We start from the raw sequence: 144,179 nt of genomic DNA on the forward strand, positions 1-144,179 counted from the left end.
CTTGACTCAAAACCAAAAATTAAAGACTTGCATGTATGACCTTAGACTTACACTGTGCAAGTGTTTGTATTCTCCAGACAGCACTTAGGTCCCTATTCTTTATAAAAATAAAATGTAAACTAAAATAATATGAAGACCATGCAAAAAGTTCCCACATATAAAAGATTTTAATTAAACCCAAACAAAACATTTAAAGAATATCGACATCTATTTGGATTTGGAGAACATTTTGATGTTACAGAAGAAAATGTTAGTAAAGAATACTAAGACAAGAGTCCTGCTGTTCTCCAGACTCCAGATCACCTCCAAATCAGGATCAAGGTTTGCAATTTTCCATTACTATATTGGCAATAAAGGGGTTTAAACTAAGGTTATTCATCAAGTCCCTGAGAAACATAATGGTACAAGAAATTTGCACAGGAGAAAATATTTAAGATTTTAAACACTGTCAAGATGACTCAGGTGCAATTTAAAAAGAATGCTTTTTGGGGCTACAAAAAATTGAGTACAAAAAATTATTGATAGTTATACTCGTACATAGGCTGTATCTAAAGCCATGTGTTAGACGCCCCCGTGTTTAAAATGCTAGCTGGAAACATATCAAATGCATTATAGAAACACCCTTTAAAAAATTCCAAACCTCATAGATGCTATTTTGGGGAACTGGTACCTGCAGCTATTTTGGGCAACTTAGCTTTGTCCTTAATTTTGATCTTGGGAGAACATAATAAAAAAGTGACTGTTTTCCAGAAGTAAACAAAAAATTTAACGATTCTATGTGGTGCTACAAGTGCTCATGACACTGAATTGCATTGCTTTACTTTGTAGATGTTTATAGAGCCACCCTATGTTGTTTGACTTTTGAAGACTAATAGGTGTAGTAAGCTGGGGTGGCCACAAAACCCCTTATGGTTAAGCCAAAATAGGGGTCATGCCTAGGGCATTTTATCTGCCCTGCTTACACACCCCTGGGGAATTGCATCTCAACAGTTGATTCTCTGTTAATCAATTCACATTAGTGCCTGCCTTTTAGTTTTCACTTTGCTGAATTCCAGGAAAGAAGTTCTTAAACCAAATGCATGCTCTCTCTCACCTAGTCAGAGCTGTTGCATTTCAAGGAGAAATAAGCAGATTTTATTTGCTCTACCAGCTGATAAGAGAACCTTCGTAAGTAAAGATTCATAGCTAGCAAGCTCAACACAGAACAAGATTCAGTGGTGTGTTTACACAGGTCAGCACTAATATGGGAGGAGAGGACATTTGTGGATTTTTTTCCTCAACTAGCTCCAGAGAAAAACTTATGTGACATTATTCTGCTTTCCTTTTCTTTCTGATTTACTGGGGCTCAACATGATGTGCTTGATAAGGAGACCTGTAGCACTTGCCATCATCACTCCATGCAGTTATCAGTGAGCATGTGGTTTTGTACTGTTCTTGCATTTACAGCTAAAATTTATAACAAGTAGCTACTCACAATAAGCAACTACATGTGAAGGAGGGAAGAGTTATGAACACAAAAATAGCAAATACCTCATTCACAGAAGCAGATCTGGCTTTACATCCAAACCCTAGAGCCACGTCCATTAAGTTACTCTCTAGCATACACACAGATCTTCATACAGAGGATCATCAAAAATAAACTTTATTATCAAACTTAAAATTCACACATTAAACATACAATCTAGACACAAATAATACTGAAAACATTCTCAAACAATAACCATTTCAGGTAATTTGGATGAGTAGCTGGTTGCCATTGTTTTGAATGCTTTTCGGATATTTCTTATACATACACCATCCTGAAATGTCTTTGAATGCTTAGCTGGCCAGTTTTCAATGATATTTTTAAATAGGGGAAAATTTATTTCTATAGAAATAACATTATCTAATTATGAATCAGAGACCCATAATTGTAGTGCTGGGGGAAAAAATATCATAGCCTCTTGAAATACTTAAAAGACATAAATAACTATTGTACATTTACAAGTTTTAAATATTTAAAGGCCTTTGTTACTATAAAAAGTTACTATGTACATATTAAATGCTATATAGGAATCCATTTGGAGGGTTGAGCTCTCAGATTTGGCCACTGAAACCGATGAATTTGGTAGGCAGATTGTCCACAGGGTACACTATGGGGCCCGTTTTCATTGTAGGAGGTCCATTCAGCAGCTGCCAGTCACAGCTCCGAGCCAACTCCACTGTAAATATTTTTAGAAGGACTTTTGCAAACTCTTTGCCCACGCAGCTCCTCAAGCCCCCACCGAAAGGAATGAAACTGAACCTAGAGGAATCCTCTGGAGATGGAGACATGAAGCGATCTGGGTTAAATTCTTCCTTGTTGGTAAAGAGGTCTGCCACATCATGTGTATCACAGATACTGTAAATAACATTCCAACCTTTAGGGATTTGGTAACCCTATAAAAAAGAACAGAAAGGAGATGTGGAGCACCTTGTTGTGTTAAATAACGTGAAGTGACAGAACAGGACACATCAGTGAACCCCACCTCCCCTCCTGGCTTCCTGCAGGTCACTCTAAGGCAGACAGGCTACATGAACACAAAATACTTTGCAGCTGCTCTGAGGAGTTGTGCCCAAACCTTGCTTACATTTAGCTCAAGGGTCTTGAGTGCAATCCGAAATCCTCCGGGAACAGGCGGGCTCAGCCTGAGGGTCTCTTTGATGACACAGCCTGTGTACTTCAGCTGCTCCAAGACCTCCATGTCCAGCTGCTTCTCTTGGTTGGAATTGCACAGTAACCCCTAGAAAGGAAAATGCTGCCATGACATCCATGAACCACACAGCCAGGGCTCCTGGCACTGCAAAGCAGCTGCCCCTCAGCTACAAGCAGTACTTTCCTGCCACCCCTAAAAGCTGGGCACCACCTGGGTCAAAGGGAGCCCTGTCTGGGATACCTGTCCTGGAGGTACCTTCCTCCCACTGCCCCCTCCTGTCAAATGCCTCTGGGGAAGACACAAACCTTGACCTGCAGCTCTTTCCTCACTTTCTGCAGGACTTCATGGTGGAGCCCTAGGAAGGCAATCAGTGACGTGGCAGCACTAGCAGTGGTTTCATGGCCCCCAAACAGCAGCTCTGTGGCAGACTCCTTCAGCTCCTTGTGCAAAGGACAGAAGAGGCATAAACCAGACCTTGAACACTGTACCAGGCCCACTCATCCACTGCAATGCTGTACATCATTCCCAAACTGGAACAGACACCCAGGGGTCTGGACGGAGGTGGTTGGTGGTGCTTATACTCCCTGGGAACCTGTCTTCCCATCCAACAGCCTGACTGCAGCCTCTGCATCCTAGTGCTCAACGCTAGCAGATTTATTTCATGGAGAATGAGAGCATCTCCTGCTCTCCCTTTTGTCCCCACAAGGTAAGTGTGACATTCTTAGGGGGCATGAGGGAAAGAGATAAATCCGGGGGAACCTTACCTGCATGTTGAGCTGCTCGCCGTTACCCTGTGTGTGTTCCATCAGCAGCTGCAGGGCATCCTTGTAGCCCCCCTCAGGCTCCTTGCGGGCCATCTTGGCACGGATGTTCTCCTCGATCTTGGCATGGATGATGTTGCGTGCCCGCAAGCCCTGACCAAGCAGGAGGGAGAGCAGTTTGGGTCTCAGACTGTACTGCCATCCCTGCCCCCCGATTCCCGTGCCCTGGCCGCAGGGGCACCTCTTCCCTGCTGGCCCGCCGTGAGCCTTACCCGGTAGAGCCCACTGAAGGGCACATCGATGGGCAGGGAGAAGAGGTTGCGGATCATCTCCTCGAAGGCCTCGACCAGCTGCTGCTCGCCGTCGGGGCTGGCCTGGCGGGGCTGGAAGCCCAGCAGGATTCTCATGGCAATGCGAAACATGAGGCGCTTCACCTCGGGGTACACGAGCAGGCAGGGCCCGGCGGCGCCCAGCCACCGCGCCAGGCAGGCGCTCACCTCCTCCTGGATGACGGGCACGTAGTGCTGCAGGGCGTCCCGGGAGAAGGCCCGCATGATCACCTGCCCGGGGGGACGAGGAGGAACGGGACAGAGGCTCAGCCGCCGCGCCCCAGGCGACCGCGCCCGCTCCCCGCCCGCCGTCGGCCCGTACCTTTTTGCGGTGCTTGTGCTGCCCGTTGTGGAGGTTGGAGAGGCAGCCCGAGCCTAGGATGGTCCGCACCGAGGCGGGCCACTGCACGGAGACGAGCCGGTGCTCGCCCAGCAGAATGTGCCGCACGTTCTCGGCGCCCATCACCCGTACCGTGGGCCGCCCAAAGAGGTGAGTCTTGTAGATGAAGCCGTATTTCCTGCGTTTCATCTGCAGGAATTTCCGCCTCTAGACAGGAGATGAGAGGGGGGAAACGATAAATAAATTTTAGACAGCATAAGAGGAAGAGGCAGGGAGAGCAGCTCTTTCCCACCTGGGCACGGGAGCCTGTCAAAGTTGCCGCTCATCTCCCTCCCCTGCAGCCCGAGGAGCTCTGGCTCCAGAGAGGCGCCTCTCCGTTCCCCGCGCCATCGCCTGGCCTTACCTGCAGCACCAGCTGCAGCGTCTCCCCGAAGAAGGGGAGCCCCATGGTGCCCGGGGGCAGCGGGAGCGGGCAGCTGGGGTCGCGGCTGCTCACGCAGTACAGGTCCCAGAGCTTGACGGCAGCCAGAAAGAGTAGCAGGGGCAGCAGAAAGGTGCACAGGGCGCTGGCGACTAGGGCGGAGAAGCCCATGACTGGGGAGCGACTCCCACCCAGCCCCCCGGGAGCTCTGAGTGCGCGGGCTGGGCTCGCCGCGGGCCGCCTTTTATACCCTTCCCAGGTTGCTGCCCACCCCTACCTTGGTCCGATAAATTAGTTCACCCAAAGTTCATCTTTAATTGCGGATTGCGGCCTGGCTCCTCCCCTCGAAATCTTTAACTATTTGCTTTGCGTAGTGCATCCTACCCGCCGCAGACGGCTGCCGGGGAAGGAAAGGTGCTGTCGGGGGCGGCGGCAGCGGCTCCGGGCTCGCTGACCCTGCACCGCGCTCGGTGAGTGGGCTGCGGAACGCCGCCGACAGCTGACAGCCGGTGGTCGGCCACCACTACCTCCTCGTCTCGGATTTATCGCCGATGCTCGTTCGAGACCAGCGGCTGCACCCAGAAATTCCCGCGCCGGCACCCGGCGGCCCGGCTGTCCGGTCACCTACCCCGCGGCGCTGCCGCCCGGCTCCGATGCGCTCTGCGGAGCTCCTTCGTCCGCCCGCCACCGTTGTCGGCTGGGAACGGCGATGTAGCGGCCGGACCCGGGAGACACCGGGCCAGGACCGTGGGGCGGCCGGAGCGGACGGTCCCCCGCGCTGGGGCAGCCTGGAGACCCTCTGAGCAGAGCCGCCGGGGCATCGGCGGAGGAGCCTCCGCTGTCCCCTGGTTCACCTCGAAAGACATGGCTTGTATTTCTGCCGGCCGTGGAGCAAGGAGCCGCCGGCAGCAATCCGTCTCAGCCTCCCGATGCAGGTTCAAGCGCGGGTCACCGAGGGAAAAGAAGGTGAGCGCGGAAAGGAAACACCAAACTCGCCGTTCCCAGCTCCTCTCCCCGGGATCCACTGCCCACCCTCGCCTGAGGCTCTCCGGCATCCCGTCGGGGCTGCCGCGGCCGGGAAGAGGCGGTCGGCACGGCCGGGCACCCCGCCTGCAGCCGCGGCGCGGAGGGGCGGGCGGGCACCGGCGCTGCTCTCCGGACGGGAGCGGCGGCTCCGGGCAGCGGGAGCGGGGCGGCGGGAGGGCGGCGCTGGCTGGGGCGGCTGCTGCTGCCGGCGCAGGAGCCGCTGGGGAAGGGGCGCCCGGCGCGGACCGCGGCTGCGGGGCGCGGAGCTCTCCGCCGACCACGGCTGAGGCCAATACACTTTTTTTTTTCTTTACTGTTTTTATCTTTTCCCTCCCTGTTACTTTTGCATTCTTGTTCCCTCAATAACCTCAATAAACCTCAGCTCAATAAACGCTGGAAGTTTTGTGTGTGCGTCTGTGTAGGGGAGAGGGAGATGTCGCTTTTAATTATTATTTTTCTAACAATCAACGCATCACACGAGACCCGCCCTCCTCTTACGATGCCTTGTTGGAGCGGGGCTCCCGCCTCCGCAGCCCCTTGCCCAGGAGGGAGCCCCCCGGACGGTACTGCCCCGGTAGCCCCTCGGGGTTCGCTGCGGGCCCGGCCGGCGCTGGCCGGGAGCGGCGGCCGCGCCCTGACCCGGCGCTCTCCCCTTGCCGGGCGCTGACCTGCTTGTGACCTACAACACGGACCGTGACATCTGCGTGAACCCGGCCGGCAACCGCGCCAAGTTCACTGTCTATCAAAATAACGAGATACGGTGGCCTGAGCAGCGATAATTGCCACAGGAAGGCTTTATTATCTTCCCAGCTGTGTATTCCCCAGCCATCGGCTTGAAAAGAATCAAATGGTAAAGAGTGAAAGGGATAATTAAAAACATCTTGGAAGGAGGTCAAGAAATTAACAGCCTAATATGAACAAACTTTGATTACAAGTAACAATTATTACACTTCATTTGTAAATGGTCGTGTTTATCTGCAAACAAAATCAGTTTATCGGTTTCTTTTTGCTTCTTTTTTTTTTTTTTTAACTAGATTCATGTTACATTTTTCAGCGGGCTTGCTGGCGCTCAGGGTAATTTTTAAGTGCCCTGCTGGAGGAGCCCTGACCTTCCTGCCCAGGGTGCTGGACGCTGCAGGCCCAGCCCTGCCCAAGTCCTGCCCGCGGTGAGACCCTGAATCGCCTGCGGTCTCAGCCAGCCAGTAGCTCCTGCTAATTAAAGTTAGTCATTGCCACTTGCAGCCACCATCTACTGATTTCACCTCTGATAGGCAAAAAGATTCACCTTTCAGGACAAGGTCAGGAGGGCCAGAGGCTTTGGTTCACTACAGGGTCGACTTGCCAATAGCACTTAACTCAGCCCTGCAGTTCAACCTTTTCCAGATTTGACCTGTCACGTTTGGGAGCCAGGTTTCTGCCCGAGGTAGCGTGGTGGTCACTGCAGTGCCCCAGCACGGCCAGGCAAGGGGGATTGGCCAGGGCAAGGCCATCTCTAGCACCCAAGCAGAATGATGATAGAGTTTCAGGAGCCTGGAGAGCTCCCCAGAGCCTTTCCAAAGGGACACTGTCTTCGTGCTATGTTTTGGCCTTCACAGGCCAAGCTGGTTCGTCACACAGAGCACATGGACACCACACCAGGCATGGGGTGCTCTGGAGGGACAAGGAGGATTATTTTCCCACTGCATTCACACAGAATGCATGACAGTGGGGAATAGAAGTGAAGCTGAAAGAAATTTATACACGTGTTGTTGTGGATCAAGGACCTGTGCCCAGCTCTGTTCTCAGTACACAAACAACAGGACTCACTTTATTTTACATGGGAGAGAAATACCCTGTAGGGGTACTCAAAAGCCATCTACAAGGGTGCCCTCAGCACCCACGTTTAGCCTCGGGTACCACCCCCTGGATAGATGCATGGAACTGCTGTCCTGACACTTTTCCTGGCAGAGCTGGGCTGACAGAGGTGACAGTCAGTCTGGCCAGCCAGCCAGCTACCACAGGGCCTGTGGCACCTTGCAAATGTCCCCTGTGCAATGTGAACAGCATCATCAGGAACAAGGGACTTTGTACCACAAATCAAACACATTCAGAAATTTCCGTTTTCTAAACATTTGTTCTCCAAAGCCCCGTCCCCTGCTTCAGTCCAATCCCATGAGCAGGTTGTGGCTGGGGAGAACATCCTGGCAGGAACTCAGAGATGGTTTCATGGCAGACCCCAAGCAGCAGCACAGTGCAAAAGCACAACATACACAGCTGCTACTAGTGGGTGAACGAGACATATCCTCCTTGTGCCAGCTCTAATGGGAAGTGCATGAATGAGATTAAATATTTACAATAAAAACCACTTTACACCCTATTATTTTAGCTAGAGCTGATGCTGGGGATTGGGCAACTCTGGCTTGTGTTTTCCTGCAGAGCACCCCACCTCCCTCTTTTTTCATCTAAAAAGCTACAGTGTGCAGGATGTTTGTCCTGCCTCTCCTATAACACACCTACAGGAGATAACTCTGGGAGTCTTAGCTGTGGGTCTGGGAGTTTTGCTCCCCATCTCTGGTAGCTGGAGGCCTGTATGGGACAGGGGCTGACTGAGCCCCCATGGCATATGCACCCTGCCAGCATCTTCAGCAGGTTTTGCCCCAGTGCTCAGGAGTGCTCTGCAGGACACCCTACTGCAGCACCCTGCACACCCTACCAGCCTGTACACCAGGAGAGGAAAATAGGAAGACCTTTAAGGTTTTGTTCAGCAGTAACCCAGCAGCATTCCCAGCCTGGGGCAGCAGAGACCTGCTCCTGGCAGCTGTGGCAGGGCATCGGCCCCAGGGCTGAGGGGAGCAGTGCACCCCTCACCGTCTCAGGCCTCGTGGCCTTGGCTGGGCTGCAAGGGGTGGAAGTAGAGCTGCAGCCCATCGTCGACAGGGTGCACGATGGGCACGGTCTGCATGCTGGGGTAGCCAGGGGTGGCCAGCTCCCAGCGGGCCGTGCTGACCAGCTCGATGGCCAGCAGCTTGAGGATGGCCTGGGCCAGCTCCTTCCCGATGCAGCTCCGGGCCCCTCCGCCGAAGGGGATGTAGTGGAAGCGGCCCGCAGCCTCCGGCCGGCCGGCGCCAAAGCGCTCGGGGTCAAAGCTGCTGGGGGGGCTCTGGTAGACAGCTGCTGTCTCATGGGTGTCACGGATGCTGTACATGACGCTCCAGCCTTTGGGGATCTGGTATCCCTGGGGAAGGCAGAGAAGAGGGAGGAGAGGACTGTTACATACCTGTGCTACTGCAGGGTGAGCAGAGGGTGCCTGCAGACAGCCCCACTGCACTTCCCACCTGCTCTACAGTTCCTTTTCTCCCCAGCCCAACTGAGACTCACAGAGGCTGCTGCTGACATTTCCCCTCGAGCTACGCTGCCAAGCACCACCACTGCGCGGGACACAGGGTGCTTGCTCACAACGGCAGGCAGCAGCTCTTTAGCAGCCTGCTGGAGTGCGGGACACTTACATCGAGCTCAAAAGTCTGCAGTGCCGTCCTGTAGCCTCCGGAGACTGGGGGCAGCACTCGCAGCACCTCCTTAATCACACAGTCCAGGTAGCGCAGGCGGCTCAGCTTCTCCAGGCTGATGTCTGCGGTGCAGTGACAGCTTTGCCCTGGTGGTGCCGGGAGCTGGGGGCCGGGGCAGGGGGTGCTCTGGGGCACAGTGGGCTCCAGCACGGCACTGGGCTGGAGGGAATCTTCCTCCACCGGGGCTGGGGGCTGGCTCTGGTCCTTGTGAATGTCGTTGGCCATGGGGGGGGAAAGTGGTTTCTCTCTGTCCCTGCTCTGGATGGTCAGGGTGTCTAGGCAGGGTCCTGCAGGGCGGCACTCACTCTGCTGGTACAAGTCATGGGACATCAGCTCCTGCCTTATTTTTTCAATCACTGAGGGGTGCTTCAATAGCAGGAGGATCAGAGAGGTGCTAGCACTAGCCGTGGTGAAAAAAGCAGCAAATATGAGCTCAATTGCTGATTCCTGGGAGAGGAATGAAAATTACAAGTTTGAATAACATTTCAAAGAAATTGTGTCAGACTGTTCTCACCTTTTGCAGGTTTCGCCCCTGTGCAGGGGGCCCTGGCCCCCACTCTGCTCTCCCTAAACCCACACCCATCCTGGGTTGGCAGGGACCAAAGCATTTCTGTATGAACTGGACATCCACTTGCCAAGTGACTGCTGCAGAAGCACAGCTGGAATGAGTACACATTACCTCCAATCCAGCTCTTCTGAGCTTTCCTCACAAGATTTACCAATTTTAAGGCAGCGCTTTACCATGCATTATAGCACATTGAGTGAAGTCCATTTCAAGTATTATGCTTTTTATCATCATCTGCCAATTCCCCTCTGCGCCCAACTTTTACTTTTCTGTCCAGGCAGTGGATATGGGCAGTGGTTTATGCACAAATTTTAGGTGTGCTGGCAGCTAAATGGGTTGCATTTGATCCATCTCCAGTTGTGACTGATCTTACCTGGGAGGGGACTCAAGGCAAGAGTCAAAAGCATGAAGGCCTCTCTGCTAGAGCAGGTCAGCCTGGGAAGTGCTGTAGCCAGCAGGGAGCACACACCAGGCAAAGGACTTGGTTGCTTTTCAAGCTGTACAGAGTTCCCAAAAGCTCCACAGCAGAGCTATCCATAACAAGTTAGGAAGTTACTCAGCTCAGATACATGGACCACAGCACAGCCAAATCTGTAATGTGTGTCTTGTCCAAGGTCAGGGGTCCCCTCGCAGCCCCCCAGCCTTTTTGGGACTGTCTGCAGGGTCTATATGGAACAGCACATGCCAGGCTGCTGGGGGCTGTTTGCAGCACCCTCTGACCAACTTTTGCAAATGGTTTCCCAAAAGTTAAGGGTTGCCCATGGCATGACACATCTCTGACAGCAAACATAATGCTCAACCTACAGCACCATCTGAAGGTGCCAGTGGCTCCACAACACAGGGCTGGGAGTGCTGAGGCCAGAGACAAAAGCCAAAGAGAAGGCAAAGGGAGGAGTACCAGGAACTGTCCCCTTGGAAGGCCTGGGACCTGACTGGTATTACAGAGCACTAATGGCTCCAGCCCAGGGGCAAAATCCCACAGGGACACAGAGCAGTTTCCTTTCACATGACTGTGTCTGGACTTTAAATTGTTCTGACACAGTCGGTTCTAAAGAGGTGAAGCCACAAACACAGAGAAGAAGATTTGAAGACTGAAGGTACTTGGATTCAAATCTGATAAAGTTAGGGATAATGTAACAAAGATGACTCTTTGCTACCATCCCTAGTGCCATATATTGGCTGGTCTAGATGCTTTGCCAAAGTGCAGCTCTCAAGGGCATCTTTCAGCTGAAATAAAACCCCTGGAACAACAGATCCCTGTCAACCCCTATCACACCTCCTGCAGGCATTAGCAGGAATTTTTACATTCACAAGTAACAGACACAGATGAAAAGAAACCTCTCAGTTCCACCACATGCAATTAAACCCCAAGACATTTCAATAGCATGCAAGGAATTTAGGGCAAGTTCTTAGGTTTGAAATAACAGCCCTTATGCTCTTTGCATCAACCTCTGACAGTGCTGCTGCAGAATGTGTGCCACAGCTGCTGTCACAACTTTCCCTCCCTGCCACTGCAAGGCCAGCAGAACCAGTGACTGGAAGGCAGGATATTCCCAAGCTTCTTCATCAGTACTGTGCCTGTCCTGGGAGGCAGAATGGGCAGCATTACACCCAGCCAGTGACAGCATTTTTATACAGGATGGGTTTTTTAAATCTTCCCAAGGTTTAAAATATTTTAAAACAGTATTGTTGGCAAAGCAACATCTTTTTAATGACCTTTACATTTCAAGGGCCCTGGTGAGTTCATAGCAGCAGTACAAATCACAGTGTATTTAGAAAAATTTCTGGGAAAAGTCTCTTTTCAGATCGTTTGAACAAAAGGCAGATTAGTGACTAGCTTGTGCCAGTGTCTGAAGTGTTTGTCAAAGACAGATATATCCACAACTCTGAGACAGCTTTGGACTTTTTATTCAATTACACTGCTTCATTAAATGAGACCTCTACTACTGTTTTATTAGGGTGGAGAATATTGCCATAATTGCAAGCATAGGCAGTTCAGTTTGAAAGTAATTTTGTTAAATACAGAAATTTTCTAACCATGAAGGTACATTACAACAAATGAATATGTTATAATTTGAATCAGCTGGCCCAAGGTTGCTGCCATGTTACTCAATCTGTGTTAGATTTAATATCTCCTTATTCCATTTGTGGTCAGAGTCAGGGATATGATGAGAGATTGTGAAATTATTCTTGCATAATATTACTGTGAATACTAACAGAGATTAATTAATCTTAATCAATCACATTTTGAATCTGTCAATTATTTTTAAGAATCACAGTATAATAAAAAATTTTAGATTAAATAATGTAATAAAATTTATTTAGTAATATGTACTAGTTCTAATTATATCTAATGTTGTTCAAAGCTTTTCAAATATTTTAGATTTAGAGATTGCATTTTTACAAAATATTTATAAAACATTAGTCTTTGGATAGTTATCCTGAAATACTTAAATAAATAGTAAAACTACCTTTAAACTATACTCAAATACTTTAAAATCATATCCAGCTGCTGTACCCATGCAAAACTGCTTCAAAACTTGTTATATAAATGCAATGCCATCTATCATTCACTGATACCATGTGATCTGGAACTATGAATGATGCAGTACTAAAGACTAATTTTTTTCCCAAGATCTTTGGCAAAATACTCATCACATTCACTTGGTGGTTTTGGCTCAGTAAGGACTACTGGGTTCATCCCTATGTCACAGCCATACATCACATTCATCATAGCAACCCACAAGCTACATGATCGGATGAATGAGGAGGTGATAGGGAATGACCTGGAATCCATTGCTGCATCCCTAGACCTATTCTGGTTAATCACCCCAGAAATTTCTGGGCTCACAGCCCTGAGGAGTCCAGTGATGTGATCTACACCCTGCCCTGGGTGCTGGGCTGTGTTTGAGAAGCACACAAGTAGCTCTGAATATTTCCAAGAGAGTGTCCTGGAGGTTACTGAGTGCACAGACGTGCAGAGCCTTAACACAGCCATATAACCCTACCAGCATCCTACATTGGGCTAAGGCTGGTGGCCCTGAAGAGGAAAGGTAGAAGGGCATTCATTCCCTTTTAACAGGTCCCTTCTATGGCAAAGAGACACAAGACTACAAGGGCATAAGAGTGTGCTGAGTGCAGGAGCTGGTGTCCTCACTGCTGCTGGGAGGGGGGCAGGAGCCAGCGGCTGGGGGTGGTCCCCAGCTCCCCACAAGCCTCCTCCTGGCCCTCAGCCCACATCCCTCAAACAGCCACTGAGTCAGGAGTGGCACTGCAAGGCAGAGGCTCTCCTTACCTTTAGCTCCTGCATGGTGAATTCTTTGCCATGCTCCTTGGCACTGTTCATTATGAAATCCAGAGCATCGCTGTGGTCTTCTGGGTTGTTTCTCTGCAATTTTTCCTGTATAGCCTTCTCCATAAACTTATGTAGCATGTCCCGTGCTTTGATTCCCTGTGAGAGGCACACACAGTTCAGGAGAACCTTAGGAACTGTCCCCCTCTCTAGAGAGACCAGGGGAACCCAAGTGTAGCAATCCTTAATCCCAGGACCTGTAACAGCAAGAACTGTTTAATCTGCTGCCCAGCCCCAGAGCCTTGCAAGAGGCAGCAGTCTGGGGGGAAATGCTGCACCTTCTGTTGCCTTGCTGTTGTGAATCAAATGCAACAAGTCCCAAGAAATTCTCTGGGAGGAAAAGACAACAGTAAACCCATGCTACCACGTTCAGAGGCATCTGCACTGGACAAATCTACAGTTGTGTCAGGTCCAAAGGAAGCTTATTCCAAGGGAAAAGAAAAGGTAACAAGAAAACTGAGTCCAGACAGCAAGGCACAAATGGTTTTACATGGGAATAGTGGATAAAGACACATTAATCACAGTCAGCTCATCTTCAGGTGTGTTGCACTCCTGAAGTGCAGTGCAGCAAAACATTCCTGTAAGATCTCAGCAAGTCAAGTGATCAGCAATGCCTTTGCAAAGTGGGATGATGGAGTCACACTGTACTACTCTCTATAACTATGTCTCCTGCAAAAGCCACAAGGACCAGAAATTTGAAGTTAAAAATAGCCATGGCCAGATATTGGGAAGAAGATACAAAGGCTTAGATTTGAGGTGGGAAGGATTGGACAAAGTAAACAGGGCAGGGAGCGAGGTGAATGACAAGGGGACCTAAAGGCAAGTTGAAGATGTTGGTCTGGGGCCAGACACGCTTTGGCTGACCTGAAAGAGGGCAGGGGGATGAAAGCTCATACTGGTGACAACCTGCAAAGGGAAACTGGACAGGGAAAACAAGAGCTTTGATGAAGAGTAGCAGAGAGGCTGGGGGAGAACTGAGACTGTTTAGGTAAGGTGATCCAACAGGGCAGAGCTCACAGTGGAAATAAGAGATGAGGGAAGACCTGTCTAAAGCAGACAGGAGACTTCAGCTGTGGCAAGGATGGAGAACCCAAAGATAGAGGAGGGAGGAATGTGAGAGGAAGAATGGTACCCAGGACCTATACCTAGAGCAGGAGTGTGGAGAGGCAGGCAAAGAGGGACAGAGCAGCAGGGAAGAAACTGCAGGTTGAAAGAGGCAGAGGAGACTGTCCCTCTCCCTGGGCTGTCTCTGGGCTGCTGGACTACAAGGGACCGAGGACCATAAGACAGTCTTAAATTCTCAGCCTGCCTGAGTTTCAGAGGAGGTGCTAAGCTGAGGTGTGCTGTGCCCACCTGTCTTTGTGCTTATGCCCACAGACGCCTCTGCCATGGGCTGACATGAGTTCAGATGGGATAGGGTCAGACATGATGGACTCACCAGAGGCAACATATGGGATGAGGGAGAAGAGGAGCCCTATGCTGAATAATGAGCTGGAGCCAGTGCCCAGAGGTGTTGGAAGCCAGCCAAAAGCAGGTGAGAAGTGCAGAGAGAAGGGGAAATGGCTGGGTAGGTAAGACACCACACCCTGACCTAGAATGGGGTGTTGCAGATGTCCTGGCCCATCAGAAATGTCCCTTGGTGGACCTAAGGACAGGGGGTCTGTGCCGCCAGGGCCCAGGCCCTGCCCTCGGGCAGAGGGAGCAGTGCAGGCGGCAGTACCTTGCGCAGCCCACTGAAGGGTAGGTTGAGGGGCAGGGAGAAGAGGTTCTCCACCAGCTGTTCAAAAGTTTTGGCCAGATCCTTGAACTGCTTTTCCTCCAGGCAGAGCCCCAGCAGAATCCGAGCTGCAATGCGGAAAGTTAAGGTTTTAGTGGAGGAATAAACTGCGATAGAGCCTGGCTCCATGCACCAGCCCCGCAGCTCCCAGCTCACAACCTTCTGGATCCGCGGCAGGTAGCTCTCCAGGGCGGCACGGCTGAAGACTCTGGCCAGGATCTAGGAGGAGAAGGGGGAAGAGAGGCAGGTAGTTAAAGCAGGGGGGGCACACATGCCACCGAGGCCAGGCCTGGGCACTGCCTCGGCTGTGTGCCCTGTCGGGGTGGCTGTGAGGCTCACCTTGCGGCGCTGGCGGTGCAGGTCACCAGTGGAGCTGAGCAGAGTGTGCGAGCCCAGGATGATCTGGGTGCTTTGGGGCCACTGTGTGCTCACCAACGTGTGCTCACCCAGCAGAATCTTGCGGATGTTCTCAGCGCCTGTCACCCGCACCACAGGCCGGCCCAGGAGGTGGGTCTTGAAGACATTTCCGTACCGCTCCCGCCGAGAGCTGTGGAAGCGGGAGCCCTGGGGACGAGCTGCGGGTCAGCCCGTGGCTCCCGCCAGCCCCTTCCACCCCGCCCCGTCCCCCGGCGCCTCACCTGGAGCAGCCAGTGCAGAGTCTCCCCGAAGAAGGGCCAGCCCATGGAGCCCTTGGGCAAGGGCAGGGCGCTGGCGCGGTCCCGGCTGAGGCTCCAGCGCAGCGCCCACAGGTGCCGGCACAGGGTGATTAGCAGAGCCAGGGCCAGCAGCACCAGCGCCGCCGCCTCGGGCCAGGAGGGCCCGGCCGGCATCCTGCTCCGGTGGCGAGGACGGGCCGGGTGCGGCTGTCAGGCTCGGGGCCCCGGCGCCCCGCGACTCGGCTACGGGCGCTGCGCGACGGGCCCTGCCGACTGCTGCCCGCCCGGCCCCGCTCGCCTCCTGCTGCCGGTTCGCCCCTCGGCCACATTTATATAGATATTGGCCACTTACGCCCGATCCACCTTCGGAGATGACGTATCCGCTGCATATTTAAGCAGCGCGGCCAAGTGCGGTGATTGGCGCGGGAGGGCCGGGGACAGCGGCCGAGGGGCTCGAGGCGGCGGGGCAGCCCCCGGGGCCGGGGGCCCGGCGCCCCTCCCGCCCCCGCCCAGCCCCTCGGGGCGCCCCGAGCCGGAGGCGGGACGGCCGCTCCTGGCAGCGGGGAACCTTCTCCGCCCCGCCGGCAGCTCCCGGCGCCCCCTCGGGCCAGCCTGCCCAGGTAGAGTCCCGTCCCGGGCTCCCCCGACCAGGGAGCGCCCCAGCCCTGCTCCGCAGCCCCCAGCGCCCCCCGCTTCCCGGCCTGCAGCGGCAGACGGGGCGGCCCTGCAGCGCTCCCGGCCCGCACCCCGCCGTCGGGGCCGCGCGGATCCCCGGCCGCCTTTCCCGGGGAAAAATCACCAGTGAGTCGGGACCTGCACAGGTCCCGCGAAACCGGCTTCGAGGTGTGCTCCCGTGTGTGAAATTAAACAGGAATACGGGTGAGGTTTATATTACTGTATTTAGACCGTCAATAACTTAAAAATACAGCGAAATGTACAGTATTTTTACACGTTCCATTTGGTTTGTATTTGTTAGACATTCTCTTAAGTGTCTAAAATAGCCAGGAGGGGACAGTGCAAAGAGACCAGTAGTGGGACAAAATGCCAATCGCTGGGATGGGGCTGGCAGGAGAAAGCGCAAACTAACAAACAGATGCGGCACGAAAACAACAGCGGCAAACCTATTCCTTACTGCAACCTGGGATAAAGAACCCGAGATCTTTACAAAAGTACAGTTAGAAATAGTAACCCTGAGGAACAAAACCAAAACGAAACAACATGTCACATTATAAAGAAATCAAATGGTTATTTACATTCACAACCTCAAGATTAAACCTTTTGGAGAACAAAGCCTGCAAGTCCTAATGCTAAATAGATATCAAGTCTAGTTCTCGGGTAGTTTTCAAAGGTACTAAAAATCAGAAGACCTTTTCATACCTCCAGACTACAAAACCTGGTATACAAAATTATGTCCAATCACTTTAGGGCTAATTACATTTAATGCAGGAAAACAATAAGCGGCATCTGAAACACAAGTATCTCAAGCTTAAAAACTTTAAATTAGGATTCAACCAGAAAACAGCAACTAAGGGATCATTGCTCAAATAATTTCTACTCGGAGCAAAATTTTGGACACCATATCTGCAGATATTTAAATAACATATTTACAGTTCAGCAGTTCCATGTACAATACGATTGCGCTGGTTTTTATTGTACAACCTCGTTTTTCACCATTTGTTTACAATATACAAAATAGTATTCGACCCATTAAAAATACGTACAAAGAATTGTTTGTTGAAGACTACATGTACAATCTATCTACTGCATTTTTCCTTTTCTCTGTCAAACAAAAGTCCTAACTGGTATCACCATTTGCTTAGTAGAAATAGTGGATAAGAAACACCTCTTGGTGTGATGAGATACTGTCGATTTAAGAGGCCTACGTGTGCTGGGACATACCATTCACTAAACTCCTAAGTTGTTTTACTACAGTCTCTATTAGCTTCTGCTTGTCACGGTCATTCTTCCTGAACTGAGCAAAAATGTTGTTCTTTTTGCTGGAGTCTTTCATTCTAGAGAAATAAAAAAGCAAATGACAAACACATCAGAAACATAAGTTGAAAACAAAAAACCCGACTATTTAGATTGGTTTACTAATGTTCTTTTGATCTTTCTGCTAATAAGAACTGAAAGATTACAAAACCTGTTCACTATGTGTTCTTAAATTAAACTTCTGCAATGCAGAAGTGCAGAATGTGTTTGTTTCAACAAATACTACTTCACAAATAACCTGTAAGTATTAAACAAATACCCCTTCAGCAGGACCCTGATCCTACCAATTGCCTTAGCAGAGAAGCAAGTCAGAAAACCCGTTAGTATCATCTTCATGGTAAATTCAGACTCAGCGAATGGGTGAATTTTGTTCACCGTCAATAACAGGCATCTATATTGCTGATTTTCCGTACCAACGGATATAAAAACGAAATTCGGGAAATTAGGCAAGTTACAGAAACAATATTTTGTAACAATATAGGCGATACATACCCTCTGTGAACTCTGGAAAAGACATTTTCATCGCAGGCAGGAGAGGAGAGAAAACACTGTTAGAAAGCGTATTTAAACCACAACGTGTTTTGTTTGATGCGGTTTTTACAAGCAGGTTGGTACCGCGCTGCCGGTAACGCGCCCTGCTCACCCTGCCCGCCCGAGACGCTCGCACCGCTTCACCACGGCCAAAGCTCAGCGTCTCCCTTCCCCAGAGCGGCAATTCGGGAGCCGCCGGCTGCTCCCGCGGCCCGGCCCCGCCGCTCCCGGCAGGGCGGCTCCGGCTCCGGCTCCGGCTCCGGCCCCGCTCCGCATCCCCGCGCCGGCAGCTCCGGCCCCGCTTTGCATCCCCGTGCCGGCAGCTCCGGCCCCCGCACTTACTTCTCCAGGAGCGTGAGGGCCGTGCTGGGGTTGACCCGCAGGTACTTGGAGGTGGCCTGCCCGTAGTCAGCCAGGTAGGTGGACCAGTCCCACACCATGAAGAGGTCCAGGAGCTGCGGGGGGAGAGGCGGGTGAGGGAGTGCGGGGAGGCTCTGCAGAGAGAGGCCGGGCGCAGCCCCACGGCGAGCCCAGCCACAACCCCCCTTCACCTGCCCATTTCTTTCTTTAACGTCTCTCACCTCCCTCGATGTGCAGGGAGGCGGCTGTGCAGGTTTGGCCCCAGGAGGGGAAGCTGATGGCTGCACGCTTTAGTATTTAGGAACTCGCTTTACCGTGGGGAGCAAGACAGGGATGCTAGTGTCTGCTGCTTCTCACAATGATTTAAACGAGGTTCAGGTAGTCCAATTAAAGTGAATTAAACACCTCCTGGCTGCAGTGTCCATTATAACTGATCCCTGAAACTCAGAGCCAAGCCCTGGGCACACTTCTGGCCCAAACAAACCCAAACACTTCAGTGGAGGAACAAACTGTCTCCAACCACAGTACTACGCTTGGCTGCAGTTTCAAATCAGGTCTTGGACTCATGATCTGAGAGCTGCTGTTCAACAATAACCCAGCCTGCTTTTACAATCAGATGCAATACTGCACCTCCAGCAGCCAGCACCCTCACGGCCCTCAAAGCCTGATTCCCCCTCCACCATCACGGGGTGCAAGGCCAGGCACTGCTGGGCACCCTGCCCAGGCTGCCAGGGGCCAGGGCACAGGCAGCCCTGCTCGGGGCTGCCTTTCCCACGGCTACCTGCGCGCCAGTGGGCCCCACTGCCATTGACGTCAATGGCGGGGCGCCCCAGCTTCCCCCTGCGTCTGGGGCCTGGCCTTGTCCCACTGCTGAGGGCTAACAAGGGCTTGTTCTCAGGCCGTCCCGTGTTAGCCAAACCTACTGTTAAAAAAAGCCTTGGGAACCATTAACAGCACTTCGCCCCAGAGCACAGTGCCTGAGGCTGCTCCGCCGAGCTGGGTCCTCAGTGTAACCTAGAACCCTGCTTGCCCAGAGACCTGCTGAATCAGTAACTCCAGAAAGGTGGGCTGGAACTGGATTTTGTGTAACAAAACCACCTGAAAAAAATGTAACAGACTACTGCAAGTCAGTCAATTTTGCTATTTCAAGGAAGAACCGTTCACTTCAAACATTTGCTTCTGCTACGCCTGACCAGAGCTGTTAGAGCTGGGACACAAAAGCAGCAGCCCCTGCTCCCACAGGCAGAGGTGCAGCAGGTGCTCACTCCTCTGACTTCTCAGGCTACACTAAGAGGAGGGCTGCACCCCAGAGAACCTTACCTTGCCTTACTTAAACTTCTCAGTGTGACAAACTGTCAGAAGAGTCCAGCAATGCTCATGCCCAAAATCATAACACCAATTCATTTACAGAAAAGTATACATCCAGTCTTCCCAGATTCAAATTTCAATGCCTCTCTTTTGCAAATTTTTCCACTTCCAAAGCACTTTCTTCTGTTACTTTCAAATATAGTGTCTAATTTAAACACATATTTTTCTAATTAATTACTTCTTCCTTATTTGTAGTGTAATCTTTTAGGACTAGGTAGCAACATTTCCTGGCATTATAATGGACCTCTGACACATCTACTTATATTTTACATTTAACTATTTCATAGGGGTGAAAGGGTATAAAACCCAAGGAGGCAATTTCACTCTCTGCTGACTAGATATCCCTTATAAGCACCAAGGTCAAATTCAATCCCACAAAGCCCTTTCTCAAGATGGACACCACCAATTTCACTGAGTTGCTGAGAACATGCCTTCAGTCACCATGCAAACAGACTTGGGAAGGCTTGATAACTCAGTTGTGAGTTGTGAAACTCACAGCCTCAGTTGCTACTGCATGTTCTCATCACTTGTTATTACTTGTGTGACACAGTTCGGGTGCCAGTCCTCACAGAGGTATTTTAAAGCACAACCAAAAGAGTGGAAAGATAGGACAGGCAGATGCACAAGGCAAGGTGTGAGGATAAAGCTGACAGGAACCCAAATGATATAATCTGGTGATTAATAACTTATTGGTACTTACAGCGCTACTTGCCATGGGCTTCACATGGGACATGGTCCTTAAGGATGGACCCATGTTCCTGCAGTTGTATTCAGTGAGTAAGAAGTGAAAGATTTAATTTCTTATCCCAATAGTACCATTGAAATTGAGGATTCTGGGTAAATCTTAAACAACCCTGAAGCTCATATGGGTGAAAGGTTAACTACGTGGCAGGTAGCTCAAAGGCCCAGACATGCAATCAAATGACACATGCCAGTCAGTCACAGCCCCCTTCCCTCCTTCTGTGCATCTGTTCAGGGGCTGCAGTGTGACAATCATGTCCTGGATCAGGATTAAATGTGGCAGGAAGCTGCAGACACTGCTGGAGCCCAGAGTGCTGCTGTGCACGATTCTGCACTGTGCATTTTGCCCCATCACAGCTGCAGTTCTGCACCATGGCACACTGCTGTATGCAGTGGGCTTGGACAGCAAATACTGCATGCAGTGGGGTGGGGAAGAGCTGCCTGGTGTGCAGCTCTTGGGATCTGTGTCCTGGCCATTCCTATCACCTACATCTGCCCTGGCACCCAGGCTCAGTGGATGCACAGCCCAATGCTGGTTCTGTGACAGTAGTTTTTACTGCAGCATCTAGGATCAAATCAAGGCCAAGTTAAAGCAACATTTCCCTACTACTGTTTTATTTATTAAAGCTTTCACTATTACTGAGACAATAACTGAAAATTAAATGTATTGTCTAACAAGGAATACCCCACACTGGCATACATGGTCAAACATGGGCAAACAGTAGGTCCTGGCAATAAGCATTTCCCAGCCTCAAAAATCAGTCAAAGACCACAGAGTTTATCACATCATACCAGTGCTACTGGCTACAACTCCTTTAAGGTTAGACTGTGCACAACTTGCCTTGAAATTACAATAGGAAAAATGTTTATTTTGCACATCCATTTTTCCTAAGTTAACATGTGTGGAAAAAACCTGACAGAAAGGCAGTCTCAGCCCTACATAAGGAGCCACCCAAGGGTGTTTAGTCAGAACCAGCTTATCATGCAGCCAAAACATTGTGAAGCACCAAATAAATTAAATATATGTACTCTGCTACCCAAGAACAATGGCACTGCTGTGCTTTTCATCCCATAGTAACCATAAAAAATAAGAATAAGCTCAGACAGGCAATACTATACCCAAGTATTTTATAATGAAGCAGAATATGCTTCCCTAGGAGCAAGGAGCAATTATTCCCTTCTGACTAGGAATAATTTGCAGAGATGTATGTGTGTCTGAGTCATTTGGAAAAAAAAAAAGGAACAAGGAAAAAAAAAAAAGAACAAGCTTTAGCCTTTCCTGTACACCGCAAAGAACATCCTATATATTGTCCACTTACTTACATTTACAAGATACAGTCCACACTTCCACCTTATTTAGAGGATTTTGCTTTTTCTAGAGGTGTGATATAAGGGAAACCTTCATCCACCATCTTGGAACCATCAGGGCTGATGATCAGAGAGCAGCACTTTTCTTCTACTATACATGCAACAGTGTTGCTTTCCCAAACCATTACATTATTAGTCACATATATACTTCTAACATTATAGGTAACTTAAGCCTCTGGTTGCTGTACTGCACTTTTATTTTGAATTATACTCTACATTGCTTTGATTTTGTAATTTTCCCTTCATGTGTAGGTATTTTCTAGATGCCTTTTATGTCTAACATTAGGTCTCTTTGTAGAAATAAACATCACTTGGAAAAGAAAAGGTGTTTATGCGTACTTACGTAAAAGTTTATAGTAATTTCTGACATTATACAGGTAACACTGCTATTTTTAATTGGAAGACATTTTAAAAGATACTAAACTATGTTTTGGTTACTCCTACTGTAAGACCTTGTTAGCGAACAGGATCAGTTAAGACAAAACATTATAATACTGATGCTGTGAGAGGAAAAGATCTTAAACTTTTAGGGACAGAATTCTGATTTCAAATAGGGTAATTGCACCTATTCCTCCAAGTTAGTTCTCTAGCGTTTTCCCAGTATCTAGGTGATATGGCCATGTTTGAATAGAAATTACTCTTCATCATTGCTCACTAAAGCTTTGTATTGTATTACCTAAAGTTCAGAGCAGCTCAGCCATAGTCCTGTATTTAGGCCATCTTGTAATTACGTGAGAATTTTGTGCACTGGGAACTGCTGGAATCGACCATCCGGCCCTTTCAATGACATCTGAGCCTCTTGTCACATCCTCAGATATCATACAGATGCCCTTTCCTTTTTACTTTTGGGCAACTGTCAGGAATAATCTTGGAAGAGAATGCAACTTTGGGAAATAGCTATGCACAGAGTGAGCACAGCAACAGACAGAGGAGGAGACATGAGCTTTGCAGATGGAAATGGGGGCAGCGTCCATTAGACCCTGTGCTGGTTATACTACAAAAATCCTAATTGTAAATTATAAAGGTAGCTTAATGCAAGTTGGAATGGTGCAAGTTGCAATCTCTTCTGAAGCAGCATGAGCATCAACAAATAGCTTTGGGTGTACAAATGGCACCAGTGATTCAGGAGCTGGAGATAAAACTGAGTTGTACACTTAATTTCCTACTTACCTTTCAGTAAAGCCAAATATTCCATCCAATGAAAAGTAATTCTTTTAATATATCACTGTCAGTTATGTCAGTTCTGGCCCACTCTCCTTGCTCACAAGCTGAATATTTCTTATGCTAAACAGTTTATTAACCCCTAATCACCCAGTTACTTCTGGACTTGATTGCATGTGTAATTACCTTTTGTCAGGTACAATTTGCCTGATAAACATGTCAGAACACTTGCTGCTTAGTCTGTTGAAACAGATAAATGCTGTCTTTCCACAGCCTTGGGGCATAATTAACAGGGAAAAAAAAGGCAGTTATAAAAACACACAGAAGCTGATTCAGTGAGGCAGGAGTTCACAGCGTGCAGCCCGCCAAGGCCCATTGCCCGGCCCGCTACGCTTGCCTGAGCTCTTATTGAGTTCCAGCCTGCTGTGACAGGGCAAAGGGGGCAGCCCTTAAAAACTGAGATTTAAAGTAGGTTTCCACGTGAACTTCAAAAAAGAGTGGGATGATGCCTGTTTGGGGAAAAAAAAAAAAAAAAAAAAAAAAGAAGAAGAAGAAAAAGCCACACAGTGAAGCAGATAATGAAATTGGTAGAGTCCCTGTCATCACTGTGTGGTATACACTCAGATTCTCCGGGATGGGACCAAGAACGGAAAAACTAAAAGAAAGCAGAGGAAAAAAATCAGGAAAAGCAAACAGGTCAGGATTAACTAAAAATGCTTTGTGGCATCCTTGGGCTCAATTGCTTCTGATTTCTGCCCTGTAGTGTTTGCAGGTTATGTACCCGGGCGCTACGGGGAGTGCGAAAAAAGAAATCCTTACCTGACCTCTGGATAACCCAAACAGGAGATTAGCCCATTTCCAAGCAAAGCAGGTTGTCACACTGTTAGGCCAATTGCTTCTATTGACACTTTGCATAAACATCTTACACAGGGTGATCAGAAAGGACTGTTACGCCATTAATGCTCTTTTTATTTTTTTATACCTAAGTCTTACAGAATAAAGGCCTTTCTGAGTAAGGGATAACAAAAGGGTCAAAAGGTCACAAACATTCTTTTAAGTAGGCAAAAATCAGGGAAGTTTAGATTCATTGAAAAGTGCAAATTGGAAATTTTTTGCATCTTAAACATTGCAGCACGCTCAGCTTTTTCTAATTTCACTTCTAGTAAATTCATTATCTACTTAATTGTGCATTTTTACTTTTAACTTTTAAATAAGAAAAATGCTAAAGTCTTAATTTTAGGAAAGAGCAAGCTGTCTAACCTTCTCAGCTAATCAGTAATCTAAACAGACTTAGACATTACCATTGAAATCCTCGTGAGGACCAGTGTGAAAATATACAGAACCTTTTCTTGAAGTGGGATGACTGAACAGTCTCTCCTGTACAGTTTTCACATAATTTACACAGCATGTGGTTTGCACTGTGTACAGCAAAATATTCTATATTTTCTTTTGTTTTGCTTTCACTTTGATCAGAGATGGAAACAATCTCCCTTTAATAGTATAAAAGCCACCTGCTGGGCATCACAGACTACAGCTAATTGGCAAATTCTTTGAAATTTTGATATAATGGATTTTGACCTCTTTAATTAAAAAAACCCAAAGCCTAGAATACGGTGAACTCTTCTGGGAAATGAATAGTGCCAAGCATATACAACTGCAAGCTACACCAATCTTTTCTTAGGAAAGAATACAGAAGTAGCATTACAATTTTTCCCTTGAGGATGCATGGCTTTTGGCCTAGGGGAGAAAAAAAAAAAGACTATTGCTAGCTATGTATCATTTCAGTCCCTAAGATAAAGACAGAGCAAACACATCAATATTTCAATTATTTCTACTTTTATTGGGCTTTGGAGCAAGCAAAGCACCAAACATGAAGGTGACTTTTTCATTTTAAACACCGTAAACTCACAAAATGTTCCAGTCCGAAACATTTCCTACTCCAAGGAGCTCACACTGTACCAACCCACCCTGCCTTGTTTTAAGAAGGACAAATGGGTTTCAGGACCCAAAAGGAAGCCTGTCAACCAGAATTGTTGCTGTTTCATAATCTCTGACATAACGTTAACCTTTCAGTGGAGCTATAATCTCATTGCTTTGGGAACTCTGAGGCAGCACTGTCTTTCTTTTGTTAAAACACTTATTTATATTCTGCCCAGCATAATGGGGCCATGGTCCATGACTGGGACTCATAGGCACTGCAGTAACACAGCTATACAACAACAACAACACCAGCAACACTGTTTTAATCTTTGCTTAGGTTTTGTGCACAAGTATCCATGAACATACGTTACACAGGTATACACTTATTTACAACAAAAACCATCTGCATGACCATGAAGATAATACCATCATTGTTCACCAAGTTATGCTCCTGTTAATTAAAGCATGCACTCCAAGAGAACACTTACTAAATTGGAAAACAAAACATAAAGGACCAGGATCAGAATCAAAACTGGACAAAGACAAGTCTTGTTTACTCTGAACATTTCTTGGTTGCAAAGGAACAACAGAACTACTTAAAATGTAGATACCTAAGTCCAGCTTGAAAGAAAAAAAGAGAGTTTGCTAACTGTAGAATAACACCATACCAACCAAACACAATTATCACTTAATCAGTAGGTGTTCATTACTGCTGACAAACATCTTGTTAGCCTGGTTAGCAAGTCTGCCTGCCACTTGCCAAAATATTTTGTTTTATTTAGACCTGGTGACTTATTTTGTGAATGTGGTGAATTTCAGAATCCCCTCTACTGATCACATAACTGGAATAACGCACATTGGTCTTGTATTTCAAAGTGTACATTGCTCTCTTGATCTGTGAATGTCTCCCCGCAGTTTATGCCATTTTTCTGAATTGGTACAACAAATGGATTTTCAAAGTGATGTTATGGGGACTTAGCTATGCAATTCCCATTAGTGTCAATGGGGGTCGCAGGCTAAATTCCTAGACAATGCTTTGAAAACTGAGCCCTGGATTTTCAAAGGAAGGATAGTCTGTGTTAGAAAGGCAGTGTCTTTCAGTTTTTAAGCCACTGCATTAAAACCTGCCTTTTTCTTTTAAGCACGATACATTTAGAAATTGTGTCCAAATTTGGGACATTGAAATGTTCACAAGAATGAAATAATTTTGTATTTAAATGCTACCATCTGTTTCAAATTTATAAGTGAAATTGTATCTGTCACAATCTTGAATGTTGGGATACAATCTTCAACACATTCATAAATGTACAATGTATAATGTTATGACAGCTGAACCATTGGGATTTGTTGCTATGCTAAGAGAAAACAGAAGTGATTTGTGTTCATATACTTTTATAAGAAAAAATCCTTGCAAAGGACAGAATTCTTTCCTAAAATCTGGACCTTGCGGTATACTTTGAGAAATGCCTGGTCTTGTTATATTCATGAATTTTTTTTTATTCTTTGGCACTTCAAATGAACTTAGGCCTGCCTATAAAATAGAATACTTGCTGCTGAAGCCACGTGAACAAGCTCATTGCTGTTACCATAACCAGAAAAACACTCACAACGTATAATTTTTACAAATCCCATTAAAACTTCAAGCAGCCCAAGATATAACATCTGAAGACACAGAAAAATAGTTTCTGAGACAAATATAAATAGCTAGGCCCTATGAAACACCCAGTACAGCAACAAGTAATACCTCTTCAAAGAAGATTTGTTTAATTACAGTGAAAATGTTTATTATGTAGTGTGTTGTTCTTCATCATTAAAGAATAAGCTGGACTAGTAGCAAAAGAACCATCTTTTGAGTCTAGAAGCAGAGAAGTGTTTGAAAAGCAGGAGCCTGGCAGACAGTCAGGCTCCAGAGGGCACGGGCTCTGGCCAAATTGCTCCTGTCAAGCGTGTTAGTCCGTACACAGAGTCCCTTCAGACAAAGCATAAAACTATGTCAATGGCAAAATTTGTGTGGATTAAAAATTGTGTATTATGCAATGGTCAGGTCATTCACCATTTTTTTCTGGTTTTGAGCTCCTGACGCAGAGGTGTACACATTCAAACAGCACACAGGGGTGACAAGTGCAGCCTCCCAAACAGGCCATCTGCCTCTCACCTGAACAAGACTTTGAAAACACAATTTCAACTGTTCAAATTATGAAGGATTTAATATAGCAGAGGTAAATCTCAGCTGGCATTTCCACTTGGCTTCTGGTTGTTTTTCTAAACACAGGTTTGCCAGCAGTACTTAAATATTGACATCTACTAAAAAGAAATTTTATAGTTTAGTTTATTTGATCTTTAATTTTCTATAGGCACTTTTTAAATTGCACTAGACTCACAACAGGTTTGCTTTAAACTATTCACTTGTCTATGAAATAATGCCATAAATAGCACATGATGAGGCACACTATCCGAGAGTAAGCCTCTCGGGGATTAAAACTGTACCATTTGTCTCAATCCTTCCTGTAAAAATCCATTTGAGATGATTCACTACAAAAATGTTGTCAAAAAGTTAAAAATCTAAAGTTAAAATTTCACTACCTTCTCTGGTTTAGAGGTGGGTCTAATTAAAATTAATCTAATTTGGTCTAACTAGAATTGAATTCAAACATAAAACACACTTCCATACTGTGTTCTGGAATTGAACACTCTTGTCCCATCTGCCACATTTAATATTTAGCACTATCCATAAGAGTAACTCCAGATGCCTGCAGTCTTACAAGTGTGTACATACACCATACCATACATTATCTGACAAATGCTGGTTCTGACGACTCCAAAACTGTCCCTGTATACACACACACCTAACCTAGACAGTCAGGCTGCCGTACCCTAGAACTAATCATCTGCAGTAGTCTGCCCAAGTATGCATCTCCAAGTTTAAACTTCAGTCCAGTTAATTCTAGGATTAAAGGAAGAAGCTTTAGATACACAGCCCTGGCATGTGAATGCAAACTGATGCCTATGGGAAGACAAGTGAGCATTGCACAGCTCCATGGCATCAGTTTGTGCTTACAGAGGAAGAGAAGACTTCAGCTCTTTGTGTGAAGCTGCAGCTCAAGAACAGACCCAGGACACCACCAATGCAGGCACTGCTGGGAACTAGGGATTCAGTGAATGGGGCATTTCCCTCTCCCAACTTTCCAGTCATTTTTTGTCATATTCTGACTTGGAAAAAACACCAGAGAAAATTACATCCATGAAATATGCTGAAATTACATTGCTACAGAGATTGATTCAACTTAACAGGAGGATATACAACAGGTATACAAGGTTTATGAGCCCTCTTGAATCTGCAGCACTTAAATCTCCACAGAAGTCCATGATCTACAGTGTGTACTATGAATCACATCACTTCCACTGAGATAACCTGAGGTTCTACAGCAGGTAAGGGGAAATGGTTCGGTTCAACACAACAGAGTAATTATTTTTTAATTAACAACTTTCTTTTGGTTTAGTTTCTTTTAGCATCTGTGCATTTCTCAAAAGCTACACATCCAAAGTAAAAACTTACAGCCACAGTGTGCCAGATTCTTCTCTTAGGCAGCCATTAAAACACTTAGAATTTTATATACAAGGTGTCTGTTTGAAATGCTTCTTCAGAAAGCAGCTACAAATACAGCAACTGCTCAATAAAGTATCTCAGGTGATCTTGGGTGCTGAGCTAGAATACATGAAAAGCCACTGAAATTCAAGACATAACAGGCCACAAACCAGCATAATTTTGTTTGCATCCAGAAACAAAAATCCAGTGCAATCCATAAGGCACAGATACTTACAGATGTGGCCATCCTAAGTTTACTGTAAACAGATAGTTATTTCTTCCAATGAAGTTCACTCAGGGTATGGCTGCATAACCACCCTTTATAGCAGATGAAGTTACATCCCTTAGGGAAAGCTATGCTAGACCTGAGAACCTCTGGACAAGGAATTCAGCAGTCAGTAGCTCAGGAATGTAAATACAGACGAGTTAAAAGGAAAGCCAAAATCACTAGGAAAAAATTCTCATATTCTTTCATGGACAATCTTCACTTTCCTCTTCAGCTACAAGAAAACATTTACTTCCTTATTTATATCTATCAAATGACTCTCAAAACACTTTAGCAAATACTATAGCCCATATAAAATCCTGGGTTTGTTTTGTTAACTTGTCTAGATAACTTGGTTTAACAAAGGCTTCCAAGCGCAGCAAGTTGCAAGCTGGATACCTCAGAATTTCCTTTTCTAAATTGGGTTTTTGCAAAAGATCTTTCTCCTCGGGCTATTGTTTGCAAACACATTAGGAAAAACCCCATTTTGCTTAAAGGCAATAATCCAATACAATTTCTTTTCTAAGAAATACATCTTCAAGAAATTATTCTCATTACAAGATGCTTTTTTTTTTTTCCCTTTACATTATGCATTTTCTCCTCAATCCTATGGACAGTATTTTCTTTAAATGTTTTATCTAAAAAATTATTTCTTATGATTTCTCTGGAAGACCGAATAATTACAAATTATTTTATAAGATCCCAGTACACATGGAACTTCTGCTGAGTAATGATGGCAAAATTCAGCCTCTAATGCCTCCTGCAATTCGAAAACATCTTCCCCTCATTTTACTTGCCACTTTGAAATGTTATCCCTTTCTAGGGAGTAATCCTGTGCTAGATTCTTTTGCTTCTTAAACGAACATTATTCTCACCCTTTATTGACTGACCAGATCTATTATCACATGTAAGCAGTGTTAATCCTATAGTAATTAACACCCTTATTAAAGTAATTTTAACTCAAAGAAGTTTAAATCACATTATTGGTTTTATTTAATTAAGCTATGAGGGCCGCTTTACAGTGTCACTCGAGTTTTCAGCTTGTGCCTTTTCTATATCAGTTACACAGGTCCCCCCTGCAGCCACCTCATCCTGATACACACAAACCACCACCACCACCCCACCCAGTTACCAGGGTATTTCTGTCTAAGAGTTATTCAACATTATTCCATTTCGCTGTGAACTCTTTCAACTATTCTGCACGTCAATAGATGCAAGATGTAGACACTATACTGAGCATTTTACCATTCCCAGAACTATCATTTGGATGTGCATTGGAATGACAGTATCACATTCACCCTTCCAGGGGACTCGGTATCTTGTTAGTGCCTAAAGTGAAAGAGCCACTTCTTTTCATACATCCTAAGCAAGGGCAAACATATTTCTTTAAACTTCAGACTGGCAAAAAGAAACAGAATCTCAAAGCATTGAGTTGTGCCAATTACAATGGCCTCTTTTTCTGTTACTTTGAAAATAAGTAAGTTTTAAAAGTTTAATAAATAAGTTTTAAAATTGTGGGTTTGTGTGTGTCCTACTGCATGTTCCTTTCTATGGGAAAATATGTGATGGCCTATGTTGTCTTACAGATCTCAGGTAAGCTACTCAACTGACACATTTGACACAGGGTCAAAAGATGAAAACTGTCTTCTGGTTTAACTGCATCAAGTTACACTGTGCACTCTGGAAAGTGTGGGCTAATTATGTGTCCTCAACGATTTCCTGGAGGCACACTACTAAAACTGGGAAAGCTTGAGTTCTCCTGGGAATAAGGCAAGCCCATGGTTTTAGGGACTTTAAACACCATTAACTATGTACTGAAAGTCCTTTCTTTTCTTTGGATAAAAACATCTCTTCAAATTTCTACTGTTTAAAAACAAATGTTCTTACTGGGTCTCAGCATAAACCATGGAAAATTATAAACACAGAAAGAGAAAGGTAAGAATAATAAAGTACATTTACAGACACAAATTGACTTTTAATCTTTTTATCACCTCATCCCATATTTTTAAGTTCTTCTTTTTTCCCCGCCATTTAGTGCTTCCTCATATTTTGATTTATTTCTGCATTTCTGTTATTATTCACTCTTTATTCACACTTTCTGTCATTGCAGGATCTTTTAAGTTGCACTGTTCCTTTGCTACTAGTGCTCTAGATAAAGTCCTCTGCAAGGAGGACACAATCTATATGTGAATCTTCCATGTGAATTTAGTTATTCCACTCTTCTTTAAAATAGCACAATTTGTGAAAGTATAAATTGCTCCAAACCTGACACACCCATAAGAGCCATAAATGGTAACATATATGATAAGCTGTGCCTAAGAACGTGCTGGTTCAGTCATATTGCTCACAATACAACTAGTGCACTTCATTCAGAAACCAGTTATAACAAACCAGGATGAAATTCAATTATTCTTTTGCCAGCTATTGGTATCTTTGTATTAACTTCATCTCCCAAATTTCACTGACTGACTGAAGGCAGTCTAGCTAGACAGAGTAATACTTTTTAATTTGTACTTCTGCAGTTCTAAGAAAGCCAATTGCAAATCAGTGTCTCATTATGGTACACCCTATATAAACACTTTTGAACATATGATCTTTTTTCCTAAGATACTATGATCCAAATGAATAAACATTCATTAACTACATTTCACCAATTCAAGTCACTGCCTTACTATGTCCATGCAATTCCTTCATTGTGTTGTTACTGTTCTGAAGCTGAGAAAAAGTCTTGTTTTCCTGATGTAAAACTGGATTTTACTGGATTTTATATTTGCACCACAGTGACTTACAAAGATGAGATGGACTTTGTTTTTCACAGAAGATACTAGCAAAAGGAAAAAAATGGGGTATTCTGTCTGCTGCATGTGATTGACAGATAATTCAGAAAAGGAATGAAACCTAAGTATGCTGATTGATGCAACTGAAAAAAATACTGAAGGCAAATCTGTAGGGTTAAAGGGTTAGTAGTGCTGCTCAGTACATACTACATAGCAGTGGTACCCCCTGTTTATATAAGGCTGGAGAATGTAAGTGATTTTGGGGCAGAAATTACTTAATACACTAACACAGTTACCAGTTCTGTGGCTCCACGATGGGAGAGCAGGACTTATAAACATTAAGAGAATTCAAATAACATGTAACTTGAAGGAAACCAATAATTTTCTTCTCTTGTGTTGCTCAATTAACAATGCTTCTTCATTACTCATAGGAACCACATATTGCTCACAGAATTCAGAGGAAGTACTGGGGAGATGGGGCTCCAAAACTGAACTCCATCCATAATTCAGGGCTACAGAAGGGCCCAGACACAATAGTGGAGATCTTGCAGCAACTGGCTGTCAGCAGGAAGACAACAGCTTGATATAATGTATTCACAAACTTTGGAAAGTTGTGCACCCAAATCTTTCTTCCTTGCATGTACATAATTTCTTACCTGACAAAGGCAAGAACTGGATGGGAGCAAAACTGCTAGCAGAAGAATAACTAAAGATAATCTTCACTTCATTGAATAACTTTCACTGAATAGAATGCATATCAGTGATTCGAAGAGTAAGCAGGATTTTACAAACATAACAGGCACATAGATCAGCTTCTAATTGAAGGAAGATATTTGTTAATTGAGAAATTATCTGGAAGTGAACCTTCTGAAACTTTCCAACCAACAGGTTCCTCTGCAAAAGAATAAAACCTTCTCCAGATAAAGTTTTTTTAGTGCCTTCTCTCATAATATCATTGGAAATGGCTGCCTCACAAAGTGTTCCACAGCATGCCAATTATTAAAGAAATTAAGTGTCATGCCCAAGGAAACAGAAGCCTTTGGGTTCTAACATTACATGCAGAGTATTCTAGGGATTTCACTTCAACTACCAAGGATAAAATTTAGGTCCCGGTCTTATATGAATTTCCTCTGTAACCATGGGATGAGCTTTCTTTAATGGAAAGGTTTTCCAGATATATGAAGTTTTCATCATAACAACAGCTCTGTAGGTTTTGAATTAATTGATTAACTATTTCTAAACTGTGACTTGCAAAAGTAATGATGACCAAGAAGAGCTTAAAGCTGATTAAATGTGACAGTTGGTAGTATTCAGACAGAGATTCAGATATGTCCATCTAAATAGTCTTGACAGCAGCTTTTGCCAACTTTTTCTTTTCTTTTTTTTTTTTTTTCCTTCATATCTGCTTTGATCAACCTCTCCAGTGAAACTTTTAGTGATTTCCATGATGGTACCATTTAGAAGATGAAACTGCCCTGCACAATTCTAAGCCAAGTGCTTCACCCACACAAACCAGATCAATAAATGTGATTTCCCGTCTCAGTTCCAAAATTATAAAATCACCGAACAACAAAATAAAATGCCCTAAGTGAGGCTTATTCAAAAGGCATTCATCTTATTCAAAGACTGGTATCTGAAGGTCTCCAAGTCAAGCTGAGTCAATGCTTCCCAAGTTCTGTGTAGTTTCTAAATATATAGTACAGATTTCTTGTTGGCTCATTTAGTTCTTGTGTGTATCTCGTTAAGTAAGAGGAGAACTCAAAAAATTGTATCCCTTAAATTAACTTGCTTAAAAAAAAATAAGGAATTTTCTTATTTTTTATAATTTCCATGATTTAGGTACCTCTGCCATTCCTTACTGTTGATGAAGAGATGGCATTCTGCTTACACATTACATCTGTACACCTCACAGCCTTTTGTGCAACATACTATACTTTCCTTTGGAGAAACTACTAAGTAGGTTTTTGTCATAGATGGAATGGGATATCTTGTAGTTAAACAGCCATATGTATATCATTTTTGTTAAGTGAGGATAGAGCTAGTGAAGTAACAGCATTTGTACACCAAGGTTTTCAAACCTGTTTTCAAGTATGGCCCCTCATCATTAGTACACCATGATCTAGAGCAAAAACCTGGTACATGATCAGCATGTTATTTACACTTCTCTGCTGAAAAAGGAGTATTTACATGAACTGGATACAATCTGTTTCGCACTGAATTTGATGAATGATTTAATGTCCCAAAGAATACACAGGCACCTAATACCCAGCATGTGTGCTTTTAGTTTTTGGCACTTACAGGGTAGGAATACTTACTACCAAGAAATTACTAACCTGCCATTCTGCTTTGATTCTGCAAATCCTTATCAAGATAGTGAATCCAAAGCCATGCTTGTTTTTGACCCCCTGCTGCTAATTTCTGTGCATTTGTTTCCCAAGCTTCCTAATTCTCACCAGCTGGCAGGTATAAATCCCATCCCAGTGATGAGCCAGCTTGTTTCTGTGTACAGAGCACTGATTGAGATCTTCCTCACAAATATCTATACACACAGCTTGTGATCTGAGCCTACTGTGATTAACTACAGGCTTTGCAGAACACAGCTGAGAAGGAGAAATCAAGAGATTCCATTGGGGAATATAAGGACTTACAAACAAGTTGTCACATTTGTGTGAAGAATTCCTGTTTACTTGGAAGAATACAGTACTCTGAAAAAATATTGTGTCTTCCCTGCAAGGCAGGTAATGCACATTTTGCTTGCAGTCAAACTCAAATAACTTTTATCATTTTAAACCCAGAGCTGCATATGCATGCTACCATGTCGACTTGTGCCTGTTCTGCTCAGTGTGCCTCAAGCCCTCCTGCCTTAGTGCCAAGTCAATTTATGGAGAAGGGAAAGTCCAGGAAGAATTGCCTTCCTCTTCCAGCAAAGTGAGGGTCTATGCTCTGAAATCCAGGGAGATGCAACTCCTGCTTTCTTGCTGTCTGAAACCTGAGCTCCTTCCTTTAGCTAAATAAGCAGCATTGCTCTGAAAACTAGAGAAGCACAAATCCCATTACATAGCAGCCCGAGGCTGGGCTTCACATTACAGATGTAACATGCTCCTCTGCTTCTTCAGAGAAGCTGGGGAGTGCATAACAGGGGGAAAGGGATCAGTAAGCATTGTGAAAGAGCCTCTGTGAAGATGAAAGTCTCAGCAACCATTTCCCTCAGGAAGCAAAAGATGAATGCTCTATACTACTTTCTAATTAAAAATTCAAACTGTTGCCTCATGAAAAAAAGTCTTACTTTTATCTTCAAACTCTGAAGTTTTTAAGACTTACTCCTAAACATACTGTTGGGAATTTCTTCCTCTTGAAAACTGATGTTTTTTCAGTTCAAGACTCAGAGGTCAGGGTGGGTGTACCCCACTAATTTCAAAGCCTAGGCACTCTGTGGGCTGGCAGCTTGTAAAGGAAGCCAGAGCACACCTTGTGAGCCCTCAGCCTCCAAGAGTTATGGCCAGCAGGTTTGGGAACAGGCTGCAACTTATTCTCTGAAGGGCTCAAGAGCACTCTCCACAGGGAATACAGATGGCAAGAGCTTTGGCAGGCTGCACGTTTGGGAATCGGAGACAAGCCAGAGCTGAAACATAGTTACTGCCACAGGAAATTAATTCAAATTAAACACTGCAAGCATAACAGTGGGGAAGACTGATCTGTCACCCTGCCTTCAGTGTCAGAAAATCCTGTGCCGAGGATTGAAGCCCAGTGGTCTGTTACATACTTTCTACCTACCTACCTACCTACCTACCTACCTACCTCAGAGTTACTCCTGAGTTTATCAGAATGACAATGCTATGTCTCAGTAATGAAAGGGAAGAAAGAGGAGGACTATATTAAGTACTAACAACAACTTCCTCTTTCAAATAAATTTACATTACATTTTTTGCATAGAACACTACAGTTCACAAGGTTAGCAATATTTCTTACCAGAAAATACATTCCAGTATAAATGGACAAGCAACCAAATAAACTATCAATGATTCAGAATTAGAAGAAAATGTATTATACTTCTAAATATCTAAATCTAAATATCGATTTGCTGATGGAATACATACTATGTACTACCAATAACTTCAGTTCCTAGAAGTGACACATGCTTATGTACACACACCATAAACAAAAGTCTGATAAAAATGTATCTTCTAATGTTTCTATGATAAATTACTGTCTATATCAATCATATTGATTGTGTCATGACTTTGCATCCAATTTATCTCTAACATTGAGAAAATACAAAACTGCTGAAAATCTTCTAAAATTTCCCCCACGCTTAAGCAGAGCTTATGGACATTGTGGATCACAGCCCTTGGTCTTCCATCTGAAGGACACCACCATCAGACTGTAAACTCTGTTTGCCATGTGGGTGGAGATACTGCTACTGTGGTTGCTTAACTCTGCAGTTACCAACAGCATATGATTATTTTCACTTGAGACTGCTGCCCGATGCAGGACCAACACTGACAGCAGCTGGAAGGTGTTAACAACATGTACTTAAGTGCCAAAAGAACACACAGGTAAGACACAGTTCTCCTCAACCCAGCAACACAAGGAAATTCCATAAATCATCAAGCTAGATGAGTACTTGTTTGACATGAGACAGTAGAGGAAGAAGCCCCTAAGCAGTGCTGATGGTGGACAGAAACATCAAGAACAACCTGTCAAGTCAAAAGTGGAACAAAGTCAAGCTGTGTCGGCAGCCTAGTTATATCTCTGCAGGAAATAATTTGAAGAATAGGCATTTGTTAGCACTCACTTGGTTAAGAATCAGGACATTTGGCCTAGGACAGCAACTGCTGAACTCTCAGCCTACCACAAGGTTATTGTTCTTGTCCACTACGTACTACACTGGCTCTCCAAAGAATAACAAACAAATTATAATATTCATGTCTTATCCTCACAGTACTTAAGTGTACAGGACATACAAGAAACTGCTTCACGTTCAGAGCTGTAACCCTAGTCTTTAGGCAGTAAAGAACAGATCATAACCAAGAAAAAACTAATTCATGTTAGAGCCTGTGAACCTGTGCTTCCTCCTCAGAGATGATTCAAGTAAGACAAATGAAGACTTGTTTACTTTAGAATGTTAATTCTAATTGACGTAGGATCTGAATTGGTAGCAAAATCCCCAAAGTTTATTCCTCCCCACTTTGGGGAATAAACTGCACTATTTACCCAGGTTCCCTGTACAGACAGTAGCAAGAAATGATTGTCAGAGAGCAGTGCAAGTTGCAGGAGAGCTGGGTCATCTCCACAAGATGCCAGAGACAGTCTCTGTAAAGCAGCACATGCCACTTTGATAATTGCCTTACTGAGATGGCCCCTCAATGGCTTTAAGTAGGGTCAAAGGGTGCACCTAGGTGTGACCTCAGGTCATATGCTAAGACAAGTGGCATAAGGCATGACACAATCACTGCAGCTGCACAGATCCATGAATCTGCCCCAATTTTCTGCCTGCTAAACTAGCTGGAACTGCAGGTTTCTTTCTAGATGATCAAGTGGGATCAGCTAACCCCACCAAGTCACTTGTGTAAGATGCTGAGATACTGTGGTGATAAAAATAGCACAAAAATCTTTATTGACTAGGGTTTCTTCAGATTACAGAGATCTTTAAAGAGCATGTTAAGTATGACAAAAGCCTGAGTGGAGAATAGTATAGAGACAGAGGTGGCTCAAATGGGACATTGGTTAGGGCTTGCTCCTTTGTGATTTCTGTCCTCTTAGAGCTTCCTGCTACTAACTACTGTTGTCTTCTTAAGCACAACTCTTTCTTGGGCCAGCTGTTTCTGTTTGCTCTTCTATGTCTGTGGAAGGAAGAAGGAAAGTGGGCTTGCCGGGGGCAACATGCTGCCTACACATTGTCTCCAGGGAAAGACAGAGGATCAAGAACTGGTATTTCAACATAGGTTGAAAATACCTATGACAATTCTTCTCAAAGCTGGTCCTCCCTACATAGTAATCATTCAGGTGTAGCTCCTCTCTCTGTCTTCCAAGCTGGCTCCCTGTAAGTGATTTTACCTCGTTAGTAAAACGTGCTAGAATGCTACTGCCCAATCCTCCTTAATCTTACCCACTGCACTGGTACAGCACAGAGTGAGTAGCTGTTGTTGAGATAACTGGCTTCCATTAGCAACCATGTGATTGGCAGGACGATAAAGTCTTTTCCCTTGCAGGTCAGCTGCTTTTTAAGAAGAGGGCAATCCTGCTGATCCATCTTTTAGCTACAGTCTCTCACTGAGTCCCAAATCTCCTGCCTTTTAGCTTTGATACGGTTCAAGCTTTCCCCCTTGTATCAGCCCCTACCTGTCATCAGCTCCTCTGTACCAAACAGCCAATATCAGGAGTTTGACCTCAGGGCACAGTCCGGGTGGGCAGGTAAAACCTGACCACTGGACCGACTTCCTTATCTTTCATATCCTGCAATTCATGAAGAAGTATCAAATTCAAACTAAAAAACAGAAGCATGACCTTTTATAAGAACCTTCTGAAAAAGGCTCTGTTGCCTTTCTAAGTATTCTTGAAAAGAACTGTCATCTACCCTATTAAGACAGAAATGCATCACAAATAAGGAGAAGAGGGAAAGCACTGAAAATCCTTACTAAATGGTAGAAGTTTTTGATGTGTGCTTGAAATACCTTTTGGTGATGCACACAAAAATATAGTAAAACCAAACCAAATCAAATATGCTTGAACTGTTCTACATCTGCAAGCTCCAGCTGCAACCCAATAGAGAGTTGCTCAAACTTTTCCTGTTATAAAGTATATTAAGTCAATCAAATTCACATGAACTACAGAGCATCCTCTGTAATGCGCTTGAGAGAATTTATGTTGTTATCATAAACAACATAATATCTATTTAAGTGATATACTCCCCAGTTAGTGCTTAAAACATAGGAAAATCTTTCTTTCCTGTAGCCAAGTATGTACACACCCTGCCCTCTGCGTATATGGAAATCATGTCTTCCCCTGAAACAAACATAGGCTCTGCAAGGACTCCACTTAGGCAAATGACAGAAATGGTGCCAAGATCTCAACATCCTTTCCCTTCAAATGAAATGATCTAAGTACAAATTGGAAGATGTTTAGTCTCTTTTAACACTGACAATAAAAACAGAGTTAAAAGAGAATCCAAAAGAGGAAGGCTGCTAGTCAAGACAAGACTTGTGACATGAACAAGTCTTGTAGCCATAATCCTGTATCCTTCTCACATTTTACACTCTTACTCACTGTAGATATTGTTCATTATTATATTACTGTGAGAATGTAACAGACAACCCTAGCTTTTAGTTTTTTCATTTAAAAAGACACAATATTTTACTAAGTCCTTTCTAACTACCACGAGAAGTCTGAATACTTTTGCCTCAGGAAGCTTCCCCTCTGAAATGCCCTTAAATAATCTTGTTGTGAAAAACCTACTAAATTATTAAAAGCAAAAATATTCTTACTATATAGATAATTTGGTATTTGGTATAGAATTCTTTCTACTTTCTCTTATTTTTTAATGACTTTGATAGGCTCATAATGGCACTGAAAAGTATCACCAACATCTGCAGAAGGGTAAAGATCCTCCATGTGCAGTAAATGATTAATTTCACTATTTATATGATACTTACAATTACAATTCTGTGAAATAATAAATCCTTTGTAAAAGCTAACTTCAAGCATGAAAATGTTTTGAAGATGCTTTATTATGGTGGTTATAATGTCCAAATTGACAAGATTTTACTAGATTTTAGTCTGGGAAAACTTTCCTTTTGGCAAGATCTGTGGAAAAGTGCTTCCAATATTACAGCATTTAAAATATAATTAAATTAAATTTTATGTAGAATAAAGATCATCCAGTTGGAATAAAGCTGCTTTCCAACAATTTAAAAGAATTCTACGCAACAAATTCAGGAAAGGAAATGTTAAATAATACGATGCCTGATTCTGCTATCCAGAAAGTAGTTTTGTAGACAGGAGCAAATGCTCACAATGCAATCAGACCAGCACACACCAGGATGACACGTACACTCTTGCAAAAAGACATCACAGGATCTTCACAAAATTGTCAGGACCAAAATTCAATCCAGTATTCCCGTAACAGTACTACCAGTAGCACAGTGCCCCCTAACCTCACACTGGAGAAACAGTTTTATACTAAATTACAGGGAATAGTGCCACTAACAACACTTCAAATAACTGCTTTTCACAACTAATTACATGGGAATGCAAAACCATGAAAGGTTCTTGAATTTAATAACTTCAGCATTGGTCAGAAGGGGAAATTAGAAGGATAAAAAACACCAACTAGTGTCTTACTTGTCTGAGGTCGATGAAAGCTAACTGCAGGGTGTCTCCCTGGAATCCTGGCACAGGCTCAGAACTAGCAAACACTGCAAAAAAAAGGTTAAAATATTACGGATGTAGATTTATTTTTTTTAGTCTAACAGAAAAATCAAGCTCTATGCAATATAAATGCTAAGTAGCATAGTTTCATAGGAAAAGTTTAACAACTCACAGTGATTTAAACCAAACAAATCAACAAACAACCTTTTGACAGTTTTTCCCATAATCCTAAAGAATAATACTTTTAGGAGTATTATTAGAAATTTTGCTTCAAGTTCTAACCCAGTAGTAATGCTACAACCACAGAAACCAAGATATTTTTTAGCCTGAGGTGCATGATTACTGAAGAATTTCAAAATAATACCAATTCCATGGCTGTCAATGTATTTTCAGACATCTGCCTTTGTTACAGCAAACCTTCACCTCCAGCCAAACATCATTAAAAGACAAACACTAAGGTGGGAGTTGGTTTCATGTGTAGACAACAGGTAGAAAGCCCTACATGCCATGGTCAGTGCAGAGCTGAAATGCTTGCTCATGCCTTTTAGCCTGCTTATCTGTAATGAACTTCTGCTCATTCTGAACCCAAAATTGGCTGTCAAAATTGGCAAGCAAAAATATATATTCATAATACAAAAAATGGCAACACAGAAAGTGAAAGAAAGTCAACTACTTGTATAAACTAGGAAAAGATCAATAGTTGTTAAACTTAAGAATAAATACACTTTTTGTTGTTATTATCCCGGTCACAAGTTAGTAACAAAGACAAACAACCGCTGCCTCACATCCTCACTCAGTTTAGATATCTTATTTCAAAAGAACTTGAAAGTATTTTTCTTATGCCCTTCAGGTAGAACTCTCAACAAAACAAAGTAGATACTACTGCAACAGCTTTAGAGAGGAGTATCCAAGGCAGTGAAAGGTAATATTTTTTCCAAGTTTGAGAAACAGGTCATTCAATGGTAGAGGAAACAAAACAAATGTATCCAATTTCCAGGCCCAGTGCTAAACTCTACTGTTCTTAATACCAACATTTAGAAGTTATATGAAATCCTCAATATATTTTCTTAAATGGCTAGTTAAAAAACATGGATTATGTTGGAGGTAAAATTCAGAAAACCGCTGCTGTCTGAGCTAAGATGATGGTAAAATAATGGTGTCAAACATTTACTTCTGAAAGTATGGTTTCAACCTAAAGCAGACTAATGAATTCAGATGGACTATTTCACAAGTCTAAAAATGACTACATGGAACACAATTTTAGATAAAGACTCTTACTTAAATGGTACAAGAAACTACTAGGACCATCTCAGAATACTTTAAAATAGCTTAGTAATAGATGGATATGGTATTAGAGTAGCAGCTTTACCAGTAGAAGTAGAATTTATTACTTGTATTACACTAGTACAAAAGTTATTTTATGAGAGTCATGTAATAGGAGAATGAATTCAACTGCAATAGAACTTTATTCTTTATCAACTAAAGAAAAAAAAATAACAATCAAATGCCTTAGGGAGACCATTGTAATGTCACAGACAAGTACTGGTAACATTGGCAAATGCTCACTGATTACTGTATTCAAGTGTGAATTTTAAATTGTCTGGTCCTCCTACTTTATAAGTAACACCAACTTTCTAGAGGCGTTTTCATGGAATTTTAATTGACCACAAACATGCCCAAGAAAAAAAAAAAGAAAGAAAACAGTAGAAAAAAACATACCTTACACTCAGTATTTTATAGGGAGAGGTTTCTCATCATAAACTCTTTAAATCAGGAAAGACAAAACAGCTTGTACAATCACCAGCCTTCAGAATTACAAAGATGCCTAAGCCTCGGAATCTTTGGCACCCTACTGCACAGCCTAGGCTGAAGGCATGTGTGTCTATCTACATGGCTGTCCTCTGCAGGTATTTCATGGCCACCAGGAACACCCTTTCTAAGGACAGCAAAGCTGAGCTCTGAGGTCAGCCAAAGCCAGAGTTTAAAATAGAACACCAAACTCCAGCAGGGAATCCTAAGCAAAGCTCCACAGCAAGGAGATAAGAGATCCATGAGTTGTGAGCTATGGTAGCACATTAATAAGGAGGATATGCATGGTGGTCAGAAGGGGTCTTTTCTACACCCCTTAAAGCAGAAAGGTAAGGCCCACCAGATCATCTGATCTGATCCTAACTTTCTGTTCTTAGTACAGAATAGTACACTGCCATCAGCTTCCCCCACCAGAATCTCAGCTCTTCCAGCTACTTCACAATTATAGCTAGCACTGGGAGAAAGAAGATGAATGGCAAAAAAAGGGTTACAGAACTGAAAAATAAATAGAACTGAAAAGTGTGACCGTTGGAAAGTCGTTTCAGTTAGCTTTTGGCACTTTACACTTCAGGACATATCTTCCTACAGCAGAATACTCTAACATGCCACGGGGCAAATATTTGCATCTTTTATGTGCTCATCAAGCTAAGAGAGTTTGGAATTTATCCCAATGCATTAAATAATACAGAATAATTACGTTTCTCTACTTAATACCTAGTAGCATTGCAGCTGTAGAACAAGAAGTACATAATGTACCAAACCTAATTGTTGTACAAGCTTTGTTCTCTTAAACTACAATTTTATACTACGAATGCATTTACAACATTAGGGACACTCATTATAGCACAAACATTTATTCTCACATTTGGAACATTCTGACAGGTGACTACAATAGAATTTGCCTCATTATTATAATTTCATGAGTTCAGAGGGCAAAAAGATAATCTACTTATGGTAACAGTCAGACAGTTCCCCCTCCACCCTCAGCACAGGGCTTTTAAGTTTTGCTAACAATTTTACAAAGCTAATTAAATATTTTCTACTGCACAGCATATTAGGAAGATATAAGAACAGGATTAACATTCTTAATGTCTTTGTCCTAAGGGCCCTTTTCTAGATAGTAATGAAACACTGTCATATATACATCTTTTAAAATATTCACCCCCTACAATCATTCTAGGCTTAAAGAGGATTTGCAGGGGTAGGGGGCTGGTTGTTGTTTGGCTTAATGTGCATAAAAACATTCTGGAATTTTATAATATAGCAGAATGAAATGCAAAGATCACTATTAAACTGTCACTCTTAGGGGCAAACAACTGGCTGTTTGGCAGTTTGAATCAAAACTCAAATATTTGGAAAAAATCGGTTGAAAATATACATTATATGACTCTGGTATGCACAAGGTTTTTGTTAACATCTTCTCTTCCTCTGCTTTGCTGATACTGTATATTTAGAACAAGAACAATGTGGGTCCTCAGTATGTTCAATCTCAACATAATTCCTTGTAACAGAGAGTTTAGAAATATAAAGAAGATAGGATCAAATGAAATAAATATACAAAAATAGGCTGGGATTATAAATTATTTATAAATAAATTATAATGATTAATATAAATGTTGCAAAGATTACTTCAGTCCATTTTCTTTTTAATATTTTGCTTTGATCTTATAATTACATTTTGTATACAGGATATATGAGAATTGACATATATACATATATGTATTAATGGAGATCTTAAGATAAAGGCTGTATCTACTAAATGGAATTTAAGATATCTTTAACTGTAAATTGCACTGAATTTCTACACAATTCTAGATTTATTAACAGGTCTCTTAATTTTATTGGCTCAAAATCCCATCTTTTAGGCATCATCTGGTTGTGCCTCTCTGTTGGTCTGGGAATTCAGAACCTAATTCTTGACAAATAGTTTTGCTGTTCAGTGAAGAAATGAAAAACCAAAGTCCAGACTTTGAATCAAAAGCTAAATGAGGACAGTTTACCTCCAGCCTCATAGCACTGATTCACAGGCGGGACAGCAAAGCTACACAAGTATTTTTAAAGGAAGAGCAAAGAATCAGGCGACTATCTCAGCCACTTTGCAGCCCTGTTGGATGCTCCAGCTGTTCAAACAGGCCTGGAGGGAGCCTTGCTGAGGGAGCTGCCAGCTGGCCAGGCAGCAGCCCCCCGTGCCAGCAAGGTCTCTGTGCTTCCTGTGCCCCCGCGCTGCCACATGCGAGCAGCAGATGAAGGATGGCCTCCAGCCAGTGAGGTTAACCTGCCTGCCCAGAGGGGCGTAAAGCAAGGGGCCTCCAGCGAAAAGTATGTGCCTTTTCAAGGAAATACAGCATCAATCGGGGCTCCCCAGCTTCTGGCATGCCCACCTGGAGACCACTTTTGGTGCTCAGCAGAGAGACAACACTTTGGTCAGGATGTCACTTGCTTTTGGACACCGCCACTCCCCACGCAGTGGGGGAAATGAGGGACTGCCAGGAAGCCATACAGAGGGGGCTGATCAGGAAAATACAGAATATTTTCTCTCCACTAACCCTTGCTTGCTTACAGGCAAGACCCAAAACCTTTTCACCCGTTCATATCTGGGTGAAGAAGGATGCTCACTCACCCGTATTTCATTCTGTTAACTAATCCTGCCTCACAATTCATCTATGTTAAAATACATAAGTAAGAAAAAACAAAAAACATTTAGCTCTTCCAACAACCACAACTTTAGACAAGTTCGAATTCCTTAATAAGAAGCTGATGTAAGCTAAGTAGATCTGGATGGTGCCTCTGAAAAGCTAATTTTTTATTATGCACACCTTTCTTCCTGTAAAGTGAAATACAGTAACCCACATTTGAATTTCATCTTCAAGAAACAGAAACACCCCCTTCCCAACCCATTTCCTTCCTTGGGGAACCAAAATGTAATATTCAAGCAAAAGACCACTCTTTGGATTTTATTCAATGTGACTTAGTACGTTCTATTTTCTGAACAGTGCTTCAAGAATCACAATCATCCTAGTGAAAATAAGCACTAAGAAAGAATGGTACAAAATACAGGGGTAAAACACTGCTCTAGGTTATAAAATTTGCAGAGGAAGTAGAGAAATACTTTCATTAGAACAAGACAAACTAAAATAAAACTGAAATCTTTTTGGATCATTTGGAAGGAAACAAAAAACATGCTAGAAGAAGAGTGAGATGATGATGACTCTTTTTTCTAAGAAGAGAACTTACTGACTTTAACAGATTGCTGGATTGTTGTTTGGACTGTTCATTGTTTTTAAACAGAAAAGAAAGAAACTAACAAATTATCATATTTTTCTGATTTTATTTAGATCTCTCCAGTTCCTATTAGAAAGAGTAAAATTATAATGTTTAAGATCAGAAAAAAAATTCTACAATATTAGCAAGAATTTTTAAAAGTTTGCCTTCAGATATTAATAATTTTCTACACGTCATCTAAATTCTTAGTTCAAAATTCATCTGAGTATACTCCATTGTAAGTAAAATGTCAAACCCATTAATACAATACAGTAGAAAACTCCCAACAGTTGTGAATTATTCGCCCACTCTAAGCACTAATTGAAATGTCACTGTCGTATCCATTAATCCCAAAGCATCAAAGAATAAAGCTGGGGGAGGGTGATGAGCAAGAACATAAATCACAGGCATCACTGTGAGGCCTGGAATGTGCCTGTGATGGACCTTATGAATGAAACCACATCAGCAAAGCAGTCTGAGCAAAATCTTGTGTCACTCCTTTATTCCACAGACTGCAAAATGTGGTTTGTTGCAACACACTACTCTGACAAGCTTCCATAATTGTATTTAAACTGCTCAAAGGGTTTCTGTGCAAAATAATGTTTTCCTAACATGCTTTAAAAGCTTTTCACATTGGAAGAAATTAAGTTCATTCTATCAGCCTTGTACAGCCCATGCTAGAAATTACACAGTGGTGGAAGAATGTATTTTTCAGTTTTTAAGTTACTAGCTTTATGAAACTTTCTTATTTTGGCCAAAGCTTGGGTATGTCCTGTCCATGCCATATACTCAGAATAACAGCTACATATGAAAAAACATGTAGTCTTACAGTTATATTACTTTTTTATTTTAAAATAATGAAATATCATTTTAGACTAAATAAAACTCTACTAAGATTTCTTCACTGATGAAGTTTCTGCTGTGCATCAACCAAAGATGGTAGAAAGAATGGCAATAGAAATTAGGATGACACAAATCAGGGCACATATCAGCCTTTGCCTGAGAAGAAAACAGTCTGAAAACAAGCCAAAGACCAGATGACAGCTGGAAACAGTGGAATTTCTCCCTTCTTTGCTGTGAACATACTGTTCATACTGTGAAAGTCACCTGCAAGATATGCATTTTAGCCCTGTACTGCTAGAAATCCCAGGGTGAAACAGGGCATTAGTCATCTACAGAGAGTCGTGAAGTACTGTGTTGTTCACAGCTGATATTTTAAATATTAGAAACAGAGTAATACTGTAATGGACAAGTTTTCTTCACTGTTACACCATGTGTTCAGAAGGCACATGATGGTTTAGTGCTTCCATTAATTCAGCTTGTTAAGATGAATGATTATGATGTCAGTGCTATGAATACTGTATAATTTCTCTTTTAACAACTGGTAGCTTTTTTACATATAGGAAACTACACAAATGCACAAACACACTCCCATGTACCTACCTGAAAAGTACACTAATAAATTTGCAACATCAAGCATACTAGAAGTAAGAAAAGTCAAACCATGATCTGCTTGGTTAACTTGTACAATCACGGAATTTTAATGTCACAATCACAAATATTCTATCAACTTGACCTTGGTAGTCCTCTCAGATTGTTCCATACCCTGAAAGGCCTTAAGGCTGGACAGTGAGGGACTATCAGAAAAATGCCTGCTCTACCTGTTACTGAATTGAGCTGGAATGTAACAAAGCAGGAGAAGAAAAGACAAGTATATGGTTAAAATGACAAAAACACCCCTAAGTCTGTCCCACAAGAACCTTTTGTGATGCTAACCAAATTGCTTGAAATTAAATTTTCAGTTTCCCATAGGTGGCTTTTAATGGAGTAGTCACCAATTTTTTTCATGTATCCAAACTAAAAGCCTCAGGATATGACTTAAATAACTGCCCCATTTCACAGCTGTCAACAAAATCATTGAGTTCTGTGCTTCAAATACATAACAGCAAAGATACTTTGAAAAAAAAAAAAAACCAAAAAAAACCAACAGAGGAGAAGAATCTGAAAATACACATTGAAAAAATCTCTAGTGAGCCTTTCCACTATATCTCAGCCACCAACTATACAGTCCTAACACCTACTCATGGAACTTCCTTCCTACAGATAAACAGCTCACCCTGAGCCACAAGCTCCATGCAAAACACAAGGTAATTAATCCTGCCTTCAGTGCTGTATTGAACCAGTTTACAAAATAATTCTGATACCATATTTTAAACAGTGACAGTAAGAAAACATCCAATGTTTACTAAATGAGTACTACTATTCTGCACAGTAAGGCAGTAGCAGTTCTAGGAGTGAGGAAAACCCTACATAACAGCACATTTAAATATCTGTATCATAATAGATGAACTCAAGAGAAAACATCAGAATTTTACAGACATTTGACTTTTTTTTCCTAACCATTAAAACTTAATATTTATGTAGTACTTTTGGGCAATTTTGTACTAAACTAAATTTTTACTGGATATAGTGGTTATGACCCCATTAGGAGTAACAACAATGTTGTTTCAATTTAGGTATTTTAGTTAAAAGAAAAGTTGCATTAAAAAAAAATCCCAGGAATGCCAACATACTTACTTATAAATACTTTTACAAGAAGATGTACTGTAATATTACTTTCAATAAAAGACAAAGTTTTAGTAGATTATGGAAAAGGATCATGATATAGCTTACACTAAGTAACTTTTTTCAATGTTAAGACAAATACAGATGGAATATATACTTACATTCACACTGTATCACATCTAAATTAAACTGCTGAATTGCTCCCATGCTTATTTGTTTTAATTCACTGTCCAGTAGCATCTGCATTAGGGACATTGAAAGATGCTGGCAGGCTGACATGCAAGCTGTCTGGGCCACTTTTCCCTAGTAGAAAAAGCAACAAGTTTTACAATCGAAACAAATGATACATCACTAAAGAACTGCTCATCTGACTGGATTTTAATATACATTCTAAGTCTTAATGATACAAAACTTAGATTAGAAGGAGAGAGATCATACTTCCTGTTATTTCTTCGACCTATTAGATTTGTTTCTATTAGATCAAACAGAGAATTAGATTAAATAGATGTTAAAACAATTATTGATATTTCTTCCAGTAATCCAACAGTCTTCACAAATACAAGGACATTTCCAAAACAATGGCAATTAAAGTTGCTGAAGCACATGAACGGCTTTGTGGATTTATTTAAATATTTTTAACCCAAACAGAATGAAAGCAAGAATGTAATGAAAACCAACATGCAGCATATTTTTAACAATAGCAAATTAAATAAACCCCCAACTTTACATAAACCAAAATGACTGCAATTGGTTGAGGCATTTCTTGTAAGAGTTTGTGCTAATTGTTGGTAGTTTAACTGCTCAGATTCCATCTCAAAGTTTGTTGCTGAATTACTTTAAAAATTCATGCTTATCCATCATCTCAGGTGCTTAATAAATCAGTGCTGTCAGTGATCAACTACTTACAAAATGAAATGTAGCCCTCTGCTGTACAAAATAGAAATAATTTCCCAATCACAGTCTAGCTGGCAATATTGCTCTCCCCATCATCTACATGTAACTGAGACAATTTTCCCAACATGAGATCAAAAAACAAAACACAAAGTCTGACATTAACCTGAATAAATTATTTAAAATTTAGTACAGAAAAATTTAAAGATAACAAAATTCTACCCTAAAGTTAGGAAAACCACTTGAGACCAGATACCAAACCAGATGGCACTATTCTATTCACAGCACTGCCATCTCTTAAAACAGAGTGATCTTAGGTGTCAAATGCAACTACAAGAATCCCTGTAGATTAATGTACTGAAACCACTACTTTCAACTGATGGGTGTGTTACAATGATATTGAAACAAAGATAACAACACATTAACACAAAAGAAATCATAATAACATAACAGAGCTACTGGAGCACACGGCACTATTGTTTTACTTCTATCCATTAGTACAGTGATGTCACCTGCTTCTCTAAAGTAATGGCTCCCCAGCTGTTTTCTGCAAAGTCAGGCTGATCAATTCACTGTTGACTCCCAGAATATAAATAATGAACAACTGTAATGGACAGTTCACTGTCCCAAAAAGTTTGGAAAGTTCTGCTCCAGCATCTGAAGAGCCAGATCTTGTCCTTAATATGTCAACTTGCTAAGATGATTGAATTTTCATGTGCAGAAAATTTTCATAACAGAAAGCAAATTTGGCCCCAAATATTTCACGCTTTAAAAATCCATTAGTTGTTAAAAGGTAATTAAAATATAATGAATTCAATAGAAAGCCTTCAACCCTCCTCACATTCACACTGAAACATTAAATGGCTGCTGCTAATTCTTTTCTAGCATTAGGACACCTTGAACTGTAAGGAGCTTTTTATCTAAAATGACATGTCAGTTTCTTAATTGAAAATCTCAGAAAAGCAAATAACATATTTGAGCAAAATAGATGAACTGACAACAAAGAATGTAGGAAACAATACAAGAACAGCATGCTTAAAAGTCTCCCAAACCCAACAGCAATTATACTGGGAGACATGCAGCTCTATTCCCCCAGCAGAACAATATCAATATGAATGGGGGGGGAAGGGGGGGGGGAAGAAGAAAAAAAGAATAGGCAAAAAAGGAAGGAAAAAGGGAGGTGAGAAGGGGACTAAATGGGCCACAGTTCATGTAATTACAGTGTAGTGCATTTGAAATACTTAATGGAAATGTCATTTTGATTTAATGGAACAACTAGTGCATCTCTGTTTAATGTACTGCTCCATCAAATCAGCTCCATGTCCTATTTATGCTGCCACTGTAATGTAATAAAAGTTCAACCAGATTAATAGGTTGTCATGAAAAATTTTAACATTCAGTTTATTTCATATGGAAACAATGTGTACTCATCTGTTATCTTAAATAAATGACAGAATTTTATATTTCTAACAAGCATGTGTAGTTAATTGTTACATTCTGGCAAATATCAATAGTACTGGAGCACAAGATAATGGTTACAATACAAAAATGACACAGCTAAAGCCACTCGGACTTTAAATAAGTATCAATACATGTACATTTAATGTTGGTTTTGAAGTTTCATAAAATGGAAACATCCTAACATATAAACTATTTCCAACTATGTAACTTGAACTACAGGCTTATTGTTCAAATGATACATCAACAAATACTACAAGTTTACAATATACAGTAGATATATACTAAAAAACACTTAATAGTCTCCAATTTAGAGAAAAAAACAAAGCTACACATATTTATCAAAATGCTGAATTTTAACTAAGAGAAATGTGAACTATACTATGTTATCCTCTTCAAAATTCAGGGCTTCCCAGTTCAAATTACATTGGATATATGATACCCAGAAAAGAATAAAATTAACATTTGTGTTTGAAAAATAGAATCTAGTTAAAAATTCATCTCCAAATTTCCAACATCTACCACATCATCAATTCCTTGCCAAATTTTCATTTTGAAGAGGAAATATAAGGATTTGTGAACATAGCAATAACATTTATTTTTCAGGATTGAACAAATATCAGCTAATTTTAAAACAGTCTTGATGTTTGGGTTTTTTGCCTTTTAAAATTACAATTATTATTTAAGGGGGTGGGGGTGGCCATGGTTATCTAGCAATTAAATACCTATATTCAACAGCATGCAGAGATTCAGCAGGCTTCTCACATTTGCCCCAGTTGCCACCCATTTGGAGACACTACTATTGTCTCTGCTGTGCCTATGCTAATTGCTCCTATCTACAAAACCTATTCTTCCACTCAACCAGTGTAAAGTTTAGGAAACAAGGACCCTATTCTATACTCAAAAACACCTGCTAACAGTGTTAAAGGCAACTGTTTTTTCACCCAGCCTCCACATTTTGCTGAAATACAAGTTTGTAAAAAGAGAAAACCCTTAGACAAACTTCTTATATTTCAAAGGAGCTTGTAAAGAGAATCTGCTGACATATTAAATCCTTTTTTATAGGACCCAAAAGCTTTTCTCCTAAGAACAATTGTAGTAAAGAGACATTTGGCTCCTAGGAAATTCCCAAAGGGTCAGCCATATGCATCCTTCCACGGCACCTTCGCGGCGCTGCTTTCTAAAGCCCATGCTAGCTGTCTCAAAAGCAGCTTTCATCATTCACTATGGTGTCAGTCAATATGATTTATGGACTGCATTCAACAAAGTCAAAGCATATAGAATGAGAAATATGACTACAATCTGCTAATTTGTTTTGTATTGAGCCACTTAGGAGTCAAAGACCTGATGTCAGGCTGAGACCAGCAACACAATTAACCAGCCAGTGACAGATTCATCCATCCTCCCTGCCAGGCTGTGCCAATCAAAGACAGCATGAAGCAGCAGTTGGAGAAGTCAGTAAGAAAACCCATTCTCTAAGTAGCCTGTGGAGGCTGTTGATTGACAGTTTTTGAATATAGCTGCAGAAAACCACCACCCCTTCACCCTCACTGCAAGCTGTGAAATTAGGCTTTTGCTGCCAATCACAGAAACAATAAAATAACACAAACTGCCATCCTCAGCATAAAAAGAAAATAAAAAACTTACCCGTTAAATCTAAGATGCTAAGGTGAAGAATTAATATAGCAATATGAAATAACATAATGTTATTCTTTCTGAAAATGCAAATAAATTAAACATACAAATTTTATCACTCAAGGTCAAAAACTCCAACTTTTGAACTATTGATAGAATACAAGTATGATAAAAACATGAATGGAATTTTTAAGAATCAATTTTACTTCCAGTCTCTGCCCCAAATGCTACCAAAACAATTAAAAATACCTAACTGAAAGTAATTTGCAACAGTCTCTTTTCAATGGTCACTCTTTTCCAACTTTGTATTGACTAGGCACATATCTAGAATAAAATTTCAGCTAATTCTAAACTTAGATTAAAACCACTTACATATAGGCCCACATAATTTCGAGTTAACTGATCTGGAAATACAAGGAAACATTTTTCCCTAACTCTTCAAAACAAAACTAAAAAAGGTAGTTTCTTAATAACAAATTCGATCATCCATTTTATTTCATGAGATTAATGGCTGTATAATGAAACTTTAATTTGCTGTTTGATTCAAAGCATCTAATGGCACTATAAACTGCAAGACTAATTTAAAACGGGACATAAACATAATCCCAAAAGACTAAATTCTTGTGAATTCAGAAAACAGAACCATTAAAAACTGCATGACTTTCTAATTATAACCTCCCCAAAGCCACACAGCTTCTGTGTCCTACATTGCTGAAATTCTGTTAGCCCTCAGTCATGAAATAACCAGCAGCCTGAGACCTATACAATACTAACAGGAAATATTTCTATATAAAACACAGAGCTCATGACACCTATTAGCTTGACAGTTCACCAGCATGCTGAGTATTCAGATGATGGAAGTGTTGATTGGAATGAACCAACATTGTCATCTAGTCCAACCTTTTACTTGGAGCACTGCTGCCAACACTACTTCAGGTCCATAGACCTTTTTTCCTAGACCCTTCAAAGTAGCAGAGGATGGGAACTCAGCAGCCTCTTTGTGCAATCTCCTTCCAAACTGCACTACTCTCTTTAAGCACATCTTCCCTCTAATATCAAAGCTCCACCTCCCAAGCTTCAACCTGTGACCACAGCTACATCTGAATTTGTCAGTCCAACCAAGAAGTTTGGCTCCACCAGTTTTGTATTTGTTCTTCAACAAGTTCTAGGCTGCCACTGGATCTCTCCTCAGCCTTCTCTTTAACAGACTAAATCCTCCACCTCCCTACAGCTCCACTAATAACTTGTGCTCTAGGCTCTGAACAACTTGGGAGCCCACTGCTAGATTCATTCCCCAGCTTTAATAATTTAGTAATAACCTCATCACTTTCATTATCATGACAATGTTTATGCCATATGAAAAAAATTACAATGCGAAAATAACCAGGGGATAGGAGAATTCTTAAATTCATCAGCTTCTTTAAAAAAAATTGGAAAAGCAAATAAAGAACACCAGTACACACATTCCCCTGATCCCAGACAAATGTAGCAGAGGAACGACAGAACTTTCACTGATTACTTTATTCAGCTATATCACTCTATCCTAATTCTGTATGCATGTCTCATAGCTGTATTTTGATACCTGACCTCTCTTTCACGAGGTCTCAGTCTCTAAATTACCTCATTTGGGATGCAAGGCACACCCCATCAACCTTCTGCAAGGTTTTTAGGACTCCTGCTGTCTGTCCCAGTGTATGAAAGCCCAATGTTAGTCATTAACTTGATCCCTGCATGCATCCACACAAGGTACACAGCAAGTTATCAGCAAAACAGAAAGTGTCTTTTTATTAAATGATTAAAAATTGAAGCAATAAGCCTGCAGGCAGTTCATAGTTTTTCTGTTCACATGCTTTTTCTTCATCTTGCATCTACTTACCGACATAGCTGCATGGTCATTGTTGTTATGCTGAGAAGGAAACCAGTAAGGCAGTCAAAACAAAAAAATTAAGATGTACTGTCAACTTAAAAAAAAAAAGAATAAAAAATTGGTAGCAATAAAAGATAAGAAAAAGTGTACAAAAAGAACAATTATAGCTACATAATAGTATTTTCTAAACCTCTGAACTTATACAGTATTTTGTTGAAGTGTAACAAAGAGATTATAACTTAAATAATACTAATTTGGCGATAATATGTTTTTCTGTAATAAGGAACTGTATGCCAAAATATCAAACTTCAAAGTGTCTGTTGAAATGCCTTTCGAGAACTTTTCATCACAAGAAAGAATATACTTCAAAAGTCTTAGGTTAAAAAATAAATGCTGTTTACCATTATGGCTTACAGAGGCTATCTGTGTGTTATTAACATACTTTGTTCAAGCAGTATTTAAAATGGCTCAGGATAGTAAGAATCTAAATATAACATGACCCATTAATAAATTTTAACATTAAACTTATGGCTATATAACTGTAGGATTGAAGAAAGCTGTTTTCTTTTCCAAAATTGCTTCTTAAGTACAGTAAACAAACACAGAGGAGAAACTAACACGCAAAACTTGAGAGGGGAAAAAAGCTTTGGAGACACAAGACATTTCCAGTGATTCAACAGAGATATCAGACCCCAACTAACTTCTGTCACTTTGTGTGCAGATTCAGTACAGTTCATGATCTACCTGATTTAGAGTTCTAATATTCCAATGAAAAGAATACAAATTGCAAAATCCAGATATACAATGTAAGATGCATTTTTGAAAAGTTATGTCTACATTTGTACAGAAACACTTCCGTACAGCCCCACCTAAAAGCACAAAGGGAGACACATCCCTGTGCATTTACACAGCTTATACATACAACGAAAATAAAACAAGATTCTAATGAGAGGAACCCACTGACTGCAACAAAAAAAATTGTTAAAGAACATATTATAACATTTCTACAGGCAGACTAGCATTTGAAACAATACCAAAGAGAAAGTCAGTGACTGGAGTGTGACAACAAAGAACTACTGTGGCCAACTAGGGTCCCTAGTCCTAGCCCAATGCCCTCTACCACAATTGGGTATGTAAAGGCAGAAGAGAAGAGACCTCTCTAGCTGTTCCACTCTTTTCTTTATTAGAATTATGGCCAGTGTGCTAGGGATTTGTTCTTTGACTGCTAATTACAGAAAAAGTTCTGATAAACTATTTTGAGCAGTGAAATGTCTCTGCCATACAAAAATTACTATGGAAATGACACTGTAACATGATTGGAATAATTCAGTAATGAAAATTAATTCTAAAAGTATTCCAAACCTTAATTACAGCATGTGAAAAATCTAGCTCAGTTTATCACTCCAAAGCTCTTACTATTTTAACGAGTCATAGAACCTGGTTCTGGGCTAATCTTGGAAAATACTTTTACTGTAAGTTTTTTTTTTTTAACAGAAATAACTTATTAGTACAAATCTAACTAGAATCACCATAGTGTGCACACATTTTCATATAAACTCCACAGGTCACACACAGCATTCACAGGACCGTATATTTCTACAATTGGTCAAGATAGGACAGGGAATGAGATGCAGGATAAGTAAAAAATTACAGGAAACCTCTTGCCACAGCAGACCACTTGTCCATACAGTTCTTCATCCTGCCTGTTACCTGACCAGAGTCTGAAATTACAGAATAACCTCTCCACAGAAACCAGCTTTCTCTAAAGGCTGACTTGTACCCCCAGGCACATAATTCTACACCTTCCACACTTCTTAAGTCTGAATGCCACAGCTGCTTCTTTGCATTCCCTTAACACATTACTTCATTTTGTCTGTGGCTCATTTCTGAACAGCCATTTAGCAGCATACATTCATGACAGACTTGTGTACATCTTGCTCTACAAATTTCACATCCCTTAACTGCCACATGCCTATGGCCACTGAGGAGCAGTGCCATTTGTTCACACTGCTTTGTATACTAAGTTACAATGAATTACATTATCTAACAAACTTGCTATTCTTTATCAAAAAACGCTCCACTGATTTGGCACAGAGGCACATGCCTCACATGACACATTCACATCAGTATCACATGATACAGTTGGAGTGGCCTTTGTCTTTGAGTCAGTTAAAAGAACAGGAGACAGAAGAATCACAGCCTCTGTGTAATATCTGGAAGACAAGATCAGCCTGCTATGCCAGCAGCTTCAACATCTTGCTGTGCACATAAAGAATTTTTTTCTTTCAGTTGAAGCCTCAAAACATTCTATGCATTGAGGACTTATTCTTTCTAAGCATTGCAGGTGGGCAAAGCACTCAGACATCAGCGTGACTGTAACAACCAAGGACAAGCTGATAAAAAGCAGATGTAGCTTGAATCACTTACTGAAGTTACTCCAGAACTATAAAGCTATGAACCATTATGATGGTAAGCCAAACTAGATACAGTTTTTTTATCTGAAAGCAAGGGGAAATCAGACAACAGAACGTAACAATTTGTACATAAGACAGGTTAACAGTAACCTTTTTCCTGGGACAAAATAACACAGGATATTTGAATATGAGCAAGACTTCATTCAATGAAGCTCTGTTAACTAGAATCAAATAACTTCTTATGATCAAAAATATTTAGCTAAAAGCCTTAGGGAATACAAGACCTCCACAATCTTATGCACAAATGTAGGATTTACACCAATTCTGCATTTTTTGAACCAATGCATGTGCACACAAAACCAACATGGTACACCAAAAAGGCTCTAGAAAACTGCCTGAGTTCTTACACTATTTGTAAATTAGTTGCTGGTAACAATATTTAGACTAAAGTACTTGAAAGTATTTTCTAAGTATTCTGATGGGTAAGCTTCATCAACATACTGATATCCATTTGACAATATTTCTGTGCTGAGAAAAACTTAAAAATACATCTGTCAGCATGTGCACAAATCAAAAACCAGAACCTTTTGTTCAAACCTTACTGTTTTAAAATAAAATTATGATCAAATAGTTTGAAATTAAACTTAATTTTGAACACTTACAGGTAAATGAGTAAAAACTTGAAATGTGCTTCTTAAAAAGTTAATTAGGTCCATTAAGTATCCACTGGCTCTTCCATCTGACTCAGACATTGTCCAATCATAATCAGCAATCTGAATAAATTCATCAATTTTTTGGTTAAGTTTTGTATATATTTCCCCTTCTGCAGCATGCCTTGCATCCTGAAAAAAAAAAAAGTGTGCAATGCTTGTCAGAATTTTAAAATATTATTAAATGCAGATAAAATGATATCCATCAACAAAACTGAAGTCTTGTGTTTCTCTTAGATTAAAAAATATTTTATTGAATTTGGTACTTTAATGTACTTTAAAAAACACATTTAATTCTGCCTTACAAATGTATCAATCCTGACACAAAGTTGATTTTTCTTTTACAAAGAAAATAATAGAAGGCCCTAATAATTTTGTCTTTTATGGACAGAGGTCAAGTAATCACATGTTTTTTATGCAATTATTGTCTTAAAGCTGCACATCTGGAGAATACTCATAATTTTTCATCCTCATTTAAATATCCTGATCATCACATACAGTGATGCAGAGCACTCCCCTACTCGCTCCTACTTTGCCACACCCTGGATTCTACTCTTTGGAACAGCAAAGTCCTGCATTTAGTGAGAGCTGAGTTTACAAGGCTGCCTCTGCCTCGTTTGTACAGGGGACTTCCTCAGAGATCCAACAGGACCTATGAGCAGGTGCTTGTGTGTGTGCTGCTGGAAAGTTGTACTTCTGCCAGCCTGGAGTTTAAAGATATTGAGATCTTTCTAATTTGGGCTCGACATAAAATTTTCTTTACTGATATGGAGAAATAATTCAAGTAAGACAACTGACTTAAACCAAATGGATCAGTTGCTTAAGGTTTTCAGAGGGTAAAAATAGCCTGGATACACTGAAGTAACCAAAAAGCAGATGAAACTCCCATCGCTACTTTCCTCTAGAAGAAAGCAATCCAAAAAACATGGCATTTGAGAAAAGCATAAGTAAGAAATGCATAAAGAAAAAATAAAAATTTATGAGCTTAAAGGTGTCCTCACATTGAGTGTGCCAAATTTAGAATTCAATCAGGCCCTAGGCTGAGAGGCACTTCAGGAGTAAACAAGAAAGTACGCGGCCCTGCCATAAATAAATATCAAAGTATGAGTCCCTAAAAATAGCATTTTTACTGTCAAATCAACTTGAGAAAGGCTCCACTGAACAGCTCTCCAAATCCAACATGCAAGAATCTGGCAACCTGTCATCATGTCAAAGGAGTATGTGGATATCCACAATTTTGTAGACGGCAATGACTAAGAAAGTTTCAATTAAAGTCAAGTCTACATATAAAGTTTCTGATTAACAACAAAACCTCCGTTGCAACAATTTATAATGATGGGACTTGCAAAGGTATCTGCCTAGGCTTAGAACAAAATTTCTTAAATTTTTTTTTGTTTGGGTTTGGATTTTTTTTTTTTTAAATCAAAGTCATTCATGGAGTGGTCGTATCACCTTTAACAATTAAAATGATTTTTTGGTAATGGCAAGACTAGTCCTTCTGGTTTTGTCTTGCATTAAAAAAATACAGTGTAGATGTAAAAGCTCATCTCATGGAATGTGAACCTGACCAATGCTGCTAATAAAAGGAGATTTCTGACCACTCTGAAAGAATGGAGGTGACACAATTTGTCACTAGGAGATGAATTTAATAACAGTAGAACATACCAAACTCTGTGAGGGCCCAGTTGGGGAACTGTGAGCAGTTTTTCATTACAATAGAAAGGGGAAGAAAGAGGGATTAACAAGAAAAGAATTTTCCACTATAATTGGAGAACATTGCGCTAACAAGATCTCCAGGCAAGTAGACAGGAGAGAAACCACACACAAAAAAAAGCCCTTCTGTTTGTCAGCATTTGTCCTGTATTTTTCCAAAGTGCAAACTCACTAAGAACAGACACAGTGTTGGATCCCTCCAACAGAACTTACTTTGTAGGAGTGTTAAACATAACTGCTAAACAGCATAAGCAACCTACAAAGAATGTAACTCAGCTTGCAAATGCATTTATTAAATTAAATTAAAGGATAAAGAATATCTCACCTCTTACTGAAATCAAAGACTATGGCTGTATTAAGTGGTTTTGAATGCATGTTTGATTGGTAAAATTCCTACCTTTAGAGGAAAATAGCTACAGATACACAAATTCTAAGACACAACAAGCAAACTAGACACCCTAGACCAAAATTAGTAAAACTGCTGGGAGGGCAATGGTAACCAAGTATGGTTGCTAGGCCACAACCTTTCTTTTTTGCCTTATGCACTAATCCTTAGCAAAACAAGCAACAGCTAATGGGAGAATCATTAGCTATCATCTGGAAACATGAAGCGTCTTGCAATTATTCCACCTCACCCACCTTTTAACATCTATGCCAGAGGGTATATTACAGTAGGACAGACCACATATTGCATCAAGAGATAAAATGAATTGCAGAAAACAGAACTCTCTCAATAGGATTAATTCTCTTTATCCCATACATGCAAGAAATCACTCTCCTTTGTTTCAGTGTGCATGGAAAAAATGCCAAATACCTAAAGTTCAAGTTGCAGCTGCTGTAGAATCCCTGATGACTTTTACTTTTGTTTTGTGCTTAAATTACAAAAATATCCTAGAATCATTTTAGTTCAAGCACTAGTTGCTAATACTTCTTTTATACCAATACTTACACCCTTTGAAAATACATCACAAAATAATTCTATGGTAGAATAAAAAACAGACACAAACATTTTAGATCAAGGTAGCTGTTTTGCTTGATTCCATTCAGAAAAAGGGAGAAGTTACACAAACTGGAGCTTAATTTAGTAAAAGCTTCTGGTGAAGTTAAGCTTTATCTGTCACTTCACAACTTAATAAAAAATGCACTTGAAAGATAATATTGAGGTTTCCCATGCAGTGACATATTCTAGCTCTATACTAAAAACATAAAAACCCACTGTTTAACTACTCAGTGTTCAACTGAATGCTTAAGAGTTCAGAATTATTTTAGAGACAAAGATGAGAAGACAAGCAGCTTTGCTCTCACCCTTCTTGTTTTAAAATGCTTCATTTACATAAATTTTCAGACATAGTCATATAATGGATGAGATATACCATACCTTAAATGTAGAAAGTCCATAAAGTCTTGCAGTGTGAACAGTCAATTGTGAAATATTTGTAATGTTAGATATAAAATCCTCAAGGTATTTACAGGCTTGCTCCAAGTGTGTTGTGTTTATGATGATTTGAACAAGCTACAAGAGATAAAAATTCTTGTAAAAATCTTTTTATATCACCTACTGTCATTTAATTTTGTAAATGGTTACTTCTTTCAGGAAGAATGCTACTAGAAATTCATTTCAGCATTTCAGGTTACCACCTATTTCCTGTTAGTTTTCAAGTTTGCTTTCAAATACCATTAAGGAGTAATAATGTAGCTTAAATACAAATTATGCCATTCAAAAACAACGATTTCAGTGAAATCTACCTACCCAGTGAAATAAATCCAATTGATAGTTTAGAATTAAAAAAGGAAAAATAAAGGAAAATATATTGCTGATATAATATATATTAATTTGTGCCATTTGATTTTTTTTTAATTTACTGCTCTTAAAAAGTCGTAACACTGTCTGCAGAATGATACATTCAAGTGTATCTTAAATTCCATTCCACTCTATTTTTTATAGAAAGAAACTCAACATTAGTGGTACTAACTGATAGACAGAACACACAAATCATGCTCTGCGTGTAAACAAAAGTGCGAATGTCTTTGGCTTATTTCCTGCAACTCTCAGTTTATCATAAAAAACACAAAATTCTTTCATTGTCATGTCTCTCTCAAAAGGCAACCCTGGGCCCAACAGGACCCAACACTGTATTGTTCTTATGTATGTAACAGATATTGATGCTTTTTATACTTATTCTCATTTTTAATTGTTAAACAAACACTACTTGATTTTCTGTGGTGTCAATACCTGTGTATCTACATTTACCAAATTAGTTTTAGCGTGGATTTTTTAAAACCTATAGTTTTGAATATGTGTTTCAAAACTTACCTCTGTTAAACCTATATGAGGTTTTTTAATTAGGTTCTGTAAACAACTACTTAGAGTTCTTGTAAGCAGCAAATTTGTAGATTTTCTGAGCATATCATCTATTTCTGTTGAACTGAAAAAAAAAATTTTATAATTATGCTGCATGTAGCAATACTTTGACAGCAATACTTAATAATTTAAATTTCTTCCCTGTCAAGGGTACTTTCAATGTTAAGAATTCTCTATGTGCATTTAAATTCTGGCTGCTCCAAGTTTTCTGTGGTCTAGCAGATAGAACACCTCTTTCACCTACCAAATTATCCATTAACTGCAATTCAACACTGAAGCAAAATCTGTTATTTTTAGATTTTGGACATGTTTATTGACACAGATGTTAGTAAAGAGTAATTTGTGGGTTTTAATGAGTTACTAAGGAGGTCAACATGTGCTCATTAGTACGTGTAAATTATAAACAGTATCAATTAAGAATGTGTGAAAGAGAGTAATTTACATCTTTAACAGTGCAGAAATGGGTGACAAGGCCACAAATCCCTTCCAGATTTTAGATCTCTGAATTCTATTTTATCCAATTAAAACTAAGCTTTTGAAGGCCAGAAGAGGAAAGAAAATGGGTGAATTGTGAATTGTGTTTTCCCTCAGAAAAAGGGGGGGATAGGAAAGGGAATGAACATGGAGACAGCACATTTTTTTGCAGGAGAAATCATTGCTAAGGAAACTCAAAGGATTGAGTAATGAAACACAAGGAAGTAGTCAGGGATGCTAAACAATTACTTCTGAAATGGTCAGTATCAAAGTATTCTTTTCAATCTTTACATGCTTTGTTAAATAAATCAATTCTCTAGATTATTCAAACTGGTCAATTCTGTTTAAGGAACCCCAGCAGTGTTTTAAACTGTTTACCCCATCAAGCTACGCTCACCAATGCACATATTGTATAGTATATACATATCCACAAATGGATAAATACATGCTACAGCATTGGGAATCACAGACTAAATATATCTGAAGAATTATACATGTAAATTATGAAACAAGCACAGCGAGCAAGTACACAAGACAGTCTATTTTCATTTTAGTATCTGTATTTTTAGGTCACCTGAAAATTACAAGGTACTTTGCAGCCACACTCCTGACAGTTCAAGCTTACCTGCGGTGAAGTGACTCTGAAAACTTAAGGCTTGCATAAATAAATTCCTTCACCTGCATATAAATCTGAGGCACTGACTGAGACATTGGAAGCTTCTTTGGAAAGGATTGCTGAGGAAATAAGAGATCATACTGATTCCAACAAGAACTTGGTACTAAACCCAACAATTAGAAAGCCATTTAACATTATCAACATTTTAATCTAACTAAACCTTTTCTGATCTCCATCAAATACAAAGCTGCACGTGTTGAGCTGATTTCTACATCTGTTTAAATAAATAAATAAGCAGAAGAGAATTTTATCACTTTAAATTACAATAAAGTTTGGAGATTTTATGTAGTTCAAGATGCCCCTGCAGAAAGCAATTTACAAATATACATTAAAAAGCAGGTCTCAAACTGCTTTTAATCTGAATGAATAACATAGATGTAAACAGGATAAGAAGTTCAAAAATACAGACTTTTCTTTCACTAACAAAACAGTGCAAAAAAAAAAGTTTGAGAAGTTAACACTTCTGGGACTCTCAAAGTAGCTTGAGAATGCTTAGACTATTTTTTAAAGTTCACAAAACCAAGGCAGTTTGAATTATTTTCAGGAATTTGGATTAACATGTGGGAAATAGTAATATGTTTATAATAATAAAATCATGCTTCTTACTTGAATTTTAAAGCTGATACTGTATTTGGGAGAACAAAAGTGAATAAATTCACTTAAATCTACACAGACTAAATAGGTATTTCTGCACTGAACACATAATTTTTTCCATTTACAAAAAAATTATTTTTCTGTTTATGACTAATGCATGAGAAAAATAATTAACACCTGGTATCATCCATGAGTAATTCAATTTATCTTTAGGAAAAAAGCATCCATCAACAACAGCCAAAGCTTTGTAGTAATCATACATATATGTATAGCAGATAAAACTATTTAGTAGAAAATAAAAATTTCTGCGGTTTATTAGCAAAATATGCCATGCTAAATAGTATCCAGGGTATAGTATACTTCCAATACTGTAAGGGATTTCCATTCTATTTAACTTATTTTAGTACTATAATGGCTAAGTAATTTAATTTGATGGAGGAATGCACCCAGAAAGCACTCTGGAATCTCATTCAAAAATCAGCATTAAAACCTCCTTTAATTTTTCATTTTCATTGCAACACTGTATTGATGACATGCAGCTGTTACAATTGCTGGCAAATCCCTGCTGAACCACAGAATTAAAACAGCTTTTCATTTCTGCAGGTATCTGTAGCAGTGGATCTTGTACAAAACAGCTTCCCCCTCCAGCAGCTACTCCCACTGTCATGTGGTTCTTAGACTTAGTGCTCCTCTACAGATTCCATCACGAGCCTCCTATTTCTTCACTGGTATTTCTAAAATCAGACTTGAATAGCAAAACAGGTTAATCACCTTTCTGAGAACAGAATCTGTAGTGAAAGAATGGCTGAGGCTACAAAAGGACATCCTACTGCAGTGCTATTACAGCAGAATTATTCACAGTCCCTTCATGTTTATTTTGCCCTACATGCTCAAACACAAATATTTAAATTAAAAGTGAAATACAGAAATCATTGTCTCTAACCAATCTCTATTTTACATGTATTTTTGCAATACAACAGTTATACTGAGTAATTAAACATGAGTTGCAACAAAATTTAGCTACAGACAGATTGCATTATAATTACATAAGGACTTTATCAATTAAACTCTATTATTAATTTGTTTACAAAACAATGGGTTTCATTATTCACTCAAACATCTGAGCAAATGACTCAACCTTTCATTTTTATACTTACTTATGACAAGATAATTACACACAGAGAAGGTGATTAAGCTTCTTAATAGACCTAGCTTTTCAAATTTTAATTGTTTTTTAATTATAGAAATCATTACTGTCCCTAGTGTCTTCAACTGGATTTCCACAAACTTTAATAACATAAAAGTTTCCCTTACCTTATCAAGTTCTGGATCTTGAAAAGGAAATTTGCTAATAACGATTCTGTATTCCTCTTCATTTGCTACAGGGATAGGGCTGTAGTTGTCTGCTTCAAAAATATCCCTGGTGAGTAAGTGAAGTGAAAAAAATTTGGACATGTAACTTACAGTATTTTCTGGTGTTAAAATGTGTAATTAAATATCAATTTTACCACCACACTTACGTCTGCATCTTCAAAAATTTTTAAGAACTTTACACATCCCAAGTATTTTTGATTACTTTGGAAATACTTCATATATCTTAACTCCTTACAGTATGTCTACAGTAATCATAGAGGAAAAAAATACCCAGAAGTGTTTTCATATGTGCTTAATACAGCAAAGGAACCTTACAGCAACTAATCCACTCCAGAATAAACTGTAATATACCTACTGATTAAGGAAACCTGCACTTTTCCTACACAAAAGCTGATATTCAGAGTGTCTCGCTCTGGCACCAGAGCTACATATGGTCAATGGAGATGACTGTCAATGTCAATACATATGGTCAATGGAGATGAGACAGCTTCAAGCAGGAGGTGGCCACCTTGTTTGGGCACCCCCTGCACTTCTGTACTAGTCAAATGTCTGTAACAGAAGCACAGAGAACTGGAGAACATTAAGTGGTCAATTTAATAGTAAGGTTTTGCGTAATAAAACATTTTATAGCAAACAATTTCTGCACATTGAGACATCACACCCTATCTGCAAGGAGGCTTTGGAGTCCAGTCTCAGGCTTCCTGGGTTTAGATTTTTTTCAATCAAATGATCCCAAGGAAGTGGTGGAAAACATCCTTCATTAAAAAAACATGAAGACATAGTGGCAATGTCAGCAGTTTGTCAGGCAGATATGCATATCAGCCAACAGGAGATATTAAGACAACCTAAATCAGGAAACTAAAGCCCTCCTGCAATAACCTGGCATTATCAGATTCCTAAAGAAGAGAAACAGATGTCTCTCTCCTGCTTGTCTCTCTGATAATGTCCCTTTGGAGACCTTCCCTCTTTCCATTAACGATGGAAGCAGTACTTGATGTCTCCTCTTCTAATTAGTAGTCACATGTGATGAATATCTTAGTCCTAACCAACCTGAAATTCATACACAACACTTGAGTTCACAAATTCTTTCTGAATTACATCATAAAAACTTGAGCTCAGACAAAAACAATAAATGCAATACAAAAGGCACAACTATTCTGATATACTAACCTGAACAATCCAGACCACTTTTTAAGAAGTGTTTCATTGTATTGGTCTCTAATTTCAAATAAAAGATCAAATAGTCGGTTCACAGGAAAACCATAGCCCTAAAGGATGAAAATGAAGAGGGGATAGTTCATGAACCAATACACTTAATTCTTCTCACAACACTTGACAAGTCTGAGGTAAGACTTATATTCAATCTTATCATCTCTATAACACAAATTACAGTACTTTCAGCACACTATTACATGTTGGTTTCTTAAAATTTTACCAAAGTATTTATCCTATGCATTGGAAAATTTGTCCCATTTCTCCTTGTTTGTTAAAAACTGCAAGAATACTTTCTAATGACGCTCACTTAGTCTTTCAGCTAAAGAGTTAGTGATTACTGGAATGCTGTTATTTTTTATGGTGAGAAGTAAAGCATTTTTAAAAGACAAGAGCGTACACAAACTACAAAACTAACACTAATTTTGCACAGAGATGAATAACTGATGCTTGCTAGATAGCCCAGAACACGTATGTTCAGTTCATAATAATGAAAATGAGGACCCAAGGCAAGAAATAAATTTTTTATTATTTTTTTTTATATTACTGTGCAATTTTGGGTTTGATTTGTATATATGTTTTATGAAAACACAAACACTGCACTCACCTAAAGTTAAAATCTGACTATAAGAATTTCAGGTAAATTAGTAATACAGTATGTACCTGCAAAGTATCAGCAAATACTACAATGAGATTCTTCAGTTCCAGAACAAGGTCAGGATCACTGCAATATGACTGAAAGTGAGAAATTCTGATTTTATTAAAAGGATTTAAAATAAGGGACATACATTTTCAAAGATTGGTATCACAGGTTAAATTCTCCAGCCTTAGTGAAAAACAATTTAGACTTGTTTGTCTTCACTTAGGCCAGCTACATAAAAGTATTTGTTAAATTTTTATATAACTATCAATGGTGTAAAAGTTCAGAAAAAGTCAACTAAAATATGTGACTCAGTAAGTACTAGCATGGTGTACTGAGACTGAAAATCAACAAATTACATTTATTTTAGTGGAACATAAGCACATTTGGTGGAATCAGTGTCAGAGAGATTCCACAGGACATTCTTTTGACTACCAAGCTTAGGTTTAACTGATGCTGCACCACCTCAGACAGTTTTTTCCAGCTGTATGGGTAAAATTTTAAACAATATTTTCTAAATAATTTCAAATTTAAATTGGATGAATTGGATGATAAAAGGTCAAGACATGAAGTTATTTACTAGGTGACTGAAACTGAAATTTGATTTTCAGAGAAGTAGAGTCATACAACTAAGGCTTTCACCTCAGCTTCACTATTTGAAATACTGGATAAAGTAAAAAAATTCTATTAAAATAATTTAAAGCTGCATGAGAATACAGTATTGGTTGAAGACAATATACACATGTTTCACCTTTCTTGAAGTTTTGCTCTTGACATACTTTATTAAAAGGAAGAGTATGGTTTATTTATCTAAACATTAGTCTTCAGCAGGATGATGTTAGAGAGATTCTGATTGAATTGGGTTTGATGGGAGTTGTGTATATAGAGAAGAAATAGTGACCAAGAACATGACAAGACTGAAGAGTTCTTTAGAGGCTACATTATTTTCAACCTTTAAATTATCATATTCTTATGTAGGTGTATAAATCCACATGGAGATAATTAACTAGCAAAGTATTTAGCTTTAAAAAATGCTGGATGAATATATCTCAATAATCCTCTCAAAAAAAGTAAAAAACTATGAGAACATCTCATGTACCACTAATGCTAATAAAGGTCCTATGATAACTATGGTTGCAATCTCAACTTTTTCCCCATTTTCCCCCAGGATATATGAAATATAAAATACTTCTTGAATTAAAAATCTATTTTAATAAAAATAAAAAACAACACTGCATAAAGAAAATGCTGGTAGCAACCTTTCAAAAGGGAAAGACAAAGTTCTTGTATTTTTTCTGACAGTAAAAGTTACACCAACAGTAAACATTGAAGCAATTTATTATCAGCCAGTCTGAGTGAACCATGTGTATTCCACTGGTTTTTCACAGAGGAATAAGAAAGAGCACCCAGCATCACTGCAGCTAAGGCAGGAATATAACTTTAGGAGACACACTTGAATGCACTGACATACCCAAGTAATAGAGAATTTCTCTAATACCTGTACTTCAACATAAACATAACACGACTAGAGCATTGAAGAGAGAGCTGCAAGGGTTTTGCTGCTGGAGTTTATTTTGGAAACACGGCATTTGGAATGATAATTAGGAACTATTTCCTGGTGGTGCTTTCAGTGCTGAACTATTCAATCTGATCTAATGAAGAGGTCAGTTGAGACTAATGAGGAAGGATTGCAATAATAACAGCAGATTAACTCTGCATATTCTAAACTGCTGGACTAAGAGAAGGTTTGGAAGACCCAGTGAGTTGTAAATCAGTGGAGGATTATGCAAATAGCCCATGGCTGTGGATCACAGCCTGATACTGTTGGGAAAAACAAAAGCTTGGCAGGCTCCCTACCAAATCTGAGCAATTTTTAATCACAAGAAAAAGAAAACATGAGCTGTAATTTTTCACTCTGTTGCTATCCCAGCTTTAAATACACAGAGCTCTGAAGTAAGAGGATTTAAACTGCAATACTATAAGGCTTCTCACTTACTGAATGTGTTCTAAGAACAGCAATGATCTTGGAAAGGGCCATGTTCCAGAGTTCATCAGTGTATGTCCTGGTTACCAATCCTTGGGTTACATGTAAAATGTGGTCTTCTACTACAAAGAAACTAGAGCAAAATAATACTTAAATTATTAACCTGTCTCTAACATTAGAGCAAATACTACCTTTCACACCCAAGCATAACCAAAACCCTCCCCACTGGAGCAGCGACATTTTGGTAGGTTTGGTGTTGTGCTTCATCCAGAATGAAGGAAAAATGTGAAAAGTTTGTTTCATGCCATCTGGAGCCCAGGCTGCTGGAGGGCCCTTGTAGGGCCTCCTGCTGGTAGGATCTGGATGCTCTTTCCTGCTCAGATCCTGAAATAACCACTCACATGATTTGTGCAGAAACTGAATCTTGCAGAAGAACGTTCTTGGACAACAGGAGAACACAGGTTGAATTAAGAATCAACACAGTAAAACTGAAATAAATTTTCATTTAGAAAACTTACCCTACAATTTGACTGAAGTATCTTCTATAGCCTTCTACTGTTTCATGCTTTCAATGAAAAAGAAAACAAGTTCAGGAACAAAAATGACACCAGGCATTAGCTTCAACTCAAATCATTGCAAAACTGAAAGTATTGATTACCATGCTTGACTGTGGTTGCAGAACTAATCTTGCTTGTTTCCTCCTTTGTTTTCTGTAGTAATTTTCAAATATCTCTCCATCACCCTAAAAAAAGACATAAGTAGTTCAAAAAAAGAATATTGACTCAGTGTGAAAAAGGCCCTTCTTAATTTAAAGGTAGTATTCTCTTAAACTAAGCACATATTTTGCATTTATTCCACATGTAAGCCTCCAGCTGACACCAGCAAAGTTTTGCAAGCATGAAATACTCAGAAATTACCTTCTTCTGTAGAGAAGCCCACAGGCTGTACTGTAAATAGAAGTTTTGCTCACACGCCTACATTTTGCCAAGCAACGCCATGCATTTTAAACAGTATGTCCATTTTTAAACTACAATGTTCAGAGTATATTAATATTCATAGACAAGGCATATTGCCTATTACTGTATAACTGAAACTCATTGTCTCCTAAAACATTTCTCTAGGTTATTCAGGAAAGTAACTGCATTATAAAGTTGTTACAAAAATGCTTCTCTGAATGTGTGACACATCTGAACACTTAGCTGCATCAGCTTTGCCTGAGGAAAGACACACAGGAGATTTATTGAATATTTGTTTATTCTCTTTGGATTTATAAAGAGTGTGGAATTAGATTTTTTTCCTATCACGATCCTCAAAAATACAATACCTTCTGTGCCTAAAGATTATATTATGAGGAATTCAAGTGAATCCTATTCATCTCATTAAGATGACTATTCAGTAGAAACCATCTGTCCATTTGAAATCAGTGCTACATTGACTCATCTATCTACCAAACCACATGCAACTTGTATGCAAGCAAAATAAAGCAGCTTAGCATTTTTAAGGTTTGTTTTGGCTTTATGAGCCTATTATTAGGCCACTGCTATTTAGAATTCCATTACTTGGTCTTCCAAAAAGTCTCCAAATTATTACAGACATTTTATCCTACTGATCCAGCATTACCTACCTAAGCTTTACAAGATATAAATTTAGTTAATAATGAATATTTAGTTAATAACGAATATTTAGCTATATTTAGAAATACTGCTAACCTAAGAAAGCCTAAAAGAGAGACTTTGCTTAAAAACAAAAAAAATCCACTTGAAACCAAGATGCAAATTTACTAACACTGTCTGCTACAGCAGAACTTTACACAGTATGCTCCAATTCATACAAACATAATGATCACAGATACAACCATTCACCTCCAGCCCAAACATCCAGTGCAGTTTTCAGATTGTTGACTTCTACCTCCAGCATCAAATCTCTAGCCAGTCCTGACAAAAGCTTCTTGAGTGAAAAGGACTAGCTGTTCTTCTCAAATCCACACCACAAGTGGAGATGTAAAATATCTCATGATTATTTATAGACCACACTATACTATGCAGTCAAAATTAACAATTCAGGCATAACAACTGTTTGAACCACATGTGCTGAAGCAATCACCAGAATACACCAACAACCCTGATGATTCACTCACTGAATCAGTAAAGCCTAGGCAAGATAAAATGTAAAAAAGCAATGCATTTGTTTTGCCTGGCATCCAAAGTTACTGTTTACAGTTTCCATCAACAGAAACAATAAATCAGTTCATGCTTTGTTATAAATTTTAGGAATATTGCTAATATATCAAATCCTATTTCACACCACTTGTTTTACATTGATACAGTGTTTTATGAAAAGGTAACATTACAAGCAAAAGAGGCAGGGGTATCTTCACCAGAATTTATATATACAGCATCTCACACAATACACGGGTTAAAAAAAAACTTTATGTATATTTCTCCTAAATTTCTAGTCCAAAAAAAGGTTACTGGCCCATAAACACGGTCTATGTTTGGTATGTACGTACTAGGTAGGAATCACAAACTGTGTAATATTCTGAGGCATATAAAAACTATGCTTTCTGTTTCAATATGAAGCAGCAGAGTAGAAAATTTCTGTACTGTGTGAAATTAGAATATTTTCTACAATTTTGTAGCAGAGACAGAATTCATCAAGAACATAACACTTGCTGCAGGATTCTAATTATAGAAATGAAAAGCCATCTGGTATCAACTCCTCTTCTTTGCCATCAACAAGTTCTCTAAACTCAACACAAGGTAAATGAGAAGGACTCCCAAAAGTTGCTAATGCACAACTCTAGATAATGCTATCACGGCTGATTAAGGAAATTATGCTGGCAGGAAATACAGAAATCTACATCAACAACCCTTTTTGATATCAGGGATCACTCCAAGTTGTTTTCTGTCTCCAGTAAATTTGAATCTGGAAAACTTTCAGTGTAAACCCAAAAAGTGTATCTTTGGATCAAGGGTGATTGGAACTTCAGGATCCTTGTCAAAGTGAAAAATAGAATTATGTATTACTTTTAAATGTCATCTGTCCATTTTACTTCCTGTTCCTTTATTATACTAAAGGAAGAAGTAGCAGCTGTTGTCAACTGGTATGCTTAGTTTTACACATTCTTTTTAATGTGCTATTTCACACTGCTCTCTGTTAAAGTAAACAGTCCACTCTTTCAATAGTTCTGGCAGCCTGTCCTTCTGTTCCTCCCAACTTTTCAGTGAGGTGAACAATTAATGATGGTTTTGTTTGCATTTTTTTCTTAATAATAATAATAAAAAAAAAGTTCCAGTGAAATTACATTTTAAACAGTATTTCAATATGCAAGCTTTCATGTACCACAGCTGCAAGTATTCCATAAAAAGAAGACAACCCAGCCTGAATGCTTGAAGGCAGGTGCAGCTGAGACCTGAGTAGAATAAGCAGTACTTACAAGTACATCACCTATGTGTCACTGGTACTTGAATTCTATAAGTAATCTGACCTCAAAAGTAAATGAGACACAGGAAAGATAAAAAACAACAAATAATTCAGTACCATGTTTCCAAAAAATGTTTTCTTCCTTGTAAGCTTGTGCACTGAATCTCTTCTACAGAAGCTAAAATAGGCAATTGTGTCTCTGCCATTGAATCCAATTTAATCTGCCTGGGCACACCCTGTCAGAATCTGCAGATTTTGCTTCCTATTTTTGCTACTACTCTAATTTCCACACGATTCAGACTGAATATTCCTATGTTTTGTAACATTCATCCACATATTTGGCTAACATGGAACACTTGTGGGAACTGTGAAAGTGTAGATAGCAGTATTAAGGCAAACATGCATATTTTACATATATACTTTGCATATTTTACAAATATACTTAAAACCACTTAGGTAATAAATGAATTCTGGAGTGTCCTTTATTATGCATACAAAAGAACACATGAGCTCATGCCCACACCCATCTCAGCTGGTTCACCCAGAACTACTAACACTAGAAGCAATACATTTGCCTCTTTGGGAACTATTTATTAAGAGTATGAAGAATGTGAAAATGAATATGTAACTTCAAAAATTTAATTCTCTTTTTAAGGTCACTTTAACACATACCAGAACAGAGTAGATGTGCAAACACCTATAGACTGGAGAAAAGTCTACAAGATCTTGGGCAGTTAAAACCTGAAGAAGGAAAGGAAAAACAAGAGTATATAAAACATATAAGCATATAATCTGCAAAATGGGATACATTACCAACAGAACTTGTCTACATAATAAAGACTCAAAAATGGCTGGCTTCTATTGGAAAACAATAAAACAGTTGCTCCAATCTCTCTTCCTTTTGCATTACAGTCATAAACTTTACTTGTGTTATAATACCACACTCCTTTCTCTGTGTTTCCAGAGCTTTAAAGGTCTAAATACTGTTTTATTCAATTTAGGAATATTGAGTACTTGACAGATGAAAGAGTACTTAGCTAAGCTGAGGGCATCAACACCAAAATGCAGGATTTAGCAACATCAGAATATTCCACATAATGGACCACATAATACTAACAGTGGGCAGGCAATATATGATGTAAGTTGCAACTGAATTCCAGAATAACTGGAAGTCCTGTTCAACTGAATGTCCTCAAACATAATGCTAAAGCTAGCATTAATACAAATAATATTTTAGCAGTAATTTTTCACCCTCAAATGCTGATCTGAACTGGTACACCTTGAAGGTCTTCTGTGTATTTTTCTAACTAACCATCTAAACAAAGTGTAAAGACAGTGAATTTTGTTCACTTTGAATAAGATGAACTGATTTAGTACAAAATTACCTCCTCATCATGCTCATCCTCATCTTCAAATGTTCGCTTCAATGTGACTTCATTCTTGGATTCCAAAATCCTGTTTCTACCTAAATGCATATTCCGACCATAGTTTACGTTATTCTGCTTCTGAAGAGCAGTACTAAAGGTTTTCTGCTGCTGTGCCTGTTTTAAGAGTAGACTCAAGTAAGAGGCATGCAAATCAAATTTCAACACTGATGAGTATATGCTAGGACATGAAAAACAGGTGTTGCAATTGAATACACATCAATATATAACTGTATAACAATATATACACATCAATGTATTACTACAAGGTGCAAGCACACCCTCAGCCTACACCAGTGATTTTGCCTTTAATCAGTTTGGGATGATAAATGAGTTCAAAAGTGAATCCTGCATAACTTTTCCCTAACCCCCAGAATGACATTTTAATGGCAGAAAAAAAGTTAAAAATCAATCTGTAATTTAGCTGATCATAAATTGCAGAGAATCAATATTTAAATGAAAAACAGGTATCTGAGTTCCCAGATACTTTTTTTGCTGTCTAAGTTAAGTCTAAGTGAGCAGTCAGCTACAGAAATCAAAGGCACCATATTGCCCTTACTATTGAAGGCAGCACAGCATAACCTTGCAATTAAATCTCATTTATAATAATCAATGCTGCATTTTACAAGAACCTTAGATGACAAAATGGCAACCCAACCTGAATTCTGTCAACAAGAAGTCAAATTAAAACCTTATTTGCTCTCTGAACAAATTTTAAAAGCATTAACTGCTTTAAAGCTTGCCTAGTAGTAGTGCTCTCAAGTGCAGACTATTTTGTGATGGAGCAAGGCCTCCAGCTGTCTCAGTGTCCTTCTGGCTCTTACCTCAGTCTTCTGTATGAGTAGCACTTCAGAGAGAACTAGGCTGTTATCTCAACACTTCTTTTGTCTAATTCATCCAGGCCAGCTGGCCACATAGGCTGCTCTTTGTTTTGGTGCAGTAGCTGCTGAGATACAGACTGTCCAGGAGTTGACTACTCAAAGTACTTCATAATTTCTTGAAACCTGAGATATACAGCATCTCTCCTTCCTTTCTCAGGGAGGAAATTACTTTGTGTCTAGGGCAGTGATAGAAACCACACAACGTGTTTGTATTTCACAGCTCTCCACCTTTACTCAGAGGTCTGTGGGATGACTGTAATCTTTGAGGGGTAACTTCAGACTAATGAAACTGAAATGTTCTGTAAACAACAGGACTGAAGTCATTCTCTTTGGTTGGTTTACCTGCTTCATGGCAGTTTCCCCAATTCTGTCAGAATGCTTTCGAATACTCTCTAAGAAGTCCTTGAGATCTGACATGGATATTTCTTTTATTTCTTCACGCAGTTTTGGAAGATTTTCCATCATTATCTGGCAAAAGCGGTATTGGCTAACTCTAGGAAGATACAGATTTTCCAGCTGCTCCATTGTTTTCAAAGCAGAATAGTATCTACAAAGAGATTAAAATAAAATTATGTAGCTTCTAATAAAAAGTTGGTAACATAAATTTTCAAATATATATCAATATCACACATAGAATCAATGTTAATTTACTCTATTATAATAAATAAATCTAATTAATTTACTCTATTCTCAGAAAAATTAACAATCAAAAGGTCATCCATATAATGCTTTCATTTGGAAAAAAAAACAGTGAAGAGTGACTCAGCCAAGTCAAACTAAGTAGACTCCTACAGTATTAACAGTTCTGATCAACAGTCAGCTATCCTGGACTATCAGTCTGCATCCTGCAGAATGGAGACACTGAAGCCATAAACATTACCTGCCCTTCTAGAATGAACTGATTAGGGGTTTTTTATCATTTGGAGTTTTTTCTGAAACACAAACTGCCAATCACCCAACACTGCACCAAACAATGAAAAAAATCTTGGAAAAGCATGCCTGCAGGTATCTGCTATCTTCAGGCATATGTGAACACAGGCACACATCTACACCCACCCTCTTTCCACCATCCTTAGTCAGAAAATACATGTATACACCTATCCTGACCAATGTTTTTTTCCAGCAGTGTATCATATTTTGCTGTAAACCACAAACCTATTAGCTCTTCTGACAAAATACAGTCTATCCCATCCAGAAGACAACTACACAGAATCAACAAAGTACCATTATCAACAAATCTGTGATCTCAACCACAGTTTAAAGAGAGGCATGGGAACCAGGCTAAACGTGAGTAGGACAGCAGCCAATTGCAGATGTGACAATAATTTCCCTTTATGTAGTATTCTTACCAGCTACCTTACTACTGGAGGGAGTTGGGAAAATGAATTTAGTTTGTCCAATTAGAACAGAATAAGGTAAACCAATGTCTTCTACCTTGGTCTTAAATGGGAAAAGCTGAGAAACACTCAGATCAGATGGAGATAACTTGCTGCTAGTTCCAACCGTTTCTTTTCACAAATATGGAGTAATATCCTTCACCCATTTTCAGCTTTTATTCCATAATTTTAATTCCTTTTCCTTCCTTAAAGTCCAACATCATCTGTTTTGAAAAACTACCAAATTATTTTGAGGGAAAAAGCTGAATAAGAGGAAAATCCCTTCAAATGAGAAAAACTAGACGTGTTCTTTATGGTTCTTTAGTTTCTAGATATTACTTTTTAAATATAGTCAGTAAACACTTTCAAAAAATGTAATTCAAGCTTCTGGTTTCCTTCAGTAGACAAGCAATAACAAATGACTAACACTAGAACCACGATTTCTTGTTCAACTCTGAAATTAAGACAGTGTTTTGAACCTTCTTAATCAAGACATTTCTAAGTTAACAACTCAGCATAGCTGGAGGATGGGAAAAATCTTCTCTTTTATTCCAGAACAGAGCTGCTTTCAGAAGACTGCAAATAAAGAGATTTCAAGTGTAAATTAGGAGCTTTTGTTTGTTATATGCTTGGTTCATATAAAATATACATAAGGTGATGGGAATGTTGCACATAAGAAAAGGTCTGGGGGGGTTATGTGTGTGGGTTTTGTTTTCCTAAATAGAAAATGGCCACGAGTGCCACATGGTGAGACTTCTGGGGAATAAAACCGTAATACCGTCAAAATCTTATAAAAGGTTTTTATTTAAATTATACAGATCAGCTTATCAGAACACTGTTAGTTCATCTGGAAGGGTTTTTGACTGCTGGCTCTAAGATCAGAATTAACATAATCCATTCTAAATCCATTCTAGAGTCCCTTACTAATTACATATATATGGAGCTCAGGACCTTGCCCTTTTAACATCTGTTCTGATAAAGCACTGAAGTCTTATTAATTTGAAGGTCATCTGCAGGTCAGGATTTAAACCAAAAAGTTTTGCATATCATTTCACAGAGTGATATATTTACATATTTAGATTTTAAAACTTTCCATAGATTTAACTCAATAATGAAGGTTTTGACAATATTATTAGTTCCCATCATGTATCATCAATCACATAAGGTGAAGATTGCCCATTTGACTACAAATTAATTAAAGAAGTATCTTCAAAGTTATTTTTCATATAAATACAGCATTCTTCTGTCTATTCTTCTGAGCTGATCTTGTGACAATATGCTCCTCAATGCAAAATTTGTAATTTTTTTCAAACTGAAGACACAAGTTTGAAACACCAATATGGGTCATATGATAAGACTGTGTAGAACTGATCCATTTCAACAACAGAACAAGAAAATTGTACAATGTATCTTACTAAAACTATAAAAATGGAACCTTTAATACCAGCAAGAACCAGGAAAGAAAAAAACAACTCACAACACAAAAGTAAAAAGAAACAACCACCGCCCCTCAACCCCCCAAAAATTATTATTAGTGTTTTGCATCATCTTATTCTTTGCAAAATGCCCCAGGCACAGAAGAGTCAGGTCTGTATAGAATATAAAACGTCAACACACAAAACCCCCAAAATTAAAAGAAAATTACCATTATTTTAGTATATATTAAGTATTCCTTTATGCTCTAAATTATAAAGAGAACTTTTAAGATTTTTATCACCAGAGTGTTGTTTGGAGGGAGTAAACAGAAATACCATAACTTACTAAAAAAGCCCCATCAAGTTAAACTACAGCAATAAAGAAATTACACAAATCAAGAGCAAGATGAACTCAAAGACTGAATTTTACTCAGAGTACTTTATTTGCACACAAGCTTATTAAGTAAAAAACCATGTAGTTGTATCTCAAAATTTCCTGCTGAAAAAACACAAGAGATAAAATCCTCATTTTATTTTAATTAAGGAAACAAACCTAGTTTACAAAGAAAAAATAGTAGTATTCTCCAATTTTAGGACTTCCCTTAGAGGAAACACTGTATATTCTTGCTTACTACATTTCCACTGAGTAAATACCTAAAACTTTGCTATCAAACACATTTAAGGAAGTTCCTTGGGATTTTTCGATAATGCTACAGAAAAATCACATTCAGAGAGATCCTGAAGGTGACATGTTGAAATTGCAATTGAAATCCTTTTACCAGAAGTATTTATTTTGTTTTTAAATCTAGTTGCCCTACCAACTTTAAACCTAAGTTTTAAACTTTCCCAGCATACAAATTTTGTCAGTTGCCCAAATGATCGTGAACTGAGACAGAGGCACTACTAACTCTGAAACTTCTGTAAAGTAAATCAAAGGCTCAGTATTTCTGAAAATCAGATTAAAGAGCTCCTGTGTGGAAAAAACCAAGATATGTGGAATATCTTTTTTGTCAATAATGATGTGGTGGGAAATTTGTTAGAAAGCTAAATTATCAAACTAATAATGCTTGAGAATGGTGACAAAGAAAGCAGCTGACATTTCAGTATCAAATAACCCCATTGTATTAATTCTGATGGGATTTTTTGCCAGATCCATGGTACCACTGGGAAGTGTTGATTTGCTGCTGGTAAAATCCAGCGCTTCATTCTGACACTTCCAAAACAATGCAGAAAAATAAAATCAAATTACCATGATTTTATCTGTTCAGATATCTTCCATACTGATATGGATAGAACCAAAGTATACAAATTATGAATTTTTCATATTTGCATCCTTTAAGTATTAAGGTTTGTTTGGATACTTGGAAGGTTTATGCAAAGAAAGGATGCATGACTGTCTCAGTGAGTTTTAGTAACCTAAATAACTAATCAACTCTGCCTTTCTAGTTAGGAAAAAAGCTTGTAACAAGGTCAAAAAACAAATCCAAGTCTTTCAGGGCAAAAAGCTCATTCTGAAACACTATACTTGTTCTTCAGTCCATCTCACAGAAGATTTGAGAAGATACAGCAACAACCTTAGCAGTTTGACTTATTGATATACTTCCATTGTATGATGGGTTTGGGTTTTTTGTAATATTTACTGGGGAAAAAGACTTGCAAAAACACCAGTTCTAACTATTCCAAATTAGACCACAACCACTTGAAGAAGCTGGGACCTGCCTCCCAAGAAACCTATCAAAATCCAAACACTTAGACCATGGTAACAGAGCTGTATGAAATGTGTGATGACCTTATCTCTGACTTAAAATTCAAGCTCGAATTGTGTAAGTGCATAGCCCCCACTAGGCGGTTGGGAGAGCAGCAAAGAAACCACACTTCTCCTTTGTGCTTCCTCAGCTAAGACTTTAAACCCTCTGCAGCTCTTTCCAGCCAACTGTGTCTGTTTAGAGCAGATTCTGCAGTTACTTCTTCTCACTACTACAGTTCTTGTCAACTTGTGTTATCCATGGCTCAGGAGACAGATAAATAGGATACAGAGCCTTTCACCTCTAGGTCATCAGTTCAAACGTTACCCATGTTGGTAAAGGACCAAAAGTTGCTATCAATAGATGGTTTTTTGGACCTCTCTGTAAACCTCTATTTCACCTGCACAAACCAGCACGTATTCCAGTTCCAAAATCCTGCATTATCTCAAAGGAGGTCTGCCACAGAAAAAGGAAATGAAATTCCAATCTTTTTTCTGTAACAACTATCCCATAAACATATAAAATACCCATACTTTTGTTTTCCCTTCCTTTAAACATTAGAATTGAGAGTTTTATTCATGGTGCAAGACTGTAAGACAATGGAATAATGAAATGTTCTAAAAGGCCACAAGCAGAGAAAGTCAAGATGTCTTTTTATAAAAAAAGAGCAGTGAAAGCTTTGCTGCATTAACAAATCTCAATGAAGATTTATGAGAAATTATCCTTGCCTAAAATAAACAGTCCTTATTGCCTTGTTATGTCTTGGGTTGTGACTGCTGCCCTGACTCTTCCATGCAAATGCTTCACAGCAAAACTAAGGAAGATCAATTTTGAATTCCTTTTTATGTGCACACATCAGCTGTCAGATCTTTGCACTGACACTATGATGTTCTTGCAGTTGCTCAATCTTTTAGTAGTGATAAAAGCCAGAATAGATGCACTCTGCTGAGCCACATGGAAATTACCAGTTGAATTACCTGCAAGTTCCATGGAATAGCCACCTGTAGGCTGTATTATAGGGAATTGGAAAGTCACAGGCAAAATAATAACTGTAGCATAGCTAATGAAAGAGTTATCTGAGCTGCAGCAGTAGCCTGCAGCAGAGTCTAAGCCTTCTTCACTCCATGTGATTTCAAGGCATGGTACATCAAAGCTATGGCATCTCCCCTCTCCTTTAGATCTCTTTATGGTATGACAATAACATGTCCAAACCCCTCAATTCAGGAGTCCTTTGACTTTTAAGACTTCCTGTCTGGCAACAACTTCCAGGGGAAAATTGTCAGATAGAAGTCTTTAGGATTTGAAGAGTACTGATGGCTTCTCGGAAAGCACATCAACCATCAGTGGACTCTACAAAAGCACTAGCAAATACAGAGTCAAAATGCTAAAAACCATCAGCAATTTTATCTCACCTAAATGATCTTTACATGATGACATTAGGAACTACAACTTTCCCTGCAGCTCTAAAACCAGGAATGCTGCTTGCCTTGCCTGACAGAGCAAGGGTAGGCAGAATGCAGGCACTGAACCCAGTGTTTCCAGTATTTTCAGGACACTACATGTAGCATTGTCCACAGAAGACCTTGCAGAGGGACGTGGTGTGGTTCAGACAGCACACTCTTCAGTCTGATCTCTGACTGGAGTAGCAAGGGGACTGTTTATATCTTTCTGCAGAGCTGCTCCAGGAACACTGCAACAACATGCTGCTACTACTACTGCTATGTGCCAGCTACTCGAAGCAGATGCTGAAGCAGTGTCCTGTTCAGAGGTAACACTGTACAGCAGTCAAGCTGATGAGATCTACCATACTGGTTCACATATAGCAAGTTTTAATTTTAATAAGAGACACCATAGTGCCATAGCTGTAAGGTCATTCTTAAAGCTTTTGTATTTCTGCAGGAGACCTCCTGGAGAGCAAACATGCACAGGTATCATATAACACATATATTACTGCCAAAGATGCATCAGATCTGCTGCAATGTCCATAGATCTGATGGGTACAGTTCATCTGAAGCATTTTGGACATGTCTGCACACAGGCTTTAGAGCTGATTGCTCACACAGTGGCTGCCTGTTGAAGGTTTTCTGATGTCCAACAGTATGGTAGGAGGTGTTGGTTACCCAGAAACCGAAATCCAGACAAACAGTCCAAAAGTAAATCTGTATTACATAGCAGCCCTGCAGACAACTGACCGTGCACAGCTAGTTCCAAATGGAACAGCCCTGTCCAGACAGACTTGTCAGCAGGAGTTCCCTGCAGTGGTGCCAAGTGCACAAAGAGGCACCAGCAGCAACCAGGAGCCCAGAACGGCACAGAGCACTGGTGTGACTGAGGCGCTGTGAAAAGCAGGCAGGGATCACAGTGGCAGTGATGATGTGGAAATCATGAAGACAAAAACAGCAGCAGTTGTATTGCTGGGCTGGTGTGTGAGGTGCAGGCAGCAGCCCCAGTGGGACAGGATGCAGATAAAGCAGGGGGCAGGGGCAGCCAAGCTGCCATGGAAGGAGGGAGAACTGGGGATGCTGGGACTAGAGCAGCAGTGAGTGGCTCCCTGAGAAAATGAGAAGTAGAGACACAATAGGAAGGAGCAGCTGGTCATGCACCAGTTATAAACTATTATCCTAGAAATTAATTTATAATTATAGTTTTAATTATTTTTAACGAGTCAATTTGTCGAAGAGGGAAAACCCCCAAACAGCACATTATCTTCACTTCAGTCCCATAGTCCCATTTAGACAAAAAGCATTGAGAAACCAGATAGGTCTAAAGAAAGGTATAAGGAGTAAAATGTCCTTTCTTCTGGTATTATGCATTTAATTAAAATATATCATGATATATGAATCAGATATTAATGTACTCTAAAAGACCTTCAGTCTCTAAGGGTCTTATTTTTCTTGCTTCTTAAAGTGCTTTAAGTAACAAAAACCAGTACATTTAATTTAATATTTTATAATCATAATTTCACTACATGTCATACCCATTTAAGTAAGCATTATTTCTCATGGCAATCAGTAAGGTCCTAGAAGTTCTTTAATACATTTTCAAATGTTCATAAAACACAGACCAGTGTTAGGAAACAAAGACTATACATATACCAAGCTACAGACTAAGAACACTTACTTGTCTACATAAGTGTTTGCTATTCTGTCAATTTACATACAGATGTTGCCTTTTTCTCATAGAAATAAGTTTACTCACCTTTTTACACTCATCTGTTCTTTTAGTTTGCTGTACATTTCCAGCACTGCATAAAAGCAAACAGATTAACTTGTGAGTCTTATTGTGGTTTTAGTTAAAAAAAGAGGAAAATATGTACTGTAAAGGGCAAAATTAGAAATAGAAAAGGATGTGCTATACTTACCTTATTTAATTCCTACTGTAGCATAAATGTGATAAACCTAGCAAAAAATATTCTAGAATGCAGCTGAGAGTATGAAAACAATAACTGAACCCTTAACAGCTTTTAAATTAAAAAGAATTAAGGTAACAAAAACCATTCAACACTATACATATCAAGCATATTCATTCACTTACTACATGCAGCAACCTGATCTGCATTACCAGGCCATGGCCTGTCTCCATAAAAAGGCAACAGTACCACCTACTGTACTCAGAACACGTCAACAAGAAGACTTCACAAAGAAAGATTTTCAAATCCACTTTACACCAATATGACAAACAAGATAAAACCCTCATGGAGCTGTGTGCAATCCTACAATATTACCTCCCTGAAACAACATTTAGAGCCTTTTTGCTTATTTCAAAACACCTGTAGTGACACAGAGCTAAAAGTACAATGTTGAAAGAACATCGTTAGTATTTTCCCCACTATTCAAACACTAAAACCCACCCTCTCAAGCAACAAATTAATTGTTTACCATATTAAAAATATTAGCTCATTCAAAGCTGTATGTGGCTACATGGTTTGCACCATTTAAATGTCTCACTGCTTCTGACATTGTTGCAATTGCTCTGTGTCAAATATCGCAAAAGATATGGAACCTTCATGTTGACATCTTTAAAAAACCTATTAATTTTTTCATTAACCTGGATGTTACAGGACCAGAACTTAGAAAAAATAGAAGACTTTTCCTTTTGGCTATTGAGACTTTATATAATTTGCCATCATATTTCACTGTAGGTCACTCACCTGGAAGACACAACTGTAGCTTTTCCACAACTGTTGTAATATTCCGCTGTTGAACTCTACATCGGATGATTTCCTCTGTTTGGGCTATCACCTTAAAGGTTTTTTATTTAAAAAAGGGAAATAAAATCACACTTAAATTATGCAAATAAACCTATTTTGCTACAAATATTCATAATGTCCATATAGGAAGCATCATTTTCTCACCTCTTTCCCAGCATCCTGAAGCCTTCGGTTGGTATCAGTAACTTGGACCTTAAAAATAATTTCACCTTTGTTAGACAAATATGCATATATTGCCCTGATGTGACTGCTCACCCTTGTAATCAGATCATGCTTCCTGAGAAACTTAGAACAAAGAAATGCAAATTCAAATTAACTCTACAGCTTGAACTTGAACTTTTGATCGCAAAGGGCTTTTGTTAAATTCAATTACTTATGACAGTTCTTTCTAACAGATTCTGTGGCAAACTTCTCAAATTTACTTGGGATTTTTGAACTTTCCTTGTTTCTGTAGGTCTGTCAAACAATTCAAATCATTGACCCAATTGACCACTGGTCCCTTTTTGATAACCTCAATGAGCTCTATGGGCCATTCATTGTCTGTAAGAAATGGTGATTGCATTTTATGGTAATTAAACATTCATACTTTGCTGAATGCAAACACTGGGTGGTTGATTAACATCAAACGTGGAAATCTCCAAACCACAGCAACATTTTAATGCTGCAGGTGCAGGCAAAGCTCAACCTCAGATTTTCCCACATAGTAAGTGACTCATTAGGTCATCATAATAAGGAAGCACATTCTAGTTTATTAAAAATCTCATTAATTTCTGAACAAAGATGCTCAATGACCTCATTGATGCTGTATTTGGTCTCTTGTTATCTGAATATCCTTTATATAATGGTCTTCTAATCATAACCTCTGATGAACTATGCTCATTCTGTCTGGTGTGCATATTTTGCTCTCAAAAGTGTAAGGAGAGCTAAAAGGGACGGATCTCATAATTCACTATTCTGCATTCTGATCTGTGAGGAAATCTTGGTTCTCATATCTCATGGAAACTACTAACATCACCTACTCTGCTGCTCATTATAAAGTAAAGAACAGGGGTTTTTTCCATGCATAATTGTGGCATTTTTAGTTTTCTAATAAGGACTTTCGATTCTTCTAAGGTCTGACATATAAAAACATGATTAAGAAAAGACTTTTTTAAGAAATACTGTGTTTATCATTTGCTGTCCTTCACCTTCTGAGAAAGCCTTTATAAAAAGGCAAAATAATTTGGTAGCATTTTCTGAAAACATAGATTAAAAAAATCAAAATGAGATCTAATAAAATATTCAGCTTTGTAAATACAAATTACTGTATCAGGCAACATGGCTCTAATCACAAATCCTGATCAACTCACTAGTAAAAATGTGCTGCAAACATCAGAGTGCATGTGATAAACACCAAATTAATCTTCAGTAGAAGAGTCCAGTTCCTTCTTTTAGATTCAAAGACAATGATATATGAAACTCTGAAAAACTTGTTCCTTACCTTTAGCTTTTCTGCATCAGCCCTAACTTTAAGAAGTTCTGTAATAGCATCCACAAAGCCCTGATGGTGAAAATTGCACATCTTTTCTATCTCCCTGTCATGGTTACGTATGCAGGCATCAAGCTTTTCCATAAACTTCTGATGCGCATTTGGTTGGTCATCATATACAGACCTATTAAATACAAATAAGAAAATAAAAGTTTACTTTTTTCACCAGTTGAAAACAGCATGTATGCAACCATCTTTATTGAAACCTATCTCTCTTAACAAGAAAATAAAAGCAAGCAAACTTGATGTTAGTGGCATCCTTTGGTGGATCCACTCCATCAAAATCAGCATTAAAGAAAAGATGGCACAAAACTGAGAACTGATGGCACAAAACCCAGCCCTTATGGCATTAATCCATGTGCTTAACCAGTTACATCATGGTTGACCTGAGCCTCACTGGTCTGTTATTTATGCCCTAATGCTCAAATATGGGTACAAAAGAATCAGTTTCTCCAACCACCTCAAATAGCATGGATCGCTTTTCCATCAAATTCCACTCTTTGCTAAATATAAAGAAGTGCAAACATACAAATTTGCTTTCCTGTTATTCCTAACAGCAGAGTTATCCAACTCAATCAGGCTTGGGTGCCTGCAGCCAGAGTGACCGGAGCACTGCGCGGGACCCGGGCAAAGGCAACCCCCGAGGCTCCATCCCTCCCCAACAGCTCCCAAGGCAAAACCATGACGTGCACACACCTAAGGCTGCCTCCTCCACAGAACCTAACTGCTGGAAGGGCTAGAATCAGGTCTTCTGGCTTACTTTACTAATTCTCAAATAATTCACTTGGAACTCCAGCAGGAAACATGACTTGGGAGAAATTACTGGTGCAGTTTGTTAAGCAGCATCAGAAACAGAAATCTGCATGGAAAAATGCTCGAGCATGAGAAGGGGCAAAGGAGGCAGAGGGAAATTTAAGGCTTTAGATTTTGGCAGAGTAACCAAGAGAAGAGGCTTTATATAGAACTGTACCAAAATCAAAGGTATGGAGTCTCCCAACAAAGGCTAGGTATAGACAGTTCCAAAAATTGATTAATAATTTGACACAGCAACAACAGCAAAGACTGGTAGTTTTGAAGTAGCTTTTCACATAGAATGAGAGCAGAAATATGATCAGGATTTAATCATACAAATACAAACACATTTGTACTGCAAACTACAAGTGTTAAAAAAAAGTTATTAAAAATCTTTAAATTGCTTTTTTAGCCTCTAATTTCCTTTCAAAATTATAAAGTCTTCTCCAGATATTTACAAGGAGAAGTTGATGAAGAAAAAAATAAAAATTCAAAAATATTCACATGAGGAAAAGAAAAGGCTGAAATTCCAAGTGTTTCAATGTTACTTGCAGAAGTACAGTCTTAAGTTCAAGACCCAGGCAACCATGAATCAAAGCCTCTAAAACCCTTAAGTAGTAAGAAACTACTTCCCTCCTAGTCTTCTTGGAGAAGTGTGGTTGCCCATATTCTTCAAGATTCTCTTTTCTAACCAGACATCTGGACTTTGCTGAGATCTGAGCTCATCATCAGCACAACAAACCTATAGCTGAATGTCTGACAGGAACACAACCTTTCAAAGTAGAAAAGGTGCAGAAGAGATTGAAAAGACTCCTGTTATAAGATTCATTATACTTTCTGAGTTCCTTTTGACTTTGTACAATATATTCAGAGAAGCAACTGAAGTGACAGAAGAAAGGCAATATGCTGTCCTACATGTCGAAGGAAGAAAGTCAATTCCTTATACTCTGCTTGTTATAGATGCTTATTCAGGGGAAAAATCTACCAAATATAATTTTCCAAGAATACCCCCTTATGATGGGAAAATAAGGCTATGGTACTGAAAGCAGGCTCTTTCTTCCAAAGTGCACCAGAGGAAAAATAAGATTGTTCACCCATCAAGTTTATCCTTCACTGTTTCTACCACCACAGTTTGAAATGACAGCTGGAAGGAGCAAATGTGTGCCCAGAAGTGTCTCCTCCTGAGGCTCCTGCCAGACTGCCTGAAAGGGCTCCCTCAAGGCTGCCCAGGATGAGCTTTAAAGGGCTCTGGTGGATGGTCAAAAGTGACCTGCATCAGCAGGGGGAAATACCCACATGCAGAACTCAGTGCTGGCTGGAGGGAGAAGCAGCATCCTGGCCTGGGAGGAAAGAAAGGTACAAGACACAGTGGGCACTGAGTGAGGCTTCCTCAGGCAGCCTGATGCTCTGCATGAGAATACACAGGGACAAGCATGTGGGCCATAGCACTGTCACCTGGACAGAAACGGGGAAGGGATGAGAAAAAGGTTCAATGACTGATGTGCTAGCACTCCAAAATACCCATTACAGCTATGTGAGTGCTGTTCCATTAAGAAAAGGGTCAGAGATGCTGGAAGCTACAGGGTGGACACAGAGGGGCATCCAACTGTCTTCAGAGCTCTCGGAGAAGAAAAAAAGATCAGGAGGACCAGATGATCAAAGTATCTTCACAGATATCTGGCAAGCATTAGCCTCCTCAAATTGGGCTGGACTCACTACCTATACTGCACTGTATGCTAAACAAAAAACCAAAACTAACCAAAACAAAAAAACCTTCAAAGAAAAAGAAATTCAAATTATTACTGCTTCTTTAGCCTTTTGTTTAAGGGTGGAAGAAGCCTCCAAATTTAGGTCTCCTTCCAGTGTTCTCAAAAAGAAGTGAAAAAGAAGCATCATTATCACAAAGACAGGGGACTTGTATCTATCACTATGTGCCCAAACTGTAAATTGTGTCATGTAAGCATAAATGAAAGCAGCAGTAAAACTCAGTAAAGAAAATATAATTAAAATGAGAATGAGACTACAAAAAGATGGTGCAAGAGGAACCACCAAACTTTCTTTGATGGTAGCAATGCACTGTGGTTTTAGACTTAGCTACTGCCTGATGATTTGGGGGTATCCAATAGCTGCCTTGATAACTTTTTATCCATTTCACATCTGTGCCAAGACTTTCAGACATATTCTCACAATACTGACAAAAGGAAATCCTTTGCAATCAGAAGATTTCTCTTTCAAATGTTATCAAAAAATTCCAGAAAGCACAGCCAGAAGTTCTGGAAGTACATACAATGTAGCACAGGCAACACAGTTTCCACTGTTATAATATATGTGTTGATTATGTTTTCCTCAATATTAAGGCCGCTTATGCTTAAATTTAATTATAATAAAGTACTGGTTTTTAATCTCAGGGGTAGTAACACAATATTTAATTGAAAATAATACAGGGAATAAATGTTCAAAATAAGGGGGAAGAAGGCAATACTGTGCACCTCCCAATACCTTAATCACAAGGTTACCCTACCTTCTTAAAATAATAGTTACTATTTTGTCTTGTACATTGTACCCTTTTCGTAAGGATACTAATAAAATTGTGACCTGTGATTTAAACCAGTACTTTGTCAGACCTCCCTAAAATGCACTAGTAGTATAAATTCCATATTCATTCCATACGTAAACAGCTCCATCTTGTGGGAACAACAAATCAACGCTCATCAGCACGAGACAGAACTGCTCGCCTTTACAGAAATAAATCATCAGTGTATTTTTAAAAAACTCACACTTCATATCACAACTTTCTCATCTAGGTGAGAAGAAGATGAATAAACAGGTTTATTGACTCCCTGAGGACACTGTCCTCTGAGGACACTTCACACATGCAGTTTCAGAGGCTTCAGAACAATGTCTGGCCTAAAACACCAGCCTTTTTGAAAACCAAGGTGTACACTGGAGAGCCAGGCTATCTTTGGCCACAGACAGAAATCAGGCTTTTTTCTCAAACCTGCAAACACAACTCAGACAATACACACCTGATTTACCTTTTAGGGAACACCACATATCATAGTTAATTTCTGATACTGAAACTCATTTTCCATACATACGCTTATTTCAAAGATTACCAACAGCTATCTAAATAAAGTAATTTCTACCTCTTAATAATTATCTGAAAGTGTACATTTCAACAGATTATGACACTGCAAGAGATGCTGATAACAATTCTCCACTTTTGAGAGCTAAATTATCAAGCAGACAAATCACCAATACTGCAATATCTTGGAGAGACATGAAATCCTAAAAGCATCCTAGAGATAACTCTTTAAAATTACAAGACAAAATTAACTGAATTTACAGCACACACAGAGTTCTGCTGGAAAGCAAGTGAGGAAGCAGTAACCCTTCCAGCTCCATTTCTTCAGGAGATGACAATTACATGCAATTATGTCTACCCTAAAAATCTCTCTCTCACTATAAATTGTTTCACATCCAGCAGTAGCAAGTGTCAATCTAGGATACCAAAGGAATTTTTACATGTGTAATACACAGTTCTTTCAGGTTTTGTTTACATTTATACTCCTCTGAATGAAGAGCCCCAAGGATCCTCTTCAGCTTTATGGGCCCCTGAAGTGGATGCTGATGGTCTGAAATACAGCACAAATTTGAACTGTGTCAAACTGAAAGACATTATTAGTTTTTATTAAAACAGCTTTTAACCTCTGATCTGCACAACTACAGACTACTAGTGTTGATTCATATCATGAAACTTTGACAGGAAAGTTTTTTTCTTGGTATGAGTCTTCAGACTGGATAAAAAAAAAAGAGAAAATCACTAATGCTGGAGACAGAAGTTTATGTTTGATTTTGGCACCCAAAAAACCCAAACCAACACAACATTATCAATTTTCAAGCTGGAATGAGAGAGCTTTAACTTGAGTGACTACTTCACCACCACTACAGCAAATCAGTGATAGGACAGGTACTGGTTTCTCTCCTCAGCAACAGGGCAAGCAGGGAACTCAGGAAGAACAGAAGCAGAGCTGAGCAACTTTCCTGGTAATGTGCAGATATCTGTCTATATTCCCAGAAATCTGTATATAAACTGAGACTTTTTTTGGGTTTTTTTTTTTTTTTACTCATTCCAACAATTGGATGAGTCATATTAATGCCAGTCTAGGTAAAAAGAAGATAGTACATAAAGTACTTGAAAAAGGCAAAAAAATAAACTAGGAGCAGTCAGAGAGTGACCTAAAGGAGAAAAATGTCTGAGTTCACTGGATACTTTTTATTGTAATAGGGATATTTTTATCTTGATCTTTCTTACCAAGCAGACTGAAGGGAGAACAACAAGCATAAACAGATTTGAATTCAGGTCTCAAGAAATTATGAAGGAGGATTTGCAGATATGCAACCATTTTCCAATTGAAAACAATAAAATAAGTTTACTTTATACTGTAAAAAACTTTCCTAAAACTTTTACTTTCAAAACTGAAACACAATATGAAAAACATGTATTTAATAAGTCTTATTCACGACTTTTGTGTTTACATGCAAAAATATACTGAAGCACCAGAGGGCACTATCCTATGCACAAAAATACCAACAGTTAGGTAATCAAAAAATCTCCAGAGAACTAAAACTTAACATGCCAAGAATTCCACACAACCTTTATAAAAAACAGTAGTCAAAATAAATTGTCCTGAAATCATCTATTCCATAATGACAACTCCACACATACATATTATCACTCTAAGTGAGCATCATAAATGTCTTCACAAATGGTTACAGGCTCCCTTCACAATCATATTTCTGCTATAATTTCATACAAATATTTCTGTGCATGCAATCAGGATAGATGTCCTTAAATGCCTGAGTGTAGGCAGGAGTAAAAGAGGACAAGAATTTCAGCAATGAGGAGGGAAATAAAAAGTTAGAAGCAAAAAAAAAAAAAATTGTATAAGCCCAAAACTTAATTTAATACATTGACTGGACTACTGGAAGGGCAGACAATGGAAGTGCATATAGACTATTAACTGCAAAAGAAGAGGAGCCCAAAATCCTTTTTTGAAGTTCAGCAAATATCCTAAATTTGCTTTTTCCCCTCCTCATCTCCAGTCTAGCTCCACATCTATGGCCTCTAGACATGAAAATTACAATAACCAGACCTAAGTAAAACTTCTACTGTAGTCTTCTTGTTTTAGCATAGAAAAATAGATTTCAAGAATAATCAGAATGGGAACTAAATTAATTTTGTCTCATATCTATAGCAATAGCCGTAACTTTTCAAAGGAGAGAACTACTACTCAGGAACCCAGGCTTCAGGCCAAAAAAATGAACTTGAAGAGTTTATTTTATTAAAAATAAAATCTCCATACTTTCATAAGAAAATAGTAATTCAGAAGATAATATGAATTCCTGGTTGGTGAAAACTCTCTCACTTAAAAATCATTACTAGAACAGTCTACTAGATAAAGAAAAAATAATATTTAATAAATCCCACTGGAGTTTTTAAAAAATTACTATTTCTTAAAGGTTCTGGGATTATTTTGTGTGTTCTTTTAAATGAGCAATGATTCAACTTGTAATTGCAATCCATATTCAGGAAAGACAAACCTGAGCTTATGGAGCATTACTGTAAACTTTTTGAGAGAACAATTCTTCTAGTAATCATTTATAATAGGTTCTAGCAGCAGCAGAGACTTTTAAAACAGATCATGTATTTTAAAATAGCCAAAAAAACATGTTAGAAAAAAAAGAAAAAAAACAGCAATCTTTTTACAGGACAAAGAAACTTTTTATTAATGACTTGCCGCCTTTCACCATTTTCACACCTCCCCCAAACCATCCTGTTCTGTCCCATTTCTAGGATGAATTGCAGGTTTCCCCACCCCTGCCTATATTGCCACAAAGTCTTTCATTTCCTGATTGCACAAGACATATGAAGCAATTAAAAACTGTATGTACACATTCCTTTCAGGATACTGATAACCACTCAGTAAGTGCCAATCAGTTACAGCTCCATGAATGCCATGACAATGGCAGGAATTACACATATCTGTACAACAGTTGTATGAGTTTGACATGGAATGTAAGTCTGACCATGCAACTTCTGACCTTCAACAGAAGCAAAAGATTCGTTCGTAGAGCTTCAAATTAAGCAACGTGAGGGGAAATAACTATAATTACTTGGATCAATTAAATGAAGGCACAAAAAAAATCCACCCAAACATGCACTTTTTATTTAATTTTTCAAAGTAATACTTTCAACAAAACACACACACAAATGTACCAACTCTCAAATGAAGAAATTGTGCTTATGGATAATCATGATTTTAGAATTCATGTCTTGCTACCAAAGCCAATTTTGTCCTGATGCTAGAGATGCTCCCAACTAATTCCCATAGACATATTGCAAGAAGTAACCCCCTAGATGTTCTCCCTATTTCTCTTTTCATTGAAATAAAATCCCAAAATGAAACAACAACACTAAGCTATACTAAATAAAGTTTAAAAACAAAGTAATATTTACAATTCAAATATACATTATGAGTTCAGTGTGATCAGTGCAAGCAGAAAACACTGACACTGCAAATTAAGATTCTGCCCTTAAAACAGCCCTGTCACACTGTGACTATAACTATGGCATCCCTAACCATGATACTGTATCACACACTCCATTTCAGCTGCAATTTCACAGGAAACATTGCAGAAACTTCCTTTGTCCTACAATATACAAAGATATTTTCTGTTTACAGAAGCTGCAAACTTTGTAGGGATTTTTCCATGGAGTAATTTCATATAGGTAGTTGCATACACCCTAAAAAGCTTTATAAAATAATGTCCAGGTGTTTCCTGTAATTCAATTGCAGTTATGGTAATAAGCACATTTCTTAAAAGCTAAGCAGCCTTTCAGTGCCAGATGCTACCTATGTTCCAGTTCTGCCATTCTTACTCATAATTACATCTCACCACTCTATTTAAAAGATCACATTACCTGCCAGAACAACACAGAACTCAGCTACGGCCTATTCAGAGAAAAGATTTTATTAATCTTAGTTTAGCTGTTATGCTTTGCTTGCCTGGTTTTCCTGGATGTGCAATTTCTGTCAATTGTTCTCACTAATAGTATCCTGTTTCTATGAGCAGGAAAGGGCGGAGTACAGTTTGTTAGTTACCATTACTTCCTATAAGCAGGGCGCTTATTCTGTAGTAGCAGCACTAGAGCATTCATTGTTCGTGCTGGATAAGCAATGCATCACGCTGATGGCTGTTAATGGACATCCTCTGCAGCCAAACACCAACTGATAATCAGCACACCCAGATTTGCAATAGACTTCCTCCTTCCTGTTTTTACACTGCTGACCAAGGAGATGCCTCTTCCTGCTGAGCCTTTGTGCGACTTACTGATGTATGAAGTAAGAAACTGAAAAACAAGTGCTGTGCTACCGCTTTTTTTCCTAATTTTGTGTTGTAATAGTAGATAAAAAGGCAGCAAAGGAAACGGCAGCTTTGCTCGCTTTGGTGCTGGCTATCGCCACGGAATGAGGTGCCAAGTTTGGCCATCTGTTCCATACACCTACATGGATACAAGGGGATGTAGCTGGAACCTGTGTTATTTCATAGAATATAAAGTAGGAAAGTGAAGTCTGGATAGTAATATTTTTATCTTCCTTTAATACTTCCAGAGACTTTTGTTACATAAATTGTTATCTTTTAGGAGCAATGGATTAATCTGTAAACCAAGCTGTGAGCTTCCAAGTTCTTTTAAAAAATTTAATGAGATTTCTATTACACATGTACAAGAAATAATTAGGCCTCTATTACAACCTCTAGGTAATCTGTCAACTTTATCTAGAGCACTTGAGACACAATCTTTAAGATAAATACACACCAATTTTTTTTAAGAAAATTAATTTCATATTTCAACAATCTCATATGTCTTTTCCCAAGACATATGAAATAGAACAGAATATTTAATGTCAGAAATGTGTAGGTTACTTATTTCAATAGGCTTTGAATATTGACACTATACAGATGTAAATACATTATTTCAGAAATTTAAGAAGTTCCAGATAAAATAAAATACCCAGTAATTAAAAAGGTTCAAAACCAATTGGATTAAGAATGTATTCTATTATATACAGATCAAACCAGACAATCCTATCCTGCATCACACTCCTCTTCAAACATATAACCAAAACATGTACTTTACAAAGACTTTATATTATTCACTTTTTTTAACTTTATGAGCTCACATAGCCTATATATAAAAAAATCATCATGTATTTAATTCATGTAAAACAACAGCCTGTGCTGTATATTCTTTGCATATCTCCAAGGATCACTGAAGAAAGTAAAACATGACTTCTAAAAAAAGTCTGTTTTTTCTGTTTTTCAATTCAGAAGCTGAACTGAAACTCAGTGTTTCTCTCAGTTAGGAAGCCATTAAGAGTGTTGATGCAACTGACTAACTCCAATTCTCTACCTGCTTGATGAACAAAGAAAATCTGCTCATTTCTTTGCAGCTTCCTAAGTTTATGAAACATACCAGAACAAATATAAAGTATAAAACAGTATCTGCTGTGTTGCTTTTATATTGAAATTAACTGAAAACAAAACTTGTAAGAAAACATTGCTTCTATGAACAAAATGGGGTGAAAATCCTTCAAAGCCACTCTATGCCTAAGGATGTGTGCAAACTGGGAAAGTCCCAAAACTCGATAGGTTAAACATTTCCTTTTGAAGCTGAAATGTCTCAAAAGTATTCCCCAGGTACATATATGACAGTAATGCTTTATTAATTTTGTATTACTCTGATTCCCAGGAGAATTGCAAGTTACACTCACTGCAATTTTGCAAGCAAATTACTTTCCCTGAGACACAGTGAAAATCCCACTCACAGTATTAGAACTGAACACTTTTCTCATGCTATATAAATAAAAAAAAATCCCCAGTGTCTTTTAGGTCCTCTCTGTCCAATCCCACGTCTTTCCATCAAGGCTGATGCACTCTAAAATCTGTTTCCTTCCTTCTTAATACCTCTGTCAGTGATTAAGTTCCCTACTAGTTTGCTATTACTGGCAAAGGTTGAGATACGGGAAGGGTTTCAGCCAGGCTCCAGGAGAGATCATTAACTCCTTCCTGCACAGGAAGGACCCAGTTTTTCAGGAGTACAGATAGTTCTGTACTAGACATGTACAAGATGAGGAAAAGCTGCATTGTTGAAAGTACTTCATCAAGCTGAACCTCAAATTGAACTGTTGTTGTTATACCAAGCTCTGTGATGACAGGGATTAGGTTTGGGCATTTCAAACATCACCAGAAAATAGCCAGAAAGACCAGCCACAGCTGGATTTTACAACTAGCCACAGCAAGCCCTTCAGAAAGATAAAATCTCATGTGATTACCTGATGCTGATGCAAAGCTAGGACTATATTTCTGAATGAGTTAGTACTTAATAGTTTACTACAACCCATAAAAATAGTTTCCTATTTGCAAATCCTTTTCTGGCATTATCTTAAAAGCATTATTCAAGACATATTAATCCTCTTCAATTTGAATGAGCTCATTTTAGTAGTATAATACATAAAGGCAACATGACAACATCTGCAAATACACCAGCACTTAGCAGTCAAAACCAGACTTATATTTAACTGAATTATGCTACAACTCCTCAGGTAGATATCAATGGTTCAGACACACACAAAGAAAGCTGAAGCACAGGCTATGCTGTTGGCTTTCCAAAAAGATTCACAAGGAAGTAAGCACCCATGTGACTGGCATTTGTGAAGGATGTAAAATTATGCACTTCCTATGCACATGGCAGGTCCAAAATCTGGGTCACCAAACATTGAATAAAATTAGCTTGACAAACAAGTCAATGAAGAGATGACAGGAATAAGAACTGGCTTTTCTGATTTTAACTGAGGTAAGAGTGCACAAGCATAAGCCGTTCATATGAAGAGAAGGCTGAATGTAAATGAAACAACAACACAAACTTCATAAAACATCTATTAAGTACACTATTCTGATGATGATGTATCAGATAATTCCTCTATTTTAAAAGCTTTAATGTATTTTTGAAATTTGTTTCCTAAACACTGGGACAAGCTCTTTGGCAATGCCTGTGAAATTGGAGAGAGCTGTTTCAGAACAATTGACACAGGTTACTACCTAGGTTAAAGCTTCACTTGGCAGTTGCCCATTTGGAAAACACTGCAAGAACTGAGTCAGAAGCTGATGTGTGAACAGCTAAAAGATCAAGATAACCTGATTTGCAGACACATATTTCATGACAAACTTAATCAGCATTGAACCTAAAGATTTTTTCAAAACAAAAAAAAATTGCAGTGCAGATATGATTGCGAACAGTCTCAGGCTTTATAAAAACTTGAAAAGTAATATGTTGAAACTTGCAGCAATGCAAGTGATTCCTTATAAAACACTTTTGCTACCAATGGCAAATTTGACCAGGCTACAGAAAAATCAGAACTGCAGTTCTGCTGCTGTATGCCAGATTAATCAGTCTACAGCACACACTCTTCAAATGCCCTTTTGACTCCATATAATGGACTAGGCAATAAAAAAATAATTGCTCCTTCATAGCAATATACATCACATAGACAGTTGCTTTATCTGACTGTTGTCTTTCAATTTAAGTACTTGGAATACCATCAAATCCTACACCAAGTGACAAAATCTGCAACTGACAATACAAGCAATCCTCTATCTTTTTAGGATACACTGGTTCACAGCAAGCAGGTCATTCTCCTTACTCCACAACAATCCACTTAAAAAGTAGAAATTAGCTATTATTATAAAGATAAACTGATAGATAAATATATGTGCTAGTTTGGTCTGGGATAGAGTTAATTTTCTTCACAGTGGCTGGTGTGGGGCTGTGTTTTGGATTTGTGCTGCACACAGGGCTGATAATACAGACACGTTGTTGTCATTGCTGAGCAGGGCTCACACAGAGCCAAGGCCTTTTCGTGCTGCTGCGCTGGCCAGGAGGCTGGGGGGAGACACAGCCAGGACAGGTGACCCCAACTGACCAAAGGGCTGCTCCAGAGCAGATGGCATCATGCTCAGTACATAAACTGGGAGAACAGGGAGGAAGGGAGGAGACATTGGGAGTGATGACATTTTGCCACAATAATCCCCTGCAGTGCTACAGGCTGGGAAGAATGGCTGGACAGTGCCCAGGCAGAAAGGGACCTGGGGGTCAACAGCCAAGTGAACATGAGGCAGAGTGTGCTCTGGCAGCCGAGAAGGCCAAAGGCATCCTGGTGTGGATCAGGAACAGTGTGGCCAGCAGGAGCAGGGAGCTCACCCTTGGCACTGCTGAGCCACACCTTGAGTGCTGTGTCCAGCTCTGGCCCCTCAGTTTGGGAAGGACCTTGAGATGCTGGAGTGCATCCAGAGGAAGGAACGAGGCTGGAGAGGGGCTGGGAACACAAACCCTGAGAGGAACCACTGAGGGAGCTGGGGGTGTTTAGCCTGGACAAAACGAGGCTCGGGGGAGACTTTATCACTCTCTACAACTCCCTGAAAGGGGCTGTAGTCAGCTGGGGGTTGGTCTCTTTCTCCAGGCAGCAACTGACAGAACCAGAGGACACAGCCTTAAGCTGCACCAGGGGAAGTTTAGGTTAGAGATCAGGAAAGAATTCACCACTGAAAGAGTGACTGGGCACTGGAATCATCTGTCCAGAGGGGTGGGGGAGTCATTGTCCCTGGATGTGTTTAAAAAAGAGACTGGATGTGGCACTCAGTGCCATGGTTTAGTTAATGAGGTGGTGTCAGGTCATAGGTTGGACTCAATGATCTCAAAGGTCTTTTCCAACCTAGTTCATCCTGTGATTCTGTGTTCCAGAGTAACCACTACTTGTGATGGGGTCCTGCTGTCATGGACATGACTGAACACCTGCCTCCTCATGGGATGCAGTGAATTCAGTCCTTGCTTTGCTTGTGTGTGCAGCCTATGCTTCTCCTAGTAAACTGTTTTTATCGCAGCCCACAAGTTTTCCAGCTTCTATCCTTCTGATTTTCTCCCCCATACTGCAGGTGGAGGAGTGAATGAGCAGCTAGATGGGTTTGGCTGCTGGCTGGGGTTAAGCCACAACAGTATACATGAAAGTACAGCCTTGATCCAAAAGAGACCACAGCTATCACACAAGGATTTTCCAGTTCTTTGGGGCTACTTTGTAACTTCTGTCTGAAAGGGAACCAGGAATGAAACGCATTAACTTGAAAATTAAGAAGGGCTTGAAGACAGACCATTAATAAAGATAGGGTCTACTGATTTTCAAACCAATAGCTTACAATTCTGTAAAAGATTACCATACCATTTGAAATCAAAATATATGATCAAACCATTAAAATTCTCATCTAAACCACTGGCTGATGATCTCATAGTATTCTTACGTCTGCTCTATATTTATAACAAGACTAAGCTATAGACAAAAATGCTATTTGCTGGCTCATGCTCCAAAACCAAAATAATGAAAACACTGGAAAATTACTTTAGACAATCCCACCAGACAAGTAAGACCACAGGAGAAAAATGAAGGCAACCACATTTTGTTACTGGATAACCACATCATAAATCCCAACAGACCATAGGCAGAAAAAGTATTTCTCTGCCTGCAATTGTGTTAATGCTGTAAAATCTTCCCACATTTTCAGATTTCATTCATACTGCCCATGTTACCACTTACTAACTGTGGTGCTGAAGACACAGAACCACATACCTACATCACGCCTGCTGGTAACTTTCAGTAAAACTGAAGTTACATAACATTTAGGCACTTCGCTCATTTTGCTTTGGACAGGCTCCCTCAATGAATACAAGAATATCTCCAAAATACAAATTACAGACCCCAGTCTGGGGAAAGCACCTGCAGTTTCAAAGTGTACCACAACCCAGTAAAAGCAGCAGAATTAGACTCTCACTCCATATCTCTAACTCTGAATTTTCTTAGGACCTTGATCAGTAAAGGACAAAATTGCTTATTTTTCTAATGATGCCTTACTAAAGTGTAGCTTTCACTTTTGGCTTTTCTGCAACACAAGGACAGAAGCTCAGAATGAACAGCTATCAATTTAACACTTCAGCCAAACTAATTTATGATGTCCAACCTCCAAACTCTGCTTAATCTAAATGAGAAAAATGCAGCACTATACAGAAATGATTCTGCTTTGCAGTCTCAGCTCAGTGCTGCTTTTACCAGTGCAATGCAGTGGGACTAGGGGAAGGTGACTGCAGCATACTGCAGCATCAGGCAGAAATGCATCAACTGAATGGTGCTTGTGGCTGTGATTTGTTCAGCCAGAGACAACAGGACAGAGAAATGTCTTCGCAGAAGGCTCTCTGAGAACTCTTCAAAGATGTTTCATGGGCAGCACAACTTAGAGCAGCCTACAAGATGCTCTAACATCTACCAGGCAACGGCTTCGTGATGACAGATTGCAGGAAGAGACAATTGAATTAAAAGCAATTTTACACTGACTTTTGAGGAGCACTTTCCAAGCTGTGATTGTCAGTAAAAGCTACAGAGCTACAGAGTACATTCTGTTTATAGATAGATACCTCAACAGACACAGCACCTCCTTATCAACTTCACCTTAGCAACAGAATTTCCATTATCAAATCCCCCACAGTTTTTTATATTTAATTTTACTTTTGTATTTTTGTTCAGTCAACGGTTTGTGGGCATGGAGGTACTCCCCTGACAGGCTGTGTATGGGAACCACAGAACACCGCAGACTTAGTGACGCAAAGCTCACAACACAAAGTGTTTAGAGAAAGTCTACCATATGCTTATGAAATATTTCGCCAAGCTAGAGTTTAAGAGTTAATTCATTTATTTAAAAAAAAAAAAAGCTTTAAAATACTACACACTACTACAGACTCAAAGAAACTCATATCTATAGTACACAGGGCACTGGCAGAACAACTTCTACTCTGTCGAGTTCCACTTTGACCTTTTTCAACCAACCATAAACTAACCATCAAATAAAGTCAATTATTTTCTTCTGAAAAGAATCTGTCTTACTAGCTACCACAGCATGTCCAAGTGACTATTCAAGAAGTGTTAAAACACAGAGTTCAGTGAGGCCCTTAAGTTTTTTGTTATCTAATTTCTAATTTTTCTGTTGTTGTTGAGAGGATTACAGGAATTGCTTTTCTTTCTCTTTGTCTTCTTCCACTTCCTTTCTAAAGATTAGAAATAAGATAGCTCTCCCTGAGAGAAGCTCAAAAGTATGTATGCAACATGAATTATATTATATTAACATGTTCTATAAAAAGGTGAGAGTGATGAGCCTTTAACAAGTTTTGTCATTAATCTCATTTTGTTAGCCATTAAAGCCAAAAAGATGCTGATAAAAGCTTCACAGAGTCTGATAAAAAAAAAAAAATCCTGGCTGCTATAGACACAGTCTGCCTATTTAATGAAAGGCATGTTGGCTTAGGTCTCATTTATAATGATTCAGCATGTGTTACTGAATTTAGAGATGCAAGTAAAATAGCAGCAAATTTAAATCAATAAATTCATCCAGTTAAAATGTAAAAAGAAAATTAATTTAATCCAATACAATCTCTTCCTCTCTTGAGATGCAGAGCAGTCTTTAGGAGCTAACTCTCCTAAACAGTAAATAATCCCAACTGCACTAGCTGTATGCTGATTCCTCCTATAAAGGACCTGCATTTCACATTCCTCTTTATGGGCAGATCTCAGCAGTAGAAAATCACCTGCAGAATCAGTCTGTATGTTGTTCCTTACCAGTAAATTATACACAAAAACATTATATATCAATAAATGCTATTGTTTTTTGTATCATCACACTGCAACACATAAAAACAAGTGCTGCCACTCTTGTAGCAGGGCAGGAAACAGCACCCTGGCAGGAACAGCTATAACCAACCAGCAAGCAAAACACTGAAGAAAAACAGGAGCAAAAACGTGTTTCCATGGAATCTACATACAGCCCAGAAGAAAAACGTACACTTCCATTGTGAAGCATGGATGCACTATGAAGACATTAATATCTTGATATTAACAAATAAGGATAAGTCAGATCTTGCATATCCTACAATCTTCAGCATTTAATATTACCTCATGCTACTTATCCAAACCACTCACCTCAAGTCCCTTCTTTTGTTCTGCTATTTAAGTAGGTATGTTGGTACTTTATTTGATGTGGCAATGCTATAAATATTCTCCCAGCATTACAACTCAGAGATTACAAAAATATTCCATTTCACATAATGAAATTAATGTCATCTCAGTCATTACGTGAGACAACTGGCTTCAATAGCTTCTGTGACTGGAAATCAATGGATCACTTCATGTCGTAGCCTTATGCAACTGCACGTAGAATTACTCAACTAATTTCTTTGATTCACATTGTTTAGCAAGTAAAAACCAAGTTCTCATGCAGAAAATAATGCTCCATTTTACATTCATGCTTCTTTCATTGAAATAGATCTTGTAATTTGATGTGGGATTTCAGACTTTTCAGTTTCACACAGCAGTTCACAAATTGTAACAGAAAGCTGAGCAGACAGCTCAAGTTTGATCTTAAATACTGCTGTTCTTAGGGAGTAGAGGCATACTTCTGTGGTTTTTGCTGGGCTTCTTTCAAAACACTCAGCCAGGTGTAACCACTCTTTCACCTAAACTTTTTAATTGGAATTGAACACTAGGGTTAAATGAAACTAACATCCACTTTTTCCCTAAAAATCCTGAAAGTCAGCAATGTAAAATTCCCTTACTGGAAAATCAGTGATAGGATAGAAACATGCAAAAAATAAGAAATTAAGTTTTAGTATTTATAAAGACACCAGCACATTTTAAATGCTTAATATGGATAAGAGATTCATATGGTCCCTTCCCCATCCACACCTGTGGATGCCTTCTTCTGCTGTGTAGCCCAATACTCTGTGCTTTCTACAGGTTACTCTGACATAAGCTCTATACTGAAAATGGTGGTGAAACTGCAATTATATTTAATATTTTGTTGTGGTTTTTTTGCAGGCATCAGCTTCAACCTGCCAGGGCTTGTTAAGTGATTAACATGGTGAAACTGCCTCCAGGGACAACTTAAGTCTGAAAGCATCCCAGCTAACCTTCCATCAGCCTAAGCCCACAGACTCCCACAGGTGAGGCTCCTTGTGATGCTCAGCTTCAGCATCTCCACACTGTATTCCCAACAGCAGCTGTGCTTAAGGAACATGAGAGAAGGTCAGAGTGCAGTTTGCTCCAAGCTGACCTCCAAGAGCAGACTAAGCCAGCAAGCAGTCCCCATGTGATGTCTAGACGAGCCCACCACACTCCTCATGGGGGCTCTCAGAGGAGCAATGAGCCCCAGCCTCACACAAATGCCCAGACTGCCACCTCCCACACCGCTGTGGAGGATCCACTGTAGACACACATAGCTAACCTCAAAATCAACTGCTGTGATGCGCAAAATGACCTACTTGGCATCATGTAACAGGAACTTCACTTCCACCAGTTCTCAGGACCACGTTCTCACCCATGTAGCCCACGTTCATCCTTTCTCAGCCTTGTCCACACTCTCCAGCAGGGAGCATTCCCACTGCAGGGAAAGCCAGCAGCACCGTGCTCGCTGCTTTGCAGCACGCTGCCACACAAACTGCCTTTTCCAGTTTTCTGCACACAGGCTCACTGTATCTTTTCAAAGAGATAACATTCACAGTTCTCTCTCCCCCGTCTGGCTAGTGCCTATGCTTTTTTTACTTATTTCAGACATCTTTAATGGGGGAAGCACCAGCCAAGCTCCACGATGACGATCCCCTTTCCCCCGTTTCCTCTATAACCCAATTCATTCTCCACAGGCCCTGCCCTTATCTCCCCAGCTCTAAGTGAAAAGTACCTCCACATTTGCCTCTAACAGGAAAGGTTATGCAAAACCTTATTTTCGAAATGCAGGCTAAGCTATTTGGCATCATGTGGAATTGGAGGAAAAAGACAGAAAACCAAACCATTGCAGTCATGGCACACCAGACATGCTCTAAACACTGTCACATTTCCAAGGAAACTGACCAGGGAAGTGGGTTTCAGACCGCATCATTAGAGGATGATAGAGGAGCACTGCAACACCCACCCCCGATACGGTTTCGGCCCCGTTCTCAGCACAGAACCGGCGGTACCGGCACACCCAGGGAGCTGCCTCGTGCCCAAGCGCGGGCAGCAAAGCCCGGCACCGGCTTACGGCGAGCGCCCCAAGCCCGGCCACCCGCGCCGGGCCCAGGGCCGCCCCGTCCCGAGGCCGCACTCCAGCCCCGCCGGGGCCGTGCCCGGCGCTTCCCCGGCAGACAATGCCAGGGAGCGGCCACCCCGGAGCCGGGCCACGGCCGCCGTCTTCGCTCGGTCGCCTTTCCCTGTCAGAACGGCGGCACGGCTTGACAGCCCCGCTCCCTGCCCGCGCCGCCCCGCAGCGCCCGGGACGGGGGGCGGCGGCCGGACCCCCACGGAGCGGCAGCGGGGGCCGCGCGTCCCCTCCGCACCCACCGCGGCCGCTCCCGCCTGCGGCGCTGCGGGCGGCCCCGCGCGGTCCCTGGGGAGCAGCTGTCAGAAAGCGCGGCCGGGTCGCGCCGCGGCTCCCGGGCCGGCGGGCGGGCAGGGCGTGGGATTTTCACCCGCTGGCGGCGCCACGGCCCCCGCGCCCCGCACCTCAGGGTGGGTCCCACGCAGGCCGTGTCGGTGCTCTCGATCTCCTGCAGGATCCGATCATGCTCGGGGAGACTCTCCGCCATCTTGGATGGGAGGGACCCGGCGGCCGCGCCGCTGCGGGAGGCGCCGAGGGAGGAGCGGCCGCGGAGCCGGGCGGGGGCCGGCGGGAGCCGCCGGGGAGGGTTCGCCGGTGCGCACTGGGCGCGGGGCGGAGGGGACGAGGGAGGGGCTGCGGCAGGTGAGGGGGCGCGGGTCGCGCCGGGTCGCGCCTTTCGGGCTCGCACCAGTTCGACGGTGCTGTGCTGCCCTTGTCAGCGGCAGGGCTAGGCCGGGGAGCCCGGCAAAGCCCCTCCGTCCCCATGGCATCTCCGGGCACTGGTGTCCGGCAGAGACCGCGGGCAGCCGCGTCTGCCCGGCGCCAGCCGCTGCGACCCGCTCGGGGCACTGTGACAAACGAGGGACGCGCAAAGTGCGGCCCCTGTACCGGACGGACCGGCTGCCCGCCGCCGTGCGCCGCGCTGCACAGACGCCTTGAAGGCTTACAGGGCTCAACACGACCTTTTCCACTGAGCTACTGAGTGTAGTTCTGGTTTGGTCTTGTGGCTAGTTCATGGTGTGGTCTTGTTTTATTATTATTATTATTATTTGGTTTGTTTTGATTTGACCGCTCCCGCACACGCGGACCGTGCCCGTCCCGGCAAGGGAGGGAGGCACCGACCCCTGAGGCGGAGGCTCTGCCGGGTTTCTGCATTGAGGTTATGTCAGTCTTCATTCCTTCCATTCTTTACGTGATAGAAACTTGGGGGTCGGGGTAAAAATAGAACAAAACCAATACAAAACAAAAAAGTGCTTGTTTATATGTAGTGGCTTGCTGTGTTTCACTAGAAACTGGCAATGTTTCCTAGTGCTTTGTACAGCAAAGCTTCATGTGTCAATGAAGGAGGAATTACTTATTTTCTATGTAAATTTTACACTTTGTGGCCTGTGGCCAGGGATTAACTAATCCTTGGGTTTGCATGCTCAGAAGACAGGATGCACCTGCTCTCTGGGCAAAGTTATCTGCACACCAGTGGGAAGTTCACGTAAAGCAATAGGCCAGATATGTAAAACTTCAGGGTGATTGTGTAGCTCCTTTTTCCAGTAAGGAACTGACAGCATTTGACAAATGTGAATGCATCAAGGTCTACAATTGCATTTGGCATCCTTCCAGTTACTATTATCAAGCCCATCATCTGTTCTGGTGCAACTACACCTGTACACGAGTTAATAAATGGCACCGAAGATGATGCACATCTTGTCTATGCTTGTGCCTTTATCATATTCAGTGTTGATTCAGATTGTTGATTCACCTACTAAATCAACAAGGACCATTCTGAATGTAGACAAGTGCTTACAAATTGCATAATAAAAAAAAAAAAAGGAAAAAAATCCTACCACTTGTATTTCCTTCAAGAAATCACTCAAATACAGTAACAATTTTCCCACATTCTTTTTTTTTCCCATCACCAAAATACTGAAGTTATAGATTGACACATTTTTCAGGGTGAATTTAATTTTCTTTTTTTAGCCTGATGCAACCTGACACCTACAGTGCCAGTCAGGCTATTTTTAAAACTCTTCTACAAATACTGACAATATACCTAGAAAAATTACGTTACAATCTTATATATAATTACTTTTTTTATGGACAAATATGTGGAGGAATTTTTTTCAGTTGCACTTTTACTATAAAACAGTTTCCATAAGCTACAAACAAAACAGAAATAATTAAATCTTCAGACGTTTAGAAATATCAACAGTAAAACCTTAAGCAGTTCTGTCTTTGGTGATTAAAACAAAAGTTGCATTTATTAAAAATGTAAGAATAAGAAGCAGTAAATTATTTATAAAAATGTAGCTGTTGACTTTAAAAACATTGCAACACAAAAGCGAACATTTCCCCTTGTTTTCATTTTTAAGAGCACTTTCTTTTTCACAAATCTGCAGCCAGCTATCAGAAACAGATCGCTTTGTCCAGGTGAAAAGAAAGAGCAGAGTAGGTGACCTTGGTTTGTATTTTTTCACTGAGGGCCAGTCACATTGAAATTAAACTCAACTTTCTTGTAGGCTTCAGGGTCAGGAAAACAAAGTTTCTAATATATTTTGCTGACTGAAAGAACAGCTATAGAAGGAACACATCCATCATGAAGAGTATAATACTATTAAAAAGAAGCATACCTTATGGTGGTTCCAAGAGGCAGCTCAAAGGACTGGATCTCAGCAAGGGCATTTTCATATATCTGATCTTTATTTTCTTCTAGATACAATTCTGAGAGATTTGACTTGCTTTTCCTTGCCATAGAGTAGCATACAACTAATCTAACTTTAGGAGAGGACTTTTATTCTGATTATTATAGTTGACTAAGTGGCTCTGTAGTCAGCAAAACCAAGCATAAAAAAAAAGATCCTGTGCTAACCTCGTGACTCCTGAGGACTTTGTGTCCAAGAATGGTGCACAGCTGCTCTTTTCCTGTCTGCTGGTATCATTTGCCTCGTATGCACTACCCAGGCCTGCACAGTCTTTTGTGTGTATGTGTCCAATATATATTAGTCTTAACAACAAATTTCCTGTCAAAATAATATTTTTACATCCTTGAAATAAATATTAAACTAAACTAAAATTTAGTAATTTTGAAAACATAACTTTAAAGGAATTTCAGGCACTAGACATCAATGCTTAATTTCTCTGTTAAGTTTTATGAGATTAAAATTATTATTTTTTTAATTATATTTTCCTTTTGCTATATAAAAAGCTTGCACACAAGGACTTAGCTGGATTTATGAAAAAGGTTTATGGATCTCCTGAAGCAGATTAGAAAAACAGAGAAACATTTATGTTCTCATCATTTTCCTTTTCAGCATTAGTAGTTGCTACTTCTAATAACAAATTGCAGAAAAAGCTCTGTGATAACTGTGGGGTTTATGTGTATGAGCAAAAAAAAAGTTGTTACTAATTTATTACCTGCATGGAAAAAATTGGATACAAATGTTGGGAGCAGTGCTGCTGTCACATCATTTTCATGATGATGGCAAAGAAAACACCTTGCACAACTGCCATGAATTATTTTAATTTCAGGCAGTTATTTCAAACATGAGACTGGAGTTCTAGATCTTTAAGTTTAAAGAACTGTTTAGAAGCCTAATTCAATATCATTTGGATAATCAATATATTTTGGGTTTTTTAAATATTGCTAGAGGTTTAATCAAAATTTGGCTCCTAAGCTCAGTACTGCTCCTGACAAAATTGATTAATCCAGACACTCATGATGCAGTCAACAGTTAAGTGCAGGAAAACAGAGATCACTCCTTTTGGAGCAGGGTGATAAACAGTTTATTCAGTTTATTCACTTCTCTGTGCCCAGTGGGAGCACTGAGGAGATGAGTTCACATCAGTAGCAGTGGGAAAGAACACTAAAGGCTGCAGTGAGTTAAGGTTACAAATTTGCAGCGTGTTTCCGTGAAGAAGCTGCTTTAATCACCAGTTTATTTTTGAATCAAAATTAAGCAAATGCTCTGTTAGCATTATTACGCAATACATTTCCTGCTTTCATGTTCTACATGGAGTTTGAGTAATTTTTACACTTTTCACCAGAAATGGGAGCCTGTGATTGACCCATTCAGCCACTGGATGTCACACAAACGCAGATGAAAGGATGGACGTGGAAACTACTAATTTCTAATCTTAACAGTCATCGGATTTAGAATTAATTTAACAATTATAAGGTGACAGTGTGCAAGTAAACTGCAAATATTATAACAAGATTAAGCTTATTTGTTTGATAGAAGAAAGTACATCTACTGCCACTGTGGAAGAGCAGAGGCAGGGCAGGTAAATCAGAGATGCCTCAGACATCTACACCCAGCCATCACACACTGTAGCTGGCAATAAAAATAGAATGCAGTGATGGAAGCATGATGATTTATACAAAATGCTTTTATGAATATATTTATGTGATTTTAAATTAGTTCGATTCTTACAGAGGCTTTGGATAAAATTTCTTTTTCCTCCTCTCCCAAAAAATTTAAACAGTAGCTTACTTTAGGATATCAGCTAACCAAAATAAACAGGACTCTGTTGTGCAAATGTTCTTGCTGGTATCACAGCTGCCTGGAAATAAATATGTTTAATAACAAAGCAAAACAATGTAAGAAGAAGCAAACAAATACAAAGGTGAATGACCAAGAAATAGGCAGATGTTACAGTCTCCAGTTATGGCAGTGGGTGTTGAAGTACCTTGGTTCTCTGGACAGGATCAGGCCAAATTGCCCCAGGCTTGACTGCTCAGCTCTCCAGAGTGTTTTACACCCCCATTGAACCTAAGACCACGACATCCAGAGGATGATCCAAGGTACAGTGGTGGATTTGTATCTGACCTCAGATCAGTGGGCAGGAGTACATTAAACCTGTCAGAAGCCCTTTCTGCTGCAGCTGACCCTGCTTCTACCCTGTGCTGTCTGTCCAGCCTGTGCTCCCCTTCCCCACGTCTGTCAGCTGCTCCTCCCCACCGTAATTCCAGTGCTGACTAGATGTGCCCAACATCTACATCTTTCAGTCACACAGGAGCTTTTCCTGTTTCCAGCTGAGCTCAGGGTCACTCTCAAAAGGCTTTAGGGAACTGCCTCATTCAAGGAAATAAAGTATTTTTGTAAAAAGACAAAGGGACAAATTCAGTATAGGCACTTGACATCCGCTTCTGGCAGAACAGTGTATCTTTGCTTCACAACTATACATAACATACTTGGAGGCTGCAACTAAATAGTTTGTCACCAAAGACAATACTAAGTAATTTTTTTTAAATTTATGTTATTCTCCATGCAGAAAAGGACAGGAGATGTTATCATGTCTGAGGTATCATAGTTGTACTAAGTACTTGTACTAGTTCAGATTTAACCAGGTCAAGAAGACTGAGAAGGGTTCTTCTAGAAGTCCCCAGCAGAAAATGAGAAGGTGTTTTCTGTGCTGGCTAAATTCACACTATTTCTGTGAAGGAAATATTTCATTATCTGGACAGGCAGAAACCTCAGGCCCTGTAAGATATAGAGCTGTTGCCATCATTCCAATCATCCTGAGATTTTCCTTTGAAAAAATGATCCAAAGCACCTATTTCTTGCTGAAGGTGTAAAAACAGTTCACAGCTCAGAAGAAAGCAAGAGGGGAAATTGAGGCAAATTATTAACAATATTGTGAAACAGGATGCAGAGGCTTATCTAAAGCAAAACCACTTTCACCACGTCCTTTCTCCCCTTCCTCCCCTGATTCCTACTCTTCCCCAACCCTAATGGGATACCAGAGGGCCGAGAACTGCTGGTTTAAATCTTTCCTGCCTGTGTTGATACTTTAAAAATACATTTTACCCCCATGACCATTACAAAAAGTGTAATGAGCTGTAGAGTAGGGTCCTTACTGGGTACGCAATTCCAGTGTAGATTACTTCCTTTTTTGCGATTGCCAGTGCACAATTAGCAGCTTTGAGTCTGTTTCATTTTCTTTCCCAGTTGGATTGGAATCCATTTTGAATGAATCATGGAAAAGAGAGAAGGGGGAAAATGTTCACCCTCAAATGGAATTACTATAGATAATTTTCACATGCAATGCCATCCATAACAAATTACTTCATTGGTCATTGCCCAGATATCTCCTCTTTACATCCCTCCACAAGGACAACAATGCCATTAGTCATTTCTCTGGCATCTCCTGCTCTGCTACTGCCTTCTTTCCCGGGCTCATCCCCAAACTGGACCCTTGCAAACCAGCTCATTCTCCCTAGAAACTGAACTGACTGCTCCTGTTCCCCTTGTGCCTGTTTTTCTGGTGGCCAGACCCATTTCTGCCTCTCAGATGAAGCATGGTAGCAACAACCCTATCAAATGATTCTTGAGGAAAACAGGCAGATGAGGAGATGATGGAATTACCATTGCAATTTTTTGCCTTTTACCTTTTTGCCTAATATACAGCCAGTACATTAGATATCAGCAGGGAGATTACCTTTTTTAATTTCAGAGCATTTAAGTGAATTATGTTTTCTGAATAGTAGTCAAAATCATAAATACATTGTTTTTTTGGTTTAATTACACTAGATTCAAGAATTGGACAGTGTATATAACAATCTTGACCAAAATACTGAATGAATGGTGTTCACATTTGGGGGTTCACATGGGGCTTTTTTATGGTAAATTGTCAGAACAGCACACATCTCTCCTGTTAGGAGGGCAGTGCATCACTAACTGCTTTTGGCATTTCACTGACATCTTGCAAGTGCCTAAAAATATCTGGAGAGATCCTCAGCTGGTGCTGATGTTATCTTTGTAAGAGTCAATAAAGTAATCAAAACTACTGGTTGAACAGAGACACCTCAGTCTGACTGCAGTGGGAAGGAGAGGAGGGTCCATCATTACATGTGTTTATATAATGCTAGTTGCCATTGAAGAACAAGTACTATTTCATTTTCATTGCAACATACAAACCATATTTTTTCAGCATTGCATTTGAATGATGCTACAAAGTAGCATCTTTATCATTCCACAGAACAAAACACTGATGCATAAAAATTTTTCTCTCTGCTTACCAGTGCTTTTAAGGAACAGGCATTGACTAAAACGCTGAGTCAAGGGCATGCCCTGGGAGCCTGAGGGCTTTGCTCCTTTATAGGCAGTGGGGAGCTCTATTACAGATTGTTTTCTGGAGGACATTACTTTCCTTGAACAGGAGGGCTTTTATTTCTCCACACTTTTAAGAGCATCCAATCTTAGATAGCCACAATGTCTGTATTCCTTATGTAACCCAGGAGAACTTTCCTGAGAAAAGCAGCCCCTGTTCTAATCTGTGATATGAACAAGTCAGAAATTAAAACTACTTTTGATGTTAGGATGAGTGCATGATGAACATCTGACTGGTGATGGCCAAGTGGTCCCAGCTTGATGAGTTGCTCTGTCAGCTGAGCCACAGTGAGTGACAGACGTGGTGCCCACTCTGAGTCTGTTCTCACTGCAAACAGAATTGCTTAAATTGAAACTACTATGAACAACCCACTGACAAGTTTGATCATTTTTTATCATGGCCTTTATTCTTTTAATACTTCAGGAAGAAAAAAAACAACCTTGTCTGAATATAGGCTTGAATCACTTTAGCTAATAATTAATTAAACTAAATATCTCCATAGGCATTTTCAGTCTCTCAGGTTCTTATTTCAGTTTAGTTAGAACTCCACCTAATTGATTTAAGTGAAATAACTCTGCCTTAGAAAGGAATATTATCAGATAGTTTTTTGCACCAGTTCTGTGCAGGTCAGGCTTATGCTTCTGCTACATTCTCCACTCATGCTCCCTGAAGTTTGTAAGAGGGAAAGTTAGCATTAGATTATCACTGCATGATGGTTGGTATTTAATTGTTCTTCTAGTCAGATCTGGCCAGAGGAAATCTTCAGTATTCATTTTGCTGAAGAGCCCATGCCTATTCAGTAGTGTTAACAGCAATCAGGAAATTTAAAGGAAGTACCTTGACTATCTGCTGCTTAGATAGCTGGGTCTTATTACTATGAAAAAAAAAAAGAAAAACCAGCCAAGGAAACAACATTGCCAAATAATACTATACTTCAAGAAAAAAATCTCTTTTCCAGTAAATGGGTTCAAGAATCATTGTTTAAAGTGTCACACCACATTAGCTGCTTTTTTGTAATATTTCCTAGCTATATTCAATTAACATGGCACGTTAGACCTTGTAAATCAACACTATTAGTTTTGAAAGGAACCGCTTGTTTTTTGAGAACATTCCAGGCCACAAACACTTTTTCCAGTGAAAACTGAACAATTACAATAAGACTCTGTTTTGGTATGAAAATAGGAAATGATGCTAAACAAAAGGGAATGTTTGTTTAGAATTCCAAGGCCATTAATTTATATTAAGAAACTGTTTGTGCTCAGAGACTGTAATCAAAAGGTGATGTGAATCATTGATCACAAAAGGACTTTATAGATAAGGACCAAGTGCAGTTCTGGGTGATTGTATTATATATTAACAACTTTCATGAGCAGCTTTTGCTGATTCATTTGGCAGGAAGTGAGCTGCCAAGAGAGATTTCTAGAGGAGGAACAATCAACAATATTTTCATATAAAATAACCTCCAGTTACTGTATTGTTCTCACAACATTTGATAATGAATGCTTTCCTGTTCAAGAAAAAAAACGCATAAATCACAAAAACAAAGGCAAATCTGGTTTAGTGTTACACTGCTATAAATACCCATATAGGCAAAGTAAGGGCACTGATCAATTAAAAAATTGGAAAACTGCTGAGTACTCCTTGTGAAATTGCTGCACTGTTTGGAATTAAAGATTTGGTAAATGCTATTCTTTTTTAGAGGAAAAAAAAGTCACACCTTTGTCTTTCTTCTTGGTTTGGAAGCTCACTGGCCATGACACGCCTGGGATTTTATCCAAAAGGCAATACTTGGTTTTCATTCAGGAGAGCAGGACCTCCACAGACACCAGTTCTGAGCCACACTGGGGGTAACACCGTGCTGGGAGGCTGCTACAAATGATAGGAGAGCTCCATGCTTTAGAAATTCCAGGTGAATCACTGCAGGCAGACCCCACACAGCAGCACACCCACAGGCCAGGACACCAATGTCCCCAGGCCAGCCCCAGGAGCAGTTCCAGAGCGCCCCATGGCACAGGGACAGCTCGGCCCTCCAAGCAAGCAGCCCTGAGCAGCACAGCCAGCCAAGGAGGGGTCCCCACTGCTCCACCATGGTGAGGGGAGCTGGGGGCCTGTGTTACACAAGGTGCACCAGGGACAGTCACAGCAAGGGGACACAGTGAGTCTGGGGGTCCTCTGCCATCCAGCCCGTGCCCAGGATGCTTTGCCCACATTGCCAGCAGGCATCATTCAGCTTTCTTAAACTCTGTCATTACTACTACTGGTACAAATAGAGAAAAAAAAGTACAAATGCCTTCAACTAATCTTAATTGTAACTTGATGTGTGATGGCAATGCCCAAATGCAGTGAATTTGGGAACTCATGGTAAAGGAAAGAGAACAGGAGAGAAAGCATGGACCAAGGAGCTTCTGAGAGTAAAAGATGGTGCAATTTATCTTACAGACACTTGTAGGTTCTGCTCTAGCTGCGTCCTGGTTAGATGTTATTCACAACCAGTTGCACAGTTCTTTAACACAAACTTTCCTATTGTAAGATTTTGGTGTACTACTGTACTTGTCCTTAAATGCATGGTAACAAATCAGGGGCAGATTTAGGAAGCAATCTATTAGAATGACTAAGAAAAGTTTTAAAGAAATTAAGGAGGAAAAAAACCAGAAGCCAAATATGTTGGCAGTTGTGGATTTTCATTCAGCACAGACCTGGCAGAGCTCTGGTACTTTATCTTCCTTTTTTTCATTATGAAACATTTCATGTTTCATAATGTTGCAGCTATTTGTTTCAGCTAATGTTTCATAATGTTTCAGCTATTCTCTGATTCAGGAAATACTAATTAGGCCACCATGGAAAGGAAAGGCAACTCTTGCTGAGGAAAAGTGCTATATAATAGGCTGTCATGAAATTCCACTAATTCTACCGCAAATGATCACCAGAGAAAGTACTGATTATCAAAAACCTGTCAGCCAATCATAAAAAATAAAAATATTCTAAAGTAAGGATTTAGAGGGTTTTTTAAATTTGAATATCTTGAAATGTTTTGTTCAGTAAGGAAAATCTATTAACGTAACTGGAGTCTGAAATCAAGATAGAGTTTGTATACAGTTAATGTAAATTCAGACTTCAGAAAATGGTTTAAAATATCACACATTGATGCCAAATAAATACACTCTCACTTCTGCTGGTTGATCTCATCCTGAGAACACAGATAATAATCCATTGTAAAATTAAGGCTGTCCTGATAATGTAGCTCATCTGAGTGACAACAACAAGAAGCTATAGTCTGCTCATCAAGCACTGCAGGAAAGGTAAGATTAAATAATTAATCATGGCAAAATCCAGCTAGTGGGAATATCAGAAATTCCTGACTTAAGAACCATTGTTAATAACATAAAATATTTGAAGCCATTTGTATACTGAAATTTACCAAGGCAATGAGGATACTATAAAACTAAACTGCAAAATTGTAGAACAAAAAATCGCATTCTACAATGTAAGCAGATTTTGGTAATTAAAAAATGTGAAGTCCAAATGATGATTTAAATTATATTTCCCCCTTTGCATACAGCAGTCTACCTGAGATACTATGATTTCAGGAAATATTATCTATTCAGTGGAATTCATTAATTAGAAATTCAGATATTTAACACATCCTATCTCCAATTTGCCAGGAAAGACATTAAAGATATCTGAGTCACATTAAGAATAAAACAAAAACATTTTTCACATCAGATTTTACATTAGGAAGCAAAAGGGATGCACTGAAAAGGTTAGAACAGATTAATTCCTCTTTTCATTGTCCAGAGAGGTACATTTATAAGACAAACTTACAAAAGGCACAGAGAATATGCATTTCATGGAAAACAGGGTAATAATGAACTTTTAGCAGTAAATCTGGAAGGATTGAACTTTTAGCAGTAAATCTGGAAGGATTCAGATTTGCACTGCAAATAGGGATTCTAATAATGTTAGAAAGCAAACAATTATCTCAGAAGAATTGCTAATGATAATTTAAAAGATATTTCTATTTTCTCTTCTCTTACTTTGTTATTACTGGATGAAACTGTCCTACAGTTGGATGGTTTTCTTATTTATTTCAAAAATTGACAAGCTGAAATAAAGGATGATTTAATATATTTACATATACATACACCACTTATATGTTAGCCATTACCTGCCACCCTCCTTCCCCATCTCTCAGTGTAACATAAGCTTTACATTTACAGTTTCCTTCTCCTCTTAAAGACAATGTATCATTTTCAAAGGTTATGAGCCCAACAGTGTAAATTTTGCAACTTGAAATGTAGCATATAACATTGTCTCCCATGTCTGCTTCAAAACCTTAGGGGAAATTTTACCTGACTGAGACAAAAAGCAATTAAGCCTTCAGTTTTAAAGGGTTTTTTTCAATGCTTTGACTGCGAACTTTCAAAAGGCACAGAGGTATTTTCCTTCCCAAAGACAAGCAACCGACAGACCTGGAGCCCACCACAGACCACTGCCCAGGCACAATGGGAAGGGAAAATCAGTCTTACCTCTGAATTTTCCTGTGTGTTTAAATCAGACACTTAATGATTTTTGTTTAATGTAGGGTTTGAGTTTGAATAGTACTTTAAGCACTGAACTGTCTCCTTAATGTTTGGAGGGGATTAAGTTCAGAGTTCATTGTGTTGTCTGTCATTTTAAAAAGATTAGATAGTTTAGTTCGGCTCCTAGTGGCCATGTAAAAGTCTCTGTATTTATTGACTGTCTGGAGTCATTATCAAAGCCTCTAAAACCAATCGACACCTTGTAAACAGAGGTGCCATTATTTTAGTGATCCTGATAAGATTTACATGATATCCACATTTTTGTTATGATCGATTTAACTGTTAGAGATATTCATACTGTAAGAGCTTATGTATGATACATGATTACCAATTCCATTAGCAAATTAGGCTTTATATTGGTTTGGAAAATACAAATGAATGTAGCCCATCCTAGTCTGTGTCAGATGTAACTTGTAGTTTTAGGTTTGGATCGGGAAAATTCTGAAAGGTTTCAAATATTCTTCCAGGAGAAAAAGATCCTTTCGAAGGGAGGAAATGATATTTTAAACCTGGGGATCATTCTGGTGACTATTAGTAAACTGAGAAACAATATCATGTCATAAAAGAGTAGATTTTCTTTTATGTAGTAAGAAAGGTGTGCACCATTAGATTACTATTATACAATTGTTAAATTTTATGAATTATTTATTTTTTTCAAGTAGCTATACAAAAATCAAGTTGAATTAGAGGCTTCAGAGTCATTCTCAAGAAATGACTGAAGGGTTTTGCTTGGTTTATAAAGGGGCAAAGCTAAATTACAGGGCTGTCAATTGAACAATCACATTGTAAATATCATTGACAACCAGTCCCACTTCTGATGCCCCAGGACTTCCATTTGTAAGTCAGATGCTCCAAATACAGCAATGGATTGCAGTCTTTCTGAAAGAGAATTATGCATTTCACTGTATTTACTTAGAAGATGGGCTATAAAATCATAAAGCATAACTGACAGAACAAGAAAGTTCCATTGGATTTGAAAAATTTGGCATAATTTTTACAACCATGCTGTCATGGCAATTTTTTTTTCACCATTCATGAAAGGAGGTAAGTAAAGGTACTCCAGGGGAGGTAAGAGCATTTTTTAGGCCTGATTATACAGTTGGTTAAAAAAAACCCCAGTTTTTCAATACCCAGCTTATGCTGTGCATATCATGGTAGGGCTCCCACATAAACTGATTTTACAGAAAGCTTTTCCTATTGAACTTCAGCTTACATTGTGCAACAAGTCATTTTTTTGGTGGTGATCCATCTGTTGAACATTTGTTTGCTGATATTTGATAAATACTTGCTACTTCAGATGTTAATCAAAGGTGTTAATAAATCAAATCAGTTTGTTAAAACCTGGTGTGTTGACAGTGCCAAGGTATCCTGTAATCTGTGTCAAAAGGATCAATAGAACCACATGAAAACATTACCACTGTGGGACAATATTGATTTTTGTCTTAGAAATTCTTACTTAGCTCCTGAACTAAATCATTAAAATCAATGAAAAATCTTCCATTGACTTCACTGGGCGTTGGGTCAGGTATTTAGACTGACAATTTTTGGTTCAGGCACTGGTTTTAAGTTTGCAGAGCAGAGCAGAATGGGGGCCTGATCCTTGATGGCAAGTTCCAGGCATGTGTGTGATGCAAATTACAAGAAGCAGCTCTGGGAACAGCTCCATTGCGCAGTTTCTCAGGAAATACAAATTTAGAAGGTTTGCATGGTAGGCTAAAGTTTAATTCCCCTCCATTATTACTACTTCAGTTTGTGTGACTTGGTTTTTCAAACTTAAATAATGGTTTTCATAATTTTGAAACACAACGTTTAAGTAATGCACCTTACCATTAGAATTATTTCTCAAAGAATTTATGGCCTTCAAGGTAAAGGTCTGTGTAATGGGATAACAACCATAACAACTACACAATAGCATCATTAAGGGTACTTCAGTTGCATTTACTTTCCCAGTGCTTGAATTTATTGCTATACTGTAAAGTCTCCATTCAGAAAAAAAATATGTTTAGTTCCATTTACAGAGCTGACTTTGCCTGAGAGAGATTAGAAGTGAAATTATTTGAGATAGAATCAAAGAATTCCATCTTTTTAATTAGTCTGTTAAAGGCAGGAGCACCTAAAACAAATATTTAACTCTGTTGTTGAACACTACTGCCAAAGTCATGAAGAGGAAATTTATAGGGAGCTCTAAAGTCACTTGACAATTATTTCCTTGGGTTATGACTTCTCAAATTGCTGTTTATTGCCAATAGCAGTACATTTCAACATAAATAGGATTCATGGGATTAGTGCACTGTCCTGGTAAAGATGTTTAATCTTCACTTTAAATGAAATATGGTAATTGAACCCCTTTCTTCTTGTGTAAGAAGTGCCTTTAAACAAGGCTGGCTGTTTTTGTATGCACTAATGAATTTCTAGCTAAAATACCTTTTTGGTCAGAAGCCAGGCTTGCCTTGTTACCTGATGTTCTCTGTAAATATAAAGCATGAGCTGAAGAGGGAAAAGAGGAAGGGAAATGTTCTAATAAGAATTAACTACTACTACTTAAAATACTTAATCATCAACAGGATTAAAAATGAGAGAGAAATAATAAACTTTGGTCAATAAATAGCTAGTTGAAATTCAGAGAGTTATGTGTTTTAAAAAAAAGTAATTTGAACATTCTTGATTTGTTTTAATAAGTTTAATAAACTCCCCTCTCTCTTTTTTTTTTCTTCCCTTTTTTCCTTTTTGGCAGCTGGACTGAAGCCCAGCTTAGTGTAGCAGAGAGACAGAGGCAGGATTGCCTCTCAGTTTCAGGATGACCCCTTGAAAGCAGACTTAAAGAAAACTAATCACAATAGGATTTGCTTTGTTAGAGCTGAAACAGTTCCAAAACATCCAGAAAAATAAGGATCCCATCTCCCTGCCTGCTACTTCAACATTTCTACTGGTTGCAAGACAGTAAGCATTTCAAGATCACTTTAAATGGTTGAGTGCTTCACTGAGATGCTTGTTGCTGGGGCCTCTTGGAGTTAAATGGCAATCAACATCTTTGAGAGTCTCAGAACACTTTTTCCTGAGCCCTTCAATTCTTCCTTAGCTACAGGGGTCATTGCAGGACCATTCCAGGACCAGCATCCCTCACCTGGGCATCCCCAGCACAACCTTCTCACCCAGACAGGCGCTCATTTGGGGAGGCTGTGTGGGCACAGCACAGCTCACTGCACACATCCAGTCTCCTGCTGTGCTGTGTGCCTCATTCCTCCTGATCACTGGGACCCAGATGGATTCTGCCATGCCCTGAGGCTTCTGCCATGCCCTGAGCCATGCCCAGGGTTTGCAGCAAGGAAAACTGAAAACTCCTTATTACAGGTGACAACTGCCCGTACAACAGAACAGAAGTGTTTGGACAATGCTCTCAGGGACATGGTGTGACTCAGGGATGTTCCTGTGCAGGAACAGGAGCTGGACTTGGTGATCTTTGTGGGTCTCGTCCAATTCAGGATATTTTATGAATCTGTGATGATTCTGGCTGGTGTACTAGTATTTACCTTTTGATAACGGTACAGTATAGCAGACCTGGTGAGATATGCACTGCACTTGCTCATTAACTGAAGAGTAAATCACTCATTGACTAGTGCCAAAAATTCAGAGTTAAGGGTTGAGATGGCATTTATGCAGTTAACCAAGTCTATACACACACTCAGCCATCAGTTGTTAAGTGCTGGACACTCCCAATTTCTAGAGGTCTAGACAGGCTGTAAAAAAGGGAGTGTTTTGCAGAGTCCTGTTTTTTATAGGCTTAGAAGCACCATACTCACAGACTGGAAGCAGAGAGATCTACACAAACCCTCAAAAACCAAACCAACCTTGAAACTCAATTCCTCAAAACAGCTTTACAAGAAGATTTTGAAACAACGATTGGTGTGAAGAATGTTTGTCACCCACAAAAACTCTTGTCTAGCCTAAACCACCACATTTTCACAAATCAGACTGTTCACAACCATACAGGCATAGGTCTTCTATACACAGTTCACCAGATGTGAACTTACTGCAACAAGGACTACTGTCAAACTCTTAAAAATTGTGGAACTAACTTGGAACTTCTTATTGTTGGTTTATATTCAATATTAAATCCAATCTTAGTACCTCACCCACTACTGTAATGCAATGCAACTGTTCAGAAACATATGTGGCCTATGCATCATATCCAATCATAACCCAAACACATTTGCTTAGGTATAAGTGTACCAAGTACTGAAAGCTACATCATGTTACTCCGGCTTACTCAACTTCTGGTTTTCTTAGTGCTTCTGAAGCAGCTAGCAACAATTCCAGGTTCCAGGTTTTGCATCTACAACAAAAATACTTAGGTTGGATGTCCAAGTGGCTTCAAGTTCAAAGCATTCTTTCATTTGTCATTAGAACTTACTGCAATGAAAATGCCTTTGACTTTAGTCTTTTTGACTAAACTCACATGCGGATACGGATGTTCTTTCTTGTAGATAGCTTTTCAAAACCACATAATATAAAACTGGACAATACTATGAAAATTTAAAAATAGAATAATACAGTAATTGTATTATGGTAATTTATTTATACAGGTACATAGCTAAGATTCAAAAGATAGCTTAGTCATTGTCTAATGATGAAGGCAAATGACTCAGTGAGTACAATAGCACTTTATAAAGAGCTTAGTCATTTGCTTGAGAATAATTTTTAAATTATTCTTCTTAAGTGCAATGGACAAATATCTAAACCATTACACAGCAATGTCATAATAAACTTCGATACTTGTCTTTTTTAACTGCTGAGGCAGCTGCAATTAAATTTTTTCTGGGAATCTAATTACTTGTGAGCCTTTCTTTTGCAAAGTGCTTTGCTGAGTAGTTTGCTGGAATTAGTTTTGTTTGTTTTGTTTGAATTTCTAACTAATAACATGTCCAGGATTAAATGTTTTAATTTTTGTATTTACTTAGCCCTTTCAAAAATTTGACTCATGAAATCTAGCAGGATATATTCAAAGTGCTAACTCATGAAAATAGGTAATGTGTTCATAATTTATTATTCATACCTGTAATAAGTTACACCCTTGCCTCCTAGTATCTTTTGACTGGAGAAAGACCATGGAATTTGATGTGATTTTAATGTAATAGTTGAGGATTCTTGTAGTGCTAAAAAATCCTTGTCAACACCTGGCTCTGTGCTACACTTATTCTATTTATTTTTGCAAATACAAATCCAAAGAGCAAAACTTTCACTAAAACTGGCAGGTGAATTGATTCACCATTCCCCAAGATAACAAGCACATTCTTCAGATCATTAACTGGAGTCAAGGTTGATGAGAAGCTGGGCTACCCTTCAGACATTCATTTATACCTTTCAAATTCACCATTCTCCTGTGCATCTGGGAACACAGCTCTCCATGTGCAGAACACCCAGACTGGGTTACCAGAAAGTGACTGTGTGAGATGACAAGTTGATCTCCAAAGCCAGGATCTCTAATCTTAGGGTCAGATCATCCCTTCTGTGCTTGAATTCAGAGCCAGACTCGTAGCTTCTAGATGCACTGCCCAGCAAGTCACCCTGCTGAATACAAACATGAATATACTCATTGCTCAAGACTTGCTAACTTTTAGATCTTAAAGAAAAAAAAAAAAAACTTCAAATGTCTTATTGAAGACAGTACCTCTTCAGTGAGTCCCTGTAAAAGCCCCACTGGAGATGGGCTGTGTAGCACATCCCACCCCAGGTCACCTGGCCAGCAGTGACACTGTCACAACACACACACACACACAGAGCAGCTTAGGACAGGGATAATATGTCTCCAGAAACAAACACTACAGCTTGTTCTCCAGCAGGTTGAAACAAGATAAAAATAATGATTTGGGAAACAAACCCCAATCCTATGTTTGTCTAAATGTGACAGCGTTTTGTTGTTCTTAAAGGGCCTCTCTGTGCTCACAAACAGCTCCGATCACCACAGCAGAGTGGAACCACAGATTAACTACTGGAAATAGAGAATAGAGAATAACTACAGAGTATTCTGAGTTGGAAGGGACCTACAAGGATCATTGAGTCCAACTCTTTAGTGAATGGCCTGTACATGGATTGGACCCATGATCTCCCTGCTCCAGCCAACTCACAGGTGGGTGCCTGAAGCAGAGACTCATTGTATCAAATACTTTATCCAGTATCAAACTCCAAATGGGTGGCAAGGCAGAAAATTGAACCTAGATTTCCCAAGTCCTAGCTCAGGATTCTCAACACAAGAAGACCTATGCTTTGCAAAATTGGGTGTCTCTAATTTATTTCTGGTACTTTTGGGTTCTGATGAGGTTGGAAATATTCCAGCAAAAGAAGGAAGTGGAGATGAGTTTGAAAAATGAAACAAATATACATGTAACCAAACTTGTTTGGCAACCTTAAGCTTGGTTTAAACTTAGAAAGTTTTTTTCCAGGACAAATTAATCTCTAAATAAAAGTCTATGACTTCTGATATTAATTTCCTTTTTAAAGTAGGTTAATAGCTGTACCTAAAAATATGAAAGAGAAGAAAGCAATTTAGGAAGTCAGACATTTGAGGTTTTATCTTAACTTACTGCTGAGCATAATCTTATAGAGCATTGTTGCCCAAAATGCTGGATCTGTTGCCCAGGGCAAAAATTTCCTGACCTCTCCATAAACGGGATCAAGGAATGAGAACAGCAGAAAATATATTGGATACAACTGCTTTTCTTTTTTTCTTGTCTCTCTCTTAGCTGGCTGGCTGCTGGGTCAGACAGCTATTGCTCCTGGTGCACAAAAGGCAGCAGAAAATTATGGCACAAAGATTGAAAGGGGACTGTGCTTTTTCATACCATGTAGCTGCCACAAGTAGCTAATCTAACACCAAACTCCATTAAGTGAGAAAAATTTGGTCCCAAGTTAAGGTAGCCATTTCTCTTGGACTGAGATGAGAAGGGTCTCTCTCCTTTGCTCTTATTTTCCTGAAGTATTTTTCCAGGCTGGTACCACCATGACTGTGCAAATGTGGGCATCTGAGCAGCTACAACTTCTGTGGGATAGAGAAATCCATCTCTGACAGAGTCATAAAGTAAAAACAGACACAAACTGAGGTTGTGGGTGCACCATTAGGCTGTGTTGTAGGATAAGTTCAGACCTGATCAGGCATGATGGTTTACCATGATCACAAACATCTTGGTAAATCTGTTACATTTAATCTTTCAAAAAGAATAAAATAAAAAGAACTTTAACATTTCCAGAAAGACTGTGTGCTGTGCTTTATGCTATAGAGCCTACATTTCTAATCAGGTACAAGGTTCCAGGAACTCAAATTTATCTATTGGAACCACAGACAGAAATTTACACACATTGTAAAGAAGCTTGTCTGCATACTCCACTGTAATTGCTTCAGCTTCCAGAAGGCAGCAAATTGCTAAGATAGGTGTTTTTCAGTTTAGCACCATGCTCCCAACAAGATGAAAACAGCTTGTGGTAAATATAATAGCTAGCAGCCAGAACAATGGCAATTAGGACAACAGCCTAAATCCCGTGGTGGCTGTGGAAAATGTGTGAACGGTCTTGCTAGTGTAGTGATAAGAAGTTTAAATTAACATTCATTAGCATCTCCGGGAGTCCTACAGCAGCCCAAGCCAAGAAATCATTAGGCTGGTGCTTCTTCCTACTGGCTAACCTTGCTTGGATTTAAGCAGAGCTGACATCACCTTACATCCTTCTCCAAGTGGAGATATGGGGCTCTGAATGAGGACTGAAAAACCCCAAACTGATGACACTAACACCACCACTACCCCCCCGCAAAAAAAAAAAAAAAATTACAACCCCCCTAAAAAAATAAATAAACAACTTTTAAAAGAACCACCAAAGGATTTCTATTTAAAGGCATTGGCTTAATTAGAAAGATTAATTAGTAATTCAGTTGTTCAGACCTTTTATGTGCGCTCAAGTCCATGAGTCCACAAGCCACAGACTCTCCAGAGATGCGGACCTGCTGTACATCTTCACTGACATAGGGTACCATCATCTATTTAAATATTTAAGACTTTATGAATACAAAAAAAAAATTCTAAAAAGGGGCAGTTGAGTTGTAGAGTGCAGTTGTAGGGTAGTGTGAGGTTACACAAAGCAGAACTACACAAAACTTCCAGTTTTCAGTGTGCAAATGTGTATGTGAAAAACTATATGGCTGATTAGTAGCTGTAAAGTCTTTTTCACAGCACTGGTTATCCATGTTGACTAACAAAAGCAGGGTTTCCCTCACCGCAGTGAAAAGGGACATATTCTTCATGAGGCAACAGTGCACAATTACTTGCTGCAAAGTACTGCTGTTTTCAAAGTAAAACTATTTTGAAGAGCAGGACAAGTTGTTTTGAGGCATGTTCCCGACTTTCACTTTTGGTATATAATCTAACTGAAAGAAAAAGGGAGAAAAGTTCAACTTTCAAAAAGTCCTTGGTTTTATGCACTTTCCTGTTTTCTGGCCAGAAGTGAGAGTTCATTCCTCACGAAAGATTGACAAGGCTCAAAGTTACAGCACACAGCAGCATGTCCTGCATTTTTCAAAAATTTCCTTAGCTCTACTGAGAGCTAAGGCCCACACCACCCCTTCTGTGCAAAAAGTGGTAGGAGGCAGCAACCAAAGGCAGGAAGACAAAAGGAAGCACCCCTCAGGGTTTCCTTGGCATAGCGAGGCAGAGTGGATACCAGTGGAACTGGGACACTCGATTATTCCCCAGCTTGCACTCAAGGACTGACAGGATTCTGCCAGCACCTGCCAGGAGATCGAGCCATCCCTGCAGCTCTGGGCTTTGGGACCCCTGTGCTCAGATGGGATGGCTCTGCTCAGGTCACGCTGCTGACTGACTCCCCCAGCAGCTGCTTGATGGGATTTGGAGCAACCTCCTGATCATGTACATCAACCAATACACAGTTAAAATAATTGGAAAAGGGAGAAGGAAAAAGCCCTCAATCAGTTTCTGTGTCCACCTTCTAAGAATAACAACTTTTTTTTTCTTTCTCAGGTGAAAAAAAGAGACTTGAAGAGAAGAGACACTTTGTCTTTTACTGCTGAGTCATTTAAACCTCTTTTTCCTCCCTTGTACAGTACTAGGAGATTTTACTAATCAGAGGGCATGTTACATCATGGACCTTGGAGTGGATACTATCCCAATTTCATATTCTCAGTTCTGCATCTATCACGTGCTTAAAACACACACCAGAAGTGTGTGGGAAGGAGCAGAAGCGGAGCTGGAGCTGCAGCTTCCCAGCCGGGGCTGTGCAATGCCTGGACACTTATCAGCCAACACGAAGGCAGCTGGTGTGGAGCAGGAGGGCCAATAGAGCTGGGTGAGGTCCTGCCAGGGGCGTGGGGCAGGGTGGTGTTAAAAACCAGAGTCAGCGCAGAGGAGCTGCTGCTTGGAGCAGAAGTGTTGCTCCACAGTTTGAATAGACTTCCTGTGGCTGCCCTGAGACAACATCTGGCACTGCAGCCTGCTCTGCTGGAAAGGGAACTCCTCTGGCAAGCCTGGAGAAAATAGAAACAGAGCCACCAAGGTGGGAGAGCAGGTTCCTAACCTGTACCCAACCTCCTGCACTAAATGTTGGGATTTGTTACAGCCTCATTAAGCTCATTTGACACACAGTTGTCTAGATAACCATCTACCATTTCAGATTTGTGGGAGCAATAGCCAGCTGAAAAGACAAGGATTCAAAACTTTAGAATTCTTTTTTTTTTTTTTTTTGTCACATAAGCAGACAACCCAACAGTGTACACCAAGTAAATCCCATCTGAGTCTGGGGTTTCTGAGTTTTTTTTGATTGTTGAAGCAATGTTTTCGTTGTAGTTTACATAGTAAAAACAGGCAAACCGTGTCACTGTTTAAAAAGTGATAAATTTAAAAACAAGAAGTGAAACAGTGCAGATACCTGAAACTACACCAATTCTGCTAGCTTTGCTACACTACCAACAGAAATAGTCCTGTCCTGTTTAGATAGACTTTGTTTTGCTACATGACTGCATATGCAGTGAAGCGATATCAAGTCCTGAGGGTCCACTCCTTTGATGAGTTAAGCACACAAAGGCCCACATTTTGATGCAATCTGATATCATATATTTAAGTCCTAGACAAACTGCAACTGTGAGGAAGTGATAAACAGAACTTCCTGCACAAAGCTGCCTGAGATAACACTTTCCATGGACTGGAAAAAAAGAGACATGATTGCTACAGAACTAAAAGGGAACTGTTCTGCTCTTAATAAATAACCCTTTCTTTTTCACGTGGCTGTTGCAAAAGCCAAAGCACAAGTGACTAAGATTCAGTAAGCTGCGAAGCAGTTCTCCTCACACATTGCTGAAATGATTCTTTGAGGAACTACACTTAATTCTGAGCTCCAGATCCATGTTCTCCCAAGGGCTTCTGTGCTGCAGCTGCTGCCCTGCAATTCAGAAACCTCCTGGCTAATATTTTTACTTACATTTTAAAGAACGTTTTGAAGAAAACTAAACTAAAAACTTTAGTCAAATGGAGGAATAAGGAGGGGTTGTTTAAAGAATAAGGCTAGATTTGTTTTCTATGAGGGAAAAATCCTATAGGAAATAGGATTAATTCCTTCTTATGGAATTTCCTCCCAATTTTGCATCAATGTCACCTCAAATGCCAAGAAATTTATTATATTTATAATCACTTTGAATTCATTTTGTGATTCTTTGAGCAGCCAAGTTTTCCTCACACTGAAAGTCATGGGGAAGTTGAGCTTCAAATGTGAGTATTTAACACGCACCAGAAGTTGTTTGGGTTTTTTATTAGAATTTAGAAAATGTTTAAAATATGGAGGTATTTCTTCATATGCAAACTGACTAGCGCACAAAATAAAAACCCATGGAAGTTAAAGTGCAATGTCTAATACAAAGTATCAAGATTTCATAGTAAACTGTTCAAGGGTGAACCAACACTTGAAAACTACTTACACATTATCGAAAGCACAGCAAAATCCCTGAAGCCTGGAAGATATTCCACAGGTGCTTCTGCAACAGCTCACCTGCTATGCAGACATCTTCTCTCACCTCCCAGGGGAATGTCCTAGAACCAGCCTGGACATCAAGTCCTTCTTCTGAGGCACCAGAAGGCCCCAGACTCTGGCCATTACCAGCCTGTTCTGTATAAAATATTTCTGCTAACATTCATCAGTTCTGTGCATGTCTGTTTAACCTAATGTCTACACTAATTTTTTGAGGAGCTCAGACTGTGTTACCAGTGAGAAAACAACTGCAGTAAATTAAAAATCAATCCAATGCTAACTATTTTCGAAACATTTAAAAAACTTCTGTGGCTACTGCAAGTTTGAGAGGTAATAAGGTAAGCACAATCATCAATTAAATTAATGTGACATTTTACTGGTGATATTCTCAAGGACTTGCCTGTACAGTGTTTCTTGACACGTAAAGAGCCATAATGTCATCATTTCTTCTGGTCCTTCTAGTACCCCACACGCTGCTGGCTGGGTCTGCACCTTCCCAGCGTCCCTGCAGGCAGCTGTGTCACAGCAGTGCTGAGGATGCCCACAGCACAACCCTGCTGAGCCCAGGCAAGCCAAGGCACAGCTATGCAGGGCTTTCAGTCCATGAAACACCAAGCTATAGAAAACAAAATACCTTTTCAGCAGCCTTTTCCTTTGTCCCGTTTCAGAGGGCTGGGTTAGAGCAGAGTCACAGCGATGGGGCACAGCCCCTGCAGAAATCTGTGCATCAGGCAGGGAGGAGAAGAGGAGAATCAGATTTACTCTGGAGAAATGGTAAATGAAAGGACAGTCCAGTGACTGCTGATGACTGTGCTGTCAGGGTGTGTGGCTGCAGAAAAGAGCAGGCCTAATGATTCTTTTTCTGATAGCCTCTTAGCCACACACTTGAGCAAAGAACTAAATGCTATGGATGACTACAGGCTTATGTGATTTATGAGACAGTAACTATCATAGTGGCAGCAAGAAGTAAAAATTTTTAAAATAAATAATAAAATACACAAGTACTTGTCAATTTAGGCCTTTTTCCATTGTCTCTACATTATATTAGAAATATGGAAATACACTCATTTTTTAATCAAATTCAAAATTGATTGCTTCCCCTCTAATCTTTCATATTTGCTAATTTTATTCTGAGCTCTTGTACATTCCCTTCCCTGGAAAGACTTTTCTTGCAGATACATTAATGTAATCAGTTAGATAACAATTTATATGTCTCAGGTGCAAGTTGTTTTTGAATAAAAAATAATTCAGATACTTTTGGGGGGAAGTCAAGGGCTGCTTATTCACTTGGGAATTATGGTAAAAATTTTTGAACAAACATTTTTATCGTTGTCAAAACAAGTTTCATTTTCATTATACTAAGTTATCTTGAAACCAATATTTAGTATAACACTTGAGTGACTAGCTTATTGTTACTTAGATAGCCCAGTGATAGGCACCTTAGAAAGAACAAAAATAGGTCATAGACTAAACTTAAGTGGCAAACATTCTCAGTCTCCTCCTCCTTTACTATGAATACAAATTAAAATCTTCGCATTGGTGGTAATCTCTTAATGGGCTTGAGCTCTTTATCTTGGCTATGAATTAATTATTGATTTTTCAACTGCAAATTCAAGCCTGCCGTGCACTCTTGTGGCTACAGAAAGAGTGCTCATCTGATGTGAATCAGTGGACAGAGGAATATTGTGCGTCAGCAACCGATCCTTAAAATAAATAAAATGTCACTTAAATTTTGTAAAAACAACAAACAAAAACCCATTTGATTTTTAGTGTTGCAAATAGAACACTGTGCCAACTTTACTCTGCATAACAAGTCTCAGAAAGCTCTCCTGGGAATGTTTATATTGTGTTTCTATCCAGACTTCATATTTGCTTTGAATTGTGACAACAGTTTGACCGTTTTCATGTTAAAAGTTTCCTGCCTTTGTCATGAAAGGTGCTTTTCATCAATATAGACAAGAGTCATAACAGGAACTCAGGGATACTGCTGCAAACTTCATGAGCACCTGCCTGGAAGTGCTTGAGCCCCAGCACCTCCCCTACATTCCCCCTCAGCCCAGGTCTTCAGCCAGTGGCAGTGCCCCAAATGCCCCTGAGAGAAGCAGAACCCAGACCCAAACCCTGCTGCTGCTGCGCTTCTGGGAGGGGCAAGGGCTGGGCAGGAGGTACCACAAGTGGAAGGACAAAGAGAGCTTGGAACAGGAATCTGAGTGCAAAGGATGGCAGAGAAAGGGCTCTGCTAAAATCCTCTTGGTGATGTCTGTCCCACACCCCAGCCCATTTTAGTCAGCATTTATGGTGATGAAGGTGGCTCTTTCAAATACAGTCTGGCAGAGGATTTCAGAATGGGCTGTAACTGTCCTGCTAATCTTAACTGCACATGTCAGAGCCACTGAGAATGCCACAGAAATGCTGATAACATTAAGCTAGCTGTGCTATCAGTTACAAAAGATATGTATGTGTTTAAAAATTTGGGGAAGAATATTGTTCGTTTTCTGTTCCAGTATGACAGAATAAGAACTTTGGCAGGCGTGTTCAGATCCTTCTGCACCGTGAAAATCAAGCAGTACAAAACATTTTAAAGAGGTCTTTATGTACCTCAATACACATACATTTGTATGCATAAATGGAAAAATCTTGGACAGTAAGAACTCACATACATACTTGCATACCAGTTTGTGTTTTGATTTTTTACATTGAACATTGCAGAGCAGTTTGCTGTTTCCACACATATGTCCTAAGTCAAGTGAACTATTCATGTCCCCATAACTTGAAATATACTGACTTTCCCTTATGGAAAATTCTACTTGAAAGATAAGACCATGCACAAGATTGAAATAATACTGATCAGGCAGAAGTCACAGTGTCTTTGACGAGAAGAATTAGTTACCTCAAAATTCCATTGCAATGAGGAGACATCAGAAAGTATGATTGGCCTTTTAGGTTGTTTTAGTTGAGTAACAAATAGATTGAACTTCCTCTTTTTTCAAAGTGTAGTCAAATAGTGATTATGCAAAGTGTACAATTCTAAACAGCTAATTAAGCAGCAAACCCAAATCTTCACAGCTGAATAAGCTGCTTTAAAAAAGAGGAAAAAAAGAAGAAAAAAAGCCAGAAAACCTGTTACTTGTGTACAAGTTTAAAAAAATAGTCATCAGCTTCTCTAGCAATTCATCTCTCCGCACAGTTTTTTCTGTACAAAACCCAATGATCTACAGGATTCAGTATATTTTCTGTCAGAGAACTCTCTGTCTGAAGCTCCCAGGGGAGACAGTGTTTCCTAATCAAGAAAGTAAACCATCTTTTACCAAGAAGGTAAAAGTATAATGCAAACTACTGTGACGCAACTCAGCTTTCCAGTATCTTTGCTCAGGACTAAAACCTAATTACGTCACACCAAAGAAACAAGAGCATCTCAAATTTTCCAAAGGTCATTTTAACGTGACCTATGAGTTGTGTGTGCTTTCTTTCCATTATACATACAGAAAAAGGAACAAAATATAGAAATATGTTTGAATCATATTCACATACTTTGGGAGACATGGCAGGATTGCCTAATAACTGCATAGTAAAAGACAATTTTGAACATTTCCTTGAAGTAGACTAGACTTGTAGGACCATGTAATTCCACTGGGTTTAAAGAACTATTCAGCACAGTGAAAAAGCATACTCCAAACTGGTGTATTTGTCTATGCTTCCTATGCAGTGACCTTTATAATGTTATCATAGACTTCTCTGGCAAAGCCAAGAGCAGTGGCAGGGTTTGTTCTCAGTGCCTACTTGAAAAGTCCTGGGATTCTTTGGACATTGATCAGTCGAGTGTAATTTCTTTAAACTTCAGCAAAAAGCAACCAACTGTCATCTTGTAGTACTTTTTCTGAAACCTGAAGAGAAGCTGAAGTGAATCAATTGTTGGTCAAGCACACATTAGTCGGTCACAGAAGGTTAGCCCCTCAACTGTGTGATTTAATGCCTTTAGCTGCTCATTATGCACACTAATGGACAAACTGCACTATGAGAAAACAGCCATCACTACCCAGGACCCGTTTTAGCAGGAATAGCATTTGCAGTACTTTCTTTTTAATCACACGTGGACTGTTTTCTTCCAGCTACCATTGTTGTGGGCAGTTGTGTTCAGAGCTGAACAAAAGCTAGCAAGCTTCACAGGAATAGGCACCAAAAACCCTTACTGCTCTCTCCTAATGTATGAGGGAACACTTATTAACCTCTTGTCTGGATTAGGACACTTAGTATTAAACCTATTTTATCAATTTCACTTTCAGAAACCTCCCAACATTTGTTTAAACCTTTTCTTACATTTGTTTAACAGTGCACTACTTTATGATGTAAGTCATCCATTGCTGTTAGGATATATACACTTCTAAACAAACAAAAAAAAAAGGTATTCTGAAAAAATACTTTTGCAAAAAAACCAAAAAAAAACCAACAAAAAAAAACTTTTCCCAACTTTTATGATAGAAATACCACTTTGGATAATCGGCACTATTGCTAGATCTTTACCTTAGCAGCCAGGAATGCTGATTCAAGTACTTTGCTTATATTATCCTGTTATCTAGGAGTGGGGTCTTCAACAGTACAGAAAACTATGTGAGACATTCTTGATACTCTATTTAACTTACTTTACTATGTCTCCAAGGTGTTAAGTGAAGTCTGTCACTGTCCCAGAAAAGTTCCTTAACTCTGTGGCTTTCACAAACTTATATAACCCATTTATCTTCCAATTCACCTGGGGATTACAGAAAACCTCAGCTGAGTCGCAGCTTTTAATGAGCTTACCCGGAGCTCAGGGCTGAGATACCGAGCTTGCTCCTCCTCTGCAAGGCCCTAGCTCAGACAGGGCTACAAAGACAGCAGTGTCAGAGCACAAGCCAGACCTGCTTCCCTTCCATCCCTAGCCAGACAGCCAGGAAAAGGCTCACTATATGATTTGTGTGTGTCATTGTTTCCTAAACATGGTGGATCACTGAATTTCAGCTAACCCACAACATCAAACTCTCACCTGTGCTGAAGGTTAAGATGCACGGTTAACAAACACGGTGAGGTTACGAGCCTCAAAGGGCTTGCTCAGGTTACCTACCATTGCCTGGAGAAGCTTTGCTGAGAATTAGATTTCCCAGCATTTAATTTAAATTTAAGCTAACCTGAATGCCTCCACGACTGGAAGGTGCAGCCCTGGACCTGCTCAGATGAGACTTCTTAGCCTGCCTCTTGTGAGTATGAGCAGTCAGGAAACTCTGCAGCCACTTAGCTCAGGGAACTTCTGCTGAAAATTAACCTGAAAAAATACAAATAAAGTGGTTAGTTTCCACTAGCGTGAGTCTTCACAAGGTGTGTGGGAACAATGACTGGGGAGAAAAGGGTCAGAAGAACTACTTTGGCTGCAACTTCTTCAAGGAATGGTGGGACCATCAGGAAGGGACTGAGAGCTGTGCCCGGGCTTAGTGGGAGTTCTTTGCCATGACTTAAAACTGGGTTGTTTTGAAATAGTATGTTTGCTGTATGTTTCTACGCTGCCTCCTGCTGAGGATGCTAAAGAGCTCAGCAAAGCTCACAAACAGCTCCTTGGCAGGTATTATCACTCCTGTTCTACAGGATTGAGGATGTGGACAGAGTTTGGATTGTTTGCCTGAAGCAAAAAGCAAGTTAGTGGAAGGGAGACAGAAAAACAAAGCCACTGATCCTTGATTCCCACCGCTATGTTAATTAATAAATCGATTGTGACCAACATGCAGAACATTAAGAAAAGCCCCCTGAGCATTTACCATCAGGTTAGGCAAATGAGCAGCTGCACCACACCAGTGCCTGCTCTGCTGCACAGGCAGAGAGAGCCGAGCACACAGCACCAGCACCCGCGGGGCTCTGCACCCTCCCTTTAGGTCTGGTGACACCAAACAAGGGGAGGCAACCCAGGAAAGGCACAAGGTTTGATTTAGACATGGATAAAAACCCAGCAGATCCTAACATCAGATTCACATCTTGAGTGTGCAGGATGCTGGCAGCTCTCGACCTTGTCCTGCCATGGTGGGGCTCTGCCCCCTGCACAGAGGTACAGGGGGGAGCCTCTGTTTTGTCATCCCTGACAAGTCAAGAGGAGTGTGCATAGCCCTCTGTGGTTGTTGTTAAATTATACCAGTCCCAGATGGGAAGCAACTAAAACTATAATGCTATTGAAGGAGGAGGAAGAATTTTATTTTATTCCGATTTACAAATATACATTATGAAAGGGTACAAAAATCTTTGTCATCGTTTTAAAGCCCGTTTGAAGCCTTGCAAAAATATATATTGCAATGGAGAAAGCATTTACTCTCTTTACTGCTTTAATAGAGTGGTAAAAATCAGATTAACACCCACTTTATCATAGTTTCCGAGCCTGCACTTCTGCCTTTCCTTCACACCACTTTGTATTGAAGTGAAGGATGGCACACACTGTGGAGTAATGGATATTCAGATCTCACCTGTTCTAAAGGGAGTTGCTACTTGGCTGTTAAGTATTTTTATCTTGTGGTTTTATAGCCTCCCCTGCCACAAGCAAACAAGACCCTTCTGCCCTTGAAACCATGAAGGTTGCAGAGTTAACATGGCCCTTTGAGGTGGCACCAGAGAGGTAACAAGGGATGATGTGCACAAAGCATGTGTCCACCAAGTAAGATTTGGTGTGTACTGACTCATTTTCACCTGTTTTAAGTATTAATAGTGGTGTTTGTAAGTATTTTTTTCTTTTTGCAGAAGTCAACATACTAATGTATGAAATTCTGTTTTCATCTCTCAAAAATTTCCAGATGAGGACCCATTTATAAAATATGCCTAATTTAAAAAAAAATCTCCTAACTCTTCTTTCAGCTACTCCCAAAATATTTCATTTATCCAGTCTTTGGGCAAAGTCTACTGGTTATTTTTGAAAAAAAATATCACACACAAGAAAGACGGGCAGAAGTGAGGCACTGACACACAAAAATGTGTAATGCAGTTCCTTCCCCTAACAGCTGGGGCAGATTTAATTCCCTGGCATTGACCCTTTGCTGTGTGTATGAGCAGACAGGCCTTTCCCAATCTGACCATTGTTACCCACCTCAACACATCTTAGATATCTTGTCTCAAGTTTTCTATCTGATGCTATAGGAGGGGTTTTTTTACTCCTCAAAAGCACTTCTAACCACTAATATAAATGCTGGTTTATTGACCCAGAAAATTGACTCATCAGCATCAGGTATTTCTGTGAGGACCTTGCAGCAGTGATGGCAGCCACAGGGGATGGGGACATGCCACACAGCAAACCTGGGGGCTCCAGTGACACATTGCTTCAGGGTCTCTTTGTGTCCAGCTCATTCACAGGGGCTCACAGACTCTGCAGTTGTTCTCGTTCTGCTTTGGCAGAAACCCAGGCATGAGAGCAGTGACAAGAACGGGACAGTACCTCTCTTGGAGGAGAGAGGTAACCCATGTCCTGGCAGACAACAGTTCAGTTCTTCATCGCTTCCCAGACTCCAGGGGAACACCAGTCTGGAGATCTTAATCAAGGAAGCATCTGGATGTCCAATTTTACTGCCTTTCCCAACTAGCTAGCATGCCAAGGGCTTCCTTTCACTTCCTACCCCAGGATGTGCATGAAACTGACCCATGACATTTAGACAAAATAAAGTCATAAAAGGGAGCGCAGCAATGTCTGAAACCATTCACTGGGCATGGACTGTCATCCAAAGTGATGCATGTTATGAGAGCTTTCCCAGTCAGGAACAGGAGCTGAAAAGGTAGGCTCCAACATCTCATCAGTGCCACAGGGTTTAGCGGCTCCTCTTTCTTTAAGTTTCCTGCTGCATAATACCCCAGGCACAGACACCAGCAAACATTGTGAGAGGAATCACAATAATAAATAACTGTATTAATCATGGAACTTTATAAAATAAAATAAACACTGTAAGAGTAATAATTTCCTATGTCATTTTATCCTCTGAACTTTCTGGAGTTGGTTGAACTGGCATTTAACAGATATTTGCTGCAGCCTGCTTTCAGATGCATCCACACAGATTCACAATAAACAACACAGAAACAGTGCAGGAACTTTGAGCTTCCACTTCCATGACCATGAGCAGAACATAACCCAGTGAAGGACATCCTGGGGCCAGACTTGGGAAATGCTTAGAAGATCCAACACAACCAGACCCTTTCAGGCAGGAGTGCCATACTATAAACAATATATTAAAGGCAACTTCCTAAAACCTTTCCTGGAAAGAAATTTATGTCATAGTTAAAGGCATTTCCCAAACATTTTCATCTTTGTTCTTTCAATCTTTGATAGTGTGGGAAGGAAATCAGACAGCTTGTGGATATTGCTGCTACCCTTCAATTCTACTGATAATAGTTGTGGAAACATACACATAAGAATAACTTCCTGAATGAAACAATATTTAGCGCATATAGAGTCCTTTGTTCTTACTGCCCAGAGAATATACAGTTATACACAATTATAGTGACTTTTACATGACTACTAGGATGTGTGAATACTCTCTTTGAAAAAAGAAAAGCAGCAAAATCAGGTGGGTTTTTCCACACAGAAGGGACAAACAGATATGTGCTAGCTCCATTTTTCTTAAGCCAGTTTTATCATAACAGGAAGTATTGCTCATTTTAAAATTGGTGCTGAATTATCTTACAAAAAAACTATGATGAACAGTGGACAGAGCATTCCCCTTTTATTTTAATACCTTGAACAGATTATTCAAAAGAAGCAGCCAATGTGTCACTAGCTGAAACACATTCAGTCACAGGACTGAAGACATAGGGGTTTGATAATCCTGCCCTCACAATTAAAGAGAATCTACATTATTTTTTTTTACTCAGGCATAAAAAGAAGATAAATTTATGACAAATACACCTGTCACAGCAAGATGATAAAAATACCAAGCAGTTAAGTTTTCCCCTGTGTTTAGACTTTCTAATTTTGTAAGACAGTAACAACTGGAGAATATAAAAATGGCCACATTGGGTCAGACCAAAACTCCACGTAAGCAAATATCCTCCAGCAGTTACAACTGTGCTGGATAATTAGGTAAGAGGGGAAGAATGAAACAATGGCAGAAAAATAAATCTAAACAAAACAGAGCAAGGTGAAAGAACTCTGACAACTGTATGCACTTACTTACTTACTTATTTAATCAGAAATGCTAAAGGACAAGAAGGACTCAAGCACCAGTCCTCATAGACGGTCTCCAGAAGGAAAGCAAGGGAGCAAACTGGACCAGAAGTAGTAAATTAAGACAAAAGAGACAACAGGTGTTCCTTGTTTTTGTTTGTGTCAGGTGAGTAGTAGAATTGTCATTTCCTGAAGCAAAACTCAGATCCCATAAGAAATCCTGGGGGGTGTAACTTTATTAAGCTTATCTTTTCCCTCCTCTATACTGGAACATGAAGAGATTATTATATGCTCATGTCTCACCTGTACTGTATAATCAGCAATTTTATTTTCCAGGCTACATGATTTTGACTTGGCCCATGTTAATGTGAAGTGCTGTCTTTAATGCCTCTTTAATTTCAAATCAATACAGAATTCTGATGTTACCTAATTGGTTAAAACTCACATAATTTTACCCTTCCAAGCCAGTATGTAACACAGTTATCCAACACATCTCAACAGGATGACTTGAATCTGACATTGAATGGAAACAAAGCATGCTTATTGCTTTTTCCAAATTTTAGTGTATATATATGTGTGTGTGTGTGTGTGTGTGTGTGTGGTGTTTAAGTGCCCTTTTTTTTTCCCTTTTTTTTTGTTACTTTAGTAGAACATTTTTATGTTTTAAAGAGGGATTTTGTTAACTGTATTTCTGCTCTGGTTGCCAAAGTTAAGAGAAGTCTTTGGTTTCTTATATCAGACATAACAAATTTCAAGTACAAAGATTCTAATTTCCCTCACTCTGCACACCTTGCATAATTATTCACTCTAATCCTACATCTGAATTCATTGCATCAGATATTTATAAAATTAATTACATCAGAAATGAGACCTGCAAATTTAAATCTACACTGTTTTGAGGTACTTTATGCCATATCAGAGAACCACAATAGACTTCACCATGTAACAAAAGCAATGCTTTATTTCATTTATTTCAGCCTAAGATGGCAAGGACATAATCATACCTGTTTCTCCATCCTGCCAGTTGCCTGGGTAAGCAGTAAGCATTTAAAAGATTGAGCCATGTGAGGAACAGTGTCAGTGTTTAATTAGAGAACCAAAGTAAAAATAACCCTTATGCATTAAACTCATTGGCTTTAAAGTTTGAACAAACCTAAGTGGTTTTTAAATTGAAGTCTGTAAAACATCCTGATGACTGCTCCTTTATTCTTTCTGAGTATACTTGAGATTTTAGCCTTTATCTGTATTTATAATTTTATTCTAAATCTTAACCTAAGAATGTCTCTTCCTTTGATTTCCGGACTGGAAGACTGAGCTGTGTTATTATTGGGATGAGACATTGCTGACAGTCAAATCTTCAGGAGGAGGCCAGGATGGCCTTGTCCACCACATAGGCAGGGAGGGATTTTATTCCGAAATTCAGCGGAGGCAGTTAGGCTAAAACCAAATACTTTTGAAAATCTCATCCTAGTCAGGGTGTTTCATCCTCTGTTTTGCTCTATTAGGTGAGTACACAGAGTTTTGGGGTTTGGTTCTACACCTGCCCCATCTAGATGGTGTTTATGTAAATAATACACTGTCCAGCCACCATGCTGGCCCATCGGCCAACGAGTGTGGCACCAGCAGCAGGGGTCGTGTGGGAAATCAAAGGAGACAAGAAGTGAAAAAAAAAAAAAAAAGAAGTTGCTTGAGTTCTTCCTGCCCTTGGTTTGTGTCTTTTTTTTTTCTTCTTTTTTTTTTGGCGACTCCACCCACATCATCGCCCCATTAAAGCTGTGGCCAGGGCAACCCTGAGAAGTGTGCATGTGAACAGGAGCATCTTCAGCACATTAGAGGACTTCAAAGCATAACATTCACCATTTCCAGTAACAATGTTAAAACTGTGAGTTGCCCTGTTCCAGAAAAGTCAGAAAATTGAGAAAAGCATATTTGTTTTACACATCACATAAGTTCTTATTTTCATTATGATACTTTTAGTCTCTAGCTGCACATTTTCTGATTTCTCTTTGACAGTGTAACAGGGTCTTTGCACTTCTTTTCTTTTCTTTTTTCTTTTCTTTTTTTTTTTTTTTTTTTTTTAATGAAAGACCAGATTATCACACAAGAGCAAGAAACAAGACTGAAAATGAGCTCTGAGACCTGGTGCAATAAAGAGTGCGCTGCGAGGAGCTGGCGACACCTCTGCTGTGTGACCCTGGGCAAGCCTGTGCCTTTTTGCTCCCTTTCCGCTGAGTAAATAGATGCCAGAGGGGCAGCTCTCTGTGTACCAAGCTCACATGTGAAAGCTGCTGAGACAGTGAGATCGCAGAGACCTTTGCTTTGGTGTCATCATCCTGGAAAGACAGAAGTACTGAATCAAAGGCATCAGGTCTTTCATGTGAATAAAGTGCTGATCCCACAAGCTCTGAGGCCTCTGCTGACTGGCACTGCTGAGCACAGAAGAGCTGCCTTTCCACCAGGTCAGCAAACAAAAGGTGCTGTTCCAGTGGTCCCAGAGGCTGATGCCACCTCTGCAGGTTCCCATGAGAATGTCAATCTCCACGCTAGCACAGTGCTGACCTCCACCCACCACACAGATAATTTTGTCTTGGTGAGGACCCAGAAACATATGTTATATTAGAGAATTTGCAGCTCCACTTGTTGGGCCTGGGGCATGGGAGGAAAGCAGCTACCCGGGCTTGTCAAACACCCATCATGTGTGTTGGTGTTGGCAGAAGGGAAGCTCTTTATATCCCTTTTAGCTACACAGATGACTCCGTTTCCTAGCTGGAGGACAACTCCTGGCCCCCAGAGCGACTCTGCCCCTCCTCCTAGGCCCTGCAGGGAGGACAGGCTCTCTGAGAGCCCCCAAATGCTGCCACAGCATCCAGCAAAGGCAGAGCCACTGCGCCCCTGGGGACAGCGCGGAGGGCGGAAGGGTGAGCCCAGGGAAGGAAGGAGTGGGTGGACTGCAAGTATGCACAAATATGCTTGACTCTCCTCCCACCTTCTAGTGGGTCTCACTGGAGAAATTGTTTTAATTCTCCATCTTCTGCCCTTCCCAAAGCAGAGGGATTAACTAAAGCCCTGTGGCCTAAATTGCCACTGGTGGCAGGGGAGGACTGTCATACCCTTGGGCTGGTCATGGCTGAGCACTATCAGCAGGGACAGGACTGGCCAGGAACAGAGATAAGTGGCACCTGCATTTCTTGAAACAAGTTGTGTCCTCAGATTTCAGACATCTCCACAGAGTATAAGCTGTCAGTGCTGGAACTATTTTTCCTTCTGTTTAGGTGGGGGAAAAATTAATTCATGCCCGTTCATTGAAAAGCACTGTTTTCAACATCCTGAGTAGCTGTCTCCACATGCTTTCCTTACCAAAATCCAGCCACCAAAGGTAAATGATCATTTAGATCATGCAGATGCTGGCATTGGCTTCAATGGGATCAATCAGAAAAAAAAGGAAAGAAAATGGGCAGGATGAATTGTACTCTTCACAAATCAGTGACTTCACTGTCCTTGCACTTCTGGAGACAGGGCAAAGTTCAGGCTTGACCTGAAATTCTGCAAATCATTTTGTTTAGATAATTGTAAAAATATGCCAGTCTTCCTAAACAGACACACGTATCCTATTTCTCATGGTATTACTACACTGGACACAGAGGCTGTTGTGCAACTCACTCACTAATTATCCAAGAGGGCTTCGGCCAGTCCTGCAGGAAGCCATTCCCTGACAGTGCAGGTGAGGGACCAAGCACTGCTTGTTTGAGTAGCCCTTCTTGCTGGTGTCACACTTGTCTTTTTATTATTATTTTGCTGATTTTGATAGAACTAGTAAAGCTCTAACTCTGTGAGCAGAGCCTGATGAAATGGAATGTAGCAGGGGAGGAACAGAACTCCCTGTCTCGTTTATAACTCCTCAGGCTCTCCCAGCAGTGCTGCAGCCCACACAGCATCCACTTCTAAACCCACAAAAGATGGAGGTGGATTAGAAATAAGTATTAAATAGTTCTGCTGCATTTATAACAAGATATTCCCAATTCCAGGTATTTTGAGCACAAGGTACCTGGCACTGGCATATCCACATTATATGTAAGAGTTGGGATGCATGTTATCCATTCTGATAGCCCTGCCTGGGTAAAGGCACACACCTGGAGGGGGTTTTAGAGCTAGAGAATTCTCTAGAATCATCTTGTCTGGTCAGCAGGGACCATATAATTTGGTCCTTTTCAGTTTTGCCATTTTTTTGTGGAAAACCTTTTTTTCTTACGACCAGTGGATAAAGAAATTTTTTTTAAATGCCCAAGCAAGGGGAAAAAAAAGGTGCTATGAAGAAGAAACTAAAAATACGAGAAGAAATGGAAATCCAGTGGTAGTTTTAACTCCAGTTTCAGCTATCTTGACAGAAAAAATGCAGGATTTAGATAGCTTTTGGCCACCTAGTCAATTTAAGCTGGTTTTGTACCATTAAAACCTGATTTATAGTCTAGAACTTATCTACTGTAATAGAGCCAAATGAACTTTAGAGATCAACTTGTTATAAAATTATCAAAACCAAAGGTTTTAGGCAAAAGACAACAGATCCCTCTCCATAGCAGCACAAGTGCTACAAGAGGCAGCTGTAATGGCATAAATGGACATTTTATCAGCTTTCTGTCAGGGACTGACAAAATCATGTCAAATGAGGCATTAAAGCTCTAGTTTTGAAAAGTGTGATAAATACCAGCCAATCCACTGACATAATATATTGTGAGTCAAATATTTAGTTTTGCATTAAATCTAAATCCAACATTAGAGCATTTCCTCTTGATTAAAAAGGATAAAATGTAGATGCTATTTTATGCTTCAGTTCCCACATGTAATTAATGCTCAACATTCAGAGCTCTTTCTTACATTATAAATGTGTTAGTAAACATGTCAAGGAAAGAGGGGAGGCACAAAGGAAACAAGTGCAAAATCTATATGCTTAATTCATATTCCTCCATTTGCAGTGGCTAATATGTTATTGCAGAGCCTATTTGCAGACACTTGCCCTGCCAGTGAGCAGCTAACTTCCCTGATTGCTTGTATAAACAGTCTTCCAGATCAGGAGACAGACGTTGTAAGGGACTTCATAGCTAATTTAATTTTAGTATCATTAGGAATTAAAAGCAGGGCATCAATAGAGTCACAATAAACGTTGGCTAGGCAATGTAAGCATTGCATGATGTGCCTATTAAAAGCCTTAGTATTTGTGAGTGATAACATGGAAAAGTTTTTCAGAAAGTTTATCATCTTGAGAATAAGATGTACCAAGTTAGAGAACAGATTACTGCAGAGATATGATGAAACACTTCAGTGTTTTTGTATCATATATTACTGATCTTAGTGGGCAAGGGAAAATTCTGCTTTTAAATGTATATATATGTATAGGCTAGTTAATGACCTACTCATATCTAGAAATAAAATGAGACAAATTCTCATGAATCACTGAAATATCTTTATTCATTATACATTATATTTCCAGCATTATGCTTCAGCTGATTCTTGGAAGACAGAAGTTTGAGAAATGTGTTTTATAAACAAGTACTATGACCTCAGACTCTTGTAGTTTCAGGAAACTCTGCACTGTAATTGCTCCTTTTCTAGAGAATATATTTTAGAGAACTTAAATGCAATCCAGCACTGTATAAGCTGGCATGAGCTCAAGTCAAATGAAAAACACAAAATAAGTAAACACCTGCCAGCTTCATTTTAGGAAATATGTTGATTTATTTGTTAGGGAAAAGGTCTCTCTAGGCTTGCTAAGTTTGACACATAAATCAGCACTCCTTGCTAATTTTGACACATAAATCAGCATTAAGTGCAACCTGCAGGACTTGGTATAGCTCATGCTACCAGAAAAATAGTTCTTCCTACTCTGAAGAACATGAAAAATCACTGAAAATAAGAACAGAATAAAAATAAATAAACACACAAGCACAACAAAAAAAAAAAAAAAAAAGAAAAATACAAACTAAGGACACCTTAAAAGGTGGAGTTTAGGATTATTCAATTATTTTTACTCATATATTAAAGAAAATTATACCTTGATTCTTCTATTTTTCTTCAAAAATAGAAATTAAATCAATATGTATATCAATATTCAGGGTGGAGGTTACAAGATATTGGGCACCTAAGAAGCTGCATGAACTTTATTGCCAGTCAGACACCTCAAAAGTTGTTTACCAGGAGTAGCAAGGCAGCCTCTGCCAGTGCACAGGTCTGCAAGGAGGAGGAGAAGGCACACAGAAGTGATACCCTCATACAATTCACCCTTTTGGTGGGTAGATGTTTTTATTCAGTTTCCTCATTTTCTTATCTGAAAACCACAAAGACCCTAAGCAGAACCATAGCTCAGAACAGTTGTGCAAATATTTGGCCCCAGGCACTTTCCTGAGCTGGCTCCTGTAGCTTCTCCCTGCAGGATCTCCTGGAGCACAGGGCTCTGCTCCCAGGAAACCTTCCAGGCCCTCCTTTCCACCAGGATGGCTTTTCTGGCCTACTTACCAAGTAGGAAGTCAACCCACTGTTGATATCAGCTATCACCAGGAATTACCTTTGAATCAGTGCTTTAAATGGTTCAATTGTTCCTGTAAAATGTCACAGCCAAATTTGCTATAATTCCAAAAACTGCAGTGGTAAACCAAGTTACACAGGCTCTACCCCGTCCAAAAATGAGTTTGTGCTACTTTAACCTGAAAAAGTTGCAGGACCATTTTGGACAGACTGGTTGATCACAATAACACAGGCACAGCAAACTTCTCTGGCTTTACAATATCAGTGAGTCTTGGAACAGCTCTACACAGCTTCTACTCTTTCTGCACATTTCTGCAGTCAATAAACAACAGTGCAGGGCCAAAACCTCCCCCTCCCCAAACCCTAAAAAGGCAATACCCAAAAAATGGAAGACAAACCCAAACTCCAGACCCTGAGTAGTTTTGCTCTCTGAAAGACCTAAATTGATGTTGTTTTCTTAAAAATCAGGTTTTGTCCTTTTCATGCCCACTGTCTCGTGTTACAATAAAAAATACTTTCTGGCACCTACCTAATATTAAGGAAGACTCCATGTGAATGTCCTCAAATTTGGGTAGATCTCATAATTTATATCACTGCCTTGTGCAGAATGTAATTGCCAATTTACATGACATCAAAATGGAACACTAGCAGTTTTATTTGCCTTGCACTTTGCACTTTGCACTTCAATTCAAGTACCTAAAAACCTAAGTAACAACCACACCAGTAGTTTAGGAGCTACTGATGGATAGGAACTTCAAGCAATAATAGGTAATTATAGAAAGATAATTACATTTCCCAAGAAGTTTGGAGGCATGTGCTCTAAGATTGGGGAACTGGCACATTTCCTTTTCAGTGCTGTGTGCTTTTGTCCCCTTTTCATATTTTGACAGTCATTTTTCAGTCCAAAGAGATTTTAAGTGGCACATGGACTGACACAGAACCAGAACCAGACATCAGTGGGAATATCCCCAAAAACTGGGAAATCTTGGTGCTACAGAATTTCTTCTAAATTATTTCTCTACTACTATGTCTCTACCACTACTATGTCTCATTAACCCTTTGTGAAGGGGGAAAATGCAACCCAGCTCTTCCTTCATTTCTCCTTTTGGGACTGGTTCATAACCTTGTTACATCTTTGCACCGAGAGAAAAACGTGTCTAGCTCCTTTCTGAGAGTTCATCAAGTTCATGTGACTGAAGTCACATTGCTTGCAGGAATGAAGAAATTCATCCCAGATTCCTTCTGCATGGAAACCAGCTGTCTTTCTCTGAACTGATTAAAAAACAAACAAAGTACACGAGGACAGAACCCTTTGGAAAAGGCTTCCTACATTACTGTATGAACATTGACTGATCACTTACCCTTTCTGGGACAGGTGTCCTGCAAAATGAAAATGTGTTAACCTGAAAGAATGTCTTCCTATGATGTTTGGAAATACAAAAATGCCACTAATTGCTAGCAGTGGTCATGTCAGTCTGTGCACACTGGCATATAGAATCCAGGAGGTGCTCTGCCAAGTCCTCTATCAGCAACTTCCAAAGGAACAAGGAGAGGCCCAGGATGAGCTGTCCTTGCTGCTCTGGAGTCCTCCTTGTGCTGCCAGGCTGGCACCTCCAGCATTTTCACAGCATGGGACTTCTTCCTCCACAGAGATGCCAAATGCTGTCTTAGTTTATATTTATTCTTAATACAACCTGTTATGTGACAGGCACTGAATATTCTTGCATTTATATTTGAAACAGCTTTAATATTAAAAAATCATTATTTTCTACTTGTATTTTCCACCCTGTTGATAAGGTTCTAATAGAAGAAACCTTAAAATATTTAGAAGTTTAAGGATCATTTAAGCAAACAGAAAAACACATTTCATATCCTTCTTTGCCCTTACATACCTGGTGCATGGTAGCAGTTCAAAATCTCTCACATGGAGAAAGCTTATTCAGATGCTAAAAATATCACATGTTTACACTTGTAAATCACCATTAGCAAATGATTTTCCTAATGCTTTAGACAATATAGTAGCAAAGTGCAGCTGCTTCAGCCAGAATGGTATTTTAGTGATTTTTAAGAACTTAATGAGATCAGGTAATTGACTAGTGAAGCTAAAAATTTTACCTTCAATTAAACAATCAACAGTTCAGTACATCAACATAATCATCTTTGCCCCTCCACCTCTCTGTTATTAAATCAATACGTGGGTAGCAGTTGTCTAAGAAACCACTTCCTCTGTGTTTCTAAACCAGTGTTCAGGACCCATTTTAAAGCATTTATTCAATCTGTCTGGTGTAATTTGCAAATAATGGAAAGTATGTAGTAATGCAGATTCCGTAATCAACTAAGAAAAAATAAGGCCTTAATCCATTTGTTATTTAATGGCATTATTTATCCTACATTTGTTCTGGTGTAGCCACCAAATAACTTAATATTTTACATACATTTTTAAGTATCATCATGTGTGCCTCATTTGCCAGTGCTAGATTATTCCTCACATATATAGGAAATAAGATTGTGTACAGGTTGTGTTAATGAATTCTGTGATTGATAGCTCAGGAGACAGTCATGAGGCAAAAGTATCATCGTGGAAAAAACCACAAAATAAAAGAAAATAATTTTGCGAGGAAACCCCTTCCAAGGGTTATATAACAACAGAGCAATCTCATTTTGGAGTGGTTGATGATGAATCAATATAAACCACCTCCCCAACCACAACTGTGCATGTAAGATGTTTATTACTTCAAGCACAGGGAACTTCTGCTGCCTTGCAAAAGACTCTGAAGCTGGCCAGTTGCATCCTACCACACAGGACTTTCAGAGGAGTTCTGGTGTCAGGTCATCCACAGGCCTCTGTGGCATAATTCTCTTCCCTAGAAAAACGTGTACATTTGTTTCCATGTGCAGGTAGCATTTCTTTTGCTACGGCAAAAGTATCAGGTGAAAGTGAAAAAGGGAGAAAAAACATGTACTTTTCTGTGTAAGTTTTTAAATTAAGGCATAAATATATCTTCAAGTATACTGATATTTACCATCTGCCCTTTCTGTGAGTATACCCTGACTGCCCAGACACACCCAAAGGCTGTGGGGTAGGAGCAGCTAGTGGAGCAAAGCATGAACAATATTCATTGTGAGAGTAACACAGGCAGAAAATGGGTGTCTTTTATTCAGTTATTGCAGTGTCAGCATTTTTTTCCCCTACCACAGTATGGGAAGTGGTGAACAGCACAAAGACTATCTGCATACATTTCTGACTGAGATTTTCAAGAGCAACTAGTGATCTGATGGGGTCCAGTCCTCCCCAAAACAGAGTTATCATAAAGATAAATGATTCTGGGGAAGTGCTGTACATCTCCTGCCTGTTAACAGAGGTGAGTTAAGGTGGCAGAGACAGCCAAGAGCTGCCATCTTTGCTGCTGCCACTGTTGCTGCTATTCCACTGAACCAAATTAGGATGCTTCACTTGGAGTAAAATGCTCCTGAAGTTGCAGGGCATATTGCAATATCCAAGGAGACAATATTATGCCAGGTGCACTAGTGGTGACCAAGTCAATGTCTATGTGAGCCTCCAGGGCCAAAGCCACAGAGAAGGGTTTAGCTCTGCAGGGCAGACCTGATCCATCTCCTAGGGATTGTACTGACCACTAGGTAATCCCAAAATCTTACTTAATGGAAAACTTCAGTCAGGTCCCTGACAGACTGTCAGATCAGTCTCTGCCCTTCACCCAAAACAATAATTTTCCATTATCTGACAAACTTTAGAAGAAAGTTTTGGTTTTCTCCACTGCCTGCATCAGTATGCTATGGGGCTGCAGAGCTACTGTCCCATCCCATCATTTTTGCCTCTGAGCCCCTGAAGCCCCTACTACTACAGCTCAACTCCCTTGGCTGTTCTCACTGTGACTTATACAGCCCCATGTTTGTTTTCAGCCAACAGAGCAACTCATTCGCAGTTCCTGCCCACAACTAACTGGCACTGACATGCTCAGAGATAAATTTAATCTGGTGCCTTACTGCCATGGAGCCCAGAATCAACCAACGAAACGCCCTCGATGAGCCAAACTTGCTCTAAAGTGCTGGTGGGGCTGCAACACCCATCAGCCAAAATGAACCAAATTAGTGCAGAGCTGTTCCTTAAAGGGTTATTGTCTCCAAACTCCTCACAGCCACTTGGGCTAGTTCCAAGGTATGTTTGGGAAGAACTTGCAGGATAAGTCCCTGGAAA

General features: G+C 39.9%; 3 protein-coding genes across 6 annotated transcripts; all 3 read right to left on the reverse strand.

Annotated features, from left to right (window-relative positions):
* Nucleotides 1–1,624: 1,624 nt before the first annotated feature.
* On the reverse strand, nt 1,625–5,278 carry CYP26A1 (cytochrome P450 family 26 subfamily A member 1). 2 transcript variants are annotated; one of them, XM_071439131.1, is made up of 7 exons: nt 5,155–5,278; nt 4,088–4,312; nt 3,709–3,996; nt 3,440–3,589; nt 2,981–3,115; nt 2,610–2,762; nt 1,625–2,418 (listed from the first exon to the last, which is right to left on the reverse strand). In XM_071439131.1, exons 2-7 carry the CDS (start codon nt 4,292–4,294, stop codon nt 2,077–2,079), a joined length of 1,275 nt encoding a protein of 424 aa, XP_071295232.1. In that variant the 5' UTR covers nt 4,295–4,312; nt 5,155–5,278; the 3' UTR covers nt 1,625–2,076. The 2 variants fall into 2 exon arrangements, with proteins under 2 accessions (XP_071295232.1, XP_071295231.1); XM_071439130.1 differs by lacking the exon at nt 5,155–5,278 and adding an exon at nt 4,509–5,014.
* Nucleotides 5,279–8,403: 3,125 nt separating this feature from the next.
* On the reverse strand, nt 8,404–15,621 carry CYP26C1 (cytochrome P450 family 26 subfamily C member 1). Its single transcript, XM_071438364.1, has 6 exons — nt 15,430–15,621; nt 15,131–15,355; nt 14,735–15,010; nt 12,958–13,113; nt 9,038–9,544; nt 8,404–8,766 (listed from the first exon to the last, which is right to left on the reverse strand). The coding sequence occupies exons 1-6, from the start codon at nt 15,619–15,621 to the stop codon at nt 8,404–8,406; spliced, it is 1,719 nt and encodes a 572-aa protein (XP_071294465.1).
* A 706-nt stretch (nt 15,622–16,327) lies between these two features.
* EXOC6 (exocyst complex component 6) lies at nt 16,328–102,158 on the reverse strand. 3 transcript variants are annotated; one of them, XM_071439132.1, is made up of 23 exons: nt 102,004–102,158; nt 83,477–83,648; nt 82,141–82,188; nt 81,937–82,027; nt 80,985–81,030; nt 73,593–73,797; nt 72,331–72,486; nt 71,618–71,686; nt 68,181–68,264; nt 68,041–68,087; nt 67,535–67,655; nt 65,562–65,633; nt 64,857–64,954; nt 63,627–63,732; nt 61,668–61,777; nt 60,521–60,632; nt 59,585–59,719; nt 56,446–56,625; nt 47,680–47,821; nt 39,857–39,930; nt 18,313–18,425; nt 17,932–17,943; nt 16,328–17,459 (listed from the first exon to the last, which is right to left on the reverse strand). In XM_071439132.1, exons 1-23 carry the CDS (start codon nt 102,084–102,086, stop codon nt 17,327–17,329), a joined length of 2,409 nt encoding a protein of 802 aa, XP_071295233.1. In that variant the 5' UTR covers nt 102,087–102,158; the 3' UTR covers nt 16,328–17,326. The 3 variants fall into 3 exon arrangements, with proteins under 3 accessions (XP_071295233.1, XP_071295234.1, XP_071295235.1); XM_071439133.1 differs by lacking the exons at nt 83,477–83,648; nt 102,004–102,158 and adding an exon at nt 53,379–53,408 and having other exon boundaries at nt 81,937–82,067; XM_071439134.1 differs by lacking the exons at nt 16,328–17,459; nt 17,932–17,943; nt 18,313–18,425; nt 39,857–39,930; nt 47,680–47,821 and adding an exon at nt 53,389–53,463.
* Nucleotides 102,159–144,179: the final 42,021 nt, after the last annotated feature.

This window comes from Agelaius tricolor, unplaced genomic scaffold, assembly GCF_023055355.1.
Source record: "Agelaius tricolor isolate 1412-34295 unplaced genomic scaffold, bAgeTri1.0.p SCAF_13, whole genome shotgun sequence".
NCBI classification, from domain to species: Eukaryota; Metazoa; Chordata; class Aves; order Passeriformes; family Icteridae; genus Agelaius; species Agelaius tricolor.

Coding starts and splice junctions, on each gene's coding strand:
- CYP26C1 (XM_071438364.1), bottom strand. CDS start 15,621: ATGCCGGCCGGGCCCTCCTGGCCCGAGGCGGCGGCGCTGGTGCTGCTG. Junction 13,114..14,734: donor CCTTCAGTGGGCTGCGCAAG/GTACTGCCGCCT, acceptor TGCCTCTCACAG/GGAATCAAAGCACGGGACAT. Junction 8,767..9,037: donor TGCAGACTTTTGAGCTCGAT/GTAAGTGTCCCG, acceptor TGCCTTCCCCAG/GGATACCAGATCCCCAAAGG.
- CYP26A1 (XM_071439130.1), bottom strand. CDS start 4,697: ATGGGCTTCTCCGCCCTAGTCGCCAGCGCCCTGTGCACCTTTCTGCTG. Junction 2,763..2,980: donor GGAAAGAGCTGCAGGTCAAG/GTTTGTGTCTTC, acceptor TTTCCTTTCTAG/GGGTTACTGTGCAATTCCAA. Junction 2,419..2,609: donor TCAAGACCCTTGAGCTAAAT/GTAAGCAAGGTT, acceptor TCTTTTTTATAG/GGTTACCAAATCCCTAAAGG.
- EXOC6 (XM_071439132.1), bottom strand. CDS start 102,086: ATGGCGGAGAGTCTCCCCGAGCATGATCGGATCCTGCAGGAGATCGAG. Junction 67,656..68,040: donor TACTTCAGTCAAATTGTAGG/GTAAGTTTTCTA, acceptor ATTTTGCTCTAG/TTTCTTTGTAGTAGAAGACC. Junction 47,822..56,445: donor AAGTTTTTACTCATTTACCT/GTAAGTGTTCAA, acceptor TTTTTCTACTAG/GGAAAAGTGGCCCAGACAGC.